Raw genomic sequence first — 108,677 nt, 5'->3', positions numbered from 1 at the left:
AAATGAAAGTCGACTCCCCCATGCTTGATTTAGACCAAATAACTTTTGTCAAAATACAAACTGCATTTGTTTAGAGTAATTATTTGTATCCGTAAGATCCATTTTGGATGATATGTAGCAAACTTTTTCTGCTTCGTTCCCTCTTTAAGTAACTCGAGGAGAACAATCTGTGGAGGAAATGAGTAGAGTGGGTCGGTCCCCGGCTCCTCCTGTTCATGTCGATGTGTCCTTGGGCGAGACCCTTAAGCCCAGATTGCTTGTGAAGCTGAATTAGTCCTGATGAGCAGGTGGAATCTTACATGGTAGCCCCTGTCGTCAGTGTATGAATGTGTGTGAATGGGTGAATGATGTGTAGTGTTAAAGCGCTTTGAGTGGTCATAAGACTAGAAAAGAACTATATACAAGTACAGTTCATTTACATACAATGGAGAGGAGGTCTGACACAGCTCTGGGTCATTGGCATCATGCTGAGTGCTTTCTGATGTGGTTCAATAAATATCATGTATTTCGAGTTCAGCAGTTTTCAAACCCTTTGTCCGGCGTTCTTCTGTATTTGATAGGCTGATTCAATAGCTCCATGGACGTTGGTCCCAACACAAGTCCATGGCTGAAAGAGATGATGGGGAGGGGCTCCTGTGTTGTAACAGGATGAGGGACTTATCTCACACATCAGCGCTCAGAGGAACAATCAAACTTCTGCGGTGTTCACAGCACCTCTCTGCAGCTCTCTGCAAGCTCAGCACCTCTGCAGTTCTGCAGAAGCTTCTACCGTAGATTATGAGACATGACTGTTTACTCACAAGAGCACAGAGTCACCAACATCTGTAGCTAGTGTTAGCCTGTAGCTGCCAGTTGCACAATTCATCCCTTGACACGACTGTCTGAGTCTCACTCGACTGTAACATGTGCAGGTTGTGCAACAAAGTTGTCAAGTAATGAGTCATTACGTTGGTTTATCTAATGTATTAAGTAACAGTGCAGACCGTGGGGTGAGCTAACAACAGTTGTTCTCTCTACATGCTGCACCAGGAGTAACGACCGTCCTGGACAGGACTGGCAACCACAGGGGAGGGAGAGTGTGACATCTACTGGTGGAATGTTAGCAATGTTAGCAATAGCACCTTTAAATGGAAGAGAAGCATTTCTGCACAGTTACAGATAAAGATCCAGCTACAACAACCATCATGTCCTCTATACACTATGTCCTGAATGTCTTCTGCTCACGTGGTTCACCGCGTGCAGAAGATAAAGTTCTCTGTGTGCGGTACCGACGGTACCGGTAGTGAGTCGTCTTATATTGGTAGAAACAGAGTCCAGTGGTGGGATTGTTTCAGACTCGGGATCAAAACATGCCCAATAACTCCAGAGCGTTGTAAAGTCCAAATTTAACATTTATTGAAAAAAGATCATTTCCAAACATTTCCATTCACATGATGTTACCTAACAACATCTGCTTCAATCCATGTCTCAATCAGGAGAGACAAGCCAGATTAAGAAAAGATAAATGTTTATTATTAATAGATGATATGTGGTGATGAAGTCTTCAGAGTCTTTGTCTTGGACTCTACAGGGAGGTTTGTAATGGAGGAGCGTCTGAGCAGCAGAACATAACCCCCCCGTGGAGTGAAGACACTGGTGGTGCTGATGAGGCAGATAGAATGAAGAGTTGATGAAGATGATGAAGACTGGAGGTGGAGGGGTGTGTAACAGCAGCATGAACATACTGAAGGTAGAGAGAATCATATTTAAGAGAGACAGCAGAGAGATGACAGGCTAACATGTCATTGTGTCCTTGTGCTGTTGGACAGAGAGACCAGCTGATCTAAACAGCTGATCTCATGATTGATGGCCCCTTTATGTCTGTGTGACTGTGTTTGAGAGAGAGAGAGAGAGAGAGAGAGAGAGAGAGAGAGAGAGAGAGAGAGAGAGAGAGAGAGAGAGATGTAACTGCATACAATGAAATGACAAAAATATAAAAACACATCTGTAATATGACAAGGTGGCATACAGTAGCATAGTACTTCATGATTTCATGTCAGCTGGTAGTCTAGAAACACGGTGGCTTCACTGACCCGTCTCATGTTTAGCTTCTATTCACTGGATGTATCAGGTTAGGTTGTCACTCAAAACCCTTACCAATAAAGAATGAAGTGAAATGTGAAAATATTTTAATAACATGTAACATCTTACAACCACAGTTGGTGTTTTACTTTCATCGTTTTAGCTGCAGTACTCTTTCCTCACAAGATGAGGTCATTTCATTCATTCAATCAAATATTTGATGAATAAATAAATAAATATAATAACATATAAATATCTGATTTGAAGTTTATTTTTGTTCCATCTTTAACCCTCAATGTTTGTGAGTAAATATGATAAGACAGGCTGGACACACTGAGCCGTCCTCTTTGTCTACCGTCTCCATGGTTACCCCGTGTCTAACGTCACGTTGCTATGACTTGTGTCTCGGGTCCACTGCCTGACCGTCACTTCAACAAACGTTAAAGAAGAAGAGAGGAAAAAGTGAATAAAAAGAGTCAAAATGAAAACACACAGGGAGCTGCTGTCCAAAGTCAAATGTGCCTTTAAATCATATCTGAGGATGGAAAAGCTCTTCAAGCCTCCGCTTCACTCTAGCGTGGCTGCTGTCCTGGAGGAGCTCATGAGAGCCATTACAGCAAAGCTGTGAGGATCAATGGAGGACCAGGGCTCATGGCCTCATGGAGACAGCTGACAGAGCTCACTCCATGGACCTGGTCACATTCATATTCATATTCATATTTATGTCTGATTGCGATCATACGACAGACCATCTGAAACTCCTGAAACGTTTAAAGGGATATTATGTTATTGTTTGTTTTCTATTTCATTGTTGTATTTAGAGAGCATTGTTCATGGTATATTTGAATCGTTGCCTGTGTCACATGGTTGATGTGTTACTATGACTTCTATGTAAATTGCTACATATTTAACTGATATTTAACTTTTCACAGGTTATGGTAAAACACTTTCATAAGTGTTCTAAATTGAGATTTCTTGTCCCGACTGTTTGAAGAGGTGGATGAATGAATGAATGAATGATGTTCACGTTTAGACCAGGATCTTAGTTAGGCTCCAACATGTAACTATGGTGAATCCAGGTAAAACACTTACTGAGCGTTCAATCAACGTCTTCTAACAGTCTCACCAGTGACCATATTCATATTTATTAAATGCTGACTCTATTTCTGCTGTAGTCAAAGAAAGAACTTGAAGTTTGTGATTTCCAGAGAGCTTAGAGGAAATCACAGGAAACAACGTTTTATTGATCACTTCACCGTCCCTGTGGGTCGGTAACGTCTCCTTTCCTTTGGTGAAGGGTGGTCCAGTGTTTCCTATGCTAAAGGAGATAAGAAAGGAAGCACTGAAGCTCCTTTCCTTAGCACTTAGAGATGACCTCGTCTGCTACTTGGATACTTCTGGGTCATTCCACTCAGTTAGGAACCTTCCTAAATATGGGAATATCCTCATGAGTAATTTACTTCTTAGTATATTTCAGTCATTGACAATCCTCCTTTTAAACACATGATTTAGGTGTGTGTAAAACGTGAGGGTTTCATAAATACATCCACTCACCATAACCCTGAAGACAACATGAACTCTTTGTTGATCTCAGCTTCAAAGGTGATGTGTTGATGTTGTGTTCACAGTTCATGAAACAAATGAGTGATTTAATTACAGTAGAGACTGATCATGACGCATGAATCATAAAGACGACATGCGTTACATTTCTAATTCATACTTTATTTCATCGGTTAGTTACAATAATTTGGGCATTCACATGTTTGTACATTTGCTGGGCAACATTTTCAAGCAGAATGTTTCATTCAAACGTCTTCATAACATCAGGGAGCGTCCTCTTCTGTGATGACTCATGAAGTTTACACACCGCCCTGTTATATGTGCTTAAAGCAACTTCACTTCTCTATGTTCTTGTAATAATATCAAATCATCTGTAGATTGTGATCTAGTCTCGGCGGCTCACCGGGGAATAAAACGGAGAAAAATCAGTTAATCAAGGAGAATAATGGCTGATCCAAAGTGTCTGTGTGTAAACAAAAAGCAAAAACAGACACATCATGTGTCAATCATTTCTATATTTCACATGTTTCCTTAAATAATGTCAATAAAAAGACCCCACTCTCTAATATTCATAAACCTGAGCCCTTCAACTCAGCATGAATCCAACAAAGATCAAGAGTAATTGACAGAGATCAAACCCCAGTCTGTCCTCTGTGACTCCACCGGGTCACCGGTCTGAGAAGAAGAACCCTGAGTAAGTGCTGAGGACGACGGCATCGGCTGTTCAGAGTCGGCGCTGCAGCCTGAGCGGCGTTCTCCGGACCACTCGGAGCTGCGGTGCAGCACTGGGTCGTCAGGGTGCTGGACTGAGGACGGCTGACGTGAAGATGTATCCGACCTTCGGCAACCCGGACCTGTGCGGGATTTAAATAAACCCCGGAAAGAGGTGCTGCAGGAGGAGAACGACGCCCATCACCACAAGGCCACAGAGGAAGAGCACGAGCCAGATGGAAAAGGATCCTAGAGAAGGGAACGAGGGGAGAGGAGACGAGGTGACACGGCCTGTAGTCATGATACACAAGAGTGTTCATTGGGCGATGATGCAGGACTCACTTCGGTTGGGGACAGCATGTACCTGACAGCGGCTGTCCACCGCTACACTCAACATGGCGGTTTCATTATTCCCTTTGATGTTTGTGCCTTTCAGAGAGTCGGGCAGGAAGGCCAGGTCTGTCACAACGATGCCATGGGACTCCTGGACATAATACAGCTTCTACACACAGAGCAAGCACAGGTCATGGTCAACACCGGGGCTCCTCGGGGACTCACGGTCCTCATGTGAGCTGTGTGAGCAACACTGTCTTTACCTGGAGGGAGAACGCGATGTAGATCGCCACTGAACCCGTCACTGTCCCAAGACCAAGGAACGTTCCAGAGTCACTGTCAAAGACAAGGTTCACGTTAACATGCGGACAGCCTCTGGTGGCGGGGTCCACCAATCCACTGTTTGAAGAGCAGCTAGAACTTCAGTGGTTGACTACAGCCCTACTGCAACAAATATAACGTCTGATCAACTTCAAACCAAACGACCAACGCTAAAGTGCTTTAAGACAACAATGGACAGTATACGAGACCCCCCGGCCCCCACTGAAGAAGACTTGGTGAGATGCTTCCTCAGCATCCAGGTTAACGCGTCAGAACATGAAGCGGTCGGTTACCTGATGGCCAGACTGGAGATGACCTCGGTGCCACAGGCAGCCGTCAGCATGGGCAGGAAGCTCTTGCCGTTCCATTTGGTGAGGTAGCAGGGAGGAGGTTTCCTGTCTCGCTTGTGAGGAATCTGAACCGTGTAAAGCCTCAGGGCGTCTTTTTGGTCTTCTACCGTTCCAAACCTGAAACACATGAAGACACGTCCGTTCATGGTCACCGTCACGTCATTGGGGTGGATACGGTGCGGTGATATGGTCTTTTTCTTTTACCTGCAAGCCATGTACCGATAAGTCTTCTCAGCTATCTGAGGCCTGGTTTCAAGCCAGTTAAGAGCCACAGCCAGCTGACTGCCACTCCACACACTGCAGGAGAAGTCCCGGCCAACACTCACCAGGTGCTGCGTGACAAAAGAAAGACGTCTCTTCATTTGCACACACACAAACCAAAGAGGTTAGGGTGCCTTTGCTCAAGAGCGCAGCGGCAGTGCCTAACCTACAGTACATATCCACATCAGGAGGCGTCAGTGGTTCACCTTGTTCCCTGGACTCATGTCCACGTCTTCCATCTCCCCTTCATGTGCTTTGAAGTCAAACTTCTTCTTCAGGGATGGAAACTGAAGAAGAGTATTACAATCAAAACTTAATATAATAAAGTACTGCTTATGAAAGAGTTGTGTGCATCTCTGGACAGACTACAGCCACACTGAAGATCAAGTAGACAGTAGATGATCCAGAGGTCTACAGGTGTGTTTACCTCCCAGACTCGTATGTGTCCGTCAGTGCCTCCCGTCAGCAGAAGGCTCAGGTCAGGACTGAACCGGACCACCTTCTGGAGCGGATCCTGGGGGTTCAGATCCGACAGCACTTCAGCCAAACCGGTCACAGAGATTTGAGCCGTCTCGTCCTTCATGTCTGACACGTCTCCAGACGCTGCGGCTTCATCCCGTCCACCTTTGTCTCCTTTCCCAGCTCGTCGCCTGGCATTCCCTTGCTGCACACTGTCCCCTGCTGCACGGATGATACTGGTGTTAATGGAGAGTGACCACGAGAGACAAAGGACAATACATGTGGACATGTTGGACTCAGTGTCACAGTCCAACATGTGGATGCTAGGTAAATGAAGATGCGCAGGTGTACTTCCATCCACACATGGAGCCTGTCTGTGGTGTCTAGTTAGGACATCAGGGACACAGACTGAGTTTCAGATCGGAGCAGAGAGACTCACCGTCTTTGCCTTCTTCTTTCTGGGAGCAGTGTTTGAACCTCATCAGGCAGCAGGTCCCGTCCTGTCCTGCAGCAATCACGCCGTTACCCACGGCCATGTTCATGGTGGCCCGGGTGTCCGTGTCATGAGAGTGAAGGAGGCTGGCGCTGTACTGGTGCTCTCCAACCAGCCGGAGATCCAGGAATTGCTGAAACACAGAGTCGTGAGTCTGCTGCTGCTCTCTGGAATCCAGAATCCCATTCTTACACTCAACCCAAACACGTTCTAGTGCTGACACTACATGATCCTATCAGAACCTCTTCTGCTGTGTTCTACACGTGATCCCCGGTACTCACCACAGCATTCTTTATGCCTGTCTTGGAAGCCCCGCCTCCCCCCGCTGTGATCACCAGCCCTGTTTTAGGGTCCACTTTAATGGAGTACAAGGGAAAGGGGGCTCTGTACAGATCTGGCACCCTCCTCTTCCCCATCGTTGCTGTGGAAGTCACTCACACGTCTTCATGAACCTGCTGCATCTACAACACCTGAGGACACAGAGCGGAGGTTCGTCTGTGACGTCATCAGTTCAGCAAATCAAACGACATTTTATTAAAACAGCAGAAATATGAACATCCTCTGGCTGCTGCTTCTCTCCGTTTCACATCATTGTGAATTGAACATACTTAGTTTGTGGACGATTAGAGAGTAAACAGAAGACGTCTTCATGGACCAACAGATCAACAATGAAGATAAATAGATTATTAAAGTACAGAGAAGACACGAGAGCCGAGCTGTGCCTCTAGTCCTAGTGGGGAGATAATGGAAACGTGAATCATAAGTCTACTTATTAACACTGATGGTATCACTGTGTGTGGTGTAGACAGGGTCTAGAGGACAGGTCTCGTGCTCGTTGGACCCTGTGACGCTCTCTCACTGTACGGGCCTTTGTACGACACACGTCACGTGGTTTAATGTGTTTATGAAGTCAGATTTAGATGGTATGAACTGAGACTATATAGACTAATGTGAGGTTAACTGAGGCACACTGTGCGTCTCCGTGTCGCTGTAGTGACTGCAGCAGGTCGTCTGCTCTGTAGAGTAGCGTTACTGTAACGCGTTACTTGGTGAAGTTAAGTTGGGTCTCAGCAGCTAGGCTAACATTAGCAGCGCTGTCATGTAAACCAAATGATACACTTGTGAAGAACATAAACCTGTTTTCAGCAATAACGTCCAAAAACGCCAAACACACTACAACCCAGTAGTAGAGTCAGTTAATGTGAGGACGAAGACGTCTTTTAGCTGAAGCTAACGGCTGCAGTTAGCACTGCTGTGCTAGCCTGCTAGCTTGTCAGTGATTTCATTAAGAGTCACCTACTTTGACTGAGTGGCCCGGTTTGTCTCCCGTTGGTATTTGAGCAGAGAGTCACTGAAGCACCACATCAGAGGACGTCATCGCAGGCTGGCAATGAAGAGGGAGCGCTAAGAGCTAGTGGCTACCGTGGACGACCCGCTAGCTCCAGACCGCTGCACAGCCACTTCCTACAACACGTCAGCAACGTACGGTAGCGTAGCGTAACGCAAGTAACGTAACGTAACGTAGCAGCGTACGATGCGTTCTGACGTTACCACTCGGTCGCTAAAGTATGGAATCCCATTTCTGTCACTGTGATGAAAAAAATAAACATCCTGCAGGTCTTTATTATGACGTTACATCTCATAACTATGACGTAACATCTCATAGCTATGACGTAACATCTCATAACTATGACTTCATTACTATCTCAAAATGATGACTTTGTGTCTCATAATGATGACTTTTTATCTAATCATAGTCCAGTGGGTGATTAGTAGGTCTGGGATCTTTCTCAGTGCTTCTTTTCCTTGACGTCATTGTATACCTCGCCCTCTAGCGTGATCTACTAATGCTTTTATTTAATCTTTTAGTTCACTTCTATATGAGTGTATGTCCATAATGAGGCATGCGTGTGTCTCTGTGTTTTAGCGATGTGTCCTTGACAGTCGGTTTGGGTCTGTCTGGTCGATGGTCAGAGGTCCAGTGGAACAATCAATACAGGCCTACCGGCCATGTGGTGTTATTGAAGGGAGCAGCTGTTGACACACAGAGCGATCAGCATCAAAGTCAATTCTGAAACAAAATGTTGGTGATAAAGTTTTTTAGAAATTTGACAAAGTGTAGCAGAAACCTCTATCAGTCTACAAATGTCTCAAAATGAATGCGTTAAACCTCCAGGACGGATGTGGCTCAGAAGGTGTCAAAGTGATCCTGACCCGTTCTGACTCCCAACCCATCAGGTACTGCAGCTCGGTCAGTGTCCCTCATGAGACGCACCAGGCTTAAACGCAAAAACGCTGATGGTGCCTTGTCACCAGTGTGGAACAGTGCAATACAAAAAGTAGGCTATTTAATTGTATTATTGCTTGGTAAAATACAAGTAGTCAATACTAAGACTAATAATAATAATGTTATTAGGACTAAACCACCAATCTGTTCATGAGCAAGGCACTAGGTGGACGATGCACTCTCCTCCTCAGACTCTAGGTCGGCTCAGCATCCGGGTCACCAGCGCTTCTTGTTCCCATCCTCACGTGCAGCAGGGTGGTTTAAGGGTTAAGGGGCGGGGCTAGAGATGGACCCGTCAAGTTAGCCAGAGAACGTCTCAATATTTACCTTCAAAATAAAAGCACGATAGCGGCGGCACTAATGGATATCCAAATATATTTGTGAAGATGGACTTTCACAAGAAATAGAGTTAAAGTCTAACAAGCTGTCTGCTGAAGCGAGATTGGTTTTTGAGCATCACTTGTTTAGTGCATTAACTGTCTTCACAGCGTCAGTGAACAGACTTAATAAGGTAATAATAACATTACATTACATTACATTACAGTCATTTAGCAGACGCTTTTATCCAAAGCGACTTACAATAAGTGCATCAACATTGGTAATCAAAAGAACTACTAGTCACCAGAAGTCATAAGTACATTTCCTTTAAACAAGCATCTAAGAGCCTGAAGCAGAGCATAACTCAGAGCCAAAGTACAGAAACAAGAGAAACAGTTAGTGCTATAAGTAATACGAATACAATAAGTGCAACAAGCTAGTATGAATACAATAAGTGCTAAGTGGAAGGCTCAGGGTAGCACTTCCTGACGCCTTCACGTCTCATGAAGACGTCCACTATTCCACTCCACCAGCCGTCCATCACATCTCCTCACTGAATGGACCTCACGCAGTTCTGAAAAAAAATACAGGTTGTATTTTGAAAACGACCGGAAACCTCGATTCTCTGCGCGTGGCCAGAGCGTTTTACGGTGCAGCTTGACGGTGAAGCTGTTGCTTTTGCGGAAAACACCCGAAGACCGAAGCGGGGTTTAGTGTACCCGCCGTGGCGTATTTCCACGGGCCGCTCTTCTGATGTCGTCCACGCCGAGGCTTCACACACGGTGCCGCGTTTCCATCCGCAGGGACCAACGGTCGCCCGGAGAGAGCCGCGGTCCGGCTCCGCGCACGGTAAGATGATGTTCATCGTGTCGGGGTTTCACAGCATCTGGAAGAACGGGCACACGCGATGAGCTCACTGCATAGCGGGGTAACGGACATTACACACGGGACGCGCTACGTGGAAGAGCCCGAGTGAAACACGGACACGGAGAAGTGTCAGTAGGACGTGAAGCAGCCGTTTAAACGGTGACAAGTCAGCGGCAGTGCCCCCCCCCCCTCCCCCCCCCCCTTCCCGTATCACCTGAGAGCCGCGGCTGTTCACCGCCGTGAGGCTCCGGACACACGGAGCTAGGGGGAGCTAGGTGGGCCTTCAGCAGAACCATCTGTAACGAGTCCGTCCTAAGACGCGGACTTCAAGTGTTCAGCGGTGACTGGCTCGCGCCAGCTGCCAGGAATAGTACACGTGCGGTACAGCGCGAGGGTTAGAGCCACTGTCTCCGCAGTAGCTGCCACGCGCAGCAGCTGATCACCAGCCTCTGCTCAATGCTAACTGTGCCTCTGTGTCTTCCTCGTGTGTCCCTCTTCATTCAGGCCATGTGACGGGGGACCGTGGGAGGCCGAGATGCACAACGCTGTCCACTCCGGAGGACCGATGGAGACCGAGGGAGGCGCACTAAACATCATCTTATTTGATCCAAATAACGAATAATTAGCTCATGAATTCAACACCTCTAACATGGAACACGGCTGCGGAGTACAAAGGTGGAGAGGAGCCGGTGATACGGTCCCATCTGTGAGGCTGAAGGAGGAAACGAGGTGGACGTCCTTCCGATCACGTTGCTGAAAAAAAAAAAGGGTAGGCGTGCTCGATCTGTGTACGACGCAGGACTTCTGAAGCCAGATGAGCGAGCTGGACGGCGTGACCGCGGACGCAGCTATGTAAGAAGACCTCTCCGCAGAGAGCCGGTCCTGACAACCAACGCTGCTGTGGTCCATGCCACATGTGTGGGCTCTCAGGGGGACGAGGTGGTCGCTCCTCAGATGATGCATACCTAAGAGTTCTCTCAGCCTTTGCTCGACTCCTCTAGGACGACACACTGCTTCATCTTTTCTATTTCAAAGCAGGAACCGCCGAGCGGTCGCCATGCCTCGGAACCGGGCCTTTTCCGAGCCGGAGTACTCTGCGGAGTACTCTGCGGACTGCTCGGTCACTCTGCCCTCTGACCCCGGGCAGGCGGTGGGGCGAACGCACGATGTCACGGTTCGGAGCTCGGGATGCTGCCTCTGCCTGCCGCGGTTCATGCGCCTCACCTTCGCGCCAGAGTCTCTGGAGAACCTCTACCAGACCTACTTCAGACGGCAGAGACACGAAACCCTGCTGGTGCTGGTCGTCTTCGCCGCCCTCTTCGACAGCTACATCATCGTCATGTGTGCGGTGGTCTACACCACCGACAAGCTGGCCTCTGTCCTTGTGGCGTCGGTGGGACTGGCGGCGGACATTGTCCTCTACCTGCTGTGCCGCTTCGGGCTCCTGCCGGACCGCATCTCGAGGCGGGTGGTGCCCTACGCCCTGTGGGTGCTCATAGCGGCTCAGATATTCTGCTACCTGGGTCTGAACTATGCTCGCTTCCACCAGGCCAGCGACACTGTGGGCTGGCAGGCTTTCTTCAGCTTCTCCTTTTTCCTGACCCTGCCTCTGAGGCTGACGCCCATCGTGCTCATCACCACGGTGTCCTGCGGGGTCCACACCCTGGTTCTGGGCGTCACCATCGCCCAGCAGCAGCAGGAGGACATCCAGGGCACGGCACTCAGCAGACAGGTAAGAGGAGGACGGAGGCGGTGTCTGTTCTCGCCCTGAACTACTTCTACTTGTGTGTAATGTCACTTATTTTGCATCATTTCACAGAAGTCTAGCAGGCTTTGAACACAACAGTTGACTCCTAGATGCAGTAGAGCAGAAGCTGCTGGTTGACCCGCTAAGCTCGGGGATGGAGACCCAGCTCTAGAACAGGTCCTTTTGTGTTCTCACCAGTTTGAGGCTTTCAGCTCTACTTGATGTTGTCACAGCCGAGAACAGGCGGGAAGTGACCAGCTGCACTTTAACTGGTAGTGTGTGTGTGTGTGTGTGTGTGTGTGTGTGTGTGTGTGTGTGTGTGTGTGTGTGTGTGTGCCTCAGACCACCAGGTGAAGGAGATGCCCTGAACTAGTTTTAAAGAGATCTTGATCTGTTTTAAGGTGTGCGTATGTACTAGGCATTACGGTAATTGTGTGTAAAAACTGACTTCAAAATAAGAGCAAAGTTCCGGTGAACGTGATGGGACGTGTGACATTTATTCTGTAAGTCAGTAAATACATCTGTCAATAATAGATACATTGATAAATAAATGAATAAATACAAAAGCATGAATTTAATGAATGATAATTTATAACACAATAATAATTACTGCAAACTGTATTTCAAGGAAAAAGGTGAATCCTATTGTGTGAATACTTATTAAAATATATTAATAAGGAATATAGGACTTCAAAATGACAGCATCAAATGCATGAATCAAGGTTATGTAAAGTGGGGTCGATAGCAGACCACCTCACAAAATATCAGCATATTCTTTATGTAGAATTTCAGAATAAAAGCCTTTTCAAATCTCATTCCTGAGCCAATTTATCTCTAATTTCACATTAGATTTAGAAGGAAATGTACTATAGTTACAAAATGATCTCACTACAGATTAATGGCAGACCAGCTGGAGGTGTCACTCAGAGAGAACCAGGACATTCTGATGTAGCATTTCAAAATGAAAGCCCTTTAACATGAATCTCATTAATGAGCTAACTTCAAATCAAATTCATGAGCCGACTTCCCTCTGATTTTAGATCAGATTTTAAATTAAAGGGCTTCACATGTCATGATCGTTTAATATTCCTGCAATACCTCATCTTTTCAACTCGTGCTCACACAGTACATCACATGAGTTCTTCTCTCTGGGCTCTGGTGGACTGGTCCTCTGTGCAGACGTCCTCCAGCTTTACCCCACACGTCTCGATACAGGCCTTCTCCATGACGACGGAGTCCGTGATGTGTGCCGCTCGTCAACAGAGGAAATCAAATCAGAGTTAGCTGCTCACATGTGATCCCGCTGCCATAGACTGATGTCCCTTGATCTCAAAGGGGGCGACGCAGTCTCACAGCGCCCCGGTCTTCAGAACGCCGGTACGTTTCTCCACAGCCGGAGCCGGCGGTGAGATGTTAGCGACGCTCTGGCGGCAACCAGAGGACGCGTTTGTGTTCTGGTCCTGATGCCGCAGACGGTCCTGATGCTGCTGACGGTCCTGATGCTGCAGACGACGGTCCTGATGCTGCTGACGGTCCTGATGCTGCTGACGGTCCCGATGCTTCAGATGACGGTCCTGATGCTGCAGACGGCCCTGATGCTGCAGACGGCCCTGATGCTGCAGAAGGTCTCGATGCTGTAGACGGTCCTGATGCTGCAGATGACGGTCCCGATGCTGCAGACGGTCCCGATGCTGCAGACGGTCCCGATGCTGCAGACGGTCCCGATGCTGCAGACGGCCCTGATGCTGCAGAAGGTCCCGATGCTGTAGACGGTCCTGATGCTGCAGATGACGGTCCTGATGCTGCATAAGGTCCTGATGCTGCAGACGGTCCTGATGCTGCAGAAGGTCCTGATGCTGCAGACGGTCCTGATGCTGCAGACGGACGGTCTTGATGCTGCAGACGGTCCTGATGCTGCAGACGGTCCTGATGCTGCTGGTGCTGTGTGCGTTGTGTTGACCGTTGCTTGACTGAAGCGTGACGCCTGTCCAGCAAGAACTCCATCAGACATCAGGTCCCTCAGATGATCTGTTAAACATGGAGCAGACCAAGAGTGTCGCCCTTATGTGGCCCCTAGACGCCATAAACCGACCTCCTCACTGAGCATCGTAGTCACCTGTGAACTCGTATGTCATATTCATAGACGACTGTATTGCCTTCATACGAGCGCTGTAAAGAAAGAAGTCAAGTGTCGCATGTATTGTAACGTCATGCAAGACTATCAGGGTGTGGTCACCTAGCTGGAGGTGTGACCAGCTCGCTGTTCCTCATGTCCTCTGAGAGATGGACTCACTTCTAGTTCTCTAGACACAACAGGGACACATTTGAAATGAAGTGTGTTCTGCATCATATGTCATGTTTGAAGCTCACCTTCACAGAACTGTCTGCAGTGCCACACTAAGCCTTACTGTACATGTGTTCATGAAACGTTGAGTCCTAACTGTCGCCTTCTCTTTCTCTCCAGCTGCTAGCCAACGTCGTGATCTACGTGTGTGCCATCACCGTGGGCGTCATGTCCTACTACATGGCCGACCGGAAACATCGAAAGGCCTTTCTGGAGGCGAGACAGTCCCTGGAGGTGAAGCTCAACCTGGAGGAGCAGAGCCAGCAACAGGTCAGAGGTCAAACCGTCCAACACGGTGCTGTTAACACGTGAGCGTGAGGGAACCGTCGGTCAGAACACAAGGTCCATATCGGGGTCGTCTCAAAGTGTACCGTTCAGAGTTGGATTTGTCAGATCGGGGGTTTTTGATGAACAAACTTGCATTTCATTTTCCTTTGTTATTGAGCCCACATCAGGACATAAGTCTGCGTATGAGGAACTGAATCCTCTTCTTCATGTTAAGTCGCTCTATAATTTGGGCTGCACGATATTGGGAAAAAAACTAACATTGCTGTATTTGTTTTTGAAAAAATTAAAAGAATACTTACCCTTCAATTTGGAGGCTAGACGTGGTGTGAATGGGTGAATGATGACATGGTCTTTCTGTGGTGGTCTGGGTCAAAGACTGCTGTGTACACCAGGTCCTCCCTCTTCATCTCATCGGTGTTGGGCCTGAAACACAGCAGAGGCCTACCTGGCGTTTCAAAAGTCCAAAGTGGTTTAACCACACCAGCCTCACCTGTGTGTGAGGTTTGGGTCAAACCAAACTCTGGTGATGATTGAATCACTGGATGATGACATGTAGTGTTAAAGCACTTTGAGTGGTCCAGAGACTAGAAAAGAGAAACACAATTACAGTTAATTCAACACCCATAATCTAACTGAAGCGGATGACCTGCAGAGAGGTGTGGATGTGTGTAGATGTGTGTAGATGTGTGTAGATGTGTGTAGATGAGTGTAGATGTGTGTAGATGTGTGTAGATGTGTGTAGATGTGTGTAGATGAGTGTAGGTGTGTGTAGATGTGTGTAGATGAGTGTAGATGTGTGTAGATGTGTGTAGATGAGTGTAGATGAGTGTAGATGAGTGTAGATGTGTGTAGATGTGTGTAGATGAGTGTAGGTGTGTGTAGATGTGTGTAGATGAGTGTAGATGTGTGTAGATGTGTGTAGATGAGTGTAGGTGTGTGTAGATGTGTGTAGATGAGTGTAGGTGAGTGTAGATGTGTGTAGGTGAGTGTAGGTGAGTGTAGATGTGTGTAGATGAGTGTAGATGTGTGTAGATGAGTGTAGGTGTGTGTAGATGTGTGTAGATGTGTGTAGATGAGTGTAGGTGAGTGTAGATGTGTGTAGATGAGTGTAGATGTGTGTAGATGAGTGTAGGTGTGTGTAGGTGTGTGTAGATGTGTGTAGGTGAGTGTAGATGTGTGTAGATGTGTGTAGATGAGTGTAGGTGTGTGTAGATGAGTGTAGATGTGTGTAGATGTGTGTAGATGTGTGTAGATGAGTGTAGATGAGTGTAGATGTGTGTAGATGTGTGTAGATGAATGTAGATGTGTGTAGATGTGTGTAGATGTGTGTAGATGTGTGTAGATGTGTGTAGATGAGTGTAGATGTGTGTAGATGAGTGTAGATGTGTGTAGATGTGTGTAGATGTGTGTAGAGGGTGAGCTGGACACAAACTCAAGATACTGTAACTTAAAGCATTCTTCTGTTGTGTTTTAAACATTCTCACACTGTCGTAGGCCCACCAAAGAGTTTGAAGCTCTATTCATAACGCTGACGTTGAAGTTATTATTTTTCATAAGTTATAGCGTTCTGTAGTCCTCCCCTCCCTCTCTCTGTCACTCTGTGGTCATCCATCAACCTCCTGTCAGTGGTGAGAACAGGAGGCGTAGGGGTTTCTGATAGTGGTACGGTCCGTGTTCAGTGCTTGATGTCTTCTCTGTGCGTCTGTCTTTGTCCTCCTCAGGAGCGCCTGCTGCTCTCCATCCTTCCGAAGCACATCGCTGATGAGATGCTTCAGGACATGAAGAAGGAGCCCAGTCAGAAAGAGATGCAGCAGTTCAACACCATGTACATGTACAGACACGAGAACGTCAGGTAACCGGCTTCTTCTGCAGGCCGTGACCATGAACATGTAACGTGACCGTCAGCTTTGACCACTCACTGACATAGCTCAAGGAACAAACCGTTCAGTGTCCAGCATGAACAGGAAGCATGAATGCTGATGTGGGCTCCTGCTTGGGTTTGGACACAAATAAGACGAGTCAGTTCCCAAACCTGTGCTGACAAAGACACAGGAGCATCATCCCTTTAGTTTGTTCAAACACATCCTCTGTGGCTCATCCTCAGGCTCCGGTTCTGTGTGTGTGACCGTAGCGTGACTCCGGTACTAATGGGCCGTCTCGCGTCTGTCCTGTTGGGGGCAGTATTTTGTTCGCAGACATCGTGGGCTTCACGCAGCTGTCGTCGTCCTGCAGCGCTCAGGAGCTGGTCAAGCTGCTCAACGAGCTCTTCGCTCGCTTTGACAAACTGGCTGCGGTGAGTTTCACAGCGTCACGTCACATTCTGAATGTCTTACACGCGCGTGGAGTCTTTGTCCACCTCTTATGTGAGTGACGGTGGTCCGTCTGTCTCTCTAAACCTCTTCTACCCTGTCAGAAATATCACCAGCTGAGGATCAAGATCCTGGGAGACTGCTACTACTGTATCTGTGGGCTGCCGGACTACAGGGAGGACCACGCTGCGTGCTCCATCATGATGGGCCTGGCCATGGTGGAGGCCATCTCGTGAGTACGGGGACGAGGGGGACGGGGGGGTGGAGGGCTAAAGTCCACTCGGTGTCCATCGACCGCTCTGATGGGCGTTCTGTGGACCGCGTCTGTGAAATACTGCAAAGCGAACAACGAGGGGTCATTATCGATTCTGACGCAACATTTTGGTCGGAGTCCAGACGAGCTGCCGTGAATGGATTTCCTTTAGCTGGTCTAAATGAGGTCCATCAGAGACCGTGTCCCCTCTACAGAGCCGGGTTTGGTTCCTGCTGCTCTCTATTTAATGTGGCGCTCTCTAACCCGACCACAGGTACGTCCGAGAGAAAACCCAGACGGACGTGGACATGCGGGTCGGAGTGCACAGCGGTACGGTCCTCGGGGGGGTGCTGGGTCAGAAGCGCTGGCAGTACGACGTCTGGTCCACAGACGTCACTGTGGCCAACAAGATGGAGGCCGGAGGGATACCGGGGTGAGAACAGACGCTCAAGTTCCTTCTCTCCACTGTCGAACCATGCTGATGTCACAGCAGTCAGCTCAGGTGTTCAAGGGATGTCTGCGGCTTTCAGTCCGTGACGTTGAAAAAAGGTTTCATAACGATGTTAAGTCCACTCACTTTGTTTATTCACTTTTGTTCTTGTTCATATTCACCTGCCCACTACTTCATTTTCCATGCATTGACTGAATCTACTTCCTTAAATAGAAGGATGGTTCTGTAGTTCAGAGTTCGTACTCAGAGTAGTACTGCAGTAGAGAGCGGTCAGACAGGAGTAACGCACTGCTGTGTGTGTGTGTGTGTGTGTGTGTGTGTGTGTGTGTGTGTGTGTGTGTGTGTGTGTGTGTGTGTGTGTGTGTGTGTGTGTGTGTGTGTGTGAGAGAACACCTAGAAGAGAGACACACCTGAAAGATGTGTTTTAAGTGTACGAACTCAACAACGGTCCCCTTCTGTGTGACGTCTCATCGCACTGAGCCTCTCCTGGTGTGTTCCAGGTGTGTTGCACCAGTGGATAACTACAAGTCAGACCTGTACCCCCCAGTTCTAAAGGCCCCCACGTCTGTCTACTGAGCCCTGATCTACCAAAGCAACAATCCCATAATACATTGGTCAATGGTCAATCTACAGCAGCCTTCCCCCTGTCTGTTAGTTGATGGAGAGTTAACGTTTCAAAAATCTGAACTTGTTGAAATGACAAAAACATGCAAAACGAGACGTCTGAATCTAAAGCTGCATGTTCTGTTTACACGTCCAGCAGACACAGAGCAGCACCAGTCGTCACTAACGGGCTCATTCACAATGTTCTTCAGCTAGTGCTGGACTGTGTCTGCTTGGTGCTGAGCAGACCGTGTTCACTGGGTTTATCTGGAACCAGAGAGGAGTCAGTGGGCCACGAAACCACAACAATGAGCCAGAAGCACCCTGGTGGTAGCTGGTAGATCCGTGACCTGTCTGATCTTTGACCCCTCTCTATTCGGTGGACCAGTCGTGTCCACATCTCTCAGAGCACCATGGAATGTCTTCACGGAGAGTTTGATGTGGAGCCAGGGAACGGAGGAGAGCGCTGTGACTACCTGAGGGAGAGGGGCATCGAGACCTTCCTGGTGGTTGTTCCTAAAGGAGCTGTGGGGAAGAGTGGCATCAATGGTGTAGTGAGTCAAACCTGCCGCACACCCACATCATTCAAATCATCATTCAAATGATGCTGTCATAGTCACATATGAGAGCCTCACGATACTGTGTGTTTATCAGTCAAAATACAACGTTTCACGGTACTCACTCAGCACTTCCTGTTTGCTTGCTTCACATTAGAAGCTGTCCGTTACCTCTTCCAATGGAAACTCCCCGCTGCTGATCAACACCACGGAGTGCAACGGCAGTGTGAACACCGCCTGCACCACACCGGAGGAACCGGAAGACCTCGATACCAGGGTAACCAAGAGACCACCGAGACTAGAAGTAGAGAACGCTGTGTAGCACCAGGCTAACTGGCTCCCTGAGGACACAGAGCTGTTCTTAAGAAGCATTCATAGCAGGGACACTTCATGAGGACCATGAATATCCACACGTTTCCTTTAGGACAGATCAGCTGACTAGCATACTTGCTGACATTGACGTATTAAGATGTAGAAGTGATGCGGGTGTTCTCCGTTCTCGACTGAAGGTGGTAAACCCGTCGTTCCCTAACCCCCGGAGGAGGCTCCGGCTGAGGGACCTGGCCGAAAGGGTCATCGACGCTCAGGAGAACGAGCAGGAGCTCAACAAGCTGCTCAACGAGGCTCTGCTGGAACGAGAGACGGTCCAAGCGTGAGTGAACACCGGCACACAGAGCGCTTCACGTCACGTTGGTGGTCGTTACATTAGAGTTACCTTTATTCATCATAACGATAACTGTTTCTGTGGAGAGAATCACATGTGTTTAGATAATACATTCATGAATAGCTCTGTTTTGAATCGGATGTCAGTGTTCAGGTTCTCCTGTCTTGTCAGTCTGAAGGGGAAGCGCACCAACACACTGTCCCTGAGGTTTGTGGATCCAGACCTGGAGACTCGTTACTCTGTGGAGAAGGAGAAGCAGAGCGGAGCTGCCTTCTGCTGCTCCTGTGTGGTCCTGCTCTTCACCGCAGCCATGGAGGCCCTCATAGACCCCTGGTCAGTTCACACGGCCGGGAGTCGTTCCTCTCCAACACTGAGACGTCGCTCTCTGCAGTCGTGTTTCTGCTCAGCTGTTCATGACTTGAACTGGCGTTGTTGACCGTGGTCCGTCTGTGTTTTCGTGTGTTATGGAACAGGCTGGTTGCAAACTACATCACCTTTGCAGTGGGAGAGATCCTGCTGCTCATCCTGACCATCTGTTCTCTGGCTGCCATCTTCCCCAGAGTGAGTTACAACCTATGTTCATACTTCTACTCTGGAGTGTGTTGTCATGTTTTCTCTGGGTAGCACCACCTCCTCCAGATGTGGTGACTGCCAAGTGTGTCAGGTGAGTCTGACCAAAGCCCAGAACCAGCAGAGTAGGTATCCATGTTGTGGCTATGAAGGATGAGATCAGCGTCAGGACAGGAAGCAGGGGGAACGTTCAAACACACACCTACCAACACCTGTGAAGCTGGCTGGTTTCAGACACTCAGACACTAGTATTGCCAAATGGTTCCAGTAGAAGCTCTCCATGCGCTGTCCTCTGATGACAGCGCAGAGCAGTCGCCATGATAAACACGTGGTGTTGTTGGAGCGGTACTTTCCATCCCGCCTCATCATGGAAATTCAGATATATTGACATCCAGCAGGCCGGCCGGTATGGATCGCTGCTGTCAGTTCGGGTCGGTCAGCGCCGTGCACACGGTGTGAACGAAGCTCTGGGCTCTTCACAACTCATCAATGTCACGTCAAACATCACAATGCATACGCCCACAGCAACCTCTCCATCTCAGTCCATTAAGAGGGTCTTCACTTTCCACTGTACCAGCCACAGTTCAGGAGCAGCAAATGGTTTTAATAATGGCCATACCAGGGCTCTGCTGTGCTGGAGGAGCAGGGAGCTCGTTCATGTGAAAGAAATATTATTTAATTCTCCCCAAACCATCTTTAGAGAAGGACTTGGACAGAACTTCCAACCGGTGGAGGAAGAAGAAATAAATATGAAGTATTGGAATAGTGTACTGAAGAGCCGGTCAGGATCAAATGATCCAGAGAGCTTCAGAATGAGGGTGTTGTGTTGCTCATCCTCAGCCTCACTGACTTCATGTTCTGGTGTAGTCTCCTACAGACTTCTGCACCAAACAGACAGATTTAGGGGAGGAGCCAGCACCCTCAGCCTGAAGACAGGAAGCTCTTTGTCTGCTGGCCGTCTTCACTTCACCTGAATTAAACAGAGCACAGCACAGCCAATCAGAGAACGTGATGCAGCATACACACATAGATACATAGCAGAGAGCTTTTACATCATGTATCATCTCTTCATTCAGTCACGTGAGGCTGATCATTCCTTTAAGTTTAACCTAATGGATACATTCAGTGTTCAAGAGAAACCATCGTCATATTCTGGGTTATTTAATAGTCACAGAGTCACAGAGTGAAATGATTTGGTTCGGTCTGTTACTTTCCTAATTTCATGGTGCATGTCTCAGGTCTTTCCCAAGAAGCTGGTGTCCTTCTCCACCTGGATCGACCACACCCGCTGGGCTCGTAACACCTGGGCTATGGCGGCCATCTTCATCCTCACCATGGCCGACATCATGGACATGGTGAGCAGAAAGACGGTATCTTTATTCAAGAGCTTGGTTTTAGTTGATGGTTGGTAACAGTGATACTAGTGAGAATCTGTTTATGTCGGGAGGGGCACCTGTCAATGCAACACAAGCCGCTTCATGTGGTTTACAACCACAGCAGCACCGACACTCAATAACGTTCTACACCTCGGCACCCACAAAGCTAACGTTAGCGATGCATCAAGCGCTAGCTGAGACCCAAACTAGATCACTTTCAACACTAGTATGTTCAGCTTAAGGCAGGAAGGGACCGACAAGACCAACCACAGCTGCAGTGAGCGTCGATCAGAGTTCACTTTGAGATGATGGTGAAAGCAGCACTGAGCTCATAACTGTTTGTCTCTCCACTGTTTAGCTGAGTTGTCTGCCTCAAGTCCCTGACTCAGGCAGCACCACAGCGGCCCCTTCCTCCTCCTCCTCCTCATCTTCTTCTTCCTCCTCCTGGTCTGGCGCCGACAGTTGTCAGGACAACCCCAAATATTACAGCTACATTGCTGTGCTGGCACTGATGGCCACCACCATGCTGGTTCAGGTCAGTCACATGGTGAAGCTCACGCTGATGCTGCTCATCACAGTGGCCACCGGCATCGTCAACATCTACAGCTGGAGGGACATCTTCGACCGCTACGACACGGCCCGCTTTCAGGACTACAGGTGAGCCCAGGCTTGGTTTGATGTCGTCATGTGTTCTGACTCACACAGGCTCCTCTGCTGGACTCTATGGGTAATACTCTCCTCCAACCACGAGCACATCGCTGTCTGATATCTTCTTCCTCTTTAGCGAAACACAACAGACCCCAGTAGCAGTGGGATCGGACTGTTTGACTTAATGTGTTGCAGTGATGAGGCGAGCAGGACCTCAAGACCAATGAAGTTGAGACCCCCGCTCCAGTGGACGACGCTGTGCCTTTGGTCATTGCGGCTTTGGTTGCAGATGATGGAGAACAAGAGTGTTGCTGCCCCCTGCTTCCACAAAGGACAGTGAGCAGTTTCAGGGTGCAGGTATCTAGAGGACGGCTTCGCAGCCCACCCGTTTCAGAGAGTAGGAAAGTTCTACCGACGCTGTGTGACGGCAAAGACCTCGTCGTCATGGCTAAGTCAAGAGAATGGGCTGTGTTCCACTCCAGAGAGGGACGGGCTGAGGATGGCGGTGTTACAGTACAGGTTGTGTAGACCATGCTGGATCCACCACTAGGAATTCTTTCAGGTCGAGGGGCTCTACTGCTTGGTGCTTTTTGTCTTCCTCTCCATGAAGGGGACATGGGGGTAGAATTGAATCTGCTTTGCCCGGTTGGTACGTTGAAGCACGGCCTCCATCAGACACACTGAACAGCTGTTTGTGTACTTCGGGGATGGATCCTTTGTGAGTCTATAGGGTCTCCAAGCCTATCGGCAGGTGGGACGAGACTCTCGCTCAATCTTCACCATGTGGCAATGTCGGGGGCCGTGTTTAGCGGGGTGAAGTATGGCGGCGACGTGGTTGACACCGGTCCATTGATGAGGTTCCACCTCTTGGACACGTCGTGACCCTTTTCAGGGTCTGTGCTCATTTAAGGGTCACAGGACTGGAAAGGGTTGTGATGTACCTGTGATGTAGGAATGTGTGTTCATGGTTGGAGGAGAGTATCCCTCCGCCTGTGTTTATGTAGCTAGGGTCACAACATCGTGTTCTTTGTTCAATAACTTCACTGGTTTGGGGTTTAAACACTAGTATTAAAGTTTGTCAATGTTCTCCTCCGCAGGTCATACCTGGTGCCTTCCAAGTTCACAATGACAATTATGATCTTCATCATGATGGTCAGCTTCTATTATTTCTCCCGACATGTAAGTCAATGTCTTCTGTGTTCCATGTACTTAGATAGCACATTTTCCAATGTAGTGATGGTGTTACTGCCCCAAACAATCAGAACATATGAAGAGCTGTACGACATGTCATCACTCCTAGAAGAAATAAAGAGGGGAAAGCTTAATTATGATTAATAAGAAAACATCTGTATATGTAGGAATATGTGACGTACTATGTAAAGTACCGACCCGTAAGCCTCGTACCGAGCGGTTCAATCCAAACACGTGCGTCGTTACGTGTCGTGTCTTTTAACAGGTTATGGTCCAGCAGTCCGTGGGACTGTAAATGTGATTTGTTTGATATTTTGTAATATGTGAAGTGTGTTGATGACCAAATCAATACACTGGTCAAACGCTAACGCCGGTGCCTGTCGCTGCCTGTAGGTGGAGAAGCTCGCCCGCACCTTGTTCCTGTGGAAGATCGAGGTCCACGAGCAGAAGGAGAAGGTGTACGAGATGAGGCGCTGGAACGAAGCGCTGGTGACCAACATGCTGCCTGAACACGTGGCTCGACACTTCCTGGGCTCCAAGAAGAGGGATGAGGTAAGACCCACACCTGTGTGTGTGTGTGTGTGTGTGTGTGTGTGTGTGTGGGGATATCTATTCTCCTTGTTATCTGAGGGAACCCAGCATGATCATGTGTAGTGTTGTCATCGTTGTATCTTATTATATTGGTGGTGTTTCATCTACATTCACTGTGGTTCATTGGTTCCACTCATGTGACCCTCAGGAGCTGTACAGCCAGTCCTACGATGAGATTGGAGTCATGTTTGCCTCAATTCCCAACTTCTCTGACTTCTACACGGAGGAGAGCATCAACAATGGAGGAATCGAGTGCTTACGCTTCCTCAATGAGATCATCTCTGACTTTGACAGTGTAAGCTGCTTCCCTCGTTCTGCTTCTGTGTGTAGATGCACAGCCTGAGACTGTAATAACACGCAGCCTGACACTGTAATAACACGCAGCCTGAGACTGTAATAACACGCAGCCTGAGACTGTAATAACACGCAGCCTGAGACTGTAATAACACGCAGCCTGAGACTGTAATAACACGCAGCCTGAGACTGTAATAACACGCAGCCTGACACTGTAATAACACGCAGCCTGACACTGTAATAACACGCAGCCTGACACTGTAATAACACGCAGCCTGAGACTGTAATAACACGCAGCCTGAGACTGTAATAACACACAGCCTGACACTGTAATAACACGTAGCATGAGACTGTAATAACACGCAGCCTGAGACTGTAATAACACGCAGCCTGACACTGTAATAACACGTAGCATGAGACTGTAATAACACAGAGCCTGAGACTGTAATAACACGCAGCCTGAGACTGTAATAACACGCAGCCTGACACTGTAATAACACGCAGCCTGAGACTGTAATAACACGCAGCCTGACACTGTAATAACACGCAGCCTGAGACTGTAATAACACGCAGCCTGACACTGTAATAACACGCAGCCTGACACTGTAATAACACGCAGCCTGACACTGTAATAACACGCAGCCTGAGACTGTAATAACACGCAGCCTGAGACTGTAATAACACACAGCCTGACACTGTAATAACACGTAGCATGAGACTGTAATAACACACAGCCTGAGACTGTAATAACACGCAGCCTGAGACTGTAATAACACATAGCATGAGACTGTAATAACACGCAGCCTGAGACTGTAATAACACGCAGCCTGAGACTGTAATAACACGCAGCCTGAGACTGTAATAACACGCAGCCTGAGACTGTAATAACACGCAGCCTGAGACTGTAATAACACGCAACCTGAGACTAATAACACGCAGCCTGAGACTGTAATAACACGCAGCCTGACACTGTAATAACACGCAGCCTGTGACTGTAATAACACGCAGCCTGTGACTGTAATAACACGCAGCCTGAGACTGTAATAACACGCAGCCTGAGACTGTAATAACACGTAGCATGAGACTGTAATAACACGCAGCCTGTGACTGTAATAACACGCAGCCTGAGACTGTAATAACACGTAGCATGAGACTGTAATAACACGCAGCCTGTGACTGTAATAACACGCAGCCTGAGACTGTAATAACACGCAGCATGAGACTGTAATAACACGCAGCCTGACACTGTAATAACACGCAGCCTGTGACTGTAATAACACGCAGCCTGTGACTGTAATAACACGCAGCCTGTGACTGTAATAACACGCAGCATGAGACTGTAATAACACGCAGCCTGAGACTGTAATAACACGCAGCCTTACACTGTAATAACACGCAGCCTGAGACTGTAATAACACGCAGCATGAGACTGTAATAACACGCAGCCTTACACTGTAATAACACGCAGCCTGACACTGTAATAACACGCAGCCTGAGACTGTAATAACACGCAGCCTGAGACTGTAATAACACGCAGCCTGTGACTGTAATAACACGCAGCCTGTGACTGTAATAACACGCAGCCTGTGACTGTAATAACACGCAGCCTGTGACTGTAATAACACGCAGCCTGAGACTGTAATAACACGCAGCCTGAGACTGTAATAACACGCAGCCTGTGACTGTAATAACACGCAGCCTGTGACTGTAATAACACGCAGCCTGTGACTGTAATAACACGCAGCCTGTGACTGTAATAACACGCAGCCTGAGACTGTAATAACACGCAGCCTGAGACTGTAATAACACGCAGCCTGAGACTGTAATAACACGCAGCCTGAGACTGTAATAACACGCAGCCTGACACTGTAATAACACACTGCCTGAGACGTGAGACAGTCTCCTAGCGTTAACAGGTGTTCATAAATAAGAGTTGTACCTTGTTGCTAGCTTTAGCGCTGACACACGCTGCCCGTCAGACGTGTGCTGAGCATTAGGACTTCCTCTGGACCAGAGGTAGTGGAGGTTCAGTTCCTGTGCTCTCACCCTCGGTCCGTTTAAAACCTCCCCTTTCATCCGTCTGCATGTCAGCTGCTGGATGAGCCTCAGTTCCGCTGCATCACGAAAATCAAGACCATCGGCAGCACCTACATGGCGGCATCGGGGGTCACCTCAGACGTCAGCAACGGCTACACCTGCATGAAGGTCAGCCTGCTCTCCTGACTCGATAACGGCATCGCTGTGCCACTCTTCTGTTAGAGTGGAATGTGCTGATGCGTCTGAATGACGTGGACACGGCTGTTGTTTCCCGTCGTGTAACGGAGGGCTTTGTTTGACAGAAGGAGGAGCAGTCTGACAGAGAGCGCTGGCAGCACCTGGCAGACCTGGCAGACTTTGCTCTGGCCATGAAGGTGACGCTCATGAACATCAACTACCAGTCCTTCAACAACTTCATGCTCCGCATCGGTACGCGTCATTCTGTGTTCTACTTCTGTCCTTAAGTACCATAGGTTCCCTAATAAAGACCCAGTGTTCTTTCACTGGGTGACTTCACCTCTGAGCAGTATTGGTGTGAATGCAGTGCCAGTCTGAATCTGACATGTCCCTCGTGTCAACGCTCCTCCAGGTCTGAATAAGGGCGGAGTGTTAGCAGGAGTGATCGGTGCCCGAAAACCTCACTACGACATCTGGGGCAACACTGTGAACGTGGCCAGTCGCATGGAGTCCACGGGGGTGATGGGAAACGTCCAGGTACGGGACCGAGCGTCACTGCAGGCTTCAAAAGAGTTCTGTTCAGAGTGTTCATCCATTCATCCAACCTGGAGAAGAGTCTGTGTGTGTCTTTGCATGAGACTTCACCTCACCACACTCTACTTTCCAGAGCGACTGCAGCAAAACAAAGTCAAGAGGAAATTCAAAAGTAACCACATTTTCACAAATCACCCTTAAGGAGTGTGTGTGTGTGTGTGTGTGTGTGTGTGTGTGTGTGTGTGTGTGTGTGTGTGTGTGTGTGTGTGTGTGTGTGTGTGTGTGTGTGTGTGTGTCTCTGTCGCCCCCAGGTGGTGGAGGACTGCTACAACATCCTGAAGGAGTACGGCTTCCGCTTCGTGAGGAGGGGGCCCATCTTCGTGAAGGGGAAAGGAGAACTGCTCACTTACTTTCTGAAGGGAAGAGACAAACAAGGCTCATTTATTAATGGCTCCTCTGTCACTCTGCCACACCAGGTGGTGGACAGCTAAGGCCCACACACACACACACACACACACACACACACACACACACACACACACACACACACACCCACACTCCCCAGCGGTCACCTCTAGGCCGAGGCAGTGGAGAGAGTTTGGAATGAAAAGTGATTTGCCTAAAATTGCTCCAATACCTGAATGTTTACAAGTGAATTTAAAACAGCACTGACACACTTCATACACACCTGTGACAACCCACACACACACACACACACACACACACAAACCCGTTTTGCAAACACGCCAGTTTTGATGCCATTTCCTCAGCACAGTCTTTTGGAAGCCCGGACTAAATGTTGGACCGCTGCCCGTTTACAGAACCCTTCATGTATGGAGACCTGACACACGGATCGGAGCTCAGATGTCCTGTCTCTGATGAGGACGAGGACCAATGAGAGGCCAGAGTGTGACCACACAGACTGATCCGACACCCGTTGCTGCCAATGTGTGGTTGTGTATAATAGTGTATTTTTCCACAGTCAAAGTGTTCTCTCCTGATCAGTGTCGCTCTGGAGCTCTGGAGCTCTGAGCTCTACACTCCCTCAGCGCTGCTTCTGGCTCTTTCTGTGCCTCGGAGTGTGAACATGAAGGAGAACGTGTGTGTGTGTGTGTGTGTGTGTGTGTGTGTGTGTGTGTGTGTGTGTGTGTGTGTGTGTGTGTGTGTGTGTGTGTGTGTGTGTGTGTGTGTGTGTGTGGGGGGAGGGTCCAGAGGGGAGCACACATGGAAGACCTATTTCCACCCTTACTGTGGATTGATGGAAGTGCCTATGACAGCTGTGATCACCATGTCTTCATGTAGTTAAACCATGCCAGAGTCCTTTCACAGCATTCCTTTCATTTCTACTCGCTCTGGTCAGACGTGTGTGTGTGTGTGTGTGTGTGTGTGTGTGTGTGTGTGTGTGTGTGTGTGTGTGTGTGTGTGTGTGTGTGTGTTATTGTACACGATGACATCACCAAACACCACCAGCAGTCAGAGGGTCACACGGGTTGGAAACTCACCAGCAGGTTAGTGTGTGAGTGAAATGATTCCCTTCAGTTTACACTTGATATGAGAGTTTAGAGGAGCTGATGAGAGCGTTAGTGATCGACCCGTGAGAACGTCTGACTGCTGCTGTCACCCATTAGATGATGTCACGTTGAGGACACGTGAACTGGAATGTTCCTTTAGTCGTGAAAGATGTTAGAATACAGTCGGAGTGAATCTCATTGTTTAAAATGACGACGTTGAACTCTTCCACGTAGTTTGCACAAGATTTGGATCGACTCCATTTCCACCAGGTCTCACGCAGCATCCGTACCTAGATCATGAAGGAGAATGTGCGCTGGTCCTAACATGACGTCTGATGATGAGGCCTTCACACCTGGAACGCGTTCTGTCTGTCTCTCGGTGGTTGGACCGAGCCTTTGACACTGCTGTCCACCCACAGGGCTGAAGTCATCGATCGGCATCTGTCTTTCAAACTACACAGGGCTGTGATCAGGATGTGAGGACCACCTCCACCTGTGGATCCCCTGATCCAGATAAGCTACCCAGACTCAGATCTCATGCTGTCGTGGGTGGGACCGGGGTCTCGCTCCTCTAGTGGACATCTGTGTGTCTCGTTGGTCTCTGCTTACTAGGGTTGTGTCCAGGGCCAGAATGGACACGGACGTCTCCCGCAGACACACGCACAGGGTTCTACGGATGCGATGTGTTTACAGATGCACTTGGCTGATGAGGTCCGGTGGTCCTCACAGACCCGGTGAATCACGTGGACCCGGACTCGTCTTCTAGCGGCTTCAGCGGGTCTCGCCACCTGGCTCATCGTGGTCCCTCTGCCCGAGGTGGAAGTACGGTGACACGGGTCAGCTGAAGCTCACAGACTGAAGTGGGTCTCATTACGTGACGCTGTGGACCAGGTGCAGAGACGAGGACACCACAGGTCGTGACTCGGCGTTCTCTTTAGCCACAGACATCACTTTCTTGTGATTACACATCAAATTGTGATTTAAGGGAGCCTCTGACGTTACTCCCCTCCAGTGTGTGTTTGTGATGACAGCAGCAGAATGGGCACACCCACCAGCAGGAAGTGTGTGTGTGTGTGTGTGTGTGTGTGTGTGTGTGTGTGTGTGTGTGTGTGTGTGTGTGTGTGTCCTGCTCACTCCTCTGATGACGGTGAAGCCCCTTCATGTCTGCAGAATGGGATGAAGGTGCAATAGTTTGTGACCCTCCTCTCTTCAGGACAGTGGAATCATTCCTTCCCCTTTAATTCATATTTTTATATAACGTGATGTACGAGTTCTGTTCTGTTCTGTTCTGTTCTGTTTGAAGACGTGGAGGGACAGAACGTGTCCTGGTTGCACATAGACTCTAGACGGTGTTTATTGGTCCGATTTATTTATTGAAAGGACAGAGACCTTGTTTCTTTTCTTACATAGATGTGAAAGTGCCAATGGTAGAGGGAGCCGCAGCTCGTTCCTGCTTCGTAGTGTCAAGAATCTCAGGCTTGGGAACATTTGAATAATGTGTCATGATTGTAGGTTTTTTGAGCTAAGCAACAACAAACCCATTCATCTCCAGGTTCTACTTGTTTCCCTTCAGCTTTTGTCCAAATTTGATAAAGAACTGTGATTCCACGGTGTAGTGGTTTCACTGAGGTGAACTGTAGATCCCACTTGTGGTTCTGAGTTGAATGTCTCATTCAGTGTACTCTTTCATTTCAGTCATGAGGTGAGTTCATTAAAAACAATCCCAAAAGACGTGCGTCAGTGTGGTGATTGCTGCACCGTGGGTGGAGACTGCAGCACCTTGATTGTGGAGGAGCTCGTTAGTGCGGAGCGTCGACCAATGAGCCGCTGCGACACTAACGAGCTCAGCGCCTCAGCAGCTGTTGCAGAGCTCTGATCTGTTTCACAAGATTGAGATTACATTACTCTGCATCTATGGATACATCTATGTACACATAGATGTATCCATAGATGTACAGGTAAGTAATGCTACAAAAACATGAGGTATCTTAATACAAGTATGATGTACAGCTGTGGGTACACATCTGAAAGTGCAAGTGAAGTAAACAGTAGATGAATGGAAGATATGAATATAATATAATAAACTACAGTGTGCAGTTTGTCTTCACTGATGAAGAAGCTCAATGAAGGTTCAAAATAAAACATTGTTTTATGAATGTGTTTAATGGAATTAATTTAAGTTTAGCAAAAACTCTTTTTTGCAGGAAATACTCCATTAAAGGGTTCAACGCTCTACTATTCACCAGCTAATAAACTATTTTAATTATGTGTAAAGAATATTCAATACTGTCTGTCTCTTTGTCTCTCTGTCTGTCTCTCTCTGTCTCTCTCTCTTTGTCTCTCTCTCTGTCTGTCTCTCTATCTCTCTCTGTCTCTCTCTAAAAATCATTTTAATATTCACACTTGATGTCGTCTCTGTTTCTCATTTTGATTGGACTGATTAAATCAAAGTGATTTGGCCTCAAGAGAAGCTTAGTGGATCTACCTACAGGGTTGAGTGAGCAGGTGGGCTTCATTGATGACGTTGACCCTCTGAGACACTAATGAGGCTCTGATACTGAGGAGAAGGACCCTGCAGCACACGGGTTCCACTGGATCCGCTAGTGTTGCGGCTCCACACACGTGAGGCCCCCGGAGCTAACCCTGAGGACCCCTTCCTGCAGCAGAGCAGGTGAATTTGAACATGTGACGGACTACTTTAGAGCCCTGGAACAGCAGGGCAGCATAAGAAAGAACACAAAGTGTGATGGACTGGGCTCAGGTCTGTTGGACTGGGCTCAGGTCTGGTGGACTGGGCTCAGGCCTGGTGGACTGGGCTCAGGTCTGGTGGACTGGGCTCAGGTCTGTTGGACTGGGCTCAGGCCTGATGGACTCACAGTGGAGGACAGCGCCCCTAACGGCGACGCGGCCAACGCGCAGCACGCGCAAAAAGACGTGAAGGAATTTCCGCTGACGTCACTGCGCATGTCGACACCAGGCTGCAGCTGTCTGAGAGCAACAACAACAAGCTCGAGCCAGCAGCACACCGACGCTTCCACGGCCCTGACGGCAGACGACAGCTCCGGCTCCTCACGATGCGGCCGTCACAGTAACTCCGTCTCCGGTTCTTCTCGTGCGAGTCATAGTCCGGGTCATCGGAACCAACACCGCCGCCGAACAAACACGGACACTCGGCCGCAGGAGAGCAGGGCAGTTCGGGGCTGCATCTGGGTCAGTGGGCCTCTCGGCGGCAGTACCGGAGGTTTAGTTATATATACATATATATATATATACATATATTATATATTATATATATACCAAGCTCGTCCCCTGCATACACCGTGGTAACATGCAGGCTAACGGGGCAGGACAGGACCGAGATTCAGAACAGTACTGCCGAAACGGTGCGCAGAACAGCGAGTCGTCCTCCACCGGAGCAGCTCACTCTAACGGACTCCTGACGGAGTCAGTCCCCAACAATGGAAGCACCGTCAGCAGCAACAACGGAGTGTCCGCTCAGCCTCCGTCCAGCGACAGCGACAGCACGGCGGAGGCCAACTCCGTGAAGAAGAAGAAGCGTCTGTCCCAGTCTGAGGAGGACGTCATCCGGCTGATAGGACAACATCTACACGACCTCGGTCTCAAGTAAGTGAGCCAGCTGGACCAGAGGGTCCTCCAGCGACCCGGGGACATGTTGTCTTCTCTCTAGTCACGAGAGGAAAACAAAGCCAGCCTCTCAGAGCACCAGCAGTCTGAATATATATGTGTGTATATATATATTATATACACATATATCTCAGCGCTAACATTCATGAACACACCTGGGTACATGGTACCAGTCTGAAGGCCTACACATGGTCCACAGAGCATGGGGTCTTGGTCTGCAGTAGAGGAGACAACACTGGCCTGAAGTTTGTCATCCTGTTAATAACATAAGATATGAATTATGTTATTATCAAATTCAGCTCGGTGGATATATTCCTAAACATTACAAAAATGTTTTGGACAAATGTTGTCATTCTGCTCAAAGTTGCTTAATTTTCAAATAGAGTTTGATGTTCCACTTCCTGTTCATGTCCTTTTGGTGTCCCGTAGGTGTGTCCCGTAGTTGTGTCCTGTAGTTGCAGCGTGTCCCCTAGTCGCAGCGTGTCCCGTAGGTGTGTCCCGTAGTTGCTGCGTGTCCCGTAGGTGTGTCCCCTAGTCGCAGCGTGTTCCGTAGGTGTGTCCCGTAGTTGTAGCGTGTCCCGTAGGTGTGTCCTGTAGTTGCAGCGTGTTCTGTAGGTGTGTCCCGTAGGTGTGTCTTGTAGTAGCAGCGTGTCCCGTAGGTGTGTCCCGTAGTTGCAGCGTGTCCCCTAGTCGCAGCGTGTCCCGTAGGTGTGTCCCGTAGTTGCTGCGTGTCCCGTAGGTGTGTCCCCTAGTCGCAGCGTGTTCCGTAGGTGTGTCCCGTAGTTGCAGCGTGTCCCGTAGGTGTGTCCTGTAGTTGCAGCATGTCCCCTAGTCGCAGCGTGTCCCGTAGGTGTATCCTGTAGTTGCAGCGTGTCCCGTAGGTGTAGGGTTAGGGTTAGGGTGTCCCGTAGGTGTGTCCCGTAGTCGCAGCGTGTCCCGGAGTTGCATCGTGTCCCGGAGTCACAGCGTGTCCCGGAGTTGCAGCATGTCCCGTAGTCGCAGCGTGTCCCGTAGGTGTGTCCCGTAGTGGCAGCTTGTCCCGTAGTCGCAGCTTGTCCCGTAGTGGCAGCATGTCCCATAGTTGCAGCGTGTCCCGTAGTCGCAGGTTGTCCTGTAATCGCAGCTTGTCCCGTAGTCGCAGCATGTCCCGTAGTCGCAGCTTGTCCCGTAGGTGTGTCCCGTAGTGGCAGCTTGTCCCGTAGTGGCAGCTTGTCCCGTAGTGGCAGCATGTCCCATAGTTGCAGCGTGTCCCGTAGTCGCAGGTTGTCCCGTAATCGCAGCTTGTCCCGTAGTTGCAGCGTGTCCCGTAGTCGCAGGTTGTCCTGTAATCGCAGCTTGTCCCGTAGTCGCAGCGTGTCCCATAGTCGCAGCTTGTCCCGTAATGGCAGCATGTCCCGTAGTCGCAGCTTGTCCCGTAGGTGTGTCCCTTAGTCACGTCCCGTAGTTGCAGCGTGTCCCGTAGGTGTGTCTCATAGTCGCAGCGTGTTCCCTAGTCGCAGCGTGTCCTGTAGGTGTGTCCCTCAGTCGCAGCGTGTCCCGTAGGTGTGTCCCGTAGGTGTGTCCCGTAGTCGCAGCTTGTCCCGTAATGGCAGCATGTCCCGTAGTCGCAGCATGTCCCGTAGGTGTGTCCCTTAGTCACGTCCCGTAGTCGCAGCGTGTCCCGTAGGTGTGTCCCGTAGGTGTGTCCCGTAGGTGTGTCTCGTAGTCGCAGTGTGTCCCGTAGTCGCAGCGTGTTCCCTAGTCGCAGCGTGTCCCGTAGGTGTGTCCCGTAGGTGTGTCCCGTAGGTGTGTCCCGTAGTCACAGAGTGTCCCGTAGGCGTGTCCCGTAGGCGTGTCCCGTAGGCGTGTCCCGTAGGTGTGTCCCGTAGGTGTGTCCCGCAGTCGCAGCGTGTCCCGTAGTCGCAGCGTGTCCCGTAGTCGCAGCTTGTCCCGTAGTCGCAGCGTGTTCCTTAGTCGCAGCTTGTCCCGTAGTCGCAGCGTGTCCCGTAGTCGCAGCGTGTCCCGTAGTCGCAGCGTGTCCCGTAGTCGCAGCTTGTCCCGTAGTCGCAGCGTGTCCCGTAGTCGCAGCTTGTCCCGTAGTCGCAGCGTGTCCCGTAGTCGCAGCTTGTCCCGTAGTCGCAGCTTGTCCCGTAGTCGCAGCGTGTCCCGTAGTCGCAGCTTGTCCCGTAGTCGCAGCTTGTCCCGTAGTCGCAGCGTGTCCCGTAGTCGCAGCTTGTCCCGTAGTCGCAGCGTGTCCCGTAGTCGCAGCTTGTCCCGTAGTCGCAGTGTGTCCCGTAGTCGCAGCGTGTCCCGTAGTCGCAGCTTGTCCCGTAGTCGCAGCGTGTCCCGTAGTCGCAGCTTGTCCCGTAGTCGCAGCTTGTCCCGTAGTCGCAGCGTGTCCCGTTGTTGCAGCGTGTCCCGTAGTCGCAGCTTGTCCCGTAGTCGCAGCGTGTCCCTTAGTCGCAGCGTGTCCCGTAGTCGCAGCGTGTCCCGTAGTCGCAGCGTGTCCCTTAGTCGCAGCGTGTCCCGTAGTCGCAGCGTGTCCCGTAGTCGCAGCGTGTCCCTTAGTCGCAGCGTGTCCCGTAGTCGCAGCGTGTCCCTTAGTCGCAGCGTGTCCCGTAGTCGCAGCGTGTCCCTTAGTCGCAGCGTGTCCCGTAGTCGCAGCGTGTCCCGTAGTCGCAGCGTGTTCCTTAGTCGCAGCGTGTCCCTTAGTCGCAGCGTGTCCCGTAGTCGCAGCGTGTCCCTTAGTCGCAGCGTGTCCCGTAGTCGCAGCGTGTCCCTTAGTCGCAGCGTGTTCCTTAGTCGCAGCGTGTCCCGTAGTCGCAGCGTGTTCCTTAGTCGCAGCGTGTCCCGTAGTCGCAGCGTGTCCCTTAGTCGCAGCGTGTCCCGTAGTCGCAGCGTGTCCCTTAGTCGCAGCGTGTCCCGTAGTCTCAGCGTGTTCCTTAGTTGCAGCGTGTCCCGTAGTCTCAGCGTGTTCCTTAGTTGCAGCGTGTTCCTTAGTCACAGCTTGTCCCGTAGTCACAGCGTGTCTCGGAGTCAACGGTAAAACAGCGTCGTTACATTTCCTCAGCCATTCATAGGGCGGTCCTCCATGACGTTTAGGAATGACGCTGTGAATACATGGCCTCATATTTTATGACGATTGGAATAGAGTGATTGATTGGATTACCCCCCACCCCCCCATGTGCTTGCTGTCACACAATCATATGTTATCCATCAGTCGGTCACATGACACAACTTTACTTAAGTTCCAGTCATTGCATTGAGGGCTGATCACGAGTGCTGAAGTTCTTCTTCTGTGTCCTTGTTGGCAGTCAGACGGTGGACCTCCTGATGCAGGAGTCGGGCTGCAGACTGGAGCACCCCTCTGCCACAAAGTTCCGCAATCACGTCATGGAAGGAGAGTGGGACAAGGTGAGATGCAGATCTATATCTAATGTCTAATTGACCTGTGCTTGACGTCTACGCTAGTCAGTGTTTCTCTGCTAATGGGCTTATCTTCTCCGTTTGTGTTGATCATGCTTTTCCCCTCCTTATTCAGGCTGAGAGTGACCTGAATGAGCTGAAGGCGTTGATGCATTCTCCGAGTGCTATAGTGGTAAGTGATCCTCTATGAACTCCATGCCGTGTTCAACAAATCAACGTTTCATGTGCAGCTTTGAAAATAGGGACAAAATACAGTGAACCAGCAGTAATTAGCGCTTGCATTCAAACGTTGATGTCGGTACCATGGCATCCCGCGCCTCCCTTCCCTCCAGCGGGCCCAGAAGTACGGCCTCGGTCTCGAGCGGCTCTGCTCCTGGCCAGCTTCTGACTGCAGGTCGACGGCTGCACTGAAGCCTGATCCGGGTCCGTTCACGCTCTCAAAGCACGGTGAACCAGATGGGGTCCTTGGTTCAAGACGGATCTGGTTTTGCTGCCACTGCCACAGACTGAGGACAGTCGGGCAGAGGGAGCAGTGAGCGCTACGTTATGTATAACACAATGTGAAGAATTCAAACACTTTGCACTGAAATGTAAAGATTTGGACGTGAATCCATCAACTGAACGTCAACTAACTGCCCATAGATGTTGTTCTTCAGCAGAACAAAGAGGTGCAGGTGTTTAGCTGCTCTTTAAGGATCCTTTTATTTGACAGTATTGATATTTGTATTGATTTTCCAAATTGTTTGGTGTTTTTTTGCATGTTTGTAAATAATATCTAAAACTCAAAATTGAAAACAAGACCTATCCAATGCACCGACATCCAAATAGCTGAATGTTCGGGTCCAGGCCCAAATGTGAAGAGTGAATGTTTCAGAACACTGATCCCATGTTATTTGGGCCTTGTCTCTGCCTCCTGTACAGCGGATGAAGTTCCTGTTGCTGCAGCAGAAGTATCTGGAGTATCTGGAGGACGGGAAGGTCCTGGAGGCCCTGCAGGTCCTCAGAGCGGAGCTCACCCCTCTCAAGTACAACACCGAGCGGATCCACATCCTGAGCGGGTCAGTTCACCAGCAGGCAGGGAAACTGTCTGGACTCTGAATGGAAGCGGAGTTTTCATTTACTCACAGAATATTAACGACAATTACTACGTGAAATGTTGCTCTTTGTCTTCATGGGTCATGATCATATGAGTGTAGATTTGTCTGAACACAACTGAGACAGTGTCCTTGCGTGTTGTGAAGGTACCTGATGTGCAGTCATGCAGAGGACCTGCGAGCAAAAGCAGAGTGGGAAGGCAAAGGAACGGCATCCCGGACTAAGCTGCTGGACAAGCTGCAGAGTGAGTGCAGTGCCGTGTATTCTCCTGTACGCAGTGAACACGCTGTGCTGGAGCTTCCACTAGGCACGGTGTTACGGGTCCTAAATACTGCACTAGTATAAAGAAACAGCCACGCAGGTGACACCATGCATGTTCACCTGCGCTCAGCCTGGAGAGGCAGAAGCCCAGCTTAAATAAGAACCAACGACGCTCAGTGTGTGTTCAATCGTTCTGGCTGATTCCCTGCTGTGATGTTCACAACTCATTTGGGTCTTTCTGTGTGTGCATGCAGCCTACCTGCCTCCGTCAGTGATGCTGCCTCCTCGCCGCCTGCAGACTCTACTGAAGCAGGCGGTGGAGCTGCAGAGGGAGCGCTGCCTCTACCACAACACCAAGCTGGACAGTGGACTGGACTCTGTGTCCCTGCTGCTGGACCACGCCTGCAGCCGGTATGCACCTACACACACCAGGCCCTTTTAACGTTTGACTGTCACTGCTGTGAGACACTACTACTTTATGCAGTGTGGGCCGTAGAACGATGTTCCTGTCTGGTTGGAAACAATACTCAGTCCTTTGAAAACACCTTACAACCACCTTTGTTTGAGAATCATTCACACTACATCACAGCCAGTCATGTAAGATATTTGTCTAACCATGAACGCTGTTCTGTCCTAATCTCTAGGAAACAGTTCCCCTGCTACACTCAGCAGATTCTCACCGAACACTGCAACGAAGTCTGGTTTTGCAAGTTCTCGAACAATGGCACCAAACTGGCGACCGGGTCCAAAGACACCACGGTCATCGTGTGGCACGTGGACGCGGTAATCCATCATCTCCTTGTCGTCGCCTCAGAGCAGGATGAACCGGGTGGACCGTGAGAGATCATTGACCGGTTTGTCTGTTGGTCGACAGGAAACCCAGCAGCTGAAGTTGATGAAGACCCTGGAGGGTCACGCTTACGGTGTTTCCTACCTGGCGTGGAGCCCTGATGATGCCTACCTGATAGCCTGCGGTCCAGACGACTGCTCTGAGCTGTGGCTGTGGAACGTACAGGTACAACCTCTCTCACTCTCAGCTGCTCATTTACAAGAATTATAGTCCAATAAAGACGTCCATCGTCGTGCAGATTTAAACTAGCTGGGCTCAGTGCCTTAAGGTGCTCCGGTCACTTTCATGTTGAATGCTGACCTGTGAATACATGAAGGCACACTGCTTCCTCATGCATTCAGTCTTGTTCATATCTGATGGGAGGACGGTGCTTTGTTTGAGGGTCACATGTTGCGTTGTGGTGTCGAGCGTGTTGTCAGATCTTTTCGGTGGACTCACTCTCTCCTCGGTTCTGCCGTGTAGACGGGGGAGTTACGGACGAAGATGAGTCAGTCTCACGAGGACAGCCTGACCAGCGTGGCCTGGAATCCAGACGGTAAACGCTTCGTCACCGGCGGACAGAGAGGCCAGTTCTACCAGTGTGTGAGTATCGACCACAGCACAGAGCTGACCTTCAACATACATTGAGTCGGAAAAGACTCGTGTAGTGGAGTGAAGTACAGAGGCCAACAGTGAGGATGTCTTCAACGTGTCCCAAATGATTGAGGAAAGAAATGTCAGATAGAGTGATCTCAGATGGGATGATGTGGGGTGGTGTGGGGTGGTGTGGGGTGGTGTGGGGTGATGTGGGGTGGTGTGGGATGATGTGGGGTGGTGTGGGGTGGTGTGGGGTGGTGTGGGGTGATGTGGGGTGGTGTGGGGTGGTGTGGGATGATGTGGGGTGGTGTGGGGTGGTGTGGGATGATGTGGGGTGGTGTGGGGTGGTGTGGGGTGGTGTGGGGTGATGTGGGGTGGTGTGGGGTGATGTGGGGTGGTGTGGGGTGGTGTGGGGTGGTGTGGGATGATGTGGGGTGGTGTGGGGTGGTGTGGGGTGATGTGGGGTGGTGTGGGATGATGTGGGGTGGTGTGGGGTGATGTGGGGTGGTGTGGGGTGATGTGGGGTGGTGTGGGGTGATGTGGTGTGGGGTGATGTGGGATGATGTGGGGTGGTGTGGGGTGGTGTGGGATGATGTGGGGTGGTGTGGGATGATGTGGGGTGGTGTGGGGTGGTGTGGGATGATGTGGGGTGGTGTGGGGTGGTGTGGGGTGATGTGGGGTGGTGTGGGGTGGTGTGGGGTGGTGTGGGGTGATGTGGGGTGGTGTGGGGTGGTGTGGGGTGATGTGGGGTGGTGTGGGGTGGTGTGGGGTGGTGTGGGATGATGTGGGGTGGTGTGGGGTGATGTGGGGTGGTGTGGGGTGATGTGGGGTGGTGTGGGGTGGTGTGGGGTGGTGTGGGATGATGTGGGGTGGTGTGGGGTGGTGTGGGGTGATGTGGGGTGGTGTGGGATGATGTGGGGTGGTGTGGGGTGATGTGGGGTGGTGTGGGGTGATGTGGGGTGGTGTGGGGTGATGTGGTGTGGGGTGATGTGGGATGATGTGGGGTGGTGTGGGGTGGTGTGGGATGATGTGGGGTGGTGTGGGATGATGTGGGGTGGTGTGGGGTGGTGTGGGATGATGTGGGGTGGTGTGGGGTGGTGTGGGATGATGTGGGGTGGTGTGGGGTGGTGTGGGATGATGTGGGGTCGTGTGGGATGATGTGGGGTGGTGTGGGATGATGTGGGGTGGTGTGGGGTGGTGTGGGATGATGTGGGGTGGTGTGGGGTGGTGTGGGATGATGTGGGGTGGTGTGGGGTGGTGTGGGATGATGTGGGGTGGTGTGGGGTGGTGTGGGATGATGTGGGGTGGTGTGGGGTGGTGTGGGATGATGTGGGGTGGTGTGGGGTGGTGTGGGATGATGTGGGATGATGTGGGGTGGTGTGGGATGTCCCTGAAGGCGTTCCTGAATGCGTTATGTCTGCTCCTGACTCCCAGGACATGGATGGAAACCTGCTGGACTCGTGGGAAGGAGTTCGGGTGCAGTGCCTGTGGTGTCTGAGTGACGGCCGGACCGTCCTCGCATCCGACACCCACCAACGCATTCGTGGATACAACTTTGAGGACCTGACCGACAGAAACATGTAAGTCACCACCACGACGTACTCCAGTACACGTGTATATGTGTATAGATATGTGTATATATATATATATATATGTGTATAGTATGTATATACTAGCAGGGAGTCAGGAGGCACCAGTCAGCCACAGGACCACTTTGAGCTACTGAAGGATTTCACGTGATTCACTAACACACGCTCACACACTAGAGGGTTTCCACCAACACGGATTTGTACCACAGTGATTTGTACCACAGGAGAGAAAGACATTTTGTTGGTAGTCTTCTGTAGACCCACACATTGTTGGTCTGGAGGCGGTGCTTGCTCACCCGTGTGGTGTCCTTCCAGAGTGCAGGAGGACCACCCCATCATGTCTTTCACCGTTTCCAGAAATGGAAGGCTAGCTCTGCTCAACGTTGCGACTCAGGTGAGCAGCTCGTTGCTTCCCTTCCACTTCAGCTAGTTGCTACAATATGATTTCAGTTCAGCCTTGATTTTGAGATGCGTCTCTCTATGAATGCTCTGTGTGTGTGTGTGTGTGTGTGTGTGTGTGTGTGTGTGTGTGTGTGTGTAGGGAGTGCACCTATGGGACCTGCAGGACCGGGTGCTGGTGAGGAAGTACCAAGGGGTGACCCAGGGCTTCTACACCATCCACTCCTGCTTCGGAGGGCACAATGAAGACTTCATCGCTAGTGGCAGTGAAGGCAAGACACCGTAATGTTTGGTAGAGAGCTCAGACCGTTGAGCTTCCTTGTGATGATGTCATCGGGGTTATTTTCTCGGACCTGATGAAGTGTCCTGTCTCCCGCCAGACCACAAAGTTTACATCTGGCACCGGCGCAGCGAGCTGCCCATCGCAGAGCTGACCGGTCACACCCGCACCGTCAACTGCGTGAGCTGGAACCCCGTCCTGCCGGGACTGCTGGCCAGCGCATCCGACGACGGGACCGTCCGCATCTGGGGACCTGCCCCCTTCCTGGACGTCCAGGACGCAGAGGGGCTCAATGGTATGAACATGAACACTAGTGCGTGTCCTCTAAAGGGACGAGGTCATCTGTCAGCCATGGCTTTCATCAGGCTCCTCCACAGTTAGGAGTTCTTCCTACATCTGGGTTTGAATGAGCACCAGCAGTCCTCCTGTTGATGAATACACTCATGTACAGTCTAGATTTACTCTTCATGGCTCAGACGTCTTTGAGTAAGAACCTAAACATGGAAAAAAACAAGTAATCATAGATGAAATAAGATTGACAGTAATACAGTAAGAAATAATGGCGCTAAGATACAATAAAAACACAAAAACTGTTTTAAACAATGCCTTTTTAAGAGAGCTTTGAAGGAGGATCTGCCTGATCTACAGACTGGAGGGGTCCTCACTCCAAACACCTTAGGACCTACACACAGACCCCCACCAGAGGGTCTAAGGCTGGTATGGGGAGAGCAGGTCATTTAAACTCAAGTGGTCAACTGTATCAACTATTAGACCAACGTCCCAGTGCTAAGCCCCGCCCTGAAGCCCAATGAAAGTGATCAAGGATCCCGAATAGGACCAGGTCTGGGTAGAATAGGACCAGGTCTGGGTAGAATAGGACCAGGTCTGAGTAGAATAAGACCAGGTCTGTGTAGAATAAGACCAGGTCTGTGTAGAATAGGACCAGGTCTGGGTAGAAAAGGACCAGGTCTGGGTAGAATAGGACCATACGTCCTTCAGACCTTTATTTCTCTCATTCAGACCGTGGAGACACAAAATGTGTTTGTTGTTGGTTGCAGTTTGTGTGAAGTTGACCCACATGTGTTGCAGAACAAAGATGGATGAGTGAGTCTTACCAGCATCCAGCTCCTTGTTTCTAACATGTTGTCCTGACTTTACAGCTGTCACTTCTACTGAATGACCTGTGACCTGTGACCTGTGACCTGTGACCTGACCTGTGTCTTTCCTGTGCTGTCAGAATGCTGCAGCATGGACAGCTGATGATCTGCTGCTGTGATCCTGAGGAGCATTGAGACTCTTAGACACTTGAATGGATGAAGCAGGAAACGTTTTGGTCACTGGACGGCAGCTTCCTGGAGACGGGGCCACGCTGCACGTCAGGATGTCAGACCCGGTCCCATTACAGAGAGCAGAGCCGGCCAGATGAAGCCCGGCTCCACGGCCTCCGGTATCCTCCTCCCGTCCGCCCCGCTCCCTCAGTACCGTCCCGTCCCGGACCACCCGCCTCCTCCTATTTATTATCAACTACGTTATGTATTCATGAGTAGTTCACTGACTTGTGCTAGGCTGTGACGTAGCGGCGCCTTGTTGTTATTTTTATTAACGGTGTGATCTGCTCTTTCACCTCCTGAAGACATTTGAACTATAAGGCCACTTGATGGATGCACCCACATGAAGAGTTTCTGTAAATGTTATCTTTTATGCAGAGTACATTTTGGTTTTGTTTGTTCCTCCAGCTTTGCTGCTTGTACCTAGAGAAGGAGTCGTGTATGACGAGCATGTTGCACAGCAGCGTGTCCTGCTGTGGAGGACGTTGATGCCTTCAGACAGCCGGTGTGTGGAAGCCTCCAGAGCTCACAGGAGGATCCTCTGCGTAGAGACGCTCTCCTGATGTTGCTCTTTATTTCTGTTTCCATCGCAGCCTGTCGCCCTCTTTCCCCGCAGACACGCAAGTCTTCGTATGAATTTGACTTGGTTTGGTTTAGTTGTTACATGTTTTAAGTTTAACTTATTACTGTTTTTAATATATTTGTTTTTTAAAGAGACACTCCCTGATTTCTTACTGTACCAGTAGAGCCCCCAGACTCCCGGCTCAGCTGTGACCTTGTGTTTCATATTGTCAACAAATCCCAATGAAAAGACCAGAACCAACAACGTGTCCGTTAGTCAGAACCGTCTGACGTCTCCACCCCGTCTGTGAGCCCATCGGTTCCTCCTGAAGATGTAAGTCTTTGAGCCTTTTGTAAACGTGTCTTTAGTCATTTCTTACAAACGTCACTCCGGCAGGAAGGAGCGCTGCGTCTGTTGGCTGCGGACTATTTTCATCAGAATGAATCCACAGTCGGCGCTCTAGTGAGTGTGTGTGGGGTTGAGTCGGTGTGTGTGTGTGTGTGTGTGTGTGTGTGTGTGTGTGTGAACCGTGTAACTCATGTGTTTGAATAGGATGATACACACACAATACTTGCTAGTACTGTACTTTCATGTTTTACAAGTAAGGTCTGTGCATGAGATTTGTTCACGATATAAATAAAGAAATTAAAAGTCGCCGGCCATAACTGTAAGTTCAGGACGCCGGTAAGCCGAGGAGACACAGGAACCACATGGAGTAACACGCGTGTAACACGGTGAACACACGGTTAACATGAGCGTCTACTGTGTTCCTTCAGAGTCAAAAGGACAGTCTTGCCTAATATGATATTGTGTGTAATATGTGCTGTATATTGTATGTGATGGCATGTATTATGAGGCTGTGTAGGAAAGGCAAACAGGATGTCAGACTCCAGAAGGTTCCAGAAGCTCAGAGCTTCACACCCACCGGTCCTCACTGTTGTGATGCACAGCAGCACGTCGTCGTGAACATCTGCTGACACGGAACAATCGCTGGGACGTTCACAGCTGGACTGACATTTTGGTTTCTAAACTGCTTCAACGGATTTCTTTTCCCAGACCTGGACGGTGAGTGGAGGACGTTCAGGACTGTGGGAAACCCAAAACGCACACGCACACGCACACGCACACGCACACGCACACACACACACACACACACACACACACACACACACACACACACACGCACGCACGCACACACAGTAATGAGTGTCACACACACTTGATTCAGTCACACACGGTGTTCTAGGTCCTGCTTTGCGGCTTCCTTCGTTTCTTCCCAGTATTCCAGCTCGTCTTCTTTTCTCTTCTCCTTTATAAGAAGCCAAAGTAGGAACTTTGTTTGCTTGCAGGCAGTTTCTGCCAGAAACCCATTTGACATTTTAAAGGTGTTATTACAAAACGTGATTGTACTGTTGTGTATCGTCTGTCAGAGAAGTGTTACGTACGCTTATTTTAAATAAAGCATTCAGGGTTTTAAAATGTAATTCACTTTGAAATGTTCTTCCAGTGACACCATGACCACAACTAGAACCAAACATGTTCTGTAGGCCTGGTTCATGACTGAGAGACGTCAGTGAACACCAACGCTGAGGAAAACACTAAACTAAAACAGTTTTAACAAATAAAAACTAAAACATCTCTCTTCATGTTCCTCAGTCAACCGGTTTACGTCTTATGTGGAATGAGTTTGACTGAAGTACTACTACTACTACTACTACTACTACTACTACTACTACTTGAAGTATAGGGTTGTCTATAGCTTCACGATAATGACGAAGGACATTAGACGGGACTAAGACTAGACTAGGAGGTAAACACTGAAATCAGACTAATCATCACTTTGGACTAAAGATTAAGAGTGAATCTAAAAGACTGAACTCTGGCTGCTGACCCAGTGTGACAGAACCTTCAGAACCTTCACTGTTTGACGAGACGTGGGGAGGAAACGGACACTGAGACTAAAATGAGAACAGGAAGTACGAGAAGACATGCTTCAGACAAACGAGTCGTCTTTCATTTTTATTTATGAAACATCACCCCCCCCCAAAAAAAAACCCACGCTGCAGAAGAGTTGAATGTGAATCAGACATGACTGTGTTGAGAGACGTGGCTCCAGAGCAGCTGAGAGCACCATGCACACCTCTGTGTCCCACCCACACCCTGACCTGGGGTCCGCCTCGCCACGAGCTCCTTCAGTGAACCGCATCGGTGCAGGACCGAGGTCTGTGGCTGGAGTCACAATCACAGAGTTTTACACTTCAGCACCATCAGACTCCTCCCACTACAGCGTTCATTTAGGAGACGTTAGATACCTTCACCACATGTGACGTGAACTGAAGAAGTTCAGAAAAGGATGGAGCACCGGACTACACGCAACAAGAGGACTACGTCCCCCATTCTGGACTACACGGAACAAGAGGACTACGTCCCCCATTCTGGACTACAGAGAACAAGAGGACTACGTCCCCCATTCTGGACTACAGAGAACAAGAGGACTACGTCCCCCATTCTGGACTACAGAGAACAAGAGGACTACGTCCCCCATTCTGGACTACAAGGAACAAGAGGACTACATCCCCCATTCTGGACTACAGAGAACTAAAGGACTACGTCCCCCAGCCATGTGACCTTGTGTGTGCTCAACACTCTCTGGACTTCAGAGACCGGTTTGAAGAGTTCAGCAGAACACCTCAGCAGGTCCCGGTACTGGCCACAACAGCACATCATCAGTGTTGAGGTGTTTGGTGGAACAACACACTGAAGAAGTCCACCGTGTGTTCAGATGGACGGAGTGATGTCTCACTTTATAGTTCTCAGCTCACTTTAAAATATAGAATATTTATTAACGCCACTACGTCAGTGCTGGGTGAAGATATACCTCATTACTCATTACTTATACCTCATTACTCATCCCTTCACAATGACACAGCGCTTGTTGGAGATGTTTGCATGATGGTGCTGAAGTGCTAAATGGTTAAATGTAAACCTCAGTATGAAAGTGAAAACTCTGAGATTCTGACACACAAAGAACAGCTTGGAGCTCAGCGAGAGTAAAACTCTGCACACAGTAGAGGAGCAGGGTGTCTCTACTGTTAGTAAAGATCGTATGCACACAGTAGAGCAGGGTGTCTCTACTGTTAGTAAAGATCGTATGCACACAGTAGAGCAGGGTGTCTCTACTGTTAGTAAGGATCGTATGCACACAGTAGAGCAGGGTGTCTCTACTGTTAGTAAAGATCGTATGCACACAGTAGAGGAGGGTGTCTCTACTGTTAGTAAAGATCATATGCACACAGTAGAGGAGCAGGGTGTCTCTACTGTTAGTAAAGATCGTATGCACACAGTAGAGGAGGGTGTCTCTACTGTTAGTAAAGATCATATGCACACAGTAGAGGAGCAGGGTGTCTCTACTGTTAGTAAAGATCGTATGCACACAGTAGAGCAGGGTGTCTCTACTGTTAGTAAAGATCGTATGCACACAGTAGAGGAGCAGGGTGTCTCTACTGTTAGTAAGGATCGTATGCACACAGTAGAGGAGCAGGGTGTCTCTACTGTTAGTAAAGATCATATGCACACAGTAGAGGAGCAGGGTGTCTCTACTGTTAGTAAAGATCATATGCACACAGTAGAGGAGCAGGGTGTCTCTACTGTTGGTGAGGATCGTATGCACACAGTAGAGCAGGGTGTCTCTACTGTTGGTGAGGATCGTATGCACACAGTAGAGCAGGGTGTCTCTACTGTTGGTGAGGATCGTATGCACACAGTAGAGCAGGGTGTCTCTACTGTTGGTGAGGATCGTATGCACACAGTAGAGGAGCAGGGTGTGGGGGGGTGAAAGCAAAGCCTGGACGTTGGAATCTGGCAGATCGCCGGCTGCTTCAGTCGTTGATCAGAGCCAGGATCATGCTGGACAGACGGGAGGGAAAGACATCTGTTAATAGAGAACGGTGTGGTGTGCAGACACCTGAACATGTCAGGAGACGTCGGTGTGTTGCTCTCACCTGTACAAATAGATGAAGAAGCAGAGCAGGTGGTAGCCCAGTTTAATCATGGCCTCCTTCATGTGGGACTTGAGCTGCCCTCGGTTGTGGATCTCAGTGGGGTCAAACACGCCCATGTTCCCCATCGGAACCTTTGCATACCTGCAGGGAGAAGAAGAGTCACCACCGGTGGACAGCAGGACAGCATCCAGTGAAGGAAGCACCAGAAACATCTACCCTCACCATGAGGTCCTCACTGGTCTAATGCAGGCTTCATTATAAACTGCTCTGATAAACATCTCTGTGTGTTCTGATGTATTCTGTGTGCTGGTGTCATCATACCTATACATGTTCCAGGCTGCTACAGGCAGGTTGAGGACCAGAATGAACCAGTGCATGGAGACCAACATGAGCATAGTGGACAGACACTGGCCAACCATCTCTGGAATCACCCACTGCAACACACAATCACACGATCACACTCCTCTCTGCCACGAGTCATATATCACATTAATAACAAGGTGTGTGTGTGTGTGTGTGTGTGTGTGTGTGTGTGTGTGTGTGTGTGTGTGTGTGTGTGTGTGTGTGTGTGTAATAACGACTCACTTTGTTCAGCTTGGAGCAGCAGGCTCTAGCGTTGATGTAGTCACATTCTAGATCAGACAGAGTGATGATCTGAGCTCCAGTCAAGGAGACAAACTGCTTCTATCAGACACAGACCACGTGTTCTACTTCTGAGATCACGAGACTAGAGATAGAGTATATACACACATACATATACATATATATATATATATATATATATATATACACACGTATATATACATACATATATATATGTATATATATATATATATATATATATATATACACATACTCAGACTTGTTTTACACAGGACGACCGAATACATTGTTCACCAGCTCGTGGACATGTTATGAAGAGACATGTTATGGGACAGAGACTAACTTGTGATTATTATGTTAAAATAGTGTCGTGGTCATCAACATGACGTCACGTATCAGTGTCACTAACGACAGACGGAACGTCAGCACGCGACATGGTTTCATCTCCCGTTCGTGGAACTGAACGTTCCCGGTTGTTGTGGCGTTAAACCCGCTTCGTCGTAACCGAGTTCACGCTCGCCTGTCACCGCCTCTGCAGCGCTAACGAGGCGGCTAACCGGTTAGCCAGCTAGCTCCATGTCCCGACATCAGGGCGCTCGCGGGCCCGCTCGCCGCTCTGACCCACACGCGCGATATCCGGACGGGAAAAACAGAACTTCCGAAAAGGATACAAAGTACACTGAGAGGAAAATCAGTGCACAGCAGTCCACCAGTGACAGGATGAACACTGCCGCCTCCATTGTTCTTCTTCCGTTAGTGACTGCTTCTCATTTCCGGTCAGTCTCGAGCCTGTGTGCCCGCAGTGACGCGTGTTGTGTCGCGGTGCTGCCACCTAGCGGGCTGGAATGGAGCTGTAACAAGATTAATGACAACGAGCTGTTCCTCACCTCACTGTGAATCCTCACTAACTGGGTTGAGATCGTGTCTTTTTCTGTCTCATTGTTTGTCACCACTGTAATATCTGTAGACTCTTTTATTATATGTCCTTTCTTTACATAGAATAATGTATTTCACGTCTGTGTAGAACATGTTTAGTGTTGCTGATCTGACATTAAACCGCAGTGAAAAAGCACAGAGAGGCAAACAGTACCTCTGCCTCACTGAAGGGGGCGAGCGAGAGCCCACGGGTCGGTTTCATGCTTGTTCTGTCGTTGCTCTTCTTCTACACTTTTCTTCTTCTTCTTATATTTTGCTTTGACCACAAACATTTAAGATTCTATATCCAAGCTAAAAACAGAAATGTGACCAAATCAACATCAATTCAACGTCGGACAGGTAAAGTAACCTTTTTATGTGTTTGTTGTTCTCTTTATACATCCGGGGTTGTTACACAGATTATCGCGGAATCTCACCATTTTCGCGGGTGGCGCTCGCGAGCGCTCCGGTTCTGAAACGCTCCCGGTGTGGGGCAGGTCAATGTGCAAGCTGCCCATTGAATGGTGATTGAAGCTTCTCTATTGGGTTCATATATTTGTACATCTGACTTGTGTAGAGTCAGTGCCTCACCAGACACCAACCTCACCGCACGTCACTGGTGTATAGTTAGGGCTGGCTCAGGTTTAGGGTTAGGACTGGCTCAGGTTTAGGGCTGACTCAGGTCTCCTTGGACCAGCCCCTAGATAAGCAGGTCTAGACTGCTGGGGGACATCCTAGGATACACTGAGCTCCTCTCTCCTCTCCTCTCTCCTCTCCTCTCTCTCCTTCTGGATGAATTCATGTCTCATTAACGCTCATTACTAACATTACTTCTTCCCCAGAGTCTCTGTGCTTTCTCTCCTCACAGGTTTCCATGGATCCTGGTCATATCTGGACCCTGGTCTGGCCTCCTGCCGTGGTTCTGTCACATGCATGTAATGTGTTGTAACTGTTGTGTTGTTCATTGTGTACACATGACATCTATCACACTTCACCCTGATGGAGGATCCTCCTCTGGTGCTCTCTGAGGGCTCTTCCTCTTTTCTCTGTTAAAGGGGTTTTGGGGAGTTCTTCCTGTTCTGATGTGAGGGTCAAAGGTCAGAGTACAAGTACATTTACCATTTACCATACAGTGTATTCAGGTGCCATGTCAGGAGCCAGGATCCAAGGTGACACACAGATGGATAGCCTTCAGGATCAGTCTGGGGGCTGGACTGAACCACCCAACATCCACCTAGTGGACGACCCCACTGCACCCCCTGAGCTACGTCTGGTAACTTGATCCCCTCCACCTTTAAACGCAGCACTTCACCGTGAACATGTGGGTCGCCTCAGTGACGTTTCATGAACTCATTTTGACTTATTACAGAAGCACATTCTTCACGTTTGACCTGGACAGAGTTGTCTCTGAAGAACTGTTTCACACTTGTAAAGATTTACAAACAAAGTAGTAACAAAGACCATGTCCATAAGTCTGGACCGTTGTACCGGTTAGAGTGACGTCACGATGACGTAATGACAGTCACAGCCACAGGAGGGCGACAGAATGAAACACAATTACCACAACAGAGTCTCGTCACTGCAAACACGACCCAATGAAGAGTTAACTAGCACATAGTCTGTTAATGTCTTTAAAGGTGGTTGACAGTGTGTGTGAGTGTGTTGCAGGTATACAAGGTGAGGCGTCCCATGATCATATTTCCACTCAGCTAAAGTGTCGTTGATGCACAACAACAGACATGATGAAAGCTGGTTCAGCAGAAGCAGGGACTCTCCTGCTGTCACTCATGAGGAAGTGGGCAGGGCTGCAGGGGAGAATATGAGAGTAGTAAACTGAAGGAGGAAGAAAGAGGGACTTTTCTTTTATTGTGACAATGCTGAGGAAGGAGAGTTTCGCTGCTTCAGGTGGAAACCGCAGAGAGGCCGGCTAGAAGAGAGCAGAGGCAGAACGGAGTCCAGACGGCGAACACGGACGGACAGCGGAGCAGACGGGATGGACCGGGTCGCTCGTCTAGTCTGTTTGCACATCACACTGAACCTTCTCCTTCTGCAGACGGGACACGCCGCCGAGGAGGACGCCGGGCTTCTGGGAGCTACAGCGCCTGGAGACATCCTCATCGGAGGAATCTTTTCCATTCATGAAGACGTAGACAGAGAGAACAGCTCGTTTGCCCCGCAACAACAGCCGTGCATCAGGTGAGATCACTCAGCCCGGTGCAGTACATGAGAGACAGACCATCTTCTCCACTCTTCACCCGATCCTCAAAGGAGAAACCAGCAGATAACATCACGAGATGTCCAATATTCTTCAATGGTGGAGGAAGTTATCAGAGCCTTCACTTATAGCACACTGAAATGATAATAATAACAAATACTCAACATTGAATTAAACTTGTATGTGTTTGTGACAATACTTCTCATGTATTGCTTATTTTTCCCAAACTGGTGACATGTTTGTTTGTAAAGTCACAATCTGCATAAAACTGATACGAACTGATACAGATGCAGTGGAGCGGATCCATCGTCTCTCTTTAGTAACTCGACTTCCATCAGAGAGTGTTGAAACAGTCCTTGACTCTGCTCCAGCCGGTCCGTGTCACATCTGCACACATCTGTACAGGTTTGAGGAGAGAAGCCTGGTGAGGGCGCTGGCTATGATCAACGCTATAGAGACCGTGAATAAATCCCCCCTGCTGGCCGACGTCAACATCACGCTGGGCTACCGGATCATGGACTCCTGCTCCGATGTCACCACGGCCCTGAAAGCCACGGCGGACTTCACCCGGCGGGCCGACTGCTGCGTCCGAGGCGCCGCGTCCGGTCAGCCGGTCATGGCCGTCGTGGGGGCCTCGTTCTCCGAAACGTCCATCGCCGTCGCCAGGCAACTGAGTCTCAAGATGATTCCTCAAGTGAGTAGTGAGGGACGTGAAGGCGCTGTGGACTCTGTGAAGGTGCCGGTAGGAGGCGGTGCTGTGGCTCATAGTTGGCTCATGATTTAACTAAAGACATAACTGCCTTTCTGTTCTGCAGATCAGTTATTCATCAACTGCGGTTATTCTGAGTGACAAGAGCCGCTTCCCTGCCTTCATGAGGACCATTCCCAACGACCAGCATCAGACAGCTGCCATGGTCAGTCTGCTCAGTGCCTACGGCTGGAACTGGGTGGGAGTAGTTACAACGGATGGAAACTACGGCAAATCAGCGCTGGACCACTTTGTGTCCCAGGCCTCTGAAAAGGGGATCTGTGTGGCCTTCAAGTCAATCCTACCTAAGTCCGTCACCAAGCAGGATGTCTGCTCCGCCATCCTGCAGACGGCCAGAACCATCTGCAGGAATCCCAAGGTGCAGGTCATCGTGTCTTTTGCCAAGCCGACTCACATGATGTACCTTTACCAAGAGCTTCAGCATCAGACACTGACAGCGGGACGGGACATGAAGACGATGAGAAGAGTCTGGTTGGCCAGTGACAACTGGTCCTCCTCCAGCTTTGTGAAAGGAAACATAAGTCTGGAGGACATCGGACACATCATGGGCTTCACCTTCAAAAGTGGAGACCTGTCGTCATTCAGTGAGTACTTGAGCAGAGTGGAGACAGCCGGACATGACCACATGAGGAATAACCCTTTCATGCAGGAGTTCTACATGCAGCTGAATGCCAGTAAAGCTTCTGGAGCGACTGAACTGGCGTCTGAAGCCGTGAACAGACTCAGAGAACACACTTTTGCCGGCACCATCTTCAGTGTCGAGATGGCTGTGAGCGCCATCGCTCAAGCTGTGGTGTCGATCTGCAGGAGCAGAGACTGCAAAGCACCAGGCAGAGTGCAACCCTGGGAGGTATTCACACACAAACACGAGTGTGCTGTGTGTGTGTGTGTGTGTGTGTGTGTGTGTGTGTGTGCTCTTGTGTTGTCTGTCTGTCTATATGGGTACATGTGAGGGTGTGGTTAGGTTGAGGATCAGGTCTTGGCTGTTGGTTCACAACAGGTCGTCCCTGTAAGTAGTGCTCTTGTGTTGACTTATCTCAGGTTGTGTTTGATCATGAAAGGCTTCCTGTCTTGCAGGTGCTCAAAGCTTTGTGGATGGAGGAGTTTAAACTCAACAAAAAGAGCTACAAGTTTGACAGCAGAGGAGACATCAACCTGGGCTATGACGTGACCCTGTGGAGGTCAGACGGAGGGAGCGTCCACGTTCACAACGTCGTGGCTGAGTATCACCCACACAACAACAACTTGAGCCACACCAACCATAGCTGCACCCAACAGCTGCAGCACCTGAAGGTCAGCCCTCCCTCAGCTGTCATGTTGTGTACACACACACACACACACACACCCTGCAGTGTGTGTGTGTCTACTCAAAACATTAAGACCATTAACACTGACTTAGACAAAACTGAAAAACAGTATTTGAGTTTTGACATTCAGTATGACCATCAACACGTTGCACAGACTGCAGTAATCAATGAGACTGAGTATGAAGAGCAGTGACGAGGTTTCTCTGCTCTCATCAGGACATCGTCTCCAGATGCTCCAACAGCTGCATCCCTGGACAGTTCAAGAAAACAGCTGAGGGTCAACACACCTGCTGTTATGAGTGCATCAACTGTACCGCAAACTACTACTCCAACAACACAGGCAAGACTGTCCCACACACACACACACACACACACACACACACACACACACACACACACACAGAGACACATACAAAGACACACACAGAGAGACACAGACAGAGACACACACACACACACACACACACACACACAGAGACACACACACACACACACACACACACACACACACACACACAGAGACACATACAAAGACACACACACAGAGAGACACAGACAGAGACACACACACACACACACACACACACACACGCAATGCTTATGTCAGAAACCAGGTTAGCTGTCTTGGAATCCTCTTTGCAGGGAGTCGAATCCCTTCCTGTGTGTGATTGTTGTGTTCTGTCCTGCAGACATGGACCAGTGTCTCAGCTGTGAGGCAGACACAGAGTGGTCTGCTGAAGGCAGTTCCAGCTGCACCCCCAAAGCCCTGCTCTACTTCTCCTGGCAGGACGGCTTCGCTGTGGTGCTCCTCGTCTTGTCCGCCCTGGGCATCCTGCTGGCTCTGCTGGTGTCCGCTCTGTTCCTGCATCACCGGGACACTCCTGTTGTGAAGGCTGCCGGAGGGCCGCTGAACCAGGTCATCCTGTTCTCTCTGGTCATCAGTGACATAAGCGCCATGCTGTTCGTAGGCCGTCCCAACAGCTTCCAGTGTAAGGCTCGACAGGTGCTCTTCGGCATCAGCTTCACTCTGTGCGTCTCCTGCATCCTGGTCAAGACCCTGCAGATCCTGCTTGCCTTCCAGGTGGACTCTGAGATGCAGGAGGTTCTGCGGAGGCTCTACCAGCCGTACCTCATTGTCAGCATCTGTGTGGCCGTGCAGGCGGCCACCTGCGTCTGCTGGCTGGTGCTAAAAAGCCCATTTAATTACGTCATCGGGCATCCGACCACTCTGCTGGAGGACTGTCACGAGGGCTCATATCTGGCCTTCGGGTTGATGCTGGGCTACATAGCTGTCCTGGCTTTGGTGTGTTTCATCTGCGCCTTCAAGGGACGCAAATTGCCACAGCAGTACAACGAGGCGAAGTTCATCACCTTCAGCATGCTGTTGTACCTCATCTCCTGGCTGCTTTTTGTTCCCGTCTACGTCACCACTTCAGGAGTGTACCTGCCGGCCGTGGAGATGGTGGTCATTCTCATCTCCAACTACGGCATCCTCAGCTGTCATTTCCTCCCGAAGTGCTACATAATCCTGTTGAAGAAGGAACACAACACCAAGAGCGCTTTCAGGAAGAACCTGTACGAATACTCCAGCAAAGCCTCAGACTCCGTCTCTGTGTCCGTGGTAACGAGCTGCAGGGACGGGACCAGCTGCACCGCTTTACACGGAGGTTCAACCAAACACGGCCTCAGAAGAAGCACCAGCATATAAACCATCGTTATTATTGAACTATTTGTATTGTAAAGAATATATATTTACAAGATCTGAGCCTCCGTTTCTGTGTATTCCAAAGTGTGTCAGACGTTTCATTTGTCCTAATAAATATGGATTTACTCCATCCTGTTCTTGAGCATGACCTTAACTCTCACCTTCATCTTCACCCTCCAGGAGGGTTCCTGGGTTAGGGTTCACCTTAGGCCAGGAAGGTCCGGGGGCGACTATGGCTCAGTGGTCGAGCACAGGGTCATTCTTCAAGCGGAGGGTCGGCGGTTTGATTCCCGGCTCCGCTAGTCCATGAGGCGAGACACTTGACCCCAAATTGCTCCCGCCGAACACATAAGAGGGTGTCTCTCCCCCACCATGGAGAGCACAGGGTGGAGGCCCAACGCTCAACAGGCTGTTCTGGAATTCAGGTACGAGTTCATCCTCTGCTGTCACCACATGTTTCAGATACTAGTACTGCTACCGATACTCTTATCGGTTCTTTTTGATTATATTGAGAGAGAAAAAGACAATTAATTATCACAGGATAAACATTGCTTCATTATTCAGACGTAAACAAATAGTCTTTCTTGTACGGCAACAGCAGAAATGTTTAAATAACGAATCATTGTAGACTATTTCCATGACAACGACGAGGAGGGAGGAGTACGTCTGGTGTTGAACACCTTGGTCATCTCCCTACAGTCCAGACATGATGATGAAGGCGTGTCAGCTGACACAACAATGCTGCTTTACACATGTTGGATTTAGAGCATAATACTCAGATCCAATAGCTCGTTAAGACTCTGTGACTGAAGTCTATCATTCTTTACACATCTCCCCCTCTTGGCAGGTGGATGTGTTCACTGCCCTGGAGTTGTGGACAGGAGAGTCTTTGAAATACCAGAATAGATCACGGTGTTTGTGCCTGATGGAGCTCACTGCTCACTCTGTTTTTCTCTCCCACAAACACCACACAACAGTTATTATATACATATATAACTGTCAGTTAGGTGAGAGGATGAACAGCCTCAGGCGCTGCTCGTTATCCGGTTTCATCCCCACCATTATCTGATGAATGAGAGGTCAACAGAAACCTGTTGTAAACTCCATCCTGCTCTGAGTAATTGGATATAAGTGAGCTGACATTCCAGAGTTGTGTAATCTATTGTCACTGATGCTCAAGGATATAATTAAGTTTAACAGTAAACAACAGTGTAGAGAGAGCAGGACAGCAGGTCAACTTTCACCTCAGGTTTTCCAGGTTTTCCATTCTGTTGTTTGATCTACGAGGAAAATGAAGAAACAGAGGCAGAAGGTTTGAACACACAGACTCTCCTTCACTTTCACAGAGCAGCTGGGAAGCAATTCTTGGGTATTGAGTTGTATTTTTACAGTGTTTCTTCATGGACAAATTGTAATTGTTTATTTAAAATGTTTGAATTAAACGGTTCAACATCCACAATATAACTTCTTTATTGAGTCTTTTTCTTAATTGTATGATTGTTTATAATAGTAACAATATTATTGTGTGACCAAAGCCATAAAGTCATGCCGCTACACACTCCGGTACAGGAGGTGGCGGGGTGCACCGTAAACGTTGGTTTGTAGTCCACCAATAAAGAAGAAGAAGAAGAAGAAAAAAGAAGAAGAAGACAGCTGACGGAAGTGACGTAAGGTGTTGTTGACGCGAGGGGTTCGATGGGAAAGTTGGAGAAGTAGCGTTCTTCTTCTACACCAGCGGTGGTAGCTAGTGGCTACGCTGTGCGCAGTGTACGCAGTGTGCGCAGTTTCAGGTCCACTAACGTCACATCTCCGGTGGGTAAGAACCAGTTGTTGTCATCGCAGCTAACGTTAAAAAAAGTTAACTTTACTGCCGAGATTACATAGCATTAGCTAAATAGTTAGCCGCGAAGCTAGTTCACTTATTGACCAGAAATGGAGAGATGTAACTGAAGCTAAACGAGTTAAAGTGGATCAACGGCTCGACTTGAATGTTAGCTTGTGACGTTACAGCTAGCATAGCATGAGAAAGACCTCCTAGCAACAGGACGTCCATCGTGGTGTATCTGTCGCTATGCACGCAGCCTGTCCTCTTCATGCCGTTAAAGGGACGTTGTTCTGCCGCCAGAACTCCAGACGTGCTCGTTAAATAATCAAGTAGCGTGAGTGGAACCACACCGGGACGAGGTCCAGGGAGGTCCAGTCCTGCTCACCACTCTAGCAGTGTTGTCTCTGTCTTCAACACTTAGGATGGCATTGTTTGTATTGAATTACAGTTATTCATTTGCGCTGTAGAACTTTGTAACATTTACAATATTATACTGATGCCATATGATGCCAGACAGACGTGCATGTATTTAAGAACAGTCCGGGTCCTCCTCTGCTGCTCTGGATCTCTGACTTGTTTTCCTCTGGACTCGCTCCAGTGATGCTTCACAGAGCCCGTGTCGGACCTGATCCGGGACAGACGGCTTGTGGTGGTCTTATAATGCGTAGTATGACAGAGAGGTCACGATGGGACTATAGTCGGTGTAGCTAGTATTGCGTTTTCTATTTGTTTGTGCGTTGACTGCGGATGGAGGATATCTGCTTGGTGTGGTGAGTGAGTGTTCTTCACCCAGACGCAGACACAATGGCGAGTCCGGGGAAAGACAACTACCGGATGAAAAGCTACAAGAACAAAGCGCTGAATCCTCAGGAGATGCGTCGAAGGAGAGAGGAGGAAGGAATCCAGCTCCGCAAGCAGAAGAGAGAGGAGCAGGTAAACCCTGTCTCACCTTGATGTGACGACACACACCGCTGCACCTTAGTGTGCACGTGAGTGTGCACGTTAGTGGCAGAGATCAAAGACACAAAACACCGGCACAGAGAAGGTCTTCTTCATCATCGTCATCTGATGAGGTTCTTTTGTCTCATCTTGAGTTACTGGATTCAAGCTTCTTTGTTCAGTTTGAGGTTTGAAACATGAAAGAAAGGCTTCCACAGCTGTCACTCAAAACATCAACAGTGGGGCAGTTCAGATTTGGGGCATTTGGTTCCCCACAATGCCAGTGAGTTTATATGTAGTATGTGTGTACTTGAAGTGTTACACTCGCATGTCAGACAGAGTACTGCTGTCTCTAGTGTTCTGCTCGAGTAGGGTCATAATTCAGGGCTTTAAATGGTCTTGATTAAGATTAAACGTCTCTGCATGGTTTCCTTGTGTTCTGTTGTGTTCACTGGTCTGTTCATCAGGCCACGGTGCCAAATGTACAAACAGCTGTTTAATCATGTGACCGTGACTCTGTGCCCACAGCTGTTCAAAAGGAGAAACGTATGTGCACCTCTAGAGAATGAGTCGATGCTGGACTGTCCGGTCCAGGACCCGGACGTCAGCTCCACGGTTCCTGCTGCAGGTGTAAGTGTTCACTTGAGTCCCGACATCGAGCCGATCGGTCGTGGCTCTTTTTTCCCATACTTGGCTACGATGTTGAGTATTCATCAGGTCTTGATCTTTGTGCAGGATGAGGTCATAACTCCAGACATGATTCGGATGATCTTCTCCGGAGACCCAGACCAGCAGCTAATTGCTACACAAAAATTTAGGAAATTACTTTCCAAAGGTTTGTGTTGAGGTTTATCTACATCCTTTATTTGATGTGAAGTCTAAGTAATCATCTGTGGTACCACTCTGTCACTGATTAATAGAATATTAATATGATTAAACTGAGACACCTTTTGAGATTCTCACTTCATCACAACTGAACAAAGGACCTCTGCACAAACACCACAACACTAACCACCAAATATGAAAGTAATGAAAAGCAGATGCAATGCAAGACATCTTGATGTTTCTGAGGACCGCAGTCAGCCGGACACACGGTAAACCTCTGCTCTCTGTCTGTACATCAGTGGATGAGAAGTCCTGCCGTCCTCTGAGTCCGCTTACAGTCGATGAGAAATGACTGATCTGTTCTTCTGTGCAGAGCCCAATCCACCCATCGACGAGGTCATCTCCATCCCTGGTGTTGTGGTTCGTTTTGTGGAGTTCCTAAGGAGGAGTGAGAACTGCACACTGCAGGTGAGGAGCTTCACACGGCGGGATCGTCTTTCAGACGGACTGAATATGAGCAGCCGTCAATCAGAACATTCTGCAGAGAGGAGGTTTAAATGTAATGATAATAATCAATCCCTTATTAGAAATGTATTCCCTGCATTTGACCCGTCCCCGTCAGGGAGCAGTGGGCTGCCGCTTAGAGGCGCCCGGGGAGCAGTCGGGGGTTTAGTGCCTTGCTCGAGGACACTTCGGCACACGTAGCAGCCGAGGATCGAACCGCCGACCTTGCGGTTACCGGACGACTCTCTCTACCCTGAATGGTCCCTGCCAAAACATGATCTCCTTTAATCTCTCGTTGTCACGACAGCAGTAAACTATGTACTAAGCTCCATCCTGCTTTCTCTCCAACAGTTCGAGGCAGCCTGGGCTCTAACCAACATCGTCTCAGGTACCTTCCTGCACACCAAGGTGGTGATTGAAACGGGAGCTGTTCCCACTTTCATTGAGCTGCTGAACTCTGAGTACGAGGACGTCCAGGAGCAGGTGAGACACCCGGCTGTGAATCTCACTGTTGGTGTATTCACACCGAACCGTCGCGCTTCAGCGCAGGCAGTCGAATGCAGAATACACCGTGTGTAGATTGATGCGCTTAATGTGCAACCACAGTTCACCGGCGTGATTTCAACATAAACTGAGGTCAGCAAAACGAGTGTATTGGTGGTAGCGGGTCGCGTCATAGTCAAAGCCCTCAGTTCACTGACTGGTCCATCACTGAAGCGTGCTGACTGATGTGTTTCAGGCGGTGTGGGCTCTGGGGAACATCGCAGGAGATAATGCTGAGTGCAGAGATTACGTACTCGACTGTGGCATCCTGCCCTTTCTACAACAGTGAGTCTTCTTCCTTTGGTCCGTCTTAATATGTGAAACATTATGCGAGACCAACCGGACCCTGTGTTGTCATGTCCAGGCTGCTCGCTAAATCCAACCGCCTCACAACAACCCGCAACGCAGTGTGGGCTCTGTCCAACTTGTGCCGAGGGAAAAACCCACCGCCTGATTTTGCCAAGGTGAGTCTGAGCGTCCTCACTGGATTGGAACACTAGAGCCCGTTTGCGTTGTTGGTCCAGCGCCGGTGTTAATGTGGCCTCCGCTGTGCGTCAGGTCTCTCTCTGCCTCAGTGTGCTGTCCAGGCTTCTGTTCAGCAGTGATCCAGATGTGCTGGCCGACTCGTGTTGGGCTCTGTCCTACCTGTCTGACGGCCCCAACGAAAAGATCCAAACGGTCATCGACTCCGGAGTCTGCCGCAGATTGGTGGAGCTACTCATGTAAGTCAGGTCCACGACACAAGAGTCGTCACAGCATCAGAGTGTATTTTGTGCCGGTACAGTACCCAGATACACATCCACTGTCACTGCCCCGGGTCAGACAGCGTCACTCGTAGAGCCCAGAGGGGGTCGGCTCCCCTCTCTTGGAGGTTGCTCAGGTACCAGATTGATTCCGACGTTTGAACCGTGGTGTCGCTGCTCGCAGCTTTCTGGAGAACCGCTCACACAAACCCTGAGCTCTGGTCCTCACAGTCTGGTGATGAGGGAAACCACCAGGAGCAGGGAGCAGACTGTACCGGTAGACATAGAGGCACCGCCTGAAGGGCCCCAACAGCTCTACACTAGCTTAACAGCTCCTCACTAGCTGTGAGGAGGAGGAGACGGAGGTAAACTGCGTAGGAAGGTTCCTAAGTGAGGTCATCTCTAAATGCTCAGGAAAGGAGCTTCAATGCTTCCTTTCTTATCTCCTTCAGCATAGGATACACTGGACCTTCCTTTACAAAAAGTATGGAGATGACGCCAACCCACAATTCCTCAAGGCAGCGACGCGCCATTCAGCCGTTCATTGAAACCAAAGATATGCCTATTTGGCACAGGTTTAACATCAATTTTCATACAATCGTATTCTAACAGGATTCATGTTGATCAATATGAGTGGACAGTGACAACCAGACCTGCATTATTTAAAGCACTGTTTGGAGTACAGGTGTTTATTATTGGACAAAATGTGAAAACTGTCAACTTGTGAGAGCTTTAATATCAACACAAAGTTCTCACCAACAGAGTCTTTTTCTGTAATCTGATTACTCTCTGTGTGCATGTGTCTTTGTGTTTGGCACAGGCACAGTGATTATAAGGTTGTGTCTCCTGCTCTTCGGGCGGTGGGCAACATTGTAACAGGAGATGACATCCAGACTCAGGTAGAGGCTGATCTCCAGCGTCCTCACCGCTCCCTCACTTCATTCCTTCACTCATTCGTTTGTCAGAGATCAAACGCGGAGCTAAATGCAGACGTCGTGTGTTCGTTTGCCGTCTCAGGTGATCTTGAACTGCTCGGCGCTGCCGTGTTTGCTCCACCTCCTCAGCAGTCCCAAAGAGTCCGTCAAGAAGGAGGCGTGCTGGACCGTGTCCAACATCACGGCGGGGAACCGGGCTCAGATTCAGGTACAGGCCGCCTCACTCGGGTTCGGTGTTCTGTCTGAAAGGTGGCTGCTGCTCGGTGCCGGTGGAGCTGACGCTTCTTGTCTTGTCAGAATGTCATTGACGCCAACATCTTCCCAGTGCTGATTGAGATCCTTCAGAAGGCCGAGTTCCGCACAAGGAGAGAGGCAGCGTGGACTATTACCAACACCACCTCCGGGGGCACTCCTGCACAGATAAGGTATGTCAGCCCGTGACGCCGGGTCCGTCTCCGGCGGACCGGTCTCTGATGGTCTCGTTCTCTTTGTGCGAACAGGTATTTGGTGTCTCTGAATGCCATCAAACCCATGTGTGACCTGCTGACGGTGATGGACTCAAAGATCGTGCAGGTGTCTCTGAACGGTCTGGAGAACATACTGAAGCTGGGAGAGCAGGAGGCCAAACAGAACGGAACCGGCATCAACCCGTACTGCGCTCACATCGAGGAGGCTTACGGTACCGCTCAGCCACACCATCAACATGCAAACACACGACACCAGGGCTCACTATAGAGGGCCACGGTGTTTCCATGTTCCCAGCATCCTGCAGTGCTCTCCAGATGTATTATTAACACAGTGGAGCACACTGTTGTAGCCCATTTGCTACACAAGAAAAACATGAGAAAAAAAGAACCAGTACTTGATTTTCTTTTAATTTTCATGAAGAATAATTGTCCATCAACGTGACTGTTTGTTGTGGGCGGTGACACAGACCCCTGCCTCGACGTCTCCGTCTTCTCCAGAGACGTTTGTAAAGCCTTGAGCTGCAGACTCGGCTGTGGCGTCACTCACCCTACAGTCACCCCGCTGTACCGCTGTACTTAGTCGTGTTAGGTGGAGTCAGTGAGTCCTGTATGCACTTTTTCAGGCCTGGACAAGATCGAGTTCCTGCAGAGCCACGAGAACCTGGAGATCTACCAAAAGGCCTTTGACCTGATCGAACACTTCTTCGGTGTGGAGGAGGAGGACGCCAGCCTGGCTCCACAGGTGGACCAAAGTCGAGGCCAGTTCGTCTTCCAGCAACAGGAGGGACCCATGGAGAGCTTTCAGCTCTAACCCCTCCTCACCCCCGCAGCACCTTCTTCTCCCTGGCCTCTGAACCTCTGCTAGAGACGCTGACCCGCAAACTCTCGCGGGACGGACCGTGTCTCTGCTGGACCGGCTCCTCCCCAGACCTCCGCTTCTACTAAGCCCACACAACAACGCCGTATCCTGAGAGACAGAGAGAGACTTGTGAACATGGAGATCAAAAGTAAGGGTTTGTCTGCTGCCGTTTGAGACTGTGGGGGTCTGAATGGAGGACTCGGCGGTAGGAAAGCCCCAGCTGTGGAGGAGCTCCTCTAGGTCTTCTCCACCCTCAGCTCTGACTGAAGGCAGCGGCTTCCTGTGTGACTGACTTTGTATATTGTATATACATATGAGGAGGTGTCTAGTGTCTATGAGAGGCTGTGAGTAACTCTGCTTCCTGTGTGATGTGCCGAGGTAATCGTTCCATCTCTGCTGCTCGTTGTGAGCTTTGTTTCCTCTGAACTTTTCTGTTTCTATGTTCTGATTGTGACTTGTTTTTTTTACCTCTTACCTGTAATGTGATGTGTGCACATGAATTGGTGGAGCAGCAAACGTGAAGTCGACCTATGAAGATGTGAAATGGATAACGGCTGTAGAGCAGACCCATTCCACTATGTCTATTGTGTTCCTCTTCATCCCTCCTTCTTCTTCTTCCTCCTGTGGACGCTCTGCTGTGTGAAGATTGAAGCTCAGCCTGTGAGTCTGATGAATCCTCGCTCTACTGCAGCAACATTAACTGGTGGAGCACCTGAGATCTAATCTAATCTAAGATGACATGGAATGGAAAATATTTGACATCAAAGACATTCAGTGAAACTTGTTTGTGTCCTCTTGTCTCTCAGTACTGTAGTGTTAGAACACAGTACTGTAGTGTTAGAACACAGTACTCAGTACTGTGTTCTAACACTCCAGCACTGAGTACAGGAGAGAACAGTGTGACACTGACAGGCTGTCTGTGAGGCTCTCCAGTGTGACGACGCTCACTCGATGGTGTAATAAATGAATCTGTTGGATACAAACCATCGGGTTTGATGAGTCGTATCATTCAGGTTGATCCTGAAACATGGAGCCCAATTCATTCATTCAGTGCTCAAGAGAAACCATCACCATGTTCTGAGTCCTTTAATAATCACCTCAGTCACAACTTCAAAACATACACATAGTTCATGAATAAGACTAATATAACACATAAATAGTATAAATACGCTAGTATAAATACCACAGGATACAGTATAAATACCACAGGATACAGTATAAATACTCAATGCAGAGAGAAAACACCTCTACAGTGATTACTGTCTGAGTTATTAGTATTATTAGTTACTATTATTAAGTACAGTGATCATGTGAACAGACACAAACTGTTAGGTGTTATATAGATGTATACAGTGTTATATAGATGTATACAGTATTATATAGATTTATACAGTATTATTTAGATGTATACAGTGTTATATAGATGTATACAGTATTATATAGATGTATACAGTGTTATATAGATGTATACAGTATTATATAGTGTTATATAGATGTATACAGTGTTATATAGATTTATACAGTATTATATAGATTTATACAGTATTATATAGATGTATACAGTATTATATAGATTTATATAGATTTATACAGTGTTATATAGATGTATACAGTGTTATAAAGATTTATACAGTATTATATAGATTTATACAGTATTATTTAGATGTATACAGTGTTATATAGATGTATACAGTATTATATAGATTTATACAGTATTATTTAGATGTATACAGTATTATATAGATTTATATAGATTTATACAGTGTTATATAGATGTATACAGTGTTATATAGATGTATACAGTATTATATAGATTTATACAGTATTATTTAGATGTATACAGTATTATATAGATTTATATAGATTTATACAGTGTTATATAGATTTATACAGTGTTATATAGATTTATACAGTGTTAGGTGTTATTATATAGTTTATATACAGTGTAGGTGTTATACAGTGTTATATATTTTCTATACAGTTTTAGGTGTTATATAGTTTCTATACAGTGTTATATAGTTTATAGTGTTAGGTGAGGAGTTATGCTACGTATGGCTCCAGTGTGTCAGAGCCATGATTTCAGGCCTGCCCATGAACTACTACACACAAATAGAAGGTGTTCATGTAGATAAACGGTCTCACTTCACCGTTTGTATGAAGCTTTATAGAGTTCACAGTGTGTTCATGTTTCCAGCATGTGTGATGTGTTCAGAAACATGTTGCTTCACCCAGACTTCAGATATATGTTCTGATCATCTTCAACATCTAAAATAAAACCATCATGATTAAATCCGCTCACAGGATGACCCGCCGTGGCTCAGTGTGTGTCACGGTTTCACGTTAAGCAGATGCAGATCAGCTGTTCTGTCGCTGTAAGTCACGGGGTGCTCAACCCGAGCCGGCCTGGTGTCGGGGTGTGTTCTTCAGGACGGGTCAACACACGCCGTGGTGAGATGGAACCTGAGACCTTCTGGCAACACAACGGATCCCTGCAACTGCTGCCCTGCGTTCTATTCAGGGACCGCTAAAAATAAGAGCGCACAGAGAGCACCACGGGACACGGAGACCCGTTGTGTCCGTCTGTCTCTCAGGCGCGTGTGGTTGGACGGCACTGACAAACCGACCTCAGTGCTCATGGGCACGTTGTCCTCTGTGGCGCTCTGAGCTCTGGCTGTTGAAACAGGTGTGTGTCTGAATAACTACGCCACCTGCTGCTCTACATTGGTTTCTGCATTTAGCAATAGCAAAGGATTATGGGTAATCCAATGAGCTGTTTTCTAAACAGTTCATGTTTTAAAATGACAAATACTAAAAAGGGTGACCGGTGTAAATGTAACTATTGTTTTGGACATGAGGCTGGTGATGTGTGGAGACCAACAGCGTTATGTACGCCTCATGTTGTCAAACGTGTGCAGACACATGGAAATAATAAATATCATCCTCAATACATAGCTCCACACTGGCATCTGATCATCATTGGTTATCACCCCTCATCTGACAGTATAGGGCCAGACCCAGAACCAGACCCGGACCCAGACCCGGACCCTCTGCACCGGCTCCTTGTGTCTGACATGATGGGAAACACGCCCAGGGATTGTCCCAGATCTACTAGATGAGCCACACTCACTGAGAGTACTGATGGGTCAGCTGACCGGCTCACAGGGATGCTTATTATAATAACCTCCAGAGTCGAGATCAATGAGGGGACATCAGTGCAGCTGCTCACTTATTATTCATAAAGCAATGCTTATATTCATTTATTATGTTGTTTTTTTACTTTATTTCTCACCATGAATACATGATTATTATTCTTTTGATTAGAGCATGGCATGGACTGGGTCACCGTTTTAAAGGTGAACTAGTACTATGTGTCCCTGTGTGTGTGTGTGTGTGTGTGTGTGTGTGTGTGTGTGTGTGTCCCTGTGTGTGTCCCTGTATGTGTCCCTGTATGTGTCCCTGTGTGTGTCCCTGTGTGTGTGAATGACACACACTGACATGAAGTAAATGTGGACCCAAGCTGTTGCCGAGTAATGCAACATGTCATTACAGGCAACATGCATTTACTTTGTAATCTATTATTGATAATAGATAAATTATAAATCACTATAACATGTAGAAAGCAGCACATGACGCAGCAGTATGGAGGCTCGTCTATGTTATTCTAAATAATCATAATAAACTCCGGGACATTCTTTCCCGGTCGTATTTTCGTTACCGGATGACGTGTTGCCTGTTACCTGACTCTTCGCGGTCTCTGGTGTGCTCTGTGGGACCCCGGGTGACTCTGTGGGACCGTGTGGGACTCTGTGAGACCGTGTGGGACTGTGTGGGACCGTGCTGGTAGTGGACGTTCGACATGGAGCCTCTAGATTTGGAGAACATGAACCTGACGGCGGACGCCGCCGCCGCTGTGTACCCGCTGTGCGCGCGGTGGAGAGCCGCCCCGGAGGGCTCCGTGTTCCACCTCGCCAACATCTTCCTGTTCTTCGGCTTCATGGGCGGCAGCGGCTTCTACGGACTGCTGTATCTCTTCGGCTTTGGGACTCTGGGCTTCTTCTGCTCCACTCTGTGGGCATGGTCGGACTCGTGCACCACGGACACGTTCCTGTGGAGCTTCGCCCTCTTCGGCGCGTGCTTGGGACAGGTGCTGCTCGCGGCCTATCGGCTGAGGAGCGTCTCCTTCGAGAAGGACTTCCAGGAGCTTCACAGCTGCATGTTTAAGAAGCTCGGAGTGTCGCTCTCACACTTTGGGAAGATAGTGGCCTGCTGTGACGGACTAGTCCACACCATAGAGAGGGACCACTGTTTCGCCATCGAGGGGAAAACCGCCATCGATAAGCTGTCGGTGCTGCTGTCTGGCAGGTGATCGTCTCTCCGACGCATGAACGCGTTGTGCCATGCTCGAGCTAAACGGGTCACACGGAACACACGGAACACACCGGGCAGTCTGTAGTCTCTCTGCGGTGTCGGGTTAGCTGCTGCCGGTTCCCGACAGGTTTGGATCCCCTGAAGAGATGCGGAGTGTTTCTGTAGCCTCCTCTGTGGAATATTACTATTACTGTTATGCGTTACTATTTAACAGACGCGTTACCTTCAGTCAGGTGAACCTGCACGGTGCGGAAGGATACGCGTCTCCTGTTCCTGTCCTTTGGGTTCATTTATTGTTATTTAAAGTCATACAAATGTTAAGTGTAAAGAATGAGATTTAATACCTTTTGATACATTAGAATTAATTTCTAGTGCTTCATTATATCCGTCTATTTGCATGCGTCTCCACACCTCTATGTGAAGATTTGAACTTGCTGTGAGGACACCTGCTGTGACACAGTACCGAGAGAGTGTGTGTGTGTGTGTGTGTGTGTGTGTGTGTGTGTGTGTGTGTGTGTTTGTTTCCCAGTGGAGAGTGAATGTGTTAATATCAGCTTTCCCTTCACTCTCCAACAGGGTCCGTGTGACGGTTAATGGAGAGTTCCTGCATTACATCTACCCTTTCCAGTTCCTGGACTCACCGGAGTGGGACTCTCTCAGACCTTCAGAGGAGGGTGTATTCCAGGTCCGGTCTCAGTCATGAGCAGAAAAAACATCTCAGCAATGTAAATTCATGAAATCAATTGTCACACATGACAGTAGGAGCTTCATCCTGTTAGTGCAGCATTATGTTTGCTGTTTTTATCTCCTGGTAGCACTTGTTAAAGGTCCATGCATCATTTACCAGCACTAGTATTGTGGTCCTGTTGATGAATGATTGGACTTGGATTGTTAGAATGTCAGCTTCACTGTGGCTACAGGCTGAACTACCACGTTCATCCCGTCACCTGGAGGCCAACCTGTCTGCTGTGTCTTCACCCTCCTCAGGTGACCCTGCGTGCTGACAACCCCTGCCGATACGTGGGGTGGAGAAGGAAGAAGCTCTACCTGCTCTTTGCTAAGCATCGCTACATAGCGAAGATCTTCGCCCTGGTCGTGCGCAACGACATTGCAGAGAAGCTGTACTCCCTCAACGACAAGGCCTTCGACGAGTCGGGCCACCGATACGACATCCGCTTACCGAGTCGCTGTCACGTGTCGGGGACGGAATTAGAAAGAGCAGATGTCTTCCTGCAAGTGCCGGTGCAGGGGGCAAGGACTGCCTGAACACACACACATACGCACACACACACACACACACACACACACACACACACACACACACTTAACGGACTCCTTGCAGTGTCAGTTAGGCAGAGCAGTGTGGAGGGGTAGTTGACACACTAGCAATATGTGTGTAAGAGAGCTTTTTGGATCTGTTGAAGTTCCTCCTCATCCGCATCATTTTCGTGCTTTTTTCACGTGTGTGTGTGTGTGTGTGAGCCGACAGGAACAGGAAGTGTCTGCTACGCATGCTCTCAGTGGGGTCAGCCTGAGCAGGATCTCTGATGCTCATGCTCTATGGGCCCAATGCCTTCCCAGAGCTCCACGGCACGTGTTAGCAACTTGTATCAAAATGAGTGAAATGCTGTCTTGAAGTTCTGTTAATGCTTTATTGTGAGGGACAGTTGTTTGCCTGCAGAAAGATATCATACATGTTGGAGCTGATGCATCCACAGAAGAAGAAGTAAACATGACAGAGTGAGTGTGTGTGTGTGTGTGTGTGTGTGTGTGTGTGTGTGTGTGTGTGTGTGTGTGTGTGTGTGTGTGTGTGTGTGTTGAGATGGTTCTACGCTCAGATAAAGGCAAACAGCTTTATGATACTGTCATTATATTAAAAGCAGCTTACTTTACTGTATGAGTCTATATTAAATATATGAAGTGAAATGAATAGGTGGCTGCAGATGTAATGTGTACTATTGACAGAGTGACAGCCTAGTATTTTACCATTGTTCAGATGTAAATTTAGTCTCCTTTACTGTTAAAAAATAAATGATTCTTTATTTTACAATGTAGATGGTTCTGATTTGGAGTGGTGTGTCTCAATGTTAATGAGCTAACACAGGCTGGGTATGATTTAATATGCATAACGTTGACCATGAAGTATTTGAATAATAATCTGAACTCAAGGTTCAGTTTTCTCAGTGGAGGTAAGTTTATTCTGTCAAAAGGTCTTTTAAAATACAAATATTTAAAAATGATACAATATGAAAATATAGTAAATGTGTGTTAACATTAAAACACAACATTTTAATATTGTGTTTTACATTAAAACTATACTATACTTTACTGTATTAGATGTGATTGACTGCTGTGACTCCCCCGCTCGGAGCTCTCGGTCAGTGCAGAGAGCTGCTCTCTCTTTCCTGCCCATGTTAGTCTCTCCATGTCAGCTGTGAGGAATGTGCGACGAACATTGAGCAGCCGCCCCGTCTCAGGGTCCAGCCCACAGCCACCAGCAGAGTGTCTCCAGCAGAGTGTCTCCAGCAGAGTGTCTCCAGCAGAGTGTCTCCAGCAGTGTGTCTCCAGCAGTGTGTCCAGCAGTGTGTCCCCATCAGTGTGTCTCCGGTGTTTCACAGTCATCATTCCTCCTACTTTGCTGAACCGGTAAGTCACGGCACGTTTTCCTCTCGCTACTCTGAGCAGTTAGAAAGTTGTTTATCCCCACATCTATTTTTATATGAGAGTCCTCCCATCAGCAGCTGATACTGTTACACAGGGAGAATATTTCATTCTGAGATGTACTCAACAAACAAAAACACTGGTGCTCTTGACCAATGGGAAAACATTTTCATTTGATTGCAAATGTCAAGTTGTTTTTTGTGGATATTTCCAAAATACTGCAATTGTATTTGGCAGGAAGACTCCATAAAGGAGCTTTATTCAACATTCTGAACATTAATACACCAGCAAACAATTACGTTCTATGTAACGATAGAGTGGATTAATGTCCACCTGAGCAGGTGGACATTGCTCTCCCTCTGTGTGTTGTTATCTTGCTGTGTTGGCGGACCACGCTTGCTTTTAGTGCATGTTGGTGCATGTGAGAGTGCCCCACTGGCGGCTCTGAACTGTGATCACATAGGTGTTACAGTTGATAACGCTGTCCTGACCGACAGCGCTCTTGCGGAATCGTAGCACCCACCATCTATTCCCCCTTACACTGTTAACTCTGTCAACACTGTTAACTCTGTAGTCAACACTGTTAACACTGTCAGCACTGTTAACTCTGTCAACACTGTTAACTCTGTAGTCAACACTGTTAACTCTGTCAGCACTGTTAACTCTGTCAACACTGTTAACTCTGTAGTCAACACTGTTAACTCTGTCAGCACTGTTAACTCTGTCAGCACTGTTAACTCTGTCAACACTGTTAACTCTGTCAACACTGTTAACTCTGTAGTCAACACTGTTAACTCTGTCAGCACTGTTAACTCTGTCAACACTGTTAACTCTGTAGTCAACACTGTTAACTCTGTCAGCACTGTTAACTCTGTCAACACTGTTAACTCTGTCAACACTGTTAACTCTGTAGTCAACACTGTTAACTCTGTCAGCACTGTTAACTCTGTCAACACTGTTAACTCTGTCAACACTGTTAACTCTGTCAGCACTGTTAACTCTGTCAACACTGTTAACTCTGTCAACACTGTTGACTCTGTAGTCAACACTGTTAACTCTGTAGTCAACACTGTTAACTCTGTCAACACTGTTAACTCTGTCAGCACTGTTAACTCTGTAGTCAACACTGTTAACTCTGTCAGCACTGTCAACTCTGTCAGCACTGTTGACTCTGTAGTCAACACTGTTAACTCTATCAGTACTGTTAACTCTGTCAACACTGTTGACTCTGTAGTCAACACTGTTAACTCTGTCAGCACTGTTAACTCTGTCAACACTGTTAACTCTGTCAACACTGTTGACTCTGTAGTCAACACTGTTAACTCTGTCAGTACTGTTAACTCTGTCAACACTGTTAACTCTGTAGTCAACACTGTTAACTCTGTCAGTACTGTTAACTCTGTCAACACTGTTAACTCTGTAGTCAACACTGTTAACTCTGTCAGCACTGTTAACTCTGTCAACACTGTTAACTCTGTCAACACTGTTGACTCTGTAGTCAACACTGTTAACTCTGTAGTCAACACTGTTAACTCTGTCAGCACTGTTAACTCTGTCAGCACTGTTGACTCTGTAGTCAACACTGTTAACTCTGTCAACACTGTTAACTCTGTCAGCACTGTTAACTCTGTCAGCACTGTTAACTCTGCAGTAAACACTGTTAACTATGTCAGCATTGTTAACTCTGTCAACACTGTTGTCTCTGTCAGCACTGTTGTCTCTGTCAACACTATTGTCTCTGTCAGCACTGTTGTCTCTGTCAACACTGTTAACTCTGTCAGCACTGTTAACTCTGTCAGCACTGTTGTCTCTGTCAACACTGTTTACTCTGTCAACACTGTTAACTCTGTCAGCACTGTTAACTCTGTCAACACTGTTAACTCTGTCAGTACTGTTAACTCTGTCAGCACTGTTAACTCTGTCAGTACTGTTAACTCTGTCAACACTGTTAACTCTGTAGTCAACACTGTTAACTCTGTCAACACTGTTAACTCTGTCAACACTGTTGACTCTGTAGTCAACACTGTTAACTCTGTAGTCAGCACTGTTAACTCTGTCAACACTGTTAACTCTGTCAGCACTGTTAACTCTGTAGTCAACACTGTTAACTCTGTCAGCACTGTCAACTCTGTCAGCACTGTTGACTCTGTAGTCAACACTGTTAACTCTGTCAGCACTGTTGACTCTGTAGTCAACACTGTTAACTCTGTCAACACTGTTAACTCTGTCAGCACTGTTAACTCTGTCAGCACTGTTAACTCTGCAGTCAACACTGTTAACTATGTCAGCATTGTTAACTCTGTCAACACTGTTGTCTCTGTCAGCACTGTTGTCTCTGTCAACACTGTTGTCTCTGTCAGCACTGTTGTCTCTGTCAACACTGTTAACTCTGTCAGCACTGTTAACTCTGTCAGCACTGTTGTCTCTGTCAACACTGTTTACTCTGTCAACACTGTTAACTCTGTCAGCACTGTTAACTCTGTCAACACTGTTAACTCTGTCAGCACTGTTAACTCTGTCAGCACTGTTGACTCTGTAGTCAACACTGTTAACTCTGTCAGCACTGTTAACTCTGTCAGCACTGTTGTCTCTGTCAACATTGTTTACTCTGTCAACACTGTTAACTCTGTCAGCACTGTTAACTCTGTCAACACTGTTAACTCTGTCAGCACTGTTAACTCTGTCAGCACTGTTGACTCTGTCAGCACTGTTGTCTCTGTCAACACTGTTTACTCTGTCAACACTGTTAACTCTGTCAGCACTGTTAACTCTGTCAACACTGTTAACTCTGTCAGCACTGTTAACTCTGTCAACACTGTTAACTCTGTAGTCAACACTGTTAACTCTGTCAGCACTGTTAACTCTGTCAACACTGTTAACTCTGTCAACACTGTTGACTCTGTAGTCAACACTGTTAACTCTGTAGTCAGCACTGTTAACTCTGTCAACACTGTTAACTCTGTCAGCACTGTTAACTCTGTAGTCAACACTGTTAACTCTGTCAGCACTGTCAACTCTGTCAGCACTGTTGACTCTGTAGTCAACACTGTTAACTCTGTCAGTACTGTTAACTCTGTCAACACTGTTAACTCTGTAGTCAACACTGTTAACTCTGTCAGCACTGTTAACTCTGTCAACACTGTTAACTCTGTCAACACTGTTGACTCTGTAGTCAACACTGTTAACTCTGTCAGTACTGTTAACTCTGTCAACACTGTTAACTCTGTAGTCAACACTGTTAACTCTGTCAGTACTGTTAACTCTGTCAACACTGTTAACTCTGTAGTCAACACTGTTAACTCTGTCAGCACTGTTAACTCTGTCAACACTGTTAACTCTGTCAACACTGTTGACTCTGTAGTCAACACTGTTAACTCTGTCAACACTGTTAACTCTGTCAGCACTGTTAACTCTGTAGTCAACACTGTTAACTCTGTCAGCACTGTCAACTCTGTCAGCACTGTTGACTCTGTAGTCAACACTGTTAACTCTGTCAGCACTGTTAACTCTGTCAGCACTGTTGACTCTGTAGTCAACACTGTTAACTCTGTCAACACTGTTAACTCTGTCAGCACTGTTAACTCTGCAGTCAACACTGTTAACTATGTCAGCATTGTTAACTCTGTCAACACTGTTGTCTCTGTCAGCACTGTTGTCTCTGTCAACACTATTGTCTCTGTCAGCACTGTTGTCTCTGTCAACACTGTTAACTCTGTCAGCACTGTTAACTCTGTCAGCACTGTTGTCTCTGTCAACACTGTTTACTCTGTCAACACTGTTAACTCTGTCAGCACTGTTAACTCTGTCAACACTGTTAACTCTGTCAGTACTGTTAACTCTGTCAGCACTGTTAACTCTGTCAGCACTGTTAACTCTGTCAGTACTGTTAACTCTGTCAACACTGTTAACTCTGTAGTCAACACTGTTAACTCTGTCAACACTGTTAACTCTGTCAACACTGTTGACTCTGTAGTCAACACTGTTAACTCTGTAGTCAGCACTGTTAACTCTGTCAACACTGTTAACTCTGTCAGCACTGTTAACTCTGTAGTCAACACTGTTAACTCTGTCAGCACTGTCAACTCTGTCAGCACTGTTGACTCTGTAGTCAACACTGTTAACTCTGTCAGCACTGTTGACTCTGTAGTCAACACTGTTAACTCTGTCAACACTGTTAACTCTGTCAGCACTGTTAACTCTGTCAGCACTGTTAACTCTGCAGTCAACACTGTTAACTATGTCAGCATTGTTAACTCTGTCAACACTGTTGTCTCTGTCAGCACTGTTGTCTCTGTCAACACTGTTGTCTCTGTCAGCACTGTTGTCTCTGTCAACACTGTTAACTCTGTCAGCACTGTTAACTCTGTCAGCACTGTTGTCTCTGTCAACACTGTTTACTCTGTCAACACTGTTAACTCTGTCAGCACTGTTAACTCTGTCAACACTGTTAACTCTGTCAGCACTGTTAACTCTGTCAGTACTGTTAACTCTGTCAGCACTGTTGACTCTGTAGTCAACACTGTTAACTCTGTCAGCACTGTTAACTCTGTCAGCACTGTTGTCTCTGTCAACATTGTTTACTCTGTCAACACTGTTAACTCTGTCAGCACTGTTAACTCTGTCAACACTGTTAACTCTGTCAGCACTGTTAACTCTGTCAGCACTGTTGACTCTGTCAGCACTGTTGTCTCTGTCAACACTGTTTACTCTGTCAACACTGTTAACTCTGTCAGCACTGTTAACTCTGTCAACACTGTTAACTCTGTCAGCACTGTTAACTCTGTCAACACTGTTAACTCTGTAGTCAACACTGTTAACTCTGTCAGCACTGTTAACTCTGTCAACACTGTTAACTCTGTCAACACTGTTGACTCTGTAGTCAACACTGTTAACTCTGTAGTCAGCACTGTTAACTCTGTCAACACTGTTAACTCTGTCAGCACTGTTAACTCTGTAGTCAACACTGTTAACTCTGTCAGCACTGTCAACTCTGTCAGCACTGTTGACTCTGTAGTCAACACTGTTAACTCTGTCAGTACTGTTAACTCTGTCAACACTGTTAACTCTGTAGTCAACACTGTTAACTCTGTCAGCACTGTTAACTCTGTCAACACTGTTAACTCTGTCAACACTGTTGACTCTGTAGTCAACACTGTTAACTCTGTCAGTACTGTTAACTCTGTCAACACTGTTAACTCTGTAGTCAACACTGTTAACTCTGTCAGTACTGTTAACTCTGTCAACACTGTTAACTCTGTAGTCAACACTGTTAACTCTGTCAGCACTGTTAACTCTGTCAACACTGTTAACTCTGTCAACACTGTTGACTCTGTAGTCAACACTGTTAACTCTGTCAACACTGTTAACTCTGTCAGCACTGTTAACTCTGTAGTCAACACTGTTAACTCTGTCAGCACTGTCAACTCTGTCAGCACTGTTGACTCTGTAGTCAACACTGTTAACTCTGTCAGCACTGTTAACTCTGTCAGCACTGTTGACTCTGTAGTCAACACTGTTAACTCTGTCAACACTGTTAACTCTGTCAGCACTGTTAACTCTGCAGTCAACACTGTTAACTATGTCAGCATTGTTAACTCTGTCAACACTGTTGTCTCTGTCAGCACTGTTGTCTCTGTCAACACTGTTGTCTCTGTCAGCACTGTTGTCTCTGTCAACACTGTTAACTCTGTCAGCACTGTTGTCTCTGTCAACACTGTTTACTCTGTCAACACTGTTAACTCTGTCAGCACTGTTAACTCTGTCAACACTGTTAACTCTGTCAGCACTATTAACTCTGTCAGTACTGTTAACTCTGTCAGCACTGTTGACTCTGTAGTCAACACTGTTAACTCTGTCAGCACTGTTAACTCTGTAGTCAGCACTGTTAACTCTGTCAACACTGTTAACTCTGTCGTCAGCACTGTTAACTCTGTCAACACTGTTAACTCTGTCAGCACTGTTAACTCTGTCAGCACTGTTAACTCTGTCAACACTGTTAACTCTGTAGTCAGCACTGTTAACTCTGTCAACACTGTTAACTCTGTCAGCACTGTTGACTCTGTAGTCAACACTGTTAACTCTGTCAGCACTGTTAACTCTGTAGTCAGCACTGTTAACTCTGTCAACACTGTTAACTCTGTCGTCAGCACTGTTAACTCTGTCAGCACTGTTGACAGACTCAACAGTGTTTACAGTCAACAGCGTTGTTAGGGTCAACACTGTAGTCAACACTTTAATTATGAATCATGTTCATTATGTGTCTAATTATTATTATTATGTTGTCTTCCATGCACGTCTTTAGTGCTAATGTTTTTGTTGTTAGGTGTAAGGTATGCTAGTTGATGGCTGCAGGACTCTGGTATAGTTGCAACATGTGAGAAAATGTTACATCCCACCCAAACCAACATCTTATTTGTATTTAGCGCGTGTGTGTTATTTCATTTCAGCATGGTTAGGTCTTGGCACACATTTACAAACACAGACATCGCCACGCTACCACTTGTAGTGTAGTGGCTCTGTGCTGTGTACATTCAGCTAACTCATGAGGCTGATTGTATCTGGTCAAACTTGTGAACAAACCTCTACAGATATGTAACACCCTGAAAGTGTTGGCAAAGTTGTGGCAATTAAGGTTACTTGTATGGTGTGACTGCAAGGCTAGTGGAACATTTCAAGATTACTCCCAAATTGGGTTGATTGGAGGATTTGCTGTTTTTTCTGAGCTAAAAAAAAATTGATAAGCATTATACCATTTATTTCAAACATCTTTGCTAACAAGACAATAGTGTAGTATAATAGAATAAACAAACAAACTATACATGACAAGCATGTTGCCTGTACGTCCTGAGCAAATCATCATCCACTGCTCACATGTTCTCTCATGTTGCCCTGGATTTCAAGAGGCAAGATGTCTTCTACCCCAGAGCTGCACTCCCTGCTCTACACCACGCTGCCCCCCTTCCCCCCGGCCACTCTAGGAGTCCCGGCTCTGGAGCTCAATGCCACCTCTTGCGAGGAGTGGGAGCAGACCCACCACCTCCTTTTCCATCTGGGGAGCCTGTCCCTGCTGCTGGGTCTGGTCATCCCCACCACCCTTGGCCTGCACATGATCCTGTTGCGCCTCCTCTTGATGACAGGTATCCACAGCGCCACCTGCTGATGGCATTCATGTAGTGATGATTCTGTAGCTCAGAATATTGGCTAATTTATCACAGCCTCTACAGATCTAAACTTTATTCACAGTAAATCATGAACACAAGCTAGTTGAGGGTTACTTTTGTTCAACATTTGTAAGATATTTTAAAAGCTGTCCTGCACAAAGAGGCATCTCTTCAGCAGAGTGAAGGCCCTAAAAGGCTCTGACATGGCAGATGAAGGAAGGAGAGACCGGCGGATGGAAAAAGCTCTTCCGATATGTTTATCTTATGCTTGGAAGGAGAGCGGAGACAGGAAGCAGCCAGATTCATGAGACACTTCAACAGTTCAATTATTTGTATTGTCATTTGGCACAAGCTAGTCTCAGAGGGTTCTACAGAGAAACAGAGCAGATAGAAACAGAGCAGATAGAACAGAGCAGATACAAACAGAAACAGATAGAAACAGAGCAGATACAAACAGAGTAGAAACAGAGCAGATAGAAACAGAGCAGATAGAACAGAGCAGATAGAACCAGAGCAGATAGAACAGAGCAGATAGAAACAGAGCAGATAGAACAGAGCAGATACAAACAGAAACAGATACAAACAGAGCAGATACAAACAGATAGAACAGAGCAGATAGAAACAGAGCAGATAGAACAGAGCAGATACAAACAGAAACAGATAGAAACAGAGCAGATACAAACAGAGTAGAAACAGAGCAGATAGAACAGAGCAGATAGAAACAGAGCAGATAGAACAGAGCAGAAAGAAACAGAGCAGCAGTATTTTTCTTGTGAGGTAACTTTCAAATAATCTTGGATGTTCATTATCAAATATTAGATGGGTCATAATTATATTATTAAAATAAATGATTAAATAAAGAAATCACTTTATATAATAAATAGATAAATGGTATAAGCTTGAACTGAATAACATATTTCTAGATCAAGTATGTTCATTGATAGATAAGATGGACACACGTTTGTATGCATTCCATCTTGTTTGTGTAACATGCTGTTTCATGTTATCACTTTATTTTAGTATTTGCATGTCAGTGCTCCATATTGAGTGAATCTTTATTCTTTGGTTATTGATGTTTTTAGTTCATTCAGACAAGCACAATAAATGAGCCACAGTAGTTATTCTGAATGTTGTCTTCAGTGATGGATAATAACTAGACTGAAGCTAACATTCTGTATCTGGGCATGTCTACATCTCTGGCTCTGTGTCTCTACCCTCACAGGGTGTGGTCTCTTCATCGTGTGGGCGACTCTGTACAGGTGCAACCTGGATGTGATGGTTTGGAATGTGGTATTTCTGGTGGTCAACTTCATGCACTTGTTCTTCCTCCTGTACAAGCGCAGACCGGTGAGTTCTACTCTATATCAGCATGCCCTCATATGCATCATAACAGTCGCTTTACATTCAGGTGTTGGGGAGCAGCAGGTTAATGTATGTTGAGCCTCAGGTAGGAGGCTGCACATCCTCCTGGGTTTGGTCCTGCTTCATGGTAATGAGATGCAGATACAACTGATACAACGACACTTAGGAACTCGGTATTAAGGGGCCTTCAGCAAGCTGATAGAATCACACGGTACCTTTCACAATAAGACGGGAGACCTGTACTTCTCAGTCACTGAAATTCATCAACTTGATTCAGCAGCTAGACTGTTGGAGAGCCTGTGCTGCAGCACTCCTCAGTGGGCAATAAGGTCAGAGCCAATCAGAAAGAAGTGCCTAGTGGTTAGTTGCTGCAGCTGATCTGTGCGCTCTTCTATATGAGGGCAAATCAATGTCAACATCCGTAAGCCCAAATGAGATCCACGTGCTCGTGTGTAGAGGTGTCGTGTGTACAACTCCAACAACGTGCACGCGGATCTCTTTTGCGAGAGATTTCACATCACTCTGCGCAGAATATCTCTAAATGAGCAGAATTGTTGCCGACAAAAAGAAAACCATGCTTTGAGAGTGTCGCCCGGCGCACGACTTCCATCACTGCTCTCCTGCTCTCCAGTTGTCATTGTTTCACTAAATCCAATTCCAGTTCCAATCCTCGTCTTTGGAGAGGCAAAAAGTACAAGATTCACCTCTGAGATGTGGTGGAATAGTGTTTAGTGGCAGATCGCAAACCATGTTCATACCGCCACCGAGCTGCTGTGTCGGAGCAAAGTCACCCTACTAGTTATTCTAATTTGTTGGTATTTCTTGGACACACATATTTGCCAATTCCGTTGTTAAATTGTTGAATAATAGTTGTAAATGAGCACATTACAATACTTTAGTAACTCCTCAGACAATCAGATTATTTCAGACCAGACACATGCACACAACCCCTACAGACTGATTCATATGAACCCCACTGCTTTTCTTGCCAGGACTTAACCTGCATAGCATTCAAGAGATACGATTGGTCATTCGTCCACGCTTGCGCGAGGTACCGGCAACGCAATGGGTTCAGGTCCTAACCCTGACCAACGGGCTATCCTGACCTCTTACCACTCTGCCTAACTTCAACAAGCTCTGCTGGCCAGGTTTTCAAGAGAAGCAGTGGATTCATGATTAGATAACTGTAGCCCGATGTGATACCTGGTATGAAGTCCTTTCCCCGACTCTTTGTTTGGAGCCGTGTCATTGAATCATCACCAGACATGAGGTCCCAGAGGTCTCAAAGTTTACTTTCTATGTTAGATTGTCATTGAGAGATGAGTGAAGGCTGTGACTGTGCTCTGCCAGATAAAGATCGACAGGGAGTTGCGGCCGGTCTACAAGCGGATGTTTGAGCCCCTCCATGTGCAGGAGGCTCTTTTTCAGAGGCTCACGGGGCAGTTCTGCACCATCCAGACGGTGAAGAAGGGCCAGGCCTACGCTGCCGAGGACAAAACCTCCGTGGACGAACGCCTCAGCATCCTCCTCAAAGGAAAGTATGTGCTGCTTGTTTGACTCTGGGGAGATGTGACGTGTTCTGATGACTTACCATCATACCTGGGTTAAATCATGCTTTCAAGAAAGGACAAATAAATATATATGTAGCAAACAAACAAAGAAAATAACTTAATATATCAGAAGATGAATTAATAATAATACCCAGAAAGGGTTTGAACACAGCATCACCTCTATGAATACAGATACTCCGGGTAAACTGCTCAGTAGGTAAATACAGATAAAGTAAAATGCTAGAATGATTCCTTCATAACATCTGCAGAAGAAAACTCAATATATGAGCCAGGAAACCATTTTATTATGACTTGTTTCAAGCCGAGGGGAAATTAAATGTAACCGTGTGTGAGCTATCGCTGAATAAAACATTATATGAATAGAGATTCACGTTTTTCATAAACCATTTAAGGATGAAAATATGTGCGGGTTCTATAGACCACTATCATTTCTCAATGTAGACTTTAAAACATTCTCTAAAATGTTAACCCTTAGACTGGAACCAGTAATAACTTGACCCATGAGTTCCAAAATCGACAACATCTGTGAATCATATCATATGATAGAGCTATCCAAAAATGAAAAAGATCCAAGATTAGTAACGTCAATGGATTCAGGAAAAAGTCTGAATTCATGTTTTGTTGAAAGTGAATTTGGAGCTCTCTGATTCATGTTGTTAAGGAGTCTTTAACCTTTTGAACAACCTTGACAGGTAATTTGGATCTCAAGATGGAAGTTTGAGGGTTAATGTTGAACCTTATTAAATGGTTATTGAGAGTGAATTTGTTTTAGTTGTTTGAGTCATTCTGAGAGCCATTAAAGGAATAGGGACAGCCTTTGTTGGGTTCACCAGTCAACACAAGAGGATTAAGGCTTAAAATCACTTTCGTAGAAGAGATGGCGTTTTTGTTTTAAAGATGAATCTGAATTTTGACTTTGACGTTTCTTTGTGACAGGATGAAGGTATCGTATCGAGGCCATTTTCTTCACAACATCTACACCAATTCATTCATTGACTCTCCAGAGTTCAGGTCCACTGAGATGCACAGAGGAGAGAAGTTTCAGGTAATTAGAAAATCAGGTGGACAACAGAAATCAACAAACTCCTTTTGTGCCTTCATTGCTTAATTGAAGCCTTGTCATCTACATGTAGCCTTAAAGAGCAGCTAGTGTAGTACCGGACCTCACGGTTCAGCATGCGTGGGAAACGTGGATTAATTCCACAGTTTAACGTTACACACGGTGTGAGATACTGACGACCGGTATCCGCCAATATTCAGTCAAATATGCGATCAGGACATTGACATTTATGCTTTTCTAGTCACCGACTCAAATAATGTCACATTGTCAACAACCAATCCCTGTTTAAATAGAGCAGAAGAGCTAATTACGTTAGCAGCACCGCTAACGGTCAACGATTGAAGGTTCTGATTGGTGACATTATGATGCCTTCAGGCTCTGTTTAGTGAAAATGAGTAGTAAATTAAATTATAACCTAATCTTGATGTGTTCACATGTAATCTCTCCAGTTGTTTGAAGATGTTTTCACAACAACATAAATAGATATTAGAGATTAATTATGACATGTGTACAATACCTTTGTTTTAATCCATAAAAATACAATCTTTTGAATTGTGTGTTTTTATGAAGACAGAAAACACTACAGATGACAAAACTAAAAGTGAAAGTATAACGTTTTGAATTTTTGATGGTTTACAGACTTCAGACAAATGATTTTTGGGGAAAAAAATTGTCTGGAACCAGCTGTATAATTAAACAACAAAGGGATCAGTATCTGTATCTGTCAATATGGATCTTTTTCTTTTGTGCTGATCTGTGATCCGATCCGATCCATGAGTTTTATGATCCGTTGCACATCTAATCTGTGTTTGACAGGTGACCATCATGGCAGAGGAGAACTGTAAATTCCTGTGTTGGTCTCGAGAGAGGCTCACCTACTTCCTGGAGTCAAGTACTTTCCTAAATGAGGTGTTCAGGTACCTCATCGGTAAAGACATCACCAACAAACTGTACTCTCTGAATGACCCCACACTCAGTGACAAGGTGGGTCCAGGTCTCATGTCAAATTATAATAAAAACCTCTTAGTGGCACAAACACTGGAAGTAACGCATCAACAGCATAATGCAGGACAGCTACAGGAACGATGATTGTACTGATGGTGTTGACGATGACGGTGGTGGATGTGTTCCAGGCGGTGAAGAAGATGGAACGTCAGCCCAGCCTATGCTCTCAGCTGTCCATGACGCAGATGAGGAACAGCATGGCGAGCAGCAGCGACACCGATGATGTCCTCAACCAGATCCTACGAGGAGGTTCTGCTGGATCATCACTCCGTGAGTCACGTTATCGCCCCACGAGATGTTCCCTGTGTTTTCAGGTTATTGTAACCATGACAGCAGTACAGTTTACAGTTTAAACCTTTAATTTGAAATAATCCGCTATATCAAAGTAATACAAGTAAATGTACATTTAAAGCTATTACAGTTACTATGTGTACAATTTTAAAATGATTATAGCATTATTCAGATTTTTCCGATGGTGTTCCATTAATGTGGTCTATTACCGCTAAGGTTCAGAGTTACATTTATTCATCCATTAAAATCATGGGAAGCCCAGTGCTCCAATCCTAATCAAGCAGCTGATCACAAAAATGCAGGAAATGAACAGCAACAAAATAAAAACCAGGTTTTGATTTTGACTTTTTTGTGTAACAGGCATGTATTCCCATACAACGGTTTGTATTTAATATGAAAACTTATTTCTCTAAGAACATCCAGCTACATCCAGGAAGTGTGCCTACAAAACTTGTGTGTCCAACTTCTTTTGGCAACAAAACGGCTCTGTTTAGGACATTTAGTTACATATCGTAACTCCTGGTTCTATGAGTATCAGGCATGTATACCGTGACGCTCCCGTTCAGCTCATCCTCCAGCACTCGGTCAAGGAATCAAGGGATTAATGGGACTGGTGGGAAAGCATGAAGGAGCATCCATGCCTGGCAATGCTAATGAGCTGCACTGAACACACTCCTTCTTTGTGATTTATGTAGGCCGCTGTTGCTTTGTTGTCTTTGCAAATCAGCGTTCTGATTCTGCAGGAGTAGGACGCGTTGTCCAATCACTGTCCACATAGTGAGCCGCTCCAGTGGGTTTATCCAGACATCACCATTAAAGCTCCAAAGCTTGAAGTAGTGTTCATGTTAGCGCTCTTCTTTGCTGACGATACAGGGGTATTTGTCTCAGGACAGGTGCATTTTAATTGCACCAGCATCTTCTCTTGCAGGTTCAGGACACAATTGTTTTTGTCACAGAACATATGAAAAATACCTAATTGATTCAGTTTATATATATATATAGAGTATGTATATTTTCCTTTTCTTTTTGATTATTCTTTTCATTCATGTTTTTCTAGAAAAGTCCCCTGGCACCAGGACCTCCTCAAAGATGAAGCCAATAGAAGAAGGCATGGAAGATGATGTTTTTGAAGACTCTTGCCGTATGTCCAGCACTTCCACTGAGGAAGTGTAGCCAGCAGGGGAAGAATACACAACATCCCATGTATGCACTCCTTGTTCAGCAACAACAACTAGAGTCTGATAGATACACCCGCAGGGCCGACTGTACCACATGTTGTTTTCTTAAATGGATATCCTCCTGCTGCTGGCAACAAATGTCAGTTGAGAAATATCAAAGATATGTTTCTGGTCATTTAGTAACATCCATTACACTGTCTGCCCACCAGAGAGCACTGAAAAGTGCATTTGTACACTGTTAAATGTTCTTCTTAGAAGCCACTAGAAATCATTTTGTTGTTTTTGCTATTTTAATATGTACAGTGCATCCTGAAAGTATTCACAGCGCTTCACTTTTTCCCCATTTTTGTTTTGTTACAGCCTTATTCCAAAATGGATTAAATTAATTTTTGTCCTCAAAGTTCTACACACAATACCCCACAATGTTAACGTGAAAAAGTTTGTTTGAAATTTTTGCTAATCTATTAAAAATAAAAAACGAAGTCACAGCCTTTGCTATGACACTCAAAATGGAGCTCAGGTGCATCCTGTTTCCACTGATCATCCTTGAGATGTTTTTACCACTTGATTGGAGTCCACCTGTGGTAAATTCAGCTGATTGGACATGATTTGTAAAGGCACACACCAGTCTATATAAGGTCCCACAGTTGACAGTGCATGTCAGAGCACAAACAAGCCATGAGGTCCAAGGAGTTGTCTGTAGTTGCTGCCAAAGATGCTTCAACAAAGTATTGAGCAAATGCTGTGAATACTTATACACGTGTTATATTTTTGTTCTTTATTTTTAATAAATTTGCTAAAATTTCAAACAAACTTTTTTCACATTATCATTATGGGGAATTGTGTGTAGAATTTTGAGGAAAAAAAGGAATTTAATCCATTTTGGAATAAGGCTTTAACGAAACAAAATGTGGACAAAGTGAAGCGCTGTGAATACTTTCAGGAAGCACTGTACATGTAGCTTAAACAGAGGAGGCAAAAATACAACTGACCAACTGCCTGATCAATACATTCAAACACCGGCCCACGGATTTATGTCTGCTCTGGTTCTGTTGGGTCGTAGTGAACTTCATGTAATAAAAGTAGTAGCGTAACTACATTTTGCAGTAGTTTGCTGGTAGTTTAACTACATTTATATTTGTATATTTTCAGTACTTTTCTTTTTTGTGTAGTTAACAATTTTAGGCCATAAAAGGAAATATTTTACCGTTCCTTCTAGACTGTAGGTGAAGTCAGACAACAGGCCAAGTTTTCGACCATTGCTCTGAAAAGGAGAACGTTAAACAACGTTAGCGGGGTATTGTATCTTTTGGTGGCCACTTTTTTTAAATAAACTCAGTTGAGTTGCATTTTTTTGCTGGCATGTGACAGATTTGTGACATTACAGCAGAGACAAACTGTAATGCAACATTTTCCCCCGGATGCTCGTCACAGACACCCAGTTGGTAATATTGCAAATGTATAAATATTGCTATACTTTCATCAGTGGGCTGTAGCCTTAATCCCCATCCTGTTAGCTCTTTTGGCAATAGACAGTGACTTAACAGACAGTTATTAAAATGAACATCATCTTTAAACTGTCAAATATCAACATCAGAATCTAAACACCCTGTAATGGTGGGCACTAACAACGTACACACTCCGGTGACCGTACAGTGTAGTCCTGGACAACGTGACTTCTTTAGCTGGTTTCTGTAAAACATGCAAATCCATTATTTTGTTTTTGATGGTATACAGACACAATGTAACGGAGGATTTTCATTTTTTTTTTTTTGGAGAAATGATTTTATTCAACGAAGTATTGTTTTTAAAATGTTGAAACAGGAAGCGGTGAATGGACTTTACATGTCGCCATTCAGCCATTCACACACTGATGAACACACAGGGGCTCCATCAGAACTAACTAACACTCACACACAGCTAGCACAGCTAGCACAGCATGCGGCTAGCGGTGCCGGGGATCAAACCGCCGATCCTTTGAAGGATGACCCTGCTCTCCACTGATCCACAGGCGCGGGAGTGAGCGCTGTTGTCCTGATGCCGTTCGCTGTATATTAAAGCTTTAGATTACATTATTGTTGGGACTTTACTGTTGCGACCCATAAAACATACATGACCTAACTCCGTTACATTAATATAACCTTTGTGTTGGATCTGAGTTGTCAGAGTAGGAGTTCCATAATGTGACATCTATTACAGTGACGTCAGTGGAGCTGTGGATTGTTAACCATCGACCCACTGATCCAGTGTGGAGGCATCAAGGGCTCCGTGATCTCTATCCAGGTCTGAAGACTCGTTTTAAGAAACAGTCTGTTACCTTTGACAGTTGCATTAAAACAATAAAGTATGATTGACACTTACTGTGAGGTAAATACACCATCTCTAAGACAAAGTGCTGCTAGTTAAGCGGCAGCGGTCACATTTATTTAGTTTGTATAACTTTCACCAGCTGAAAGTAATGTGATGATATTATTAGCTGCAGCTATTAAACAGACTAATCACATTTGTTTTTGTTTTATGTTTAGTTTGTGTTAAATCAGTTTTTTGTGTGTAATAAGCTGCAACTAATGAGTTTGACTGTAACTTTAACTAATCTACTTGTTTTAAAATGTACTCACTAAACTACAATAAATGGCCTTGACTGTGGTGTTATTGATTTATGACATAATGCAGGCTGGAGGAGATATCTAACATCAGCCTTCTAAACGTGCATCAAGTTGTTTATTCTTATGTATTTATTGATTTGACTTCCTCAGACTGCTGAAGCCTCAGATTAGCTTCATCTAAATTTTGGAATACATTTTATTTTTTTCACAGAACAAAGACTGTTGATGTTGTTCCCATCACTGTGGTTACATTGGACATGCATTAGGAAAGGACGCTTTCATTGCCAGTATAGTCTTTGTATGAATATAATAATAATAATAATAATAATAATAATAATAATAATAATCATTTATATATAGTATCTCATGAGATACTAAGTCATAATAATGAGATGCGTATCTTTGTATTATGAGATACTAAGTCATTATTTAATTTTTCCAAAAACAAATCATCTTATATTCTAGCTTTCTTTTTGGAACAATTAAACTTCCTCCCAAGATAAATGACCCCCAGTCGTTTTACAATGAGCACCTGTGAACAGCATCCTGAAACGATGGGGCTTTAATCTCCACCCTGACTCTCTTTTTCCATTTCAGCACAGCTATCTACTCCACCTGTTGCTACATAACTGTGTACTTTGGCAGTGGCCTGTTGAAACAAACAGGGCTCAATGTTAATGGAGGCATTAGTCCCCCTGGATCAACATGGAAGGAACGTCTATCTTCCTGCTGCCCCTGGCAACAAGTATGACATATCTGAGCCTGAGCCACTAACAGCCCTGAGGAGAAGGAAATGAAGCACATTTGATTTGTGAGACAGGGAACCCTCACCTAATCTCAAGTCACAGACAGTCCAGTCTCTGCATACATGATCAATACCGGGGCCAGCTGAGATGAGGTAATGGTCCTCTCTGTCTCAAGACTTGTGCACACAAATGTAAATTATAATTAAAGAGTAAGGATAATTGAAATAGACACTATTCAACCACACAAAATCTATATTTTTGCAGAAGCAACACGCTCAGAAGATGTTGCTTCTCTTTGGATCGACCTCCATACGTGAACAAACGTTCTCCGTGATGAAGTTCAACAGATCCAGATCCTCTCTCACTGACGACCAGCTGTCAGCTGTCCTTCACGTCTCACCTCACACCATCAGAACTCTGCATTAATATGCAGTGTTATCGGAGGTGGATGGCACAAAGGTGCTCTGACGTTTAGAGCTTTGGCTCATGTAGCAGTTAGGGGTTGCTGTCATGATGAATCACAACACGCTCTGCAGAGTGTGGAGGAGCAGCTCGGTCAGCGTTCTGCCCCTCTTGGTTCCTGCCAGTGAGGAAACACCTGCAAACAAATGTGCTGCTGTCGAGCTTGTGACAGTTTGTCAGGAAGCCCAGCGTTCCACACAAACACCCTGCAGGTCAAAAAGAGAACAATGTTTCCATTAGCGAGGCGGTCAGGTGGAGGTCCAGCAATTCTTCAGCAATACCACTGTGACAACTGCACAACAGGTGAGGCCAGGCCGGTGAATATATAAGAGAGGTGTGGGAAAATACAGGTCAACTAGCAGCGTTTCAAAGAGGATACACAGCCCCTGTGGTGTGACTGTGGTGTGACTGTGGGTTGGTGTGTCAGACATGTGTGGGGGATGTTGTGCCTCTCAGATTTATGGGGGTTCAAGGCAGTTTCCTCCACTGCTGCCCTCCCTCAACTCAAGACCCGTGTCACTCTGGTATCAGATTACCATCCTTGCGCAGCTATGGGCCTCTCACTTTGTCGACCCTGCCGGTGACCTTCACATGGTCCTCAATGGGTACAAGTAAGACTAGATGTGATTGTGCCTCAGTGTGTGCATGTATACATGTGTGCACCTCCCTACAGAGGGTTGTCAAGTAGGTCCACTGCCCTAAAAGACAACAGCTATATATTATATTATATTATATTATATTATATTATATTATATATTTTCAGTTCTCCGTCCCGTCCCCGGCGGCTCAGTTCGGGACACTCTGACGGTTCCCTCTGGAGTGGACAGCATGAGGCTGCCTTTTAATTCCAGCTTGTTCTAGGCTGCTTCATTGCAAAAGTCTTGACACTGAAACAGAGTTGTTCCTGTTGAAATCCAAGGTTCAAGGACTCTGAAGCGAGCAAGAAAGACTGTAGCCGACCCCTCTCACCCTGGACACGAACTGCTGGAGCTCCTTCCATCTGGCAGGAGGCTGAGGTCCATCAGGACCAAGACCTCCATCAGGACCAAGACCTCACACCACATGAACAGTTTCTTCCCGTCTTCAGTTGGGCTCATCAACAAAGCCCAGGACCCCCACTGACTCTGACATCCCCTCTAGGTTTACATCACACTTACTGTACATCTCACTTGTTTACAGTCCTGTTATCTGTTTGTTTGTGCACTTTATTTTGTATTTCACTTTATTTTATATCTTACTTTTTCTTATTTTACTGTACATTTTAATATGTTTCTATTTTTTGCACTGTGTTGATTATTGATTGTTGATGTTATGCACCGCCCGTCATGTCAAATTCCTTGTATGTGCAACATACCGTGGCAATAAATGTTCTGATTCTGATTCCACAACCCCGTGTTCATAGTCCACAGTTAACCAGTTCTTCCTCATCTGGAATAAACATGGAATCACAAGCCTGACACATGTCGATTATTATGTTGAATGTTAGCCACTTCTAGCTCTGCTTGTTCAGGCCAGCAGATGGCGACATAGTTCCGAAAAACAGTACCGGTAACAAGATGGCATGGTAGCTAGACTGTAGGTTATACATTTTCATATAAAGCGTTGTTCTATTTCACTTTTACATAATGAGTGGACCTTCATAGGTTTGGTTTGTATTCTGGAGGATCCTGTTCAGTGATGAAGAGTGGAATGAAGTAGCAGAGCTATGGAAGGGAGTGTGCTCGCTTTTGTGATTCAGTTGTTATGAAAATGTAACCTTCTATAGTTGGAGTTAAAGCTTAGAACACAGTCACGGGTCATTTCTATGGTGAATCAACCAGGTCAACCAGAGCCCTAAGTGTGTTTAGAGAGTTCTACCACAGTTAAGCGTCACCATTGGGGGGGGCACAGTGTGTGACTATAGGACCGTGTGGTAGTGTCCCCTTCACGTCCCCTCCTGAGTTTATTATTGCAGACGTCAGAGATGTTTTAGATGGTCAGCTGGCTGATGACCTCACAGAGCATGTGATTCCCACACAGCACTGAGAATGTGACCTGAGTCCTCGATCCATAAACATCCCCATGAGGTCACCCAAGGGTGGACAACACTGCCACTGTGCACTGGGATGTGTGTGTGTGTGTGTGTGTGTGTGTGTGTTTTCATTTAGTATTGCAGTATGTTTTACTTTTGCTGTATGGCCTTGTAGTTGAGATGCATTTAAACTGTACGACCTTTTAACCTTACACATGCAGATGTTGAGGGTAATGACAGAATCTCAAACATGAATTCATGGATTTGCAAAAAGGTTGAGTAAGAGACATTTGATAAAACACAGTGACTGGCCAACATTTTTGAATGATGATGGCACATTCCAGGCTCCATACAGGTGGTTTAATGTATCATGAAAGCATTGTGCAAGGTACCACTTATCGTCCCTCGATCCCAGACGACTTGTACTGAATAAATGAGTTTCTTAATAGACTTTGCTCTTGTCAGATGTACACATTTGAGTGAATTGCTGTATTGATCTTGGTGTTGTTGTGTATGTTGACACTTGGTAGTGTTTCTGTCTTATAGGAGAATACTGAGCATGCTCGTTGAAGTAGAGGATTTGCATGATTGTTCTTTTCACACCGGTCCAAACATGTCCACAGGGTATTCAGAACACGAGTAAAGGCACAGTTCATGACCGTTATTACTTCACGCTGGGTGAATTACCCCATTTACTGTGAGCTATTTCATGCGTGGGGGTTTGAATGCCTCTGTCTCTCTGAACAGCAAACATAGTCTGTACAACTGCCCAGCATGCCGGCCATCTGTAGCCCTGTGATAAAGATTCTAGCTCAGGCAAATCTTTCACGTCTAATGTGTTATATTGCATTTCTTACCAACTTTTAAACCATTTCTATGAACATCTTTTTAAGATGAATACGATTGGTTAGTATTTTACTTCTTCTCAGTGTGATTGCTCTGCATGGCTGATGTCCTCCACATTAAACTGACCCCAATCAGCAGGACAGCATCAGTTGTCCCCTTCTCCAGTGTCTGTTAATTTGTGTTCATATTAATGTTCTTTGGTTAATTTTGACCAGCTGTCTTTTGTAGGTCTGGTTGTTTTCTGCCAAGAACAACGATTAGAATAATTAGTGTTCTCTCTTTCAGAAACGTTAACGTTCCTGAATGCTGGGAACCACCATGGCATGTTCCCCCACACGGTGCCACATGTGTGAGTAGTTACGTTTATATTGCTGTTTAATGAACAGCGGTACAGTAGCAGCTCAGCACCATTGGGGACAGCTATGTGGAGCTAAAAACACTGAACTGTGGGATGTCTCGAGCAGGTTTGTGAACAATATTACGGCTACATATGGTCATTGGTTAAGTGACAGCTTTGTACATTACCGATGGAGTTCATTTCACAATTGATCATACAAGAACACATTGATGGAGGTTCTGCCAGAGCTTAGTTCCTGACACTAAGTAGACTATTTCTGTCAGCTTCAAAGGACAACATAATTAATAGAAATGTTTATTGAATAAAATGAAAGGCATTCACGGAGATGCAGTATGAATTACTACGTGTTAGATTTTAACTCTAACTGTTAAATCTTCAGTACACGCGACAGAGGTTGTATGATTAATACGTACTTCTAAAGTTGTGCAGCAGTACTCGTCTACTGCTGGAGCCACAGTTTGCTCCTGGGTGAACTTGTGGTTGGCCACTTCCAGCTGTTTCCAGTTGAAGATCCTTTTGATTTACAATTGGGAAATACTTTCAAATGTTACTACCGTCACCTATCTTTGACACAACATCATAAATCTAGTCAGAGGCTAAAGAAAGTTGGTCTGTCCTTTCATCAGAGGAAGCTGAACTGGAATGGGTTTTCTGGCGTCATCATCTCAACCAATTTGAGAACTGAGGACATTGTCTCCTCAAGACGAGGATCCTCTTCTCAAAGAGCTTTGTGCCAGAGTCTTTGGAGGTGGAGCAGGTGGTGGAGGGCAGACTGCTGGTGGTGTTTTCATGAACGTTTATGCGCCCGTTTCTGGACATGACCGAGTGTGTCTTTTAAAGGTTTTAAGCAGCGTTTAAAGCAGAGTGAATGTTTTTAGGAGGAGATTTTAACTGCACTGAAAATTATGTTATAGACAGAAATCACCTAGAACCTCCCGGTCCATCCCAGCGTGCACTGAGGCAGCTGGTAGAAGAACGTGACGTAGTCGACGTGTGGAGGAGGATGCCGGTATACTCGGGCTCTTTCAGAGTAGCTTTTACACGGTGCTATTGCTGTCAATGCTTTTATCTCTGTTATTGAGCCCACTGTTTCTAATCGATGTCCGTTCTGTGAGGCAGTGGAGACCGTTTTTCACTTGTTGTTCTTGTAAAAGACGCTGTGACCTTTTTAACGCACTGCAGGGTGTTTTTAAACGGTTTGGTGAAACCTGGTCCCAGACTACCTTCATTCTAGGAGTCTGTTATTAAAAACCGGTGAACGCCTCTAACAAGCTGCTGAACTCCTTGTTGGAGAGACAACACTGTCTATTTACAGCAGCAGAAAGGACAGAGTGAGGACAGGACAGGAAGCACTTCCTGTCTTCACTTCACTGGTCAAAGCCAGATGGTAGATGGCTGTTCAGAAAGCTGACGTGCACAAATATAGACACAATAATTAAAATAATCCATAAATTAAAATGAATAATGTGGGAGAAAAAATGTATCGCAAGTCACTTTGCAAACGTAACCTCATCCAGTGGCTATAGCCTCTCTAAACCACAGCTCTAACAGCAGACTAGTGTACGAGCGATGAAGAATAACCTGCATGAGGCGCATCGAAGGAAAGCAAGAAAACAAAGATAAACATGTTCACTCTGTAATCTGTTGAAATAAGGAAGTGGCTTTAGATGTTCTGCTGCCACAGTGCCTCAGCTGTGCCATGGATCCACATGTCAGGTTGTGATGTGGCAAAAGTGACCTCTTATAGGAGCACTGTTGGTTTGGCTTTGTGCAGATCTGGGACCAGCTTGTTGCCTGAGTATGACACTGCTGTTAATTCATCTTTTGTGTAAACGTTTGGGTTTTTATTTTATTATCTATCCTGCAGGTTTTTGTAGTTATTTATAGCATGTGAACTCCAATCGTCAAATGGTTTTCTGTATTTATTCTTATCTTGCCTGTAGCAAAGAAAACATCATTCATTCTCACTCCTGACTACTTCAAACACCTGTTTTCCTGCAGCGTGCTCTTTTATTTACTCCCAGATTTCATGTTCACCTTGTGTCACCACTCCTCTGCTCCTTTCCAACAGCCTCCTCTTTGTTTCTGTGAGTTCTGTTCAGTGGGAATCCCCCAGGATGAACGCTTGTTTCCTGATAACAGGTTAAGTCTTGCATGCCCATCTCTTGAGTTTTTCTCAAGTATTTCTCACCTCATCACATCTCGGAACACACACACACACACACACACACACACACACACACACACACACACACACACACACACACACACACACACACACACACACAGATATCACATGTCCTCAGTTAGTATGAATTCAGTGCTGACAGAGTGTTTATATTTAGTGTTCACTATTTGAAATGTCATATTTATTGACCTCATAAAACACACCTTCATCAAACACTTAAAACTCAACACACACATTCACTACCTTGTCAAACACACTTTGCATGTCACATCATGTCTGTTTCATTGTGTCACTGGACAAAGATTCTGTTTAACAGTTTAACTGACGCAGAACTGAGATAAGTACATGTTCTTATGAAACAAGAATAATGATGATAATTGACAGCAGGCCAGTTTCCCTTCAGGAGAGACAGCTGCTATGGGACAGAGGACGTGAAATAAAAGAGGTCCATCAGGCTTCACTTCACATGCGGAGTCCCCCTCCAATTCTCACGGGCCTCTGTAAATCAGCCTACACTTCACTGTTTGTGCACCCTGCCTTTCATTGGTCCACAAACTGGAAGTTTCCCAAAGAGGCCCAGGGGCACGCTGGGTCAAGAAAGTGGCTAAGCTCCTCATAATTCCCAAGCTCCTCAGCTCTGCAAGAGGCCGACTTCCAAGAGCTGAATCCAAGTTTATCAAGAAAAAGTGAGCAGCAGGGAAAGGTGCTGGAGGGTGTTCATGGGTACTGGCATACTGTGTGTGTGTGTGTGTGTGTGTGTGTGTGTGTGTGTGTGTGTGTGTGTGTGTGTGTGTGTGTGTGTGTGTGTGTGTGTGTGTGTGTGTGTGTGTGTGTGTGTGTGTGTGTGTGTGTGTGTGTGTGTGCTCATTTCAGCATGAGTAGCTAATCTACCACAATTCAGGCACATTCGCCCTCAGATCTCCTTAGTTTAACTGCCAGCCTCCACAGTGCCAAGTCTAACACACACACACACACACACACACACACACACACACACACACACACACACACACACACACACACACACACACACACACACACACACACACACAAAGTCCATGGATGTATGGAAGGTAGTTGAATATCAGATGTCCTTAGTGTGCACGAGGTTTGTAGGAGTATTATCTCAGTTCCTTCACTTATCTCAACAGAGCACATCGCTTTCAAACCGTCACCAAGCCTCTAAGGTTTAACGTGAACGCTGAGAAGACGCTTCATTAATACTGCCTCACAATCAAATGGCAGGCCCATTTACACACAATTGTATGTTTACAATATTGTTGATTTTTGTGTTTTGTTTTAAAGCCACTGTTCAATTCTGTAAAAACCACAAACTACCTTCCGTTCCTCTCTAATGAAGTGGGCTTGGGGCAGAGATTTTAGGGACAGATGACGAATAAATCCAGAACCATCTGCATGCCTAGAAACTTTATCTCTGGATCACAAGATCTTAGGAAACATGGGTTGAACATAGAGCTGAGGGAACATAGGGTTATCGGAACATAAAGTTGAGGGAATATAGGACTGAAGGAACACATGGTGGAGGGAACATAGGATTGAGGGACCATAAAGCCGAGGGAACATAGGGTTGAAGGAATTACAGCTGAGGGAACATAGGACTGAGGGAACGTAGGGCAGAGGGAACATAGATTTTAAGGAACAAATGGCTGAGGGAATATAGGGCCAAGGAAACAGGGTTGAGGGAACATAGAGCTGAGGGAACTAGTTGAGGGAACATAGAGCTGAGGGAACATAGGGTTATCAGAACATAAAGTTGAGAGAATATAGGACTGAAGGAACACAGGGTCAAGGGAACATAGGGCTGAGGGAACATAGGATTGAAGGAAAATACGGCTGAAGGAACATAGGGTTGAGGGAACATAGGATTGGGAAACAGGGCTAAGGGAACATAGTGTTTAGGGACTGTAGGGTTGAGGAAACAGAGTTGAGGCAACATATGGTTAACGGAGTACAGGGTTGAGGGAGTAAAGGCCAAAGGAATACAGGGTTGAGGGAACCTAGGCTTGAGAGAACGTAGACGAAGAAGGAACACAGGGCTGAGGGAACATAGGGTTATACGTTTGAGGGAACACAGGGCTGAAGGAACATAGGGTTATACGTTTGATGGAACACAGGGCTGAAGGAACATAGGGTTATACGTTTGATGGAACACAGGGCTGAAGGAACACAGGGCTGAGGGAACACAGGGCTGAGGGAACATAGGGTTATACGTTTGAGGGAACATAGGGCTGAAGGAACATAGGGTTATACGTTTGATGGAACACAGGGCTGAAGGAACACAGGGCTGAGGGAACACAGGGCTGAAGGAACACAGGGTTATACGTTTGAGGGAACACAGGGCTGAAGGAACACAGGGCTGAGGGAATGTGCACACATTGAGATCAGCTGAACCTGTGTTGCTAAATGACTTGGCAGTCAGCACATTGTTCTTCTGAAAATAGTTGTTAGATTTGTAGCTTGTTGCTAAATCTAGTGTCAAAGTCAACAGCCTGACAATAGTGATATGAACAGCGTGTTAAGTCTAGATACAAAGTAAAAGCCTTCACCAACTATGTAAGGGCTAAATCATTGCTTTGTTAAATATTAGTTAGGTCTATATATATATATATATATATATATATATATATATATATATATATATATATATATATATATATATATATATATATATATATATATATATATATATATATATATATATATATATATATATATATATATATATATATATATATATATATATATATATATATATATATAAAGCTTATTTACAATAACACACACATTTTCAGGACATAAGCTAAAGGAAGTTGAAGCTGGACAGTCATTCATCCTCTCAACAGGGAAGCAGCAGGACAGTTTCCCAACTGTTGACTTTCCACTTAAATAATTGCTCATGAAGATCAGAGGCGGGTTACACCACACTGGAGGGAGGGAGTGGAAAATGCTGCTTGTAATCTCTTACCTCCTCCTCCCTCTAACAGTGCGAATGAATTAACAAACAAACACACACACACACACACACACACACACACACACACACACACACACACACACACACACACACACTGTGTGACTCAAGCCCTGCCATGCAACTCTCAAAAAGTCACAGTTGGAACACTTTCCAGTCATTCCTACTTCCCCATTCGGTGTTCCTCGTTCCTCCAGTTTCCTTGGAATGAGGAAACTGGAGGTCCAAGGCAGCACTGTTCAGGTTAGTTCTGAGGGTCAGTTCAAACTGAAGCTATCCTCATGGAGAGATAGAGACACCGCTAGAGGGACGATACATGATGCAGTTCTTTCTTCTGCAGTTTGGGTGACCTGACACTTTCAATTGTGCAAACAGTCTTGTCTAAGTTAAAGCTGCATTGATCCATGTTTTGGCCAATTGACCACACAAAACAAGCTGTAACACACAGACCAACATTAGCATTCATGTTGAGTTGTCTTTGTGTCCACCTGATGGATCCTGGTCCAATATTTACTCCCTTTTAACTCTGTTTTGTTCTCCACCAACTCCTGAAACAATGTTATATTAGGTTTAGCTGCTAAATGCTCCACTGTGTTGATCAGCTGATATATATGTCTACAGTCCTGAGACAGCCACCAGGTGTTCTTTAGATAAGGATGTAATGAGAGTTTTAACAAAACTGTTTTTGAAGAAGATTACAAGTGTAAGCCTGTGACTGTGGCTCAGTGGTGGAGCTTCATCCACACTAAAACGAAAACCATCTCCGTCCACACGGGCACCTCAGCATCGTTAGCGAAATGATCTCTGTTCACATCAAGCCTGTAAAGAAACGTCACGTGACTGTTCACGTACACTGGGCATGCTGGATCTGGATCTGTTGAACTTCATCACGGAGAACGTTTGTTCACGTATGGAGGTTGATCCAAAGAGAAGCAACATCTTCTGAGCGCGTTGCTTCAGCAGCTTAGCTACAAAGACTCAGAGGTCCGTGCCGCTCTGCATCACTCAAGTCTTTGTGTTTCTCCGAGTGTTTCTTCTCGTAACGGAGATTCAAACTGTAATCCTTAAACACTGAGATCTGTTCTCCACAAACTAAGCTCACAGCTTCAACTTTCACTTCAGTAAATAAAGACTTTTGTTAAAAACTTTACACTCTGTATCATTCTCTCTCTTTGAACACAGGCTGACATTTTTGAGGGCTAACAGCTGCCTCACGTCTCAGTAAGCTCAGATCACCAACACATTGCACACATCCACTAACATACACACATTGAGAAAAAAACAACAACAGTCGCCTTCAAAATAAAAGAAATGCAGCTGTATTCCGTGCATGACGTACACTTGTACACTAATAAAAAGCCTGGGTGTGGCCCGGGGGCGTTCAATGCCCAGGTCTGCTCTATCAATGCAAACAGACACACTTTGTGGAAAGTTTTAGAAGGTTTATTTTTCAGACTTAGTTCCAAGGCTGCAGGTCTTGCTCTATCTCACACACATCATATTTACTATAAAATGAACACTTGAATCAAAGTTTCCTAGATTAATGTGTTCAACACTCGTCTCACACTCCTTTCCTTGTTGTCTGTTCTCTCATATGTCTGCTGGTGGCTGAAGTCTGTCCATGGAGAGCATTCTGTGTGGACGTCACAATAGTTGTGCAGAACAAAATAAGCATTGATAAGAAAAGGAAAGTCCTCCGTTCAGTGTCCATCGCCCTCCTCAAAGACGCACACCGTGACTTCAGACGTCCTCTCCAGTAACGGCTGCTTCCTCCTCATGTCGTCAGAAGTAGAATTATGAAATGCAGAATTAAACTGCACAACAGATGCTAATACTGATAAGTTATCATTAGTTAACCTGTGATCCACGCTGAAAGCAGTCACTGGTAGACCTCGCCGTTTGTTTTCTTCTCGTCCTTCAATCAGACGATCGGCGGTTCGATTCCCTGCTCTGCGAGTCCATGTCGATGTGGCCTTGTGCAAGACACTTAACCCCAAATTGTTTCTGGTTCAGTATGAATTATTAGATAGTCCTGATGGGCTGGTGGCACCATGCATGGTAGCTCCTGTCATCAGTGTGTGAACGGGTGAATGATGACATGCAGTGTTAAAGAGCTTTGAGTAAAGAGAAACACAAGTACAGTCCATTCACCATCTGAAAGTCAAACAGCTACAGTGAGAATAATGCTTGTGATGTATCTTCACGCTGTTTGCTAGATGTACTCTTGACAATGTACTGCTGTCAGTAGAAATGTCTGAACCAAATGAAGGATGGTGCAGATATCGTGCTCCTAGGTTGTCTGTCTGATGAAAGTCCAGCCACACTCTAGATAATACCAGGACAAAGTCGGCCTGATTAAGAACAAATCCCGTTTAATCACAGATCAAATGATTTGCAGCATTCTTCTGAGTCTTTAGCAGCACCAGGACCCAGCACTTTTACTGGACCTCATTGATGCCTGAGACCTGATACTCTGAAGCGCTTCAACACTGGTGTGTGACATTAATGCTGATGTTCTGTTGTCTGAGCCGGCAGAGCGCTCCCACAGTGTCTTCATGGCTCATGACACAGGAGCTCTCTTCAGTCAGCAGCAGGAACAAAGTTCACACGTTCTTAAACCCTGAGCCAAAACATGAAGCCAGATCCAAATGAACCGTTAGATAAAACAATAATAATATTGCTAATAGTAGCAGAGGGTGTCAGCAGGACCAGGGTCCAGATAGAACCAGGATCGTTCTCCTGACCACAAGAACAGAACGGCGGCTGTCGGTTCTCTGAGGAACCTCTCCTCGGATGCATTTAGTCCTTCTGGCTTTGAATGGAGAGTTATTATTCATAATGCAGTCATAATGCATGATGGGGCGGATGACGGCAGTGTGTAAGAGGTGGATGTAGTCGTCCGTCGGTTTGTGAACTGACGTTTTGAAGAGTTTGGCAATTTCGCCGTCGCCATCTTGCGTCCGCCGCTGTGTTTTTGTTTTTTTGCATGATCGTGTTACATCAGCTGAATCTGACTCCATCAATTCTACTCATTGACATTCAATAAACAAACGAGGTATTTTCAAAATAAATATGTTTTAATACATACACTAAAAACAACAAAAAAGAGTATTAATATTGTAAAATATTTTACAGCACCAATAAATATATTAATGTGAAAATATACTAAAAATGTGGCTGTACAAACTCAAGAACAAGTGTGTCATTTAAATACAATTAGAATGTTGTCATCGTCAGAGGGTCGGTTCACATGAACAGCAGCTTCATGAAGCGACGTGGGTCACTGTACTGTGGAACAAGTCTCTGGGTCTGGACCCGTCTCCTGACCAACATTGTACAGTCTCACAGGTAGTATATTTAGGAATTCATACCTTTTAATACTATAATAATTTGTGTGAACAAATTCGTCATATGTTACTTCAAACGAATGATATTCCACGTATCTTCATCCGTCAACAGGCCTCGTGAAAAACAGTTTACATTAGGTGTTTCAGCACAGCTGAAATAAACAAAGAGAGGCTTGATTTCTGAAGTGAGTACGTGTGATTTACATTTTCAGCCGTGGTGGTAAAACCGTCGTTTTGGACTTAAAAGTTATTATTTCAAGGGCATCAATGACTAGTACCTCGACGCCTGCCAGGCTCCGTCACATAAATGTCAGAACTGAATTATTGTTTCTCATGGTCAGCCTGCAGACGAGCTGTGTCACACGATCAGCTGATGTGAACACACAGCTCCTAGTTGAAATAATATACATCATATTCGGTAGCACTAAAAATGTCTCCCCTGCAATTTTACTGAACTTCACATCCTATTTCGTCTCTGTAATGGCTCATCAATGAGTACGGTGTTTCTCTCGCATGGTAACAGTTTAGCATCAGAGGATCACACGAGGGTAATACTTGGGAATGAGGAGGTGACGTCAGAGTTACAGAGAAAACTGTAACGTTTCCTCGCTGGAGGCCTCGGTCCGATTGGACAGTCTTCGCTAAATTAGGTCCGAGCTGAGCGGCAGCAACGAGACTCCTTCAGCGCTCCATACGACATGCCTTTGGGCCAACAAGTGCAAAACCACATGTCCCTCGCCCCAGTCCAAAATGAAAAACACCTGTGTTGGCGCATCATCCGCGCACATGTTGGCTGTTGGGGTTTCTATCGGTCATCCGGCCCACCGTAATCCCCCTCTGGCTCGTGAGAAACACAGCTTCAGTTTAAATCAGGAATGTCAAAGCATCGTCTTGCACTCCTTTTTCCCACAGAAAAAAGGAGTTCACAGTCATACGTGTTCTCCACTGAATCTCCAGACAGATTGAAACAGTTTACAAAATGACTTCACCACTGCATATAAATATCAGAATACTGAGCATATTCTATAAGTTAGATGTAGAGCACTAGACAGAGGGGTATCTAGTAAGTACAAACACATCATTTATGATCAACTAAGCTGTTGTGGATGCCGGACTACTTCTTTGGAACACACACAAAGATATTAAATAAGGGAACTGGAAGGTTGTGGATTTCTACAGTGAGGCGCTGATCTGATCTATGATCAGCATTTCTAGTCACTTCCTGTCTCTGCATACACCTACAGTAATAACCCTTTAGACAGCCGGGTCTCAAGAGGGAACACAATAGCTCAACATGTAAAAATAAAGTCTGTGCACAATAATAAGTTTCCCCATGAGGGAGGGGTTACATGAGGGAGGCAGGACCTGGACCAGGTCTTGGTTTCTTACCCCTAACGCTGATGGAAACGTCAACCTTAAGACCAATATTCATTTTGGTCACTTGCCCACACGTAGGCCCAACCCTGATCTAATTTTAACATTCACTAAAATCGTTTAACTCGCTAAGACGTCACCATTAGGTGAGTCAAGGTTCAGTTCTTGCCACCATCACATAACCCTTCCACGAGAGAAGAAGATCATCTTCACATTATCTGTCACCTCGGCGTATAACCTGCATCCACAGTCACTTCAGGTATTAATACACCAGTCGTTCCATACATTGGGGAGAAAAACTTCATGTCACAGCGGAAACAGTATCTGGACCTGCCGTTCGGATCGAGCGCAACAGTTCCTTCACCTCCGCCTCCTCGTCCTCCCTCTGTCTCCGCTAGTCTCTTCTGTCAGAGATCGGAGGTGAGTTGGGCTGCTGCTGCACTGCTGAAGTTGTGCTTACTAAAATATATATATATATATATATATATATATATATATATATATATATATATATATATATATATATATATATATATATATATATATATATATATATATATATATATATATATATATATATATATATATATTTAAGATATGCATATCCACAGCAGACCAGCATCCAGTGAAGTGTTACAAAAAGGAACTACCCATGAGCAGGCTACCGAAACATTTCCCATTCACACGCCAGTGGCGCATTCGTTTCTCTTTAAATAGTGTCTTTATATGTAGCAGCATTACACATTGTTGATGTACTTTTAGTATATGTACATCTATCTATATATATATATATATATATATATATATATATATATATATATATATATATATATATATATATATATATATATATATATATATATATATATATATATATATATATATATATATATATTAATATTTTAAGGCGAAAACAGTCTGTGGCAAGATCTGCGTCAAGAATGTCCTGTCTTGCTTTGTCGTTTTGTGTCCTTTCAGGGAATGCATCCTCAGGTTTCAAAGTGCTGTGCCAAGAAAGAAGTCCTTCATAACAGTGCTGCCGGTCTCATCTCCTCGGTTTATCACATCTGTGGAAGACAAGGGGAGAATCTGGTTAAGTGACGAGCAGCACATTGGTTCTTCTTAAGCCTCATCTCACAGAATATGATGAGCCAATGTCACACCCATGCAGAGAAAGGGACTACTGAGAAACAGCAATGGACCGTGAGGGAGGTTGTGATCCGATCAGTTGTAACCTCCTCGTACGTTCTATGCTGCATACACAATGGACTCTGATATTGAGTAAAACAGACACTTGGTTCAGTCTGCACATCAAGTTCTCATGTGGTCTCAGGGGTAGGGGGGAGGGGTTCTATCTGGAACTGGGGGTGGGGTTGAGGCAAGCAGTGGGGGTGAACCCTTAGGTCCGCTCCACTCGTCCTCCTGAAGTGTGAGGCTCTCTGAATGCCAAGCCGTGTGGGGGGTCCCTCGGGGTCAGGTGGGGTCTCCACCTTGTTGACTAGCTGTGTGGGAGACCATTTAACTCCTTCCATCTGAACACCATCGGCTCACAATGACCAGCAGGGAGATCCAGATATTATCCCTGGCATGTGAACAATGATGTGTTCTGTCCAAGAAAGACTTTTCATGGTTGTGTTGTAGTTGTATGCGTACAGATACTCATCTCTGAGACTTCTGCCTTCACCTCAATACAACACAGGTCCATGACACGAGACACACGGGGCGCTATGGGGGGGGCGGGCGAAGGTCTCTGGTCAGTGTTCAAGTGTTGAGTCATGTGCACCAGTGAAGTCTGTGGATCGTTAAGAGTAATGGATAAACAACGTCTGCATAAAGATGTTTTCAATGTTTTCAGAACCACAAAGGAAACTGTATTCAGAGCTGTGGCGGTAAATTAATAACTGTGTGAAGGTTCCTTTAAAGGTTTACATGTTCATCTAAAGGTTCCTTTAAAGGTTTACATGTTCCTCTAAAAGTTCCTCTAAAGCTTTACATGTTCCTCTAAAGGTTTACATGTTCCTCTAAAGGTTCCTTTAAAGGTTTACATGTTCCTCTAAAAGTTCCTCTAAAGCTTTACATGTTCCTCTAAAGGTTTACATGTTCCTCTAAAGGTTCCTTTAAAGGTTTACATGTTCCTCTAAAGGTTTACATATTCTTCTAAAGGTTTACATGTTCCTCTAAAGGTTCCTTTAAAGGTTTACATGTTACTCTAAAGGTTTACATGTTCCTTTAAAGGTTCCTCTAAAGGTCTCTCTAAAGGTTTACATGTTCCTCTAAAGGTTCCTCTAAAGGTTTACATGTTCCTCTAAAGGTTCCTTTAAAGGTTTACATGTTCTTTTAAAGGTTCCTCTAAACGTTCCTCTAAAGCTTTACATGTTCCTCTAAAGGTTCCTCTAAAGGTCCCTTTAAAGGTTTTCTTTTGCTAAAACTAGGTCACTTATTGAACGAAGAACATTTTTCTTACTTCACCAGAAACATCACTGAGGTACAAGTGTTTCACTCAACAACAAGTACTGATGAAAACAATCATCAATGAGTACAGGCTGCTGGTTGCTTCATCCAGACTGACTGGAATGTGATATTTGGGTGGAGGAGTTTTGAACCATAACCCACCCTTTCACTACAGATGTTTGAAGGAACATCATTTCATGACAACGTCTTAAACATTCAGGGTGGACATTCAACATTTACATGTGATGTGACCTATGCATCCTGTAAGAGACAGTGAGAACACAGAGAATGTAATGTCCAAACACCCACACAAAGCAGGGAGAAGCATGCATTCCTCAGCAGGAAACCATCTTTGCTGGAAGCACAGAGATGGGAAGCAAGGAGAAACCTGGTTTATGGTGTATGTATGGTAAACAAACCTGCAAGTTCTTTCGTTTAACTCAAGTTGCCTGGACTTGCAGTCTAATTGTGTGAATTTGCAGGAACATTTACAGGTGAGAGGGTCCTGCACAAACAAGCGCTTCCTTCTCTCTGAGCAAGGCACACAGTGGCTGCAAGGGAAGCAAAAAGGGAGAGAGAGAGAGAGAGAGAGAGAGAGAGAGAGAGGGAGAGAGAGAGGGAGATCTAAGCTATAAAGCGAATTCTACAGAAAGGACAGACAGACACTCATGCAACCCCCCCCATGGGCCACACACACACATTGTGTGTGTGTGGCCCATGACGTTCTACTGAAGGTGAAGTTCTGAATCTACTTTAACAAGAACACAAATTACATCATATTGAAAGAGAGAGGGTCATTTACGGGGTGACTGTGGCTAAGTGGAGAGCAGGGCCACCTTTCAATCAGAGGGTCGGCGGTTCGATCCCTGCTCTACTAGTCTCATGTCAATGTGTCCTTGAGCAAGACACTTAACCCCAAACCATTGCTCCCGTAGCTGCGTCTACGGTGTGTAGATAGATCCTGAATTGTAAGTCTGCTAAATGACTGTAATGTAATGTAATGTAATTTATGTGCTGTAGAAAATGAAGGGATGTTGAAAGGCATCAATGGAGCCAAAGCCATTACATCTGTCACAGTGCTCAGCTTAAGAGATGGAAGGTCACACCAGAGACACAACAAGAACAAGTAGTTATGCTTTATAGAACTGATCTTGCTTTGCACAACACACCCGAACCGTATCCAGAGCCAGAGGTCCTGTATGAAAACAGACGTTATCTGTGAAGCTGTCAAGGCTACACACTGTGCTGTGATTCTGGACTCAGCTGTTGTTGCCAACTATCCTCTGAAACAAAATGAAACATGGCAACAGACAGAAAACAGAAGCAGCGAGCAGCTACCAGGCCAAAAGAGAAGAAGAAGAAGAGCACTTCTCATGAAGAGCAGGATACATTCATTCCACTGCCACAGACATGTGGAGTGGAATGTTGCTGCAGATATAGAAGCGGACACGGGCAACACATGGAACAAACGGTTCATGTTGAACATACCAGGCATCAACAACAATGCTGCTGTCACAACAAACAGAGGAGGAGACACCTGAGCAGATGCTCAATCAACCGCTGAAGAAGCCAAACAGGAAGTAGTCAACCAACAACATCTGGTCTGCCCACCTGCATCAGAGTGTTTCCCACTTTGCCACAGAGTGACCTACGTGCACAAAGACAGGCAGACATCAACGAGCTCAATTTAGCTCAGCATCATTAGGATTTAACCCGCACCCTCTTAAGTTAGACCAGCTGACCTACTGCTGAGGAGACGCACAGGAACCACATGCATGCACATGTCAAACACACACAGCCCTGTGTCGACTGTGACAGCGAGCGAGTTCCCTTAGTCAACCAAGACGCGGCGGCTCGTCTCCGAGCTCATCCTCTATTTACACCACTAAAAATAAAAAAGGTTAACTGCATGACACCTGTTGCTATGATTAGACTGGGGAAGTAGCTGAGGGTCAGGTTTGTGCAACTGGAGTCAGAACGCAGAAAGCAGTGGGTGGTCACTTACGCTGTTATGGCCGCACCATAAAGTACTAAACCCGGTGCCATAAAAAGAGCACGCTCAAAGTGTAAAGATAGGACCTGAAGGCCCGACGTTCTACCTCCACCATCTACAGCGGCACCGAGCTCACTCTCTGTCCAACTACATGTAACGGGCCACAAACAAACATATCCTATGTGAGTCTGTGCACAGGCAAGTTCTTTTCCGTTTGGTAGCGACCACAACGTGTTCGTAGCACTGAGCAGTGGAGTCCAGTGTTAGACTCTAAGGGAGTTTAAGTTCTCCCCCATGTTTAGACTTCATGTCCTTTGAGTCCTCTGGAGTTCTGCTTTATTGTTTTGGTAGGAGAAGCATCCTTGTCACGGACGTCTCAACACTCTTCATTATGCAGAGCTGAAGCTAAGTGCATCTCAACATCCCGCTCTGCTCCAGAACAACAAGCCATCAAACGTTCACAGGCGTCCCACCGCTCTGACCTCCTGAGCCACACATCGACCGACACAGAAGAAAGACAACACCTACTTACTATTGTTTCTTTGCTTGAACATCTGGCTTTAGTCTGAAATGACAAAGAGGAAGAGGATTTAGTTTGTTGCTATGATTGCACCACTGCCACCGTGTGTGAGGGCGACGGTCTCTTACCTGCAATCACACGTTCGATGCGCTGTGAAGCTCAAGTGAATAGTGTGCTGCATTACCAGTGGTCTAAACCGCATCACCTTGAGGAGAAACAGAGGACATAACAAGGCGACGGTGAGATTAAAACACAAGCAGGCTGCAGTCTAAACACCTCCGCTCTGACTCTACCTCCCTCTGCGTCCATGGACACAACTTGTCCGACGTGTCTCCTTCATGCTCTCCATCAGTGGGTGGAGTTAGCTCAGTTGCTACAATGTGACCTAGTTATGGAACTCCATACTTAAGATCACTTGACGACAACAGAGCCATCTCCGCAACAAGCAGGCAAAGTCCTGATGAAGACCATGTGATGCAGTTGAAAGTGGACCTTGTGTTGAGATTATTTTGTCAGACTACTACTTCTATGGTGAAGAAGTAGAACTAACTTGACTTATTTGGTAAGTGAGCTTGAATAATGAAGAGTGTGCACAGACTAACAGTACTGGTGGAGCTACAGCGTGTGCCTAAGTGCTTACATGTAGTCCCAGTTGTCTATTAAGGTTCATCATGAGGTTGCTTTGTTCATCGGTGAAGTTCAGGAGGACGCAGTCACCCCCGGGGCTCACCTGCAACGTGACATTGTGAGTTCCCGTGGGAACACACTCCATGGCTTCGTCGTTGCAGCAGCCTCCACAGCGGTTGAGGACGACACAGGAAGGAACATAGGTGTGTTCTGTGTCCTCCGGATACTCCTGGAAGATGTCCACCAGCACCTCCCTGGGCTGACACATACTCTTGGTGATGACATCTGGGAGAAGAATGACTAAAAAGAAAAAGAAAAAGGATTGATTATTTGGGCTGTATGGCCGTGTGACGGACGAGTAACACAACAGACAGAGACTATTTCAGTGGCTCTGGTCAAAATAAAGCAGCTGCACAGAAAGAAGCCTTCACTGAGTTGGTACGGAGACACTGGAGATGCAAAATGTAACATCAAGCACAAGCATTATTTAATATCTGGAGATGAAGAACAGGACGTTTCATACCAGGGTCAGATAGAGCCCTGCACCAACTGAGTGACCTGCCTCTGTATTTCTATTCCCTCTGCAGCCCAGAATAATCCATCCCACGGTCCATCACTCTCGCTCCCAGCGACCCTCGATAACTCCTGACCCCTGGTCTGTCAGGGCAGCAGTGATCTCGGGCACTGTGGCGCCAGGGTCCACTTCTGACATAAGACCCCAGGGAGCCCACCCCCGTGCAAGCTCTGCTTCTAGACTCATGCTGCACACTGACTGTGTGAGCTTCATGATTCGATGTTCAAATAATATACTCAGAAATTCATCTGAGAAGTCTTTTAAAGCTGTCCCCTGGAGGTCCCATCACAGTAGCTGAGGCATGACGAGGCAAGTTGCCTCCAATCCTCTCAGGTCATAGTGAGACATCAGATATAATAATAATAATAATAGTAATAATATAACAATATTGATTGGCTGTGGTCAGATGGAAACCTCACTTATAGGACCGAATGTGACATTTGCAGCACCACGAATCATGAAGCTCTCCCAAGAGACCGGGTCAGCAGACAGCAGCTACAACAACAGACATGAGCAGCTATAACAACAACAGACATGAGCAGCTATAACAACAACAGACATGAGCAGCTATAACAACAGACATGAGCAGCTATAACAACAACAGACATGAGCAGCTATAACAACAGACATGAGCAGCTATAACAGACATGAGCTGCTATAACAGACATGAGCTGCTATAACAACAGACATAAGCAGCTACAACAACAGACATGAGCAGCTACAACAGACATAAGCAGCTATAACAACAGACATGAGCAGCTATAACAACAGACATGAGCAGCTACAGCAACGACATGAGCAGCTACAGCAACGACATGAGCAGCTACAGCAACAGACATGAGCAGCTACAACAACGGACATGAGCAGCTATAGCAACAGACATGAGCAGCTATAGCAACAGACATGAGCAGCTACAACAACGGACATGAGCAGCTATAGCAACAGACATGAGCAGCTATAGCAACAGACATGAGCAGCTATAGCAACAGACATGAGCAGCTATAGCAACAGACATGAGCAGCTATAGCAACAGACATGAGCAGCTATAGCAACAGACATGAGCAGCTATAACAACAGACATGAGCAGCTATAACAACAGACATGAGCAGCTATAGCAACAGACATGAGCAGCTATAGCAACAGACATGAGCAGCTATAGCAACAGACATGAGCAGCTATAGCAACAGACATGAGCAGCTATAACAACAGACATGAGCAGCTATAACAACAGACATGAGCAGCTACAGCAACAGACATGAGCAGCTACAGCAACAGACATGAGCAGCTACAGCAACAGACATGAGCAGCTACAACAACAGACATGAGCAGCTACAACAACAGACATGAGCAGCTACAACAACAGACATGAGCAGCTATAACAGACATGAGCAGCTATAACAACAGACATGAGCAGCTATAACAGACATGAGCAGCTATAACAGACATGAGCAGCTATAACAACAGACATGAGCAGCTATAATAGACATGAGCAGCTATAACAGACATGAGCAGCTATAACAGACATGAGCAGCTATAACAACAGACATGAGCAGCTATAACAACAGACATGAGCAGCTATAACAACAGACATGAGCAGCTATAACAACAGACATGAGCAGCTATAGCAACAGACATGAGCAGTTATAACAACAGACCCAAACCAGCAGATGAGCCATCTGCTGGACAACTTAACACACAGAATGAAGACCATGAGATGTGGTTAAAAGCTCTATAAAGAAGAATACTTTTTCACTGTAGTTAATTTTGACTCAAATTCATTCACACCATCCTGCTTCCCCAAATCTTCACTAGAGCACCAAACAATAACGTGTAATAATCTTCTGCTGAAAGAAGTCCCCCTGTTTCAGGATTCTTTATTACAAACTACAATGACCAACTGCCTTACAGAATAAATGAAACTTTGAATAAATGAAACTTTGTATTGGTCAGTTGCTTTTTAAAGAGTTACATCTTCAGGGTGGAGACGTCAGACACACTGTAGGGTTGTTCTTTTTGGGGGATGTGCTGAGGTGAATTCAAGTCATATGAACAACGGCTCCAGTTTAATCACAGAGCATCTCCGACAGTGTGTCTGCGTGAAGGTCAGGCGGCAGACTTCCTGCACCTTCACAAACACTAACAACCACACAACCGGCCCACTGGCGCTGCTTGGACTGGCTCATCTGTGTCTCCAGCCAACAGGTCCAACCTTGGCCTGAGCACAACGTGTCTCTGTCAAACAAACAGGAGTCTGGCATTGAACCAAGGCTATTGACTGCGTTCTTCCAAACACAACAAACGTTACGCTGCGAATCATTATGGAAGCAGTGACTGATTTCTGGACTTTCTCCCACATTGACTCTTGTTTTGAAATTTGCCCTACTTTTTTTATGACGACTCCAAAGTCCAGAGTCCCACTTTTCACCTCTGGTAACTCGTATTCCTGTCTGCTGTGTACAGGAACACAATCCTCAGCCTGCGCTACACAATCCCCACTACTCACTGTCACACTATTACAGAAACAAAGTCAGTCTGAGGCAGAGACAAATGTCCAGCTTGTGTCCACTAGGTGGCCCTGTGGACATCTGGAATACACAGGAAAGGAAGAAGTCTGTGACAGACAGAACACCGTTCTCCGTTCTCTACACTGGCTCCCTGTAAGAGCTCATTCAGTTTAAGACTCTGGTGCTAGAATACAGGGCAGTGAAAGGAACAGCTCCTTCCTATCTCCAGGCCACGGTCAAGCCTCACACCCCCGCCCGACCACTTCGCTCTGCTGCCTCGGGGCGATCGGTCGCCCCGTTGCTCAGAGGTCCTGGCGGCCGATCGACCCGGTCACGGCTGTTTTCTGTCCTGGCCCCACAGTGGTGGAATGAACTTCCCACTGACGTCAGGACAGCGGAGTCGCTGCCCATCTTTCATCAGGATGAAGACCCACCTCTTCAGGAAGTGCTACCCTGAGCCTTCCACTCACCACTTATTGTTTTCATACTAGCTTGTTGCACTTATTGTATTCGTATTACTTATAGCACTAACTGTTTCTCTTGTTTCTGTACTTTGGCTCTGAGTTATGCTCTGCTTCAGGCTCTTAGATGCTTGTTTGGAAAAGGAAATGTACTTATGACTTCTGGTGACTAGTAGTTCTTTTGATTACCAATGTTGATGCACTTATTGTAAGTCACTTTGGATAAAAGCGTCTGCTAAATGACTGTAATGTAATGTAACACTTACCCTCATTTTTACTCTTCTCCACTCCCTTGTTAATGCTGGCAGTCTGGAAGAGATGCAGACCAAGTCATGAATATTACATATTTATCATCGATACAAATGTCTACATTGCAGCACATGAAAGTAGGTTTTTATCTGAGCCAGATCAGCAGTAGTGTAGACATATAGACAGTGATGTGAGACTTGTAGAGTTCTTTCTCTGCATATTAACATGCGCATCAGCCCTGTCGAGCTACAAACACGCAGCAGAGGAGCGAGCCTAATTTACCTTCAAAATAAAAGCGCAGCAGCCTGTCACGTTTTAATGAAATGCATGTTGACCATCATTTGAATGCGTCTGCTCTGCCTTTTACTGGCTTTAATTCCACGCGTCCCTGCGGTCAAACG

At 46.6% G+C, this 108,677-nt stretch overlaps 8 protein-coding genes across 19 annotated transcripts in view; 5 read left to right on the top strand and 3 right to left on the bottom strand.

Annotated features, from left to right (window-relative positions):
* Positions 1-3,762: 3,762 nt before the first annotated feature.
* On the bottom strand, positions 3,763-8,023 carry preb (prolactin regulatory element binding). 2 transcript variants are annotated; one of them, XM_068736147.1, is made up of 10 exons: positions 7,850-8,023; positions 6,831-7,019; positions 6,496-6,682; positions 6,025-6,278; positions 5,804-5,884; positions 5,541-5,668; positions 5,280-5,453; positions 4,929-5,001; positions 4,675-4,834; positions 3,763-4,581 (listed from the first exon to the last, which is right to left on the bottom strand). In XM_068736147.1, exons 2-10 carry the CDS (start codon positions 6,963-6,965, stop codon positions 4,487-4,489), a joined length of 1,287 nt encoding a protein of 428 aa, XP_068592248.1. In that variant the 5' UTR covers positions 6,966-7,019; positions 7,850-8,023; the 3' UTR covers positions 3,763-4,486. The 2 variants fall into 2 exon arrangements, with proteins under 2 accessions (XP_068592248.1, XP_068592250.1); XM_068736149.1 differs by having other exon boundaries at positions 6,025-6,275.
* A 1,684-nt stretch (positions 8,024-9,707) lies between these two features.
* On the top strand, positions 9,708-27,978 carry adcy3a (adenylate cyclase 3a). 4 transcript variants are annotated; one of them, XM_068735393.1, is made up of 21 exons: positions 9,708-10,003; positions 10,526-11,753; positions 14,233-14,382; positions 16,122-16,252; positions 16,582-16,693; positions 16,814-16,941; positions 17,237-17,395; positions 18,405-18,570; positions 18,734-18,850; positions 19,083-19,225; positions 19,409-19,570; positions 19,711-19,798; positions 21,046-21,162; positions 21,542-21,840; positions 22,929-23,010; positions 23,416-23,574; positions 23,762-23,908; positions 25,999-26,112; positions 26,247-26,373; positions 26,534-26,658; positions 26,967-27,978. In XM_068735393.1, exons 2-21 carry the CDS (start codon positions 11,079-11,081, stop codon positions 27,144-27,146), a joined length of 3,381 nt encoding a protein of 1,126 aa, XP_068591494.1. In that variant the 5' UTR covers positions 9,708-10,003; positions 10,526-11,078; the 3' UTR covers positions 27,147-27,978. The 4 variants fall into 4 exon arrangements, with proteins under 4 accessions (XP_068591494.1, XP_068591495.1, XP_068591491.1 ...); XM_068735394.1 differs by having other exon boundaries at positions 18,731-18,850; positions 26,250-26,373; XM_068735390.1 differs by having other exon boundaries at positions 9,709-10,003; positions 18,731-18,850.
* Positions 27,979-31,154: 3,176 nt separating this feature from the next.
* On the top strand, positions 31,155-43,836 carry wdr26a (WD repeat domain 26a). Its single transcript, XM_068735126.1, has 14 exons — positions 31,155-31,790; positions 35,105-35,204; positions 35,332-35,388; positions 36,138-36,274; positions 36,458-36,555; positions 36,827-36,983; positions 37,217-37,355; positions 37,447-37,587; positions 37,885-38,004; positions 39,433-39,578; positions 39,903-39,981; positions 40,129-40,258; positions 40,367-40,561; positions 41,504-43,836. The coding sequence occupies exons 1-14, from the start codon at positions 31,495-31,497 to the stop codon at positions 41,524-41,526; spliced, it is 1,818 nt and encodes a 605-aa protein (XP_068591227.1). The 5' UTR covers positions 31,155-31,494; the 3' UTR covers positions 41,527-43,836.
* A 307-nt stretch (positions 43,837-44,143) lies between these two features.
* On the bottom strand, positions 44,144-47,538 carry cnih4 (cornichon family member 4). Its single transcript, XM_068735127.1, has 5 exons — positions 47,432-47,538; positions 46,743-46,811; positions 46,479-46,591; positions 46,158-46,298; positions 44,144-46,062 (listed from the first exon to the last, which is right to left on the bottom strand). The coding sequence occupies exons 1-5, from the start codon at positions 47,498-47,500 to the stop codon at positions 46,035-46,037; spliced, it is 420 nt and encodes a 139-aa protein (XP_068591228.1). The 5' UTR covers positions 47,501-47,538; the 3' UTR covers positions 44,144-46,034.
* Positions 47,539-47,634: 96 nt separating this feature from the next.
* gprc6a (G protein-coupled receptor, class C, group 6, member A) lies at positions 47,635-55,074 on the top strand. 4 transcript variants are annotated; one of them, XM_068735125.1, is made up of 7 exons: positions 47,635-48,948; positions 49,581-49,871; positions 50,296-50,584; positions 50,706-51,509; positions 51,737-51,952; positions 52,183-52,306; positions 52,656-54,199. In XM_068735125.1, exons 2-7 carry the CDS (start codon positions 49,669-49,671, stop codon positions 53,672-53,674), a joined length of 2,655 nt encoding a protein of 884 aa, XP_068591226.1. In that variant the 5' UTR covers positions 47,635-48,948; positions 49,581-49,668; the 3' UTR covers positions 53,675-54,199. The 4 variants fall into 4 exon arrangements, 2 of the variants coding, with proteins under 2 accessions (XP_068591226.1, XP_068591225.1); XR_011105311.1 differs by lacking the exon at positions 47,635-48,948 and adding an exon at positions 54,519-55,074 and having other exon boundaries at positions 48,968-49,871; positions 52,656-54,096; XR_011105310.1 differs by lacking the exon at positions 47,635-48,948 and adding an exon at positions 54,300-55,074 and having other exon boundaries at positions 48,968-49,871; positions 52,656-54,096.
* A 267-nt stretch (positions 55,075-55,341) lies between these two features.
* Positions 55,342-62,295, top strand: kpna5 (karyopherin alpha 5 (importin alpha 6)). Of its 3 annotated transcripts, none has more exons than XM_068735426.1 (14): positions 55,342-55,483; positions 56,296-56,429; positions 56,964-57,065; positions 57,171-57,270; positions 57,634-57,728; positions 58,116-58,247; positions 58,504-58,592; positions 58,672-58,771; positions 58,866-59,029; positions 59,871-59,949; positions 60,068-60,193; positions 60,283-60,410; positions 60,486-60,664; positions 61,076-62,295. In XM_068735426.1, the coding sequence occupies exons 2-14, from the start codon at positions 56,301-56,303 to the stop codon at positions 61,261-61,263; spliced, it is 1,611 nt and encodes a 536-aa protein (XP_068591527.1). In that variant the 5' UTR covers positions 55,342-55,483; positions 56,296-56,300; the 3' UTR covers positions 61,264-62,295. The 3 variants fall into 3 exon arrangements, with proteins under 3 accessions (XP_068591527.1, XP_068591525.1, XP_068591526.1); XM_068735424.1 differs by having other exon boundaries at positions 56,290-56,429; XM_068735425.1 differs by having other exon boundaries at positions 55,342-55,487; positions 56,290-56,429.
* Positions 62,296-65,059: 2,764 nt separating this feature from the next.
* On the top strand, positions 65,060-84,613 carry LOC137891062 (blood vessel epicardial substance-like). 2 transcript variants are annotated; one of them, XM_068735487.1, is made up of 11 exons: positions 65,060-65,673; positions 66,256-66,364; positions 66,667-66,819; positions 67,022-67,041; positions 75,241-75,476; positions 76,723-76,847; positions 78,213-78,400; positions 79,370-79,478; positions 80,310-80,477; positions 80,627-80,768; positions 81,847-84,613. In XM_068735487.1, the coding sequence occupies exons 1-11, from the start codon at positions 65,168-65,170 to the stop codon at positions 81,960-81,962; spliced, it is 1,872 nt and encodes a 623-aa protein (XP_068591588.1). In that variant the 5' UTR covers positions 65,060-65,167; the 3' UTR covers positions 81,963-84,613. The 2 variants fall into 2 exon arrangements, with proteins under 2 accessions (XP_068591588.1, XP_068591587.1); XM_068735486.1 differs by lacking the exons at positions 65,060-65,673; positions 66,256-66,364; positions 66,667-66,819; positions 67,022-67,041 and adding an exon at positions 68,137-68,325.
* Positions 84,614-99,809: 15,196 nt separating this feature from the next.
* Positions 99,810-108,677, bottom strand: part of LOC137891585 (vascular endothelial growth factor A-A-like) — a 10,354-nt gene continuing 1,486 nt past the window's right edge. The window contains exons 2-7 of one of the 2 annotated variants that reach the window (XM_068736276.1): positions 108,294-108,336; positions 104,592-104,788; positions 103,990-104,066; positions 103,874-103,906; positions 101,768-101,899; positions 99,810-99,964 (exon numbers count right to left, since the gene is read on the bottom strand). In XM_068736276.1, coding sequence (XP_068592377.1) covers positions 99,943-99,964; positions 101,768-101,899; positions 103,874-103,906; positions 103,990-104,066; positions 104,592-104,788; positions 108,294-108,336 — 504 coding nt within the window. In that variant the 3' untranslated portion in view covers positions 99,810-99,942. The remainder of the gene's footprint in view (positions 99,965-101,767; positions 101,900-103,873; positions 103,907-103,989; positions 104,067-104,591; positions 104,789-108,293; positions 108,337-108,677) is intronic. The other variant, XM_068736275.1, reaches the window with a different exon arrangement.

This window comes from Cebidichthys violaceus, unplaced genomic scaffold (genome assembly GCF_023349555.1).
Source record: "Cebidichthys violaceus isolate CVI_PGR_0920_01 unplaced genomic scaffold, fCebVio1.0.p SCAF_7, whole genome shotgun sequence".
In the NCBI taxonomy this organism is placed as follows: domain Eukaryota; kingdom Metazoa; phylum Chordata; class Actinopteri; order Perciformes; family Stichaeidae; genus Cebidichthys; species Cebidichthys violaceus.
The sequence above is the reverse complement of the archived record's forward strand: the minus strand, read 5'-3'. Positions and strand labels throughout refer to the sequence as shown.

What these genes read in the sequence shown, in the direction of transcription:
- adcy3a (XM_068735390.1), top strand. Translation starts at nt 11,079, where the DNA reads ATGCCTCGGAACCGGGCCTTTTCCGAGCCGGAGTACTCTGCGGAGTAC. An exon ending in GCCATGGTGGAGGCCATCTC is followed by an intron (nt 16,942 to 17,236) that starts GTGAGTACGGGG and finishes ACCCGACCACAG; the next exon opens with GTACGTCCGAGAGAAAACCC. An exon ending in TGGCTGCCATCTTCCCCAGA is followed by an intron (nt 19,799 to 21,045) that starts GTGAGTTACAAC and finishes TGCATGTCTCAG; the next exon opens with GTCTTTCCCAAGAAGCTGGT.
- LOC137891062 (XM_068735487.1), top strand. Translation starts at nt 65,168, where the DNA reads ATGGAGCCTCTAGATTTGGAGAACATGAACCTGACGGCGGACGCCGCC. An exon ending in TCCTGTACAAGCGCAGACCG is followed by an intron (nt 76,848 to 78,212) that starts GTGAGTTCTACT and finishes GTGCTCTGCCAG; the next exon opens with ATAAAGATCGACAGGGAGTT. An exon ending in ACCCCACACTCAGTGACAAG is followed by an intron (nt 80,478 to 80,626) that starts GTGGGTCCAGGT and finishes GATGTGTTCCAG; the next exon opens with GCGGTGAAGAAGATGGAACG.
- cnih4 (XM_068735127.1), bottom strand. Translation starts at nt 47,500, where the DNA reads ATGGAGGCGGCAGTGTTCATCCTGTCACTGGTGGACTGCTGTGCACTG. An exon ending in GCAGCCTGGAACATGTATAG is followed by an intron (nt 46,299 to 46,478) that starts GTATGATGACAC and finishes TTCTCCCTGCAG; the next exon opens with GTATGCAAAGGTTCCGATGG. An exon ending in TTCTTCATCTATTTGTACAG is followed by an intron (nt 46,063 to 46,157) that starts GTGAGAGCAACA and finishes CCGTCTGTCCAG; the next exon opens with CATGATCCTGGCTCTGATCA.
- wdr26a (XM_068735126.1), top strand. Translation starts at nt 31,495, where the DNA reads ATGCAGGCTAACGGGGCAGGACAGGACCGAGATTCAGAACAGTACTGC. An exon ending in TGGAAGGAGAGTGGGACAAG is followed by an intron (nt 35,205 to 35,331) that starts GTGAGATGCAGA and finishes CTCCTTATTCAG; the next exon opens with GCTGAGAGTGACCTGAATGA. An exon ending in GACCTGACCGACAGAAACAT is followed by an intron (nt 39,579 to 39,902) that starts GTAAGTCACCAC and finishes GTGTCCTTCCAG; the next exon opens with AGTGCAGGAGGACCACCCCA.
- preb (XM_068736147.1), bottom strand. Translation starts at nt 6,965, where the DNA reads ATGGGGAAGAGGAGGGTGCCAGATCTGTACAGAGCCCCCTTTCCCTTG. An exon ending in GACACATACGAGTCTGGGAG is followed by an intron (nt 5,885 to 6,024) that starts GTAAACACACCT and finishes ACTCTTCTTCAG; the next exon opens with TTTCCATCCCTGAAGAAGAA. An exon ending in ACATGCTGTCCCCAACCGAA is followed by an intron (nt 4,582 to 4,674) that starts GTGAGTCCTGCA and finishes TCCCTTCTCTAG; the next exon opens with GATCCTTTTCCATCTGGCTC.
- kpna5 (XM_068735426.1), top strand. Translation starts at nt 56,301, where the DNA reads ATGGCGAGTCCGGGGAAAGACAACTACCGGATGAAAAGCTACAAGAAC. An exon ending in CCACGGTTCCTGCTGCAGGT is followed by an intron (nt 57,066 to 57,170) that starts GTAAGTGTTCAC and finishes ATCTTTGTGCAG; the next exon opens with GATGAGGTCATAACTCCAGA. An exon ending in CACCGCCTGATTTTGCCAAG is followed by an intron (nt 58,772 to 58,865) that starts GTGAGTCTGAGC and finishes GCTGTGCGTCAG; the next exon opens with GTCTCTCTCTGCCTCAGTGT.
- gprc6a (XM_068735125.1), top strand. Translation starts at nt 49,669, where the DNA reads ATGGACCGGGTCGCTCGTCTAGTCTGTTTGCACATCACACTGAACCTT. An exon ending in CAACAACAGCCGTGCATCAG is followed by an intron (nt 49,872 to 50,295) that starts GTGAGATCACTC and finishes ACATCTGTACAG; the next exon opens with GTTTGAGGAGAGAAGCCTGG. An exon ending in GTCTCAAGATGATTCCTCAA is followed by an intron (nt 50,585 to 50,705) that starts GTGAGTAGTGAG and finishes TCTGTTCTGCAG; the next exon opens with ATCAGTTATTCATCAACTGC.